General features: G+C 40.8%; 6 protein-coding genes across 13 annotated transcripts; 5 read left to right on the forward strand and 1 right to left on the reverse strand.

Annotated features, from left to right (window-relative positions):
- Window positions 1-8270: 8270 nt before the first annotated feature.
- On the forward strand, window positions 8271-11749 carry ticam1 (TIR domain containing adaptor molecule 1). 2 transcript variants are annotated; one of them, XM_056392411.1, is made up of 2 exons: window positions 8271-8532; window positions 8632-11749. In XM_056392411.1, exon 2 carries the CDS (start codon window positions 8753-8755, stop codon window positions 10517-10519), a length of 1767 nt encoding a protein of 588 aa, XP_056248386.1. In that variant the 5' UTR covers window positions 8271-8532; window positions 8632-8752; the 3' UTR covers window positions 10520-11749. The 2 variants fall into 2 exon arrangements, with proteins under 2 accessions (XP_056248386.1, XP_056248387.1); XM_056392412.1 differs by having other exon boundaries at window positions 8271-8512.
- A 1053-nt stretch (window positions 11750-12802) lies between these two features.
- camsap2b (calmodulin regulated spectrin-associated protein family, member 2b) lies at window positions 12803-46274 on the forward strand. 3 transcript variants are annotated; one of them, XM_056391762.1, is made up of 22 exons: window positions 12803-13499; window positions 18169-18428; window positions 25797-25976; window positions 27126-27212; window positions 32263-32404; window positions 33544-33683; window positions 35367-35457; window positions 35573-35674; window positions 36352-36421; window positions 36523-36804; window positions 37704-38433; window positions 38555-38701; window positions 38812-39043; window positions 39284-39467; window positions 39570-40296; window positions 41480-41616; window positions 41820-42034; window positions 42122-42221; window positions 43095-43214; window positions 43816-43931; window positions 44041-44159; window positions 44249-46274. In XM_056391762.1, the coding sequence occupies exons 1-22, from the start codon at window positions 13361-13363 to the stop codon at window positions 44546-44548; spliced, it is 4620 nt and encodes a 1539-aa protein (XP_056247737.1). In that variant the 5' UTR covers window positions 12803-13360; the 3' UTR covers window positions 44549-46274. The 3 variants fall into 3 exon arrangements, with proteins under 3 accessions (XP_056247737.1, XP_056247738.1, XP_056247739.1); XM_056391763.1 differs by having other exon boundaries at window positions 43095-43160; XM_056391764.1 differs by lacking the exon at window positions 43095-43214.
- Window positions 46275-47570: 1296 nt separating this feature from the next.
- On the forward strand, window positions 47571-67696 carry wdr47a (WD repeat domain 47a). The gene is made up of 17 exons (XM_056391693.1): window positions 47571-47746; window positions 49350-49519; window positions 49972-50055; window positions 50242-50326; window positions 51389-51520; window positions 51670-51846; window positions 51946-52457; window positions 52620-52737; window positions 62569-62750; window positions 63572-63817; window positions 63899-63962; window positions 64464-64621; window positions 64826-64989; window positions 65088-65258; window positions 65375-65506; window positions 65683-65901; window positions 66143-67696. The coding sequence occupies exons 2-17, from the start codon at window positions 49362-49364 to the stop codon at window positions 66283-66285; spliced, it is 2745 nt and encodes a 914-aa protein (XP_056247668.1). The 5' UTR covers window positions 47571-47746; window positions 49350-49361; the 3' UTR covers window positions 66286-67696.
- A 54-nt stretch (window positions 67697-67750) lies between these two features.
- On the reverse strand, window positions 67751-77960 carry gpsm2 (G protein signaling modulator 2). 2 transcript variants are annotated; one of them, XM_056391695.1, is made up of 16 exons: window positions 77746-77960; window positions 76790-76828; window positions 74504-74866; window positions 71910-72131; window positions 71696-71831; window positions 71443-71582; window positions 71203-71326; window positions 70963-71078; window positions 70361-70516; window positions 70151-70259; window positions 69899-70028; window positions 69725-69801; window positions 69335-69523; window positions 69051-69210; window positions 68727-68917; window positions 67751-68586 (listed from the first exon to the last, which is right to left on the reverse strand). In XM_056391695.1, the coding sequence occupies exons 3-16, from the start codon at window positions 74566-74568 to the stop codon at window positions 68386-68388; spliced, it is 2016 nt and encodes a 671-aa protein (XP_056247670.1). In that variant the 5' UTR covers window positions 74569-74866; window positions 76790-76828; window positions 77746-77960; the 3' UTR covers window positions 67751-68385. The 2 variants fall into 2 exon arrangements, with proteins under 2 accessions (XP_056247670.1, XP_056247671.1); XM_056391696.1 differs by lacking the exon at window positions 74504-74866.
- Window positions 77961-78893: 933 nt separating this feature from the next.
- LOC130178375 (uncharacterized) lies at window positions 78894-89234 on the forward strand. Of its 4 annotated transcripts, none has more exons than XM_056390503.1 (22): window positions 78894-79098; window positions 80057-80263; window positions 80401-81584; window positions 81724-81798; window positions 81899-82010; window positions 82363-82511; window positions 82590-82649; window positions 82816-82949; window positions 83056-83227; window positions 84530-84711; window positions 85181-85357; window positions 85706-85859; window positions 86023-86120; window positions 86214-86419; window positions 86539-86653; window positions 86816-86998; window positions 87154-87260; window positions 87392-87532; window positions 87664-87762; window positions 87905-88019; window positions 88162-88333; window positions 88489-89234. In XM_056390503.1, the coding sequence occupies exons 2-22, from the start codon at window positions 80068-80070 to the stop codon at window positions 88657-88659; spliced, it is 4002 nt and encodes a 1333-aa protein (XP_056246478.1). In that variant the 5' UTR covers window positions 78894-79098; window positions 80057-80067; the 3' UTR covers window positions 88660-89234. The 4 variants fall into 4 exon arrangements, with proteins under 4 accessions (XP_056246478.1, XP_056246480.1, XP_056246479.1 ...); XM_056390505.1 differs by having other exon boundaries at window positions 88210-88333; XM_056390504.1 differs by having other exon boundaries at window positions 87908-88019.
- A 2992-nt stretch (window positions 89235-92226) lies between these two features.
- fndc7a (fibronectin type III domain containing 7a) lies at window positions 92227-99382 on the forward strand. Its single transcript, XM_056391921.1, has 13 exons — window positions 92227-92368; window positions 92888-92906; window positions 93061-93318; window positions 94135-94389; window positions 95045-95302; window positions 95406-95660; window positions 95965-96219; window positions 96878-97135; window positions 97417-97674; window positions 97967-98221; window positions 98557-98820; window positions 98910-98933; window positions 99351-99382. The coding sequence occupies exons 1-13, from the start codon at window positions 92312-92314 to the stop codon at window positions 99380-99382; spliced, it is 2448 nt and encodes an 815-aa protein (XP_056247896.1). The 5' UTR covers window positions 92227-92311.
- Window positions 99383-115525: the final 16143 nt, after the last annotated feature.

Here is a 115525-nt window from a genome sequence, read left to right on the forward strand (position 1 = left end):
TTTTCCACATAGGAGCAGGGGAGGAAATGGTGCATGGATAATTCTCTCTTCAGATCCTCTGGTACTAGCTGCGAGAGTACTCGGCTGAATCAATACTGCTCAAAGCTTTCTCATGTTCCCCTTCTCACATCAGCGCTACTGTTGGGAGGCAGCGGAGATCCATTTTAGGTGTTTTCTGGAGATGATGCTTTCAAATTAAATCTCCACCCCTCCTTCTCTATAGGGGTGATTACACTACTGAATCACCCTTGACCTACAGGCCTCCCTGCAGACATACACATTCACATCCATAATACAGGCTGGGAGTTGTTAACCTGCATACTGAGCCGGTGTGTGAGCAGGCAGAGAAATCCTAATAACCACAGCGGGGGCTCTTCTCTGACCAGTAGCCATGGTGATTGAACACATTTCTCCACACAGCAGAGAGGCGGTCTGTCTGTGCTGCACCACACGGGCCTTTATTAGGCCCAGACCTTAGGACTGGAAGGAAGGAAGCACCAAGTGGAGGATCACACCCATTTCATTGTGACTCTACAATTTTACGACAGCCAGGAGGCCGTCGACCACAAATTAGCTCTTTTTTTGGAAGGCGCTCTGCTCTTGTCTCCGTTAAACCGATAAAATAGCATGCTCAAATCTTAACAAAGCGGCACATCATCTGATTATTGTGTGAATTTGATGGCTAATTTGCATAACTGGTGGGAATGATGCTCTCAGAAGTATAGCACCTAGATTTATTCAGTATTCAGTCTAATTTCAAACATCCAAATGAGAGCACCAGCCTTGGCTTGATTTCCTTTAAGCTTCTAATCTCTCTTTCCTCTTAATTTAGCTGCGGCTTCAATCACAGCTCTTTCACAAATCTACCGTGTGGGTGTTTATGCGTGTGACTGCTATCATGTGAAAACCTTATAATTCCATATTTGCTACGATTCATGTTTTCATTTTAACTGAAGGGTCATATGGTCCTCCATGGGTTTGAAAAAAAATGGCACTGCTTTCTGATAAGGTACTCTTTATAAGGAGTCTATAACTTTCTAATGGTTAATAAATCATTTTGAATGTTTTATGGATCAGTTACAAGCTATTGATAAGAATGCTTTTGCCAGGTTGTGAAAAATCCTTGTGGCTGGTGTCTATCTTTCAATGGACCACATGCAACAGCACAGAGGATCTGGACTAAAGCCTATTTATTAAGCACTTTTTACCTCTATACATTACTTGATAATAATGACTCACTATCATAATATAGCTGCATCATTTCCAAGTATAATTTCCAGTGGTGATTAATAAATAAGTACATTTACTTAAGTAATGTACTAAATCAGTTTTGTATAATGAGTACTTAAATTTAATATTTGTTTTATTTTAAGTACATTTTGTCGCTAATACTTCTGTACTTTTACTTAAAGGTACCCTGTGAAGTATTTGACCAGAAGAAGCACTACAGAAATCAACCTTGCGAATGTTTCATGAGGGAAATACATTCAGCATGTTTGTTAGACTCGAGGATATACATAATGTGTTTTTGTGAGAAAAAGTTGATGTAACCACGTTTATTTATTTACAAGAACTCTCAACAATTTTCTTTTTTTAATTTCCTAATTTTTTCTTTATCTTAATTGTATTTCTATACTGTAGTATTACTTGAGTAAAGTGAATAATCAGAATATTTCTTCCACCAACAAAGAGAAATTCTACAAACTGACAAACAAAAGTTGTTCTAATTAATGGCTTAAGTGGTTTTGTGAAGAATTAGTAAATTATTTCTCAACCAATAATAAGCTGTTAGTTTCAACTTTTAAATGCCTTAGAGTGGCTTATTAGAAAATGATACTAAGAACTAAGTGCTTTGACTAAAGAAATCTTCTCAGAATCAATCTGATAAACCCAAAATGTATTTTCATCAGTCTGAAAACACGTCTGTCTGCTTAGTTCATAAAAAGATGACATCTTGTGGATAAAACCCATGTGCAGCCGAGCCTGTGTAAGCTAGACTGATGTGCATATTTACTCTTATAACCATATGTGTGTGTGATCCAGAAACAGGCCAGCCCTGGACTCAACACAAATGGAAAGTGTCCGATGTGCTACAGTTGATTTCCATGACAACGTATTAAGTTGAGGCTTAAAATCCTGGCTGTACCATACTGTGCCTGGTAAGAGTGACATCTCCAACTGCTTCAGTAATGAGCTGTCTAACATGCTGTCATCCTCTACAGATGGAGTACATACAGGCCACTCAACAATTTGAGAATCATCCAGTCAGAAACGATTTGAAAGAACAGTTTCCATTTCCAGTTTCCATTTCCAGCTTTTATGCTAAGCTAAGCTAATGGCCTTGCTTCACATTTACCTTACACACATCAGTGGCACCGATCTTTTCATCTCACTCTGAGCGAGTAAGCAAATAAACATATTTCCCTGGTTTCAGTCTTTGAGTCTTACATAGCCTACAAGATCATTCTAACTTTAAGCTGAAGTAATGGACACATGCCCAACATACAGCGTTAGAGGGATTTGGGAATTCAGATATCAACTGTTTCCGAAAGTGAACTAGCAAGAAATAGCGATCAAAATGCTTTTTTTTTTTTTTTTTTTTTAAACGCAAGTAGCTATAAAATCTTAATCATCATTAGACACACACAGGTTTTGTTTACTTGATGGGTCAGAAAAGCTTCATATAGCTGTTGTCTTGTTAACTCTTCTCATACAGCTAATTGCGAACCACAGTGTGAGCACCTTATCTCACACCATCAACAGTATGGCACGGCCCCGCCAACTCCGGACCACCTCCACCAACCCTGCATACAACTCTGCCATCATGGATGCCTCCTGTTGGGTTTCATTCTTGCTCGATGCCAGGAGCGAATTCTCCATCTCAATTAATCACTGAGTTTCTAATGGAATGCTTCCCTTCAGGATGAGGCCCATCACAGAGGGGGCTGCAGTCAGTGTTGTCGGTGAAGCTGCTCTGATTGCCTGAATACACTCCCAGCTTTGGAGTCACTGCAGATGTCTGCTAATTGTGGTGATTATGGTGAACGGAGGGGGGTAGGAATATGTAATGAATTTCCCATTGCTTTCATGCCTCACATCCTTTGGTTATGTGCATCTGCTATACAAGCGGAGCATCCGCAGGGTTTGGAGACGGACAAAAGTGACATGGGGGATTGGGCATGTGCTTTTGGATGGGCATCCATTCTACCACCAAGTGCAGCCAGATTGGGTCCATTTATTCTTTTAGTTTTGTTGCCGGTTTTAATTCCTCTCCTCTCCTCTCCTCTCCTCTCCTCCTCCTCTCCATGATCTTATCCTCTCACTCCCTTTCTCTTTACATATGCTTTTTACGACTGTGTTTAAAAACCTTTAGCCATCTTTGTCACTCACCCAAATTAGATCCAGCCTCTGTTTGTCAAGTCAGATAAAGTCAATTTTAATTATGAAACAAGAATCACTGATTTGTTTTTTCAGGGTTTTACGATGTGAACAACTCTATCCTTAGACCACTGATTCAGATAAGGAAAAACCCATAAAAAAGATGTTTAATGGGGGGAAAAAAGGGAGAAATCTCAGAGGAGGGACCCTCCTCCTCAACTGGCAGACATGGAATTCAGTAGATGTTGTATAGCCTATATGAAGTAGGGATAAGCAGCAGTAGAAGAATTTCAATATAGAGAGATACAATGACAAAGAAGAGTTTGATGTTTTATGAAATATACATTTTCACTTTCTTGCCAGGGGTTATAAGAAGATCAATACCACTAAGATAAGATAACAGCAGCTGGCTTACTTGGCTTAGCACAAAGACTAGAGACAGGGGGAAAGAACTAGCCTGTCTCTGCCCAATGCTAACAATGCACTGCTTGTAGCCTTATATTTAACAGACAGATGAGTGAAATCAATCTTCTCATTTAACTCAAGGCCAGAAAGCAAATAAGCAAATTTTTCTAAAATGTATATAATATTCCCCTGAGGAATTAAGGCACAAATATACAATATTAAGGACATTTTAAAAGTAATAACTTGAGGAGTTTCAGCAACTTATTCCAAATGACTCTGTGACATATAGTGTTTTAACTTCAGAAATAAAGACCGTCTTAAATCTATTACATAGTCCTCAATATGTCAGAAACACTGTGTAATTTATATATTTTTAAAGGAGAAATAAAACTGATGGTTGTGCTAATTCAAAAGCCATATGTAAATTACTTGTGCAGATTAACAGCCTATTAAATTGAGAGGATTATACATGCAACCTGAATTTCTGCACATTCTACTCTTTATGGTTATCATGCCACTCTGGACATGCTTTTCTGGACATTGAACTGGAACAAATCATATTCATACATTTAGCATATTAATGAAGCTAAATATCAGACATTCTCTCCACTGTGTTGCAAATGCAAACGTTCCTGATTCATTGTGGATGCGCTTTTGCAAGGCAAGAGTTAGCTAATTCCTTTGGGGCGAGTGCCCTTCCTGTCACACTGATCAAAGACTTTCTCTTGATATGAGCATAAACTGCTCCATGCCCCATCACCGTCAATGTCTGTGCATGCGTGCGAGTTTGTGTGTGTGTTTGTGCGAGTGCGTGTCTATGTGTTTGTGTATGTATGTGAGGTGAGGTGGGGGTGTTGTGTGTATGTGTGTGTGTGTGTATCCATCCCCCATCACCAGAGGCTGTATTATGCATTGTTGTTGGCATGGCCTACATGCTCACCCAAGCATGGGCCAGTGTGGTACAGTACACACGTCTTCCCATCCCCACTGAACTCCCCTGTCGTGTCCGTAGGCCCGCTTCATTTACCTTTGCTCCTGAATTAATGCTAGTTAACTGTCACATTAACTTAGATCTGTTTGCCCGCTTTGTCAACAACATAAACTAGCCTCAGTGTGTGATAGCCAGGGTTATTTTTACTTTGATACACAGCACACGCATGGACAGAGTTTGTGTGAATGTATGTGGGCTACTCAAAGCTGCAACCATCCATACATAACCTCTGTCTTATCTGAACAAAATGCACTGTTACGCAAGATTTTTAAGGCTATAGGCTTCTTCTTGTTTCTCTGCAAGAGAATGCAGGAAAACTTCTCCGCGAAAGTGCAGTAGTGGCTGCAGTGCAGGTGTTTCATTCAGTGTTTCAATAGGGGCCAAACCGTGGGCGTGGACACTCGACTGAATGAGTGCAGGGCCTTGTATCTCTGTATGCCTTCACATGTACATGTGTGTGGAGCATATATTTGACTGCCAGAAGCGAGTGTGTTAAATTCTCTTAGCATGTGTGACGAATCAAGTGGCTGGGAAAAGAGCAGCGCGTTGCATGGCCTCTCTTGGCCTCTCACGAACTGAATTCTAAAGAGGCTATCGATCTGTCAAGGTTTCAATTCATCTTTTGCTCTGCCCCTATCTCACTATCTTATCTATCTGGCTTTGTATCTCCCTCTCTCTGTATGTCCACTGTGTGTGTGTGTGTTTCTTTGTATCTTCCCCTTTATTTCTTGCTCATTTTGAATAGACATGATGCAGAATGAGGGAGAGAGATGCAGCAAGCGGGTGAGACAGATAAAAAAAGAGAGAGCATCCCCCACTCGTATGTCTTTCATCCTAATCCGTAGTCTCTGTCCAAGAAAGGGCCTCCTTTTCACTTGTCTGCCCTAAAGCCTCTTATATGTGACCCCTCTGTGTCTCCCTCAGGGCTCTCTCCCACGGCCAGAAACCACAGACACGAACACACAGACACACACACAACTGTGCATTTTAGTTTATAGCAATAAACCATGTAAGAGCAGAGTTGCATGTGTTTGTGTTGAAGCAATGTAATATTTCACCCTGAAAAACAAGCAGAGGTCAGAATGCATTTGCTCCAAACACCAACACAGAAGCTGTGCAATGCCACGATTCGCAGAACTGACAGACCCTCTTACTATATGTTCTGCCCGAAGGTGAAGGCAAATTTACCGCCAGGCTGACTAACCCAGCTGCTGGGAGAGCGTGTCTCTCGTTAAAAGAACTGACCTCAATAAAGATGGACGTTTGGCAGTACGTTATGTAACTGACTCAGGATGATCCTGAGGCTGTGTGGATGTGTGTGTTGTTTTTTGTGCACTTCTGTTTGGGGTAGAAAATGTGCACTTCTGTTCGAATGTGTGCGTGTGTATGTGTACGAGGGCATTCACGGTGGGAGAGTGTTTATAAGAAAATGTATTTGCATATCATCGCTTGTTAGGGACTGCATGAAAATGACTGTGCTGGGAAGAGACATAAGAATCTTATTTTTGTTGAGTTTTAACAAAAACCTCATTTAATAATATTTTCTTAGGTCCCTTTCTTGACTCCGAAAAAATGCAACACCCTTATCCAACATCTCATTAATAATATTGAACACTATGGAAGTGGTACCTTTTGTTTAATTGCGTATCTAAAAACTATCTTTCAGTATCTTTAAGGAACATCAATATAGCCAATGTATACTTAAGAAGTGAAACGAGAAAAAAATGCCTTGCTTAAATATTTATCTAACGTCGATCGTGTAAAGAACTTGGGGCAAGCTTTAGACGGAGTGTTTGGGGTCAGCCTAGGCCTGCAGATACATTGTGACCTGTATCAGTGCAACAACCATTTCACCTTCAAGCAACATTATGTGCTTTGCGCTTGAAGCCAAATTGGTGATTTATTTTGTTGATATTTGCTGAAAGATAGGTCAGATAAGTCAGATTCACTTTATTTCTACCGTATTGTTTTTACAGGCACAGGCCCCTAGTGAGGACTAAGCACTGTCCCCTCGCTGCAAAAGGAAAAATGTCCAAAGTGTCAATAGCCTGGTTTCCACAGAATTTTTTTTTTGCGCAACATAGTAGCAATTTTTTTTCAAAAAGTTGACAAAACACACTCGCGAATGGTCTTTGATTCCACTGAGTGACGTTATGTGAAGAAAGCTCCACATCGTGCAGTCTGCCTCTCAGTTGGGACTGGCACTGTGGAACATGATTCGCCAAGCTCCACAACTTGAATGCCAAAAAAAGTGTTTCCATTTCAGTTTTTTTCCGAAGTATTGGTTTGTCGAATAGCCTGAAAACCAATTTTTTTTTGCGACATTTAGGAATTTTTGGGAAATTCACGTGTTTCCATTAATTGTTTTTAAATTAATTAAGCAGGTTAATGGAAACGCACCTGGTGAATGTCACAGAGCAGTGACAAAATGGTGAAATCCCTACACCCTTTCAGCACAGTTGAATCTTGTGGTTAAGGAATGATAATGAGTGAAATAAAAACAATCAACAGAGATTCAAAAGTGGATTCAGATTTAGCAAGCGGATTCAGAGTTGAATTCAGATTCGATAAAATACTATTGAACCATATCCCTTTGTAGTATAACCCCAATGTAGCTGTTTACATATTGACTAAATGAAGTGAAGGCCAAAATAATTTAGGAATCTGGTGAAACAAAAGTACAACCCCCAGAAATAAAGTCAAAATACTGTCCCAAATAGAAAACCTATAATGCTTTCCCCCTTTTTCTGACCACCCCCTAATAATTTTCATACAGTCCCTTACTTGGCTTGGTGTGCTGTTGACTATAGATGGGGTTGTGCTTAAAACAACAGAGCTGTGGTCTTGGTGGTATGTGCTATATAACTCAGCTGAATGTTGATACTCTATTCTATAAGGAAACATACATGCCATTCTTACAATTGTCATATTTCAGGAGGGCATAGAAACCACACTTCATATAGAGTTACTGTAATCCCTCAGAAGTGGTGGCACAGTAAACATATCACACTGCACTCAGCATTAAGAACAGAGAGGCTCTCTGTCTGCACTGTAGTGAGGGATCTGATCTTGGCTTGCACTCTGCCTGGTGTGACCCCACCCCTGGTAAATACAGGGTTAGAGGTTTCCTCCGAGGATAAAAATACACTTGCCTCTCAGCAGAGAGGGAGAAAAGCCAGAATTCCTCTCTCTCCTGCGCCTATTGTGCACGGGGAGTTAAAGACTTCCACACTTATCACAAGTGATTTTTTTTTTTTCAGTGGATTTGCAGTGTTGTGGGAGGTTTAAACGTACAAAAGTGGATATAATGCGGCAAAATAGAAGTTATGGAGGTAAATGTTTGCATAATGAACCGTATCTCTCGAGGATGATCTATTTGGTCATGGGGATAACTGTGTTTTTAGCAGACATGAATGCCTCTTCCTGCTCTTGTCTTTTGTCCCTCGTGTGCTCCCATACTTCACAGCCCGTGATGTCATCATTATGTGCAAAAGTATTGAAAGCTGGCAGGGGCCTAGAGCTGCCACAGGTACGGTTACTGATTATCTTGACTGTAAAAGTTTGACGGGACTCACCACACTCACTGGATTTCAAATGGGCACTAAGAGCTTTCTGTTAAGAGAAGAGAGTTTTCTACCGGTTAAACTGAGCTGGAAAAGACACACTGAGTGACTTCCTTATTTAAGCTGGAAATACACAGACTAAAGTCATTGTCATGGCACCTGGAACTCCATACTGGTGAGAAATTGTTATATAAGGTCGGTCTTTTCGTAGTGGAACAATCATACATAATTTGAGTTATTAAATTTCATGTGAGCTACTTATACTAACTAACTTAAAACTTTTTCAACATGCAGTTACAGCAAGAATGTCCAGGAAATTGTGCGCCTCGCCCAAGTTTTTGAAGCAATGAGGAAGAAAATGTTGGAAAATCACATGTGATCTCTGTTAAACCCTGGAGGTGAAGTGCAACCAAAAATGAGTCACGGGGGACAAGGAAATCAGGGGACGGGACTGAGAGACGTCTTTGACATATTAGTTAAGGAGCCTATGGAGCGACTGCTAAGCCTGAAAATCCAGTTGGGTGAAACTCCGGAAGATAATATCATACACGCCTTGTGTCTGATCATTCTCCATAAGGAGGCACAGGCCCTGGAAAAGCTTCAGATGCTGAAGAACAACTACCTTGCTGAGCATCTGGCTGAAAAGTGGCGAATGAGTGGAGGTAAATTAGAGGATTTCAGAGTTCATTGTGGTCATTTTGAAGAGTTTACAGGAGAATCTTTGGCAGCGTTGGCTCGAATTTTTAAAGTTTTGCATGAGCGGAAGCTGTGTGATCCAAATCTGAGAAATCTGGCCTATCAGAGAGCCCTTTCCACTGACAGCCAAAGAACAAGCCATCTTGAGGATCTGGAATATGATCCACTCAGAGAAGAAGCTAAAGTTGTCTGTGGGCCTGAGTTTGAAGAGTGGATATGCTCCCCAAGAGACCTCAAGTCAGGGTCTTACCATGATCCTCACAGAAGCCTGGATGAAGTAAACACAACTTTAAAAATTACCGATCAGTCAGAGAGAGCTTATAGTCTCCCCAGCCCTCTGCAAGCAAGCTCCTCAATGCTCTCATACCCTACTCATCTAGAGATGAGTATACCCCCAACAATCTCCTTTCAAGGCGACAAAATAACCCCAGAAACATCAGATAAATCCGACTCTTGTATCCTGTTTGCACCTGGGCAACCTCAGTCTTCTGAGGAGCCTCAGCCTAAATCTAATGAACTTGCTCAACTTGAAGCAAATAAAGACTCAAAGATGGAGTCCAGGAAGTGTGACCATCACATCATTCAGAATGAGACTCCAAACACAACCACCAAGCCAAGCACTGAGCCAAAATTTGCATTACCTACTGCAACAAACACTTTTGTACCCAAGGTACCCGTTCCAAATGAAAAGCATGAATGTAAAGACGCAGAAGTGGAGGAAGAGGTAGTATTTTATGCATTTGTTATCTTGCACGCACCAGAGGATGTAGATATGGCCGAGAGCATCAAAGACAAAATTGAAGCGGTCGCTGGTTGTACAGGTGCAACTTTCTCTGAGGACTTTGCCGTTCCTGGAAAGAGCACTCTGAGGTGTGTGGAGGACGCCATCAACAACTCAGCCTTTACTCTCCTGCTGTTTACCCGCAACTTCAACACTCAGTTGGTGGAGATGAAGACAGACACCGCCCTTGTCAACTCCATAAACAAGAAATACAAGCACAACACTGTTGTCCCTCTGCTGCCACGGGAGAACTGCATGCCGAGAGAGGGCATTCCTTTGGTTGTACAGCGACTCAATCCACTAGATGAGAAAAGGAACTTTGAGAAAAAAATTAAAAAGTTCTTGATTCCAGCACACATTGAAAGGCAAAAGAAAATCTGGACTAAGGGACAAGAAGTAAATCGTCAGATAGAGAGACAAGACAACCTGAAGCAGTTAAACGAGTGTCAAAGGCAGTTGATCAAAGAGTGTAAAAAAGCAGAGTTAGAGGAGAGAGAGAACCTGAATCTTTCACTGCAACAGAATCTTCTTCTCGGTCCAGAGCAAGGTGGTGGCGGCGGCATGGCCAGGTGGCAACAACAACCGGGACACATTCATATTACAAATGCTAATTACGTCATGGTTGGTAATGACTCTAAAATGAATGTGGATCACAGGGGACACACAGACAAAGATAATTCATGTTCCTCAGAGGAGGAGCAATAAACTTCTAGATGAAAATTTAAAAAAAATAAATAAATAAAAAAAAAATAAAGGAAATAATGATTTCTAAGCAATAAAATGTCACAGCTGTAACAAGCACAATGGACCAACCTTTTCAACCTGTTTGTCAGCGGAATAATTTGATAAGACACTGTAATTATGAGATATACTGAGCAGAACAAGGACGTTTTTAGACGAGTATTTAGTTGAGCACTGCCATCTACTGACCGATGTGTGATAAATACTTTCTGACCTCTTCAGCTGTATGAACCCAGCACAGGCACTAGGGTGCAATGCTGTTACACGATCCTCATATCCTCATTGCTCCTCTTTGTCTTACACAGGATCTTCTGAAGAGTCATCCAATAGCATTCCTGTTCTGGTGTCAGAGAGCTAAAAGAGATTAAACAGAATCTGAATTTTAAGATATGCCATTTTCCTTTAAGGCGTTCAGAAGGGTGTGTGCACATTTGAGTCGCTGTGTGATGGTATATCAGTAACTGTGAAACTTGAAAGAGGTTAAACCATCTTCAAAATACTATAATGTATATCTTTGACCTTTGTCTCTGACCTCGACTTCTATATCATCTCATTTGGACTCATTTTCATCCTTTTCACTGACAACACTCTTTCATGTCTGTAGTTACAGAGGACGACAGCAGCAAGCAGCAGGTTGTTCACAAAATCTGCAGTACATGGATACCACTGGTTGCAAGGAAATGATAAAATGAATTGATGGATTTTACTTGATCAGCTCAGATTCGTGTTCAACTAGGACCCACCCATAAGAGTTTCCCAAGTTGCTTTTGATGGTTCAGACTGCAAATGAGGACAAGCAATGAAAAAGACCTCCTAGATCAGGCTACGTCTTCAGTGTCTTTTTACTTTTTTGTTCCTGTATCTCTTGTTTTTATTGTTAGCATCTGCTCATTTTTGTACTTTCTGTTATCTGACTTTGAAAAATACTTTATGAATACATTTTAATGTTGCCCCATCCATATGTTGGAGAATGACACTATGAGTGATGTCTAAAGTTTTTAGCTGGCTGCTGATCTGGTGTATCTCTGTGATGAACAGTAAAACCCACATATGTGTTTCTATTCAGTCTTTTCAGATTCTGTTAATGTTTCAATCGATGGTGAAAGAAATATTTAATAATCCCCTACTGCAGCAATATTCACATTGGAAAATATTCAATTATAAATAAATATTGTGCCATCAAACTTGTTTAAAGAAAAATCGTCTCAGTGTTAAAATTCTTTGATATTAAAGGTATTATACCATTAAAGCATTAACATGCACATAGTATTTTTATGATCTGAATAGGCCTGTGAGTCTAAACAATAGAAACGTGTCATGTCACTGTGAGGTGAAAACCTTTTACAGTACCTGCAGGATATACAAGATAGCCTGTGGCTGATTATTTTAGCATAATTGTACAATTTCATGCTTCATTTTTATTGATGTCAAACTGAGAAAAATATAATGCTGTGTTTATAATAAAGGCGCCCTGGCCTTACATCTGAAGGTAGGATCATAAAGGTTGCTAATGTATTTTTTTCAACGTTTTTGTAATGTACCTCTATTTCATTTCAGCTGCTGCAGGTCAGAGTCTGTCAGTAGGTTGATAAAGTTCTCCAACCTGTCACTAGAGTTTTAAAAATGTACTGTTGCCAAGAAACAACCAGGCTGGTTTTCATAGTTCAGGTTGCAAATACAAGAATTCTACCAGAAAACGACAACATATTATATTGATCTTCAATAATTGAGCTACAGACGGATACAAGAAGTTAAAGTATGTAGATATAAAAGTATCATCAGATATATCTCCTTTTAAAGTCTTACAAAATAGAAAATATACAAAATAGAACCAGTAGTTTTTTTAACCAGTCACTGCTTGTGTGTGTGGAATTTAACAGTACAATCAAATGAATCATATCGTTTGGTGTGAGAGGGATGATGTCTTTATAACTTGTCATGTTGTCATCTATATACATATTTATCTAAACCTTTCCAAAGCAAGGTAGCTACAGAAGTAGGTTATTAACTCTTCTTCTTTCTTACAATATGTGCAGCATGCAGGCTGCAATCAGTCTGCCACAGAGACGTACATACAAGTATTTCTTTCTCTACTTCTCCGTGGAAACACCATTTGGGATTTGGTCGAAATTCGCCCAGCCAGTTAACTCCACCTTGGTTTGTATTATATTATTATCCACTGTGGTAACTCCTATCAGGATTGAATAGACTGGGTGGGTGTTTCGCGCATGCGCAGTGCGCCCTATCCTCCGATCAGTGCGGCAGGAAAAACGCAGAGGAGACGCGGCGGAGAGAGAGAGAGCGAGAGAGGGGGACAGGGGGAAACAGTTAGAAAAGAAAACGAAGAACAACATGGACACAAACGGGCTCTTTAGGGTGTGTGTGAAACTGTCCTCCGGTGTTGGACTGTAGCCTCCCTCCTCTGACACACAGCTGCTCCGTTATGTCGGCCAGCCTGGGGATAATAATGTCAGGGAATGGAGGAAATCTTCAGAAATCCTGCTTCTAAACCGCGCCGTGCTGGCTGGGTTTAAGGATATAACTGAAACATAAGGACATTAAAACAGAGGATGGTGCTCATGTAGCCGAGGAGCGCCCTTTGGAACTCGTCGTGATCTCCAACATCAGGCCACGCTCAAAGTTTTTTTTTTTTTTTTTTTCCTTTTTTTTCTTTTTTTTTCAGGAGAAGGGGAAATTTTGCTGCATTGAATTCCTCTGGACGGGATGTCATCCGCAGTCAGGAGGAATTCCTCTGGCTGACTGCTCCTCCAGCTGCAGTGTAGCGGGATCCCGACTCAGTAAAAGATGGGAGATGCGGCAGATGACAGAGGGATGAGACGGACCTTCATCGTCCCTGCCATCAAGAGCTTCGATCACTATGACTTTACCAGGGCCAAGATATCATGCAGCCTGACGTGGCTGGTGGCCAAGGCTTTCGGCTCGGGTAGGTGGCGCCTCCTGATCGTTTTCATTTCTGGATTAGATTAGTGGAAAACGTTGTTAAGATAGTCATTTAACACTGTGTAATAATACGATGTTGTGTTGGACCAGAGGCTTTTACAAGTGGGGCTATTTTGTAAACAACAGCATGCAATCAGACTCCAATTAAACCCCTTACTCACTTAAGTGTTCCTCCCTTGTCATTATAAATAGAAATGATTAGTATCTCTCTATTCTGTTAAGCAGCAGCAGCTGAATAAAAATTGGTCACCAAAAAAATTAAATCTCCATATGGTCAGTAATATCAAAAATAATGTAAACTACATGGCACTTTTGTCTGATTGATTGTATTTTTGTTTTTCATATGACAGTCCCTACCTGTATGTCATGGGCTATAATCCCTAACAACACTGCTCATGTCACAGGATTATTGGTTTAACCTGTTGCTTGCCTAATGCTAATTATTCCCCCACTGCAGAAGTCAGGCCAAAGCTATTATGTAACCTCAGATCTTCACTGTCAGCTTTTACTGTTTGATGGCTAATCAGCAGACAAGGACTTAAACTTCTGTGTGGTATATCTTGGGATGGTGGAACTACAGTTAAAACATTAGTCTGTAAATTAAATTACAAATGCAAACATTCATTGGCACCCGTCAAAACAATCTTAAAAATACTAAATGTAATAATGTAAGAAAAGAGTGGATGAGGGCCACAAACAGTGGCCAGTCTGTAGCCTCGAAGACACTCTTCCCAGTTGAGACCAGTGAATGTGTGGCATCCTGCCTTGAGAAATGACAATGAATTGCTTATCAAATACATGCTGATAAATTTTCTGTCTACTGACGAATTGATGAATCGACTGATCGTTTCAGCTCTACTAAAGTTATTCCTCTCTTGTGAAGTATAGAAGTCATCGACTGTTACATTTTTCTTTGCTTGACAGTTTTAGCAATGATTTGTGTGTCATTAATTTTTCTATATACGTGAATTCATGTATGTATCCTCACTGTGGTCTGGAAGCAGCATGGCAGCCTGGCCTCAGAAAGACTGAGTACATCCAGCCTGCTCTGAGCCCAGAGGTTTACTCCAGCTCCTAATGAATGCATGGACCAGCTGCTCCTCCATGTACAGTACACCCGGAGTCATTGAGTGGCCGTCTCAAAGACAGACAAACCTAAAAAGAGAGAGAGATCAAAAAGAGCGACCCCCTGAATCACAGCTATTGATCCAACAGTGTGAGTCAAATGAAGCTGCACATGACTCTTTTTCTCAGACTGAGGGAGGATGAAATGGTGGAGAGACATGCAAGATGCAGTACAGTAACATGTGAGAGAGCCAGGCTTGGTTCAACAAGACTTATGGCTGTTAGCATACTGCTGCCGCCTTGCCCCCCCCCCCCCCCCCATCCCTTCGGTGACACAGTTTCAGCTCTCAGCGCCGCCGAGAACTGTGGCCCAATTCATAACCAGTCCTCAGAGCCTTGTTTGGCCTAGTTTGGACGGATGAGCGATGGTTTGAATCTGGTGTTGCTCAGATGTAAAAACTTTCTCATCAGCTGGAAGTTTGCCCTGAAACTTTAGAGAGATGGGTTTGCATATGCACATTTGTGCTAAAACATCAGGGTTATAAAAAAAAGAAAAAAAAGAAAAGAAACAACATTAGGTATACAACTACATGCTTTTGAAGGTGGACTGATAATACATGAGCTAAAAAGAGTGTGAGAGTGCATCTGTATGTTTTGTGAGTGGGTGTGTAATGAATGTCAGAGCACAGCTTTACTGTCTCCTCACTTTTGACCTGATGGGGCTCCATTGTATGAACTCAAAGTGGCAGCAAAGGACCAACAGATTTTTACAAAAGCTTGAAATTGCTAACTGCTTATAGCCGAATGAATTTAAGTATTGTTAAAAATCAACGCACGAACAGCATTGATTTCTCTGCAGGGACTAATGTAACTGGTAGTTACTTGTCACTGGTCGGCAGTTTACCTCAGCGTCGGCACTCAGCAGCAATTTGTGGTTATAAAATTAATATGTAATCAAATCTAACACGTGAAAATTATGACAAAATCTGACACTTAAAAGGATCTTTGACAAATTGCATGTGGGTGAGTTTGAATTTAAAATGACTGCTCAAAGATCTCGACATAAGGTGATATGAGATACTTTCCATCATAGACATTAAACTATTTGTCCTTTTAGTCCTTGGCTTGTGAGTTTACAAAAAGAGTCGTATCATGTTGTCGAGTACCGCACAGACACCACAATGATTCTGGATGGATGCGGTTGTATCATTCAGATCTTACCAACTAGAGGTCTAACAATTCTGAAAAACCGAGACCAGAACCGCGATACAAACATCCACAGTCTTGTATCGCGATGACAGAACACGGAACCACATGACTATTTTGGTCCAATCATGATCAAGTAATCATGCCTGCGGTAAAAGTTAGGCTAGTTCCATTAGCTGAAGATTGATAATAACCTTGAGATTGCAACCCCACCCTACCCCACCCCACCCCCCAGACGCATTCAAGCAGTGTGGGAATATTTTGGTCATCAGTCTCCTTCCCTGAAGTACAGGCACTTTCCGTGCTTTGATCAGCTGATGGCTGTGCGGTGATTTTCATGGCGGTTTGCTCAGTGTTGTATATGTTATGGTACGTTCTGCTAGCTCAAGCTGTCCACTAGCATACACACTAACATACAGTACACGGCCTGTAGAGTGGCAGAATAGATAAACGCTGGATACACGGAGCATGGATGAATTTGCCACGAGCCATCATGTTGCAGATTCTAAGAAAGATCGTTTGGGAGTGTGACGAGCGAATTTTGTTAAAGTGATAGAGAGCTAGAAAATAATTGTTTGGTGGTTCAATTCCCCGCTTCCCCTGAGAACACGTCTAACTTAGCATCCTTGAGCAAGACACTGAACCACAGAAATGATATAAAAATGATTGACTCCACATGATAATCATGTATATCAAGTATGAGATCAGCACTATTTCCATTGAAGACTGAACCAACACCATGTCCGTACCGCATATAAGTCACAGCTGATCAAATAAAAATCTAATTTCTGTAAGAACTTACCAGCTGGCAACTCACTAACTGAATGTCTTTTTTTGTTTTTTTTTTAACAAAGAGCTGTAAACCAGCAAAGATAAACACTGCTGACCGTGAGGTTGTGTATGCTGAGCTGTGATCCCGGGGGTCTCCAGGGGAGCAGTCTTCTCTGTGCCTGGACTTCCTGTGGCAGCTACTTCCTGTCTGTTTCCTCTTTGATGGCCAACACAAAGGAGAGGGTTTTTCACTTGACGAAGCAGATTTTCATGAACTCTCCAAAAACCTGCTGTCCGTGCTTTTTTTTTTGTTTTAAATGTCATTTACATGATTTCATTAACTTCTAAGGTCATCTGATGAAACACTTAAAAACGTTCAAATGAAAATGCAATACTGCCTTTATCTGAAAAGAACGCTTGTATCCTTGAGAATAGTTTCTGAGTGATGACTTTTGAAAGAGTATGTGGACTTTAACAAAATTTCTAACAAAAATACCACAGTTACCTCTCACACTGCGCTTTAGTCGTCAAATTTGTATTGTCATTGGCTGCTGTAACCATAGCCACTGGAAAACTGCTGAGGTTTGATCACAACTTTAATGGATGTTCTTTCTGATCTGACTGAGCTTTAAATATTTGATTTCATTCTGTTATGTGGAGCTGTTTTGCTTCTATTCAGGGGGTTAGAGAACAAAAAGCCTGTACCTTTAAGAAAGGTTCCTTTAGTGTCCTTTGTTTCCCTCAGTGTGATTCAGAGAGGAAACGACCCCACGCACCAGGAATACACACTCATACTGCAGCACACAGCCTTTTAAAAGTGTGTCACCTTACACACACATGCACATTCCTATACAAGGCCCTCGTCTGACTAGAGGTGCATAGATACAGTATGTATATCATTCAGTGACAGACTGATGACTAGTATAGTGTAACACTGAGTCACAACATGTGGTTAACAACAACATAGTACGATGAAAAGAGGAAGAAAGAAAGATGAATGAGACCTGGAGGTGTAGCTGTGTGGGTTTTTCTGTCCAGCTATTTCCTTCAAATCAGATTTACTGGATGAGGTAACAGGATTAGAAGGTGCTCCATGCTCTGTAACATACACTTCCACCAACACACATACAGGCTACATTGAACTTCACACACACACACACACACACACACACACACACACACACACACACAGACACACTGTGGCATTGTGCCTGTCCTGTTTGGATCCAGAGGAACATAAGCATCAACAAACACACGTGACATTGATGTGCTTATTTTTGTATCAGTGAACACTTCCTCTCAACACAAACTAAACTTATGGCTGGTAGCAGCTAATGTCCCTCTCTGTCTCACTGAAAATGTTCCTTTCAGTGAAGTTGTTCTGGATGTTTTGTTGCGTGTACCACTTTGTCTTGGTGTGTGTGTGTGACATGGACAACAAGCTTTGAGCTTGCTGTGGCCGTGAAAGCTACAATGTAGGGAAGCCACAGCAACAACAAAAAAGGCCTTTAAGCTATTTTTTTTTTTGTCTCAGCAGTGATGGTGCTGGAGGACGAAACTAGACCTAACCTATTTCCTCTCTGCTGTTCTGTGTCTTTCTCCCTTCTCAGATGCGATACCAGAGGAGCTGGTTGAGCCTTTCTACAGGGACCAGTACAACCAGGAGCACCTGAAGCCTCCGGTGGCCTGCCTGCTCCAGTCTGCAGAGCTCTACTGCCGGGCGGGGAGCCTGATCCTCCGCAGCGATGCCGTCAAACCATTACTGGGACACAACGCCGTCATCCAGGCCCTGGCCCAGAAAGGCCTGTATGTCACGGACCAGGACCGACTGGTCACGGAGAGAGACCTGACCAGCACACCTATACACATGGTGAGCTTTAGATATTGTAATTTTCTGCCGCTTTTTCATTTTAGAGTTCATCCTAATTTATGTTTTGTATGTGTGAACTTTAGCATTTATTTACTATATGCTTTTTCAGTATACAGATTTTTGTACTGCCCTTAAATGTACTCGTTCACACTTACAAACACATATAGAAGTAACCATAGAGACACGATGTGTGAAATGGGATGAGATCAGTTAGATCTCAGTCTGTTCATTAGTAACATGTGTAAGCACACAAGCATATAAACCAGGGCGACACGACTGAGGAATATTTTCATTAACTGTCTAAAAGATTCACAATTTCCCAGATTCCAAATTCAGATGCTTGATTTAACCATCTAACAGTCCAAAACCCAGATATGTCAAATTTGTAGAGAAAAGCGGCAAATGCACAGACCGTAGAAGCTGGAACCAGGGAAATGTTTGGCTTTTTTGCTTAATAAATGACCTCGAATCAAATTCAAATTGTTGGCAAACAAACAATTAAATGAATAATTTCAGCAGTGGATTTTCCTCTGTGCTTTGTGCTTTGCTGCATCTTCCTCTCATGGGGGAAAAGTGTGTTATATGATAGTGTGTTTGTGTCAGTATGTGTGTACCGCTCCATGTGTCCTACTGTTAGACTGTTCGCCAAGATATGTCCTGTTGAGAGAAAAACAACCGCTAATGACGGGTTTCCTATAGCAACCCATTACTCACTGTTCGGCCTCTGTGTCATTAGACGGCGCAGGGCAACATGTCTTAGCTCACACCACCAAGAAATATTCCTGTAATATGTTGTCAACACTGGATCCAGGACTGTATGGAAGAGCATAATAAGGCTGTGTCATTATAGATTGTTCTGTTCATTACACGATTAGTTATTTAGTCCATAAGATGTCAGAAAATAGTGAAAGATTCCCGTAATAAGTCTTGACATTTGTCTGACCAGCTGTCTAAAACCCAAAGATATTCATTTTACAATCATATTAAACAGAGACAAGCAGCACATCCTCACATTTGAGAGGCTTTTTGGTGGATTTTGTTTGTTTGTTTTATTGACTCTGACCATTTTCACAACTGTCGATTATATCTTGTTGATTGGCTAATTGATTAATTGGCTCATTGTTGCGGCACTATATCATAATACTGTCACATTTTACTGGACGTGAGAAGAGCTTTTTAGTTATGAAAGAGGGGGGAGCCTGTGGCAGACATGCTGGTGAGCGCACGCATGGCTGGAGACGGGGCACTTCTGCTGACGCCAAAAGGTGTCTGCAATGCAGTGCACCAACCCCTCACCCCCCCCTGCTCTCACTCTCTTTTCTTTCCTCTACTCTCTTGTCACTCTCTCTCTCTACACATATATATATATATATATATATATATATATATATGTATATATCTTTTCCACCTTGCTTCTTTCTCTTCCTGTCACGGCCTTTCTTTTTTAGCCTCTCCTGCGCCCGCCTCTGTCTCATGCAAATCTATCTCTGTGGATTAAATGAGACCAGAACATTGTTATCTCCTGAATATTTAATTGAAGCTTAAGCATATTTCATCAAACCTGCCAGTGCCCACACATCTTTATGTGCTTGTGCTCTTTCCTTTTGCAGCTTCTGGGGATAATTGAAAGTCACTAGTCAAGGGCATTTTTATGTTTGCGGTTGATTGTCTTCACTACGTCTTTCATTGATCGAGGATGTCATGAAGGCGGGAGTGATGGGTGGTTATTTAGTGCTGCGCCTAATGAGCCCGTGTCCTTTCACACCTGTGAAAGTGAATGTGTATACCAAGTTATTTACTGGACAGTTTTAGTGATGGTGTTAAGTAGACAAATTGAGCCTATAGCTCACTGGCTCCCTAAGGCTCCTGACCTTCATTTGTGTAGCACACAGCCGGACTATTTGTAACTCTGTCAATTATTATTGTTACTTGTGTCTCTCTTAAGTCATTAGATTGGTTCTGCAAAGTAGAGGAACTGTGTGTGTGTGTGTGTGTGTGTGTGTGTGTGTTTGTGGACTCAGCAGGATCATTTCAGTCATGCTTAAGTCCCCGGCTTTTCATTTTGGGTTATGGTATATCTGCAGAGAAAATGATGACCTCATGGTTTTCCAAATACTGTGCAACAGAAGAATAACTCATGTCAGGGAGGAGGAGGAGGAGGAGGAGCGTGGCAGTTTGTCAGAGAGCAAATGGATATAGAGGGAGAGAAGAAGAAGGGAAAAGCAGGGAAGATGGAGTTTAGGGGCTGATATCTGGCTGTGATCCAGGAGGAAGCAGGAAAGTAGAGCAAAAGAAGGGAGGCAAGTGTGAGCGTGGAAATCTACAAGAGGACGAATGGAAAGGGGGAGATGGGGAAGAGCTGTCAAAGAGTGGGAGCGAAAGATATAGAGGAGAGGGAGGATAAGGTATTGCCTTTTTGGCGGGCGTGAGGACATGTGTGTGCCAGAGAACGAGTGGAAAAGGCCCACTGTTAACATGGCCATCTGGAAAAAAGGGGAGGAGAAGGGGGAACAAGGGAGACGATGGGGGAGGAGAAGAGCGGAGAGCATGGAGAGGAGAGGAGAGGAGTAAGACGTGATGTGCACTACTGCAGCACTGTGGAGGGTGGGGTCTCACAATGAGTCAAAGCACGTCTGGTGCACCCCCACCCCACCCCCCCGTTACTCCCTCTTCAAACACACACATGCACACACACCTCCAAAGAGCTATCAGACCTCCAGCAGTGGTGTGCACAAGACCTGTGTGTGTCCCTCTCTAGCTTTACTTTCCTCTTTTTTCTCGTACTCTTTTTTTTTTTTTTTTGTCTGTCTCGCACATGCTCAGGCTCTGCACTGCCCTCCATGTGTAAAAACACTAGGACGAGAAAGTGACGGAGGAGAGAGAGTGAGAGAGAGAGAGAGAGAGCCGGAGTGGTAATTGAATTTGCCTGCAGAGGGGCGTGAATCTTCATCTAAACGCCTTCTGCCGAATAACGCTGAAAGATTTTGAGAATTGCATGGATGTGTGTGTGAGAGAAACAGCGAGGGAAGTCTTTGCTTTATTTATCTTTTTTTTTTTTTTTTTTTGGCGGGGGGACAATTGCACCATAACTGTCAGTACACACTAACATCTTCGAAGAGCCAGATGTGTAAAGTCGTGCAATAAAAACCCTCGTGTCGCCCAGATGTGGGTCATTTCTAAGTGTGTACCTGCGCTGGAAAGACACTTGTGATGTTTGTGGTGAAAGACGCTACTTTGATTATCTGTTTGTTCAGCTGTGTTGTTCTTTCCTATAGATGCCTTTGATCAAGGGCGCGCACACGCACACACACACACACACACACACACACACACACAAATGCAGCCGTAGGAGACTGCTGAGAATGAATACTGATGCTCCTGTTAGGTGGCGTGCATGAGTGTACTGCAGCTCTTTACAGCTCTTTATTATGGTGTCTGCCATTTCCACAGCCTTATAAGGCGTGTCTGTCACCATGAGTGGTTTAGAGTTGCTTCTTTGTGCGCACACACAGACACACACACACACACACACACACACACTCACTCACACGCTCACACACCCCAGAGGTCTTTGTGAAGGGATAATAGGCAGCACATGGCTTTTAAATCCATGCTGTAGTGTCAACAGTAGTGTTTTTTTTCCAATGGATATAAGAGCAGTCTGTAGATATGTAAGCAGTGGCTCCATTTACTGTCTGAATGTTGTCTTCTCTCTCTCTTGAGCGCACGCCGACATGTGCATATGCTCCCCATACATGCACATAGGCAGATTCACATATGTTAGGGCTCAATAAAATGTCCCATTAGAAACAGTGCAATAAGGAAACAGTGACACAGACTACAATGATGTAAACATTTTCTTTTCACTTGGGGATTGTAAGGGTTAGGGTTAGGGTTAACCCTAACCGCTAACCCTGATTGGGGTTGGGAGAGGAGTTGAATCTTATGTTTTAAAAATGCAAGTGTTATCAAAGGAACAGTTTGACATTTTTTTTGCACATTCAGACTGAAAGCAGCCCTGCGTTAGAAAAACTCAAGAGGCTGCGTTGGTGCGGGTCTGTTGCTTCAGGTACTAGTGAGATAATGAAATACAATCTAGCCGAGTTTTAGCACCGGATCCATGGATTTGAAGTCTTATCAGACATCAAAACACTGAAAAGAGGTTTATAATACTCCAAGACAGGATTTTACAACTCTGGAAAGTTATCACATCTACAACTATTTAATCTTCAACGCAGTGATTGTGGGATAAACAGTAGCAATTTGCCCTTCATGTCACAACATAATCTTCCAGGAATGAGCCCTTCCATGTATGTATGTATGTGATTGGCCACCTCAGAGCCCTCCCAGATGACGTTGCGTTGCTTTGCAGCAAAAGATGAGCCTGGTTCTTGGTTTTTGTCGGATTACCCTACATTTTTTTTCCAGAGCTTTCCGTGATGGCACCCATACTGTGGTCACCAAATTGCCCCCGTTCAAATGAATGACAGGATTGCTTCTTTTTTTTCACACAGAGCCAGAGGTTTTCTGAACGTGGCCATAGATAACAAGACTGATACCATTCTAATGTTTGTGTTATTAAGTATGGGGCTAGCTTAGCTTAGCATAAAGAATGGAGGTGGAAACAGCTGGCCTGGATCTATCTTAAATTGAACAATCTAACTACCTGCACCTCTAAATCTGTTCACAAACTGAAATCTAAAATAAAAGTTGTAGTTTTATGGAGGAGTTACTGTAACTTCCCTACTATACTATTACTATTATAGTCTCCTGCTTTTTGACTACCCTGCCTTCAGCATAAAGATTTTAAATTTTTGCACAGTCCCTTAGTAAATCTACAAGGCATGCATTTTTACTATATACTATAGACAAAACAAATCACGACAGGTGTTTCTAAAATGTGTTTTTCCCACGTTCAAATAACAGATTTTCATTTACAAAAACTGCTAATGAAAAATAAATGAACACAGTGATTTGTCATACTTGACCACCCAGAGCTCTGAACGCACGCATGTGTATGCGCACACCTCCACAAGCTTCTAAAGAACATTAAAGATTGAGGAGATTTATGCAAATGAGTTCAGAAAAGCTTCAATCACAGAAAAGGCTCAGTGGGTTTTCATGAAAATCATGTTTTCTGGATCTCCAGCTCCAGGCTAAGCTACTTGGCTTCTCCCTCTCTCTCTGTCTCCCTCTCTCTCTCTCTGTCAGTCATTCCAGCTGTCGGCCAGACCGGCTACTGGAAGAGAATGCATGCAATGTGAAATATCTGACAATATCCTGAAGATACTGGAATTCAAAACAGTGTCTGCAGATTGTTTCATACAAAGTTCAATATCAGGCTCATGTGTTCAAGCACCTAACCAACCAATCCTGTTTACTACAGATTCAATATCACAGACTGTGTTAACCGGCATATCTCATTACATGGGTCAGTATAGTTCTCGTGTATAGTTCTTTTTAGCTGATTGATTGATCATATTTGCTCAACAGAAAATAAATCAGCTGCAGTTTTGACAGTTGATTAATCAAGCAGAAATATCAAACATTCTTTGGTTGCTTTTGTGTTTTTGTCACAATAAATTGAATGACTTTTGTTTGGTGTTGGTCAGACAGAACAATATACATATATGAAGACACCACCATGGACTACATGATTAATATATATATATATATTATATTTATGTCAAATCAATCGCCACTTTGTTTGTGTTTTTATCTTTGTTTTTTATTGAATCTAATGACATGTAAGCATAAAGGAGCAGTTAATGACATCATGTGACACTTGACTGTTTCTAACAACCACAGTTCTTCTGTACACGTTGTCTGTTTAGTCTGGCAGAGGAGCATGTGGTGGTGCTGACGCTGAGCACCAGAAGCAGGCCAGAGTTGCAGCACTGGATCAGTTGTTCGTTTCTTGGGGAAACACTTGGTCACACTGGCTGTTACATGAGGCTCTGTGGTTATGAATAGAGGCCTGTGCTTGTAAGAACAGGCTCTGGTGGGACAAGGTCTCATTGCTTGTTTGTGTCTGCTGGTTTGGGTCACCTGAATCATGGAACACCTGACTTTAGATGTTTGCTCAGTTAGCTTGGACACGTACATAGATGCTTAAGTAAGCAGATGTAAGCACGAGCGGGCGCGCACACACACACACATATACACACACACACACACACACACACACACAAACAAACACACAGAGAGTGTAAATGTTTTTGAGTAGAAGTGTGGTGTGACAGGAAAGGGAAGGGGAGGTCTGTTGGTCTGACGGGCCTGGAAAGGGATTAGAAAGGCCAGGAGAATGTCAAGCTTTATGTTTGTGTTGACATCTAGAAAAACCATTCACATGAAGCGAATCACTCAAATTTAGGTAATTGTTATAAGTGGTTTTAAATGTTGTGAGCCAGGAGAGATGGGAGAGACTGCGATCAGAAGCCTTGCTTCTCTAAGATAAACTTGATACTCCCTGCTGTCCACAAAAACCTCCTCAGCTGACATCACAAGACAAAGTTTGAAGGTTTATGATCGATTTATTGTAGATAGTAGGACCAGGCCTAACTAGTATTAACGCACCACATGCAAGGTCTTTGCTTACATAGCAAAAACTTGCACAGTACCTTTATTTTATTAAAATAAATAAATAAATAAAATATATATATATATATATATATATATATATATATATATATATACACAATCTGATATGAAAAAATACATGAATTTTCATCAGATGACAGATGTCATACAACTGATGTTGCTTTTCTTTTTGCAACCAACTCTTCCTTTTCTGTGTTTTTCTCCTGTTCATCGTTCAGTTTCAGGTTGTGGTCGACGACTAGCCGGTGGGGGGGCGGGGCCTGCTTTGATTGTATGACAAAACTGATGGAGAATGATTGTGACCGGTGGTTCGCTGTGCATACAGTGTGTGTCACTAGCAAATTCTGTGTATCCAAGAATCCTTAAATTGGAGTAGATAATGTAATATCAGACAGACTTCTCTTTTAGAAGTGAAGTGAACTGATTCAAATGCCTTTTGGAGCTGCGTTAATACTTGCCACATCTTTTCTCTTTTCGAGAGAGCAAAACTTCTGATCATTTCAGTGTTCAATCTTTGTTGAATGAAAACATCTGTTTCTACAAATTTGGGCAACTCTGCACTTCAAAAAAAATAGCAAGAAATTGTAGGCCAGCTGAGCAGCCAGTGTCATGTGCAGAAGCACAGAGAAGCATGAAGGTGGAAATATAAAGTTAGGCCTTTAATTTTCAGTTTGATGCTTTTGGAAAAAAAGTGGGGACGTAAAAGGAAATTCTAGATCTGTATTTTAATCTTTTTTAACTGTCTGTTGCTGCTGTGTATTTCTACAGAGTTCCCATCTGGCGCTCATAGACACCCTGATGATGGCGTACACAGTGGAGATGGTGAGCGTGGAGAGGGTGATGTCCTGCATCAACAGGTACTCCTCCGCTGAACCCTCACACAGTGACGGACACATCCAGGAGCTGCCTTATGACACAGAGGATGCAATCACCACCTGGATTAACAAGGTACACATAAACACACAGAAGGTCATTCGTGTGTACACAAAACCAGAAAGACGTGCTTTCTCCTTGCAGAGGATAACAAGTGTACACATCCTTGAGCCTAGTGCAATGGCGACTTATTATATGACACACAGTTCTTTGTTTTACTCTGGATATGAAAAACACAGGAGGAGCCCTAAAGTGTGTCAGAGCTCAGTTTGTCCACTGCTCGTTCAAATATCGTTTTTAATATGTTTGCAAGAGAACTAGATGAAGAACTGGCACCAACCACATGCAGTCCTGTCAGAGAGATTACAAAGAGATGACCGACTCAACCTACAGTCCAGCCTCTTCTGTTGTGCTAAATCAGGATTGGACGGGGTAAAGTCAAACCTCAAGTGGGCTGTAAGCTTTAAGAGGGCATGAGCTAAGTCTCTGTGATTGCATCTGTAGTTTATTTCATCATCTTACAGATTATTTAGTAGCTTTCACTGATCTTGCAGAAGATTTTAAGGGAATTTTGACACAGTTGTTTTAAAATGTCACGCTGAACCCATTTTGCTTTGTTTAAAATAATGAAGCAAGCCTCTACGTGGCATAAATGAATCATTTAAACATTCAGTCATTATTAACATTCCTCACTGAGCTCAAGTGTCTCCTGCTCCATTTTACAATCCAAAGGCAGTAAATTACACATGTAGGAGTTATTTACAGACACATGGAGGATTGTGTGTAGTTCTAAGACATAGCATGACATGGCTGGGACTGGACCAGACAACCTGAGGCTAAAATGTTGCATCACTGTTGTTTACACAGTTTGCCCTTTGAAGGCAGAAGAGCAGTAATCGTAAAAAACAAAAGAAAACATAGTGATCTTTGAAGTTCTTTTTACATAGTGCTTGAGTCGGAAGTCAGCTGAGTGTATATTGAGTTACAGTAATATTTAGCATCAGTAGTTAATGGGCACATGTGGTGGTGAAAGGTTTTTTCTTTGATGTGTGGAGCCTAATGTACTCATGTTCAAGTTTCTCCTCTCTCCAACACAAACTCACCATTCAGCCTGAGTCCAACAAATACTTGTGTGAAATGTGACCTCTCTCTCTCTCTCTCTCTCTCTCTCTCTCTCTTTCTCTCTCTTTCTCTCTCTCTCTCTCTCTCTCTCTCTCTCCCCAGGTGAATGAACACCTAAGGGATATCCTTGTGGAGGAGCAGAAGCTGAGAGAGGCTGCCTTTCAGGAGTCAAACACAGCAACACACAAAGTAAGAACACAGACAATAACAACAACCTCTCAGTCGTCAGTCATTCAAAAAAAAAGATTGTTTGATGGAACAGTTTAACATTTTTGAAAATACGCTTTCCGCTTTCCTGTGGCGAGCTAGAGGAGATGTCTGTACACTAAATATGAAGTCACAGCCAGGAAGTTTAGCTTAGCATAAAGACTAGAAACAGGGGTAACAGCAAACCTATATATAGCTTCATATATGACAGATATGAGAGTGGAATTGATCTTCTTATAGAGCTCTCTGCAATAAATAAATATATATGGATCTAGAGCCAACATGAGACTGGCCTAGCTTAGCATAAAAAACTGAAACAGCTACGACCAAAGTTCAAGAATCCATCTGTCAACACCTTTAATGCTGTCTAAATTAACAACTATCTCTCTGCTAATGAGTACACAAACCTAAATATAAAAACTGTAGCTATCTGCTGTAGTGTTATCTATCAACTATTTTTTTTAATTAACATTTTGTTTTCTAAGCTGGCAAACTCACTCTGACAAGATTCAGGGAAGTCACTGCAAATGGCTGTTGTTCGCCAACAAATAGTTACAGTACAAACTTCCTCTAATAACACAAATGGTCATTTTTACATTTTATTTTGTGTAAAAATTAAACAAAGGAGATACAACATGTTAGCCTTCTCTGAGGTGCCAGTAGGTCAGGGTAACTGTTTCTTCCTGCTTCCAGTGTTTGTGCTAGGCTAAGCTAATCGCCACCTGGCTCCATCTCTGAACGAGATGGACCGACTTGACAGTAGTATTGATCCTCTTACGTAACCCTCAGCAAGAGTGCATTTCCCAAAATGTTGAACTATTCCTTGAAGGCTGACTCACAATGAAAACAGAACCAAAACAGGACTTCTTTCTTTAATGTCTTTCTGATTTTCTTTTATTTTTAGTCTCATTTTCTGCTTCTTGTTTTTATTTCACCTCCTATCTGTTAATAATAATGGATTTTTTAAAATATTCCTTGCTTTTACTCAAAGACGTGAGCATGTCTACTCCCATACGAGCCACATGTGTGTCTACACACACATAGAGCACAGTGCACAGCGCTCTGTAAATCAGAGGAACAGATGAGCTCAGTCTCTGACCAGCTGCAGAGAAATGTTGGCAAGAGTCGCGACACTGCTGTTAGAGGACACAAAAAAATGTGCAGGGCAGAGGAGGAGAGAAAGGGTGACAGACAGAGAGGGAGAAAGAGAGAAGAAAAGTGAGGAGGGATAATCAGAGAGAGGGATGAGGGAGAAATGACACCAGGGTGGAAGACGTGGAGACAGACACTCGGGAACTTTGTCAGCTGTAGCAAAACAAAGTCAGTGACAAACAGAGACAGTGTTGTCATCCTGCAGGCTTCGTAGTTATGTAAGGTCCGTGTGACACAACGAGTCAGTCTGCTGGGACAAACACACAGTCAGCTACCGCCCTCCGCCACTCACTTAACCATGAAGCCACAGCACACTGCCTTATCAGGTCACAACCCCTGCTTCGGGTCAGTGCTCCACACCAGTGAAAGAAGGGCAAAGGTTAAAAAATGGAAAAAGAATTATCTCACAGTGAGCGTGTTTACACAGGCACATATAAAATTCACCTGCAACAAATGGAAATGGGTAGGAAAAACTTCCTGCAATTTAGTACCAACTGAAAAAGGTAAACAATGATTCAAACTCTGATTTAGCTGCATGTGTAAATAGCCGAGAGTCATAACGGTCATAGAGTAAACCTGCGTGGTTTTAAAGATACTGTATCTTGTGCTGAGCATTGACACAGTTGTGCTTTGACATTTGCTATTAAGGGCTAAACACAAAGTTTAAATTAGTTTTGCAAGTGTTCGGCACTAAAGGATAAATTAGGGGACAGTAGTATTCATCTTCTGGGGAACTTGAATGTCTTTATAAAATTTCAAAGCAATCCATCCCATAGAGATAGACATGAATGTGTACATCAAATTTCATGACAATTCAATCACTCACAACCATGAATGTAAACCTCAGGCTCAGTTGGTTGATCAGTGAAGTCATTTGGCTTTATCCTGTGAATATCTTGAAATTTTCATGGCAATCGATCCAATAGTTGTTGAGATATTCTGTCTGGACCAATCGGTGGTATCACAGATGGACCGGCATCGTTATCCATAGAGCCGCACCACAAGATTGGCTGAAAACAGACATTATCAGATTATTAATTTAAACTGTTTACATTCAACAGGTTGTAAACTGGCTGTGTGTGTGTCACTGTTCTCTCATACGGAACATAATAAACTTGCTTTTCAAAGAGCTGCAGGACGTCATGAGCGGCCAAATCAGTTTAGAAGGAGCTTTTATCTGATGGGAGATTTTCTTTGGTGAATTTTCTCCCACTTATTGTCGGATTTTTTGTCAGTATAGTGAGAGAGATCACTGCCTATCAGTGGCCATTGTGTGAGCTGATAATACACATGGGTTTGTGACCTATCCCACATTGACTCACATATACACACTCCGGCTTTTGTCAAAGGCAACAAGTTACAACAAGGAAAGAGGAGAGTCTTTTAAAGAATGCACGACCAGTGTCAGTCAGCTGCTTTCCTGCTCCATGCTCCATCACACAGCTCCCTCTCTGCATTATCAACTTTAACAGAAGTCTATTCACTGAGGACAACATACTCAGGGGAGATGATTTCACACACACACACACACACACACACACACACACACTTATGCCTGCGCAAACACATACACACACACTAATGGTTGAGCACAAGACACTTCTCAGTAAAATTTCGTCTATTCTGGGATGGCGTGAAAGATCTTCAACTGTGGTCTTATGACTAAGTGCTCAGCATTTTTGTGTGTGTGGATACTGTGTGAATGTTTGTGATTAACATAGGTTCTTACACATATGACTGAGTGGAAACTTCACAGTATGTTTGTAGCCTTGATTGCTTCCATCAATGAGGCTGAGTTTTGGTGGAATGATCAGACAGAGTCGAAGACATGAGCGATGCCACATTTTTAAAGGATTTCCTAACAGTACAAGATAGGTTTCTTTAACTGTGCTTTTTTCTCATTAACTACTGCACACAATTAAGTTTTAAAAACTTAAAGGAAAAGTGTTTGAACAGCGACTCAGACAAAAGATTTAGTCTTAAAGTGAAACATCTCTTTTTTTTTTGCCTTAATAGCAAAATGGCTGTATGGATGTCAGTCCACCACTTGGGTCCAGGCTGAAATATCTCAACCACTATTGCAGTTAAATTTTGTACAGACATTCATGCTCCCCAGAGGAGAAATCCTGCTGACTTTGGTGATTAGTCTGTTCGTGTTTGGAACAAACCTTAATTATGAAACACCTCTGTGTGTATAGTTAGTGTTCAGGTACTTTACCATTAGCTATAGAACCAGGCAGATTAATGATTTCCCTGAAGAGGAAAGGCTGTATTCGATTTAGGTGAGTGTGACATTTTAATTGCTCCTTACATGATGAATTTAGGGCCATACTTTTTTAGTTAAACAACCTCATCTCTGATACGTCTTTTGGATGGATGATTAATAGTTCTTTCTAGCGTTAATAGAGGGGTTGTCCCCCAGTCTCAGTTGTAATAGTGAAACTTTTTTCCGCCTGCTGTTGGCCTAATGCCTCTCCCACTCTCTCCTTGTTGTTGTCCAATGGTCATCCACCATCAAGTCTCCTAACAAATGGTACTGGAGACTAGTACCTGTAAGTCCATTCATCCTGCAGAACTCCTCTTCATAAGACATCACAGTCTACCTCCTCTCTGATTAATCTCAAACCTGCAAGGATACACCCCTCACCCCTCAACCCACCCCCACCCCGCCACGCACCAGAGTTTTTACGTTTGTCATTGCATGTGACCCTGAGCCCCATCCTGCATTTGTCAGACACCCCTCCCACCCTATCCTGTGCCAACCTTGGTCCCCAAAGTCTGAGCAAGTCTGATTAACTCATAGTGACCATTTTGGAAGTCCAGTAGCATGATCATATCAACACCAGATTTTCCACTGAAAAACATATTTGAATCTAATGACGCAGCCTCAGTATCCCTACCTGCCCACTTTCTGGTTTGATTTGGCATTTTTGTTGTCTGCATTCTGCACTGAAAACAGTTTCTTTCCCCCTGTTGCATGAGTTTAAACTGGCTGCTGTGAAAAAACAAACAAACAGTAAAAGACGTATTGTGTGTCTATGCAAAACAAATGGAATGAAGGACAAAATGTTCCTCAGTGCACAAACTGAGAGGCTGTCAGACAGCGAGAGTTGCAATGATTGAAGCTTTCATCACATCTGTTGTAAAATGCACTCGAGACATCGCTCTCGTGTGTTTATGGGCTACTGGGAGTACTGATGCCCTGAAGACATCTATAGTAATGTTGTCTCCGTGGTTTTTACAGGCCTAGAGAGACGTACAGAAAATCCGCAGACAGGAAGGATGCGCCAACACATATTATTATTGAACTGTAAATCATAGGCATTGTCTTCTACAGCACCACAATGGGGGTTTGGACTGACTCGGTGCCAGTGAACTGTACTCTAGATGTATGATAGTAGAACCTTTAATTTGCTAGCATGCATTTTGTTCCTTGTTCTCCATCTAGAAATGGAACCACTCCTCGAAAACAAAAATAGTGAAGTGCAATGGTTGCATCTTTTTTTATACATTTAAATTCAAGATGCCTATGTCATTCTAGATGTTGTGTCTAATTATTTGCATGATCAATTTAATCTGCATAATTTGAGATGAGCCCGAATCCCATACTGTGTTTGAAAATCATCAAATCAACACTTACTTATCTGTGTGAGAGAGAGAGAGAGAGAGAGAGTGTGTGTTTGTGTGTGTGTGTGTGTGTGTGTGTGTGTGTGTGTGTGTGTGTGTGTGTGTGTGTGTGTGTGTGTGTGTACGTCCACTGGTGCATACAGATAAAAGTGTGTCTGCAGATGTTTGCACCAACAATCACAGAGCCAACTTTACTAATCTACCCCCACACACACATATGGGTGATGTCTCTGTGCCGTTGCCATGGTTTCAGGCTCGCTACAGGAGGGAGCATGCCCAGCAGAGGAGCGCTCCTTCGCTCCCCCTGGTGGAGAACCTGCTGAAGGACAACACAGACGGCTGCGCCCTGACTGCCCTGCTGCACTTCTACTGCCCACAGGCCGTCAGACTGGAAGGTAGGGTCAATCTGTAACCACACCCACTCTTACTTACCACCCACACCCTCTTTTATTTTAATTATTCCAAAAAGCAAACACACAAGACCAAAGTCAGTTCTGAATGGTATACATTGAGCTAACCAGAATGGTTTTCAGTCACAACTGGACAGCACAAAGGACCCTGTCTTCTGCTCTCACTGCTGCTGTAACTAACATACATTTGAACAGGGTACTTGAAACAAAGAGTGTATTTATTATCCATTTGCCCTTGTCTGGCAGCATTATGTGTAGTTAATAGTGTTTTATAGGCATCAGTGGGCAAACTTCTCATCCTAATCCTAAACTACAACATGGTCAATAGTTGATGGACCCTGTTTTGACTGTCTGTATTTACTGTCAAACAGAGAAGCTGTCGAGGATGATGAATAAAGAAAGACAGGCAGAGGCAGAGAGGATTCAGGACAGACATGGAGAAGGCGAGCGAGACAAAGAGAAACAAAGACTTGTTTCCTCTCAGCTCGCCTGCGCCCTTATTTCTAAAAATGCCCTGGGTTGGGTTGCGATTGGTCACGAGGGGTGTGTGACGGAGGACCGTTAGAGGAATAGCTGGCTGCTATTTCAAGGATAAACAATTCTCATGTCGGTGCTCTGAGACTCTTGGGATTGACCGTGGTTCACGGGCAGCTCATACACATGTGGACCAGATGTGGAAATGGGTTAAACTTCATTTAGATCGCTTGCTGGCAGCTTGATTTTAATCTAAGAAATAATGAACAAGTACAGTAATGAAAAGTGCTGTAATGTTTGGCTTCCTGTGCTCGGTCTGTTCTCTCTTGTCGGACATCCTACACATGCATGGGCCGTCCTTACAGTAACGTCAGGGGATAAAAATCCTGATGACTCATCCAGAGGGGAGTTTAAGGCGGTTTGAAAAGTTGTGTCATGAAATGTTTCAAGGATTTTGCCTGATTCAAATGAGCAACTGCACACAGCACAAATACCAGTGGGAGGGTAGTCGGGTAATTTCCCTCTCATCTATTCTTTTTTTAAACATAAACTCTGCCTTATCTTTTCCTTGTCTTCCTGTCTGGCCTTTTCCATCAACCCTCCCTCTTGTATGTGTTTGTGTGTGTGTGACCCCTCCCCTGGCTGAGTAGATATCTGCCTCAAGGAGACCATGTCACTGGCTGACAGTCTGTACAACCTCCAGCTGGTGCAGGAGTTCTGCAAGAACAACCTGAACCACTGCTGCCACTTCAGCCTGGAGGACATGCTCTACGCGCATGCATCCGTAAAGGTAATGGAGTATTCAAATATTAATATACATGTATGTGGAGCTGTTTTTATAATGTGGATTCAGAAGAAAGAGTCAAGGAAAGGAGTTTTTTGGGAATAAGGAGAGCTGGGGTGGGAAATTACAAATGGGAAAAAATGAGTCATGCAAGGAAAGATTTAAAAATGAATGTGTGTGTAGCAGGCTTGGTTCTCACAGGGGTTGTAATTGTGTGTGTGTGTGTGTGTGTGTGTGTGTGTGTGTATGTGGATGTATTAGTAGGGACATAAAGATCATTTTGCTACAGTGAGTATTGCTTCACTGCCAGATTAAATGAATATGACTGTCTGTGTGTGTGCAGTTGCTGCTTCTCTAGTACAGACGCTGCAGGCCAAATGCCCCCCCCCCCCCCAGACAGAGGACAAACTCTGCTTAGAGGAGATTCACAGTCCTGACCCGTCTCTGCTTGCCTCTGTTGTTCCTCTCCCCTCCGCATCACCGCGTTTTTTTTTTGTTTTGTTTTTTTTATCAAGCAACATAATCTGTGAACTTGCTGATTCACTCAGTCCTCAGGCAGAGTTTTCCCCATTTCACGCACACATTTGTTTCTGATTAATAAAAGTCTTACTGTACAATTTTAAGAGCATCTCTGGGCCCTCCTGGCTTCAGAAGCAGCAGAGCCAGTGTGGGTAAATAGTATGCGGAGAGCGTGGGTAGAAACATTTGGATTCAAGTCACGGTCCGAGCTGACCGGGACTTACCATTCTTCAAAACAACACAGCGGACCGTCTTCACACTTGTGCACTCTTTGTTCAGTTTCTCTCTCTTCATTTCTCATTCACATTGTTTATAATGTGTGTGTATTGACTGTATAGTGCCACAATAGTATGAGTAGGCAAAGAAGGGGAGAAAAGGGAGAGAAATGGTCACAGAGAGCGGCTAAAGGCTCTGGCTCACTGCCCATTCACCACAAACTCACTGCTTACTGAATCTTAATTAGTGTGTCTGTGTGTGTGCATGTATCTATTCATTTAATATATTACATTGAAGTGGGAATGTTGTATATCCCATTGAGCAGTTCACTGTGCTGCCTCCAAAATAAAGATACAAAGGCAAAGTGCAGCAGCAGTTTAAAGGAACAAAAATCCCAGCTTTTGTTGGTTTTGTCTTTTTATTTATCCCTGCTACAAAGAGAGGAACTGGTCAGTGCATGTTTCCTACAGATGAAATCCTCTGTGTCGGCCTCCAGAGTCTTTCTGTTTATAACACGCATGCATTTATCATTGATGGAGGTTACTCACTCGCTGCTTTGCGCAACCATTTGCACATATGTGACAAATTTAAACTAAACTCCAGATGGTGTTTTGGCAGGATATCAAGAGGCGTATGCGTTTGACATTAAACAACTCAGACAATGAAACATGTACAGGCATTCAGCAACATACAATACATACACATACGCACACCTTAGCCTGTTACCTAGCAACAGTTGGCAGGCCGTGACCTAACTGATCTGTCAAGTTGCCGTTGTAGCTCATCTTGCATCTTTACAGAGACACAAGGGAAGAGGGAGTTGCTGCAGGAGTTTAGTACAGCTGACTGCAAAGACAAACATGGTTCTAATGATATTAATAGATAACTACGTTTGTGACTGCAACATTAACCACAAAGGTGTGTGTCTCTGTGTGTGTGTGTGTGGTCTTGCAGAGTAACTATCTGGTGTTTATGGCTGAGCTTTTCTGGTGGTTTGAAGTGGTTAAACCCTCGTTTGTGCAGCCCAGAGTCTTCGACCCGAATGGTACAGTACAACGTCACAGGAATGGCATCAACACGCAGTTCGTTAACTCTAATAGTAAATGCAAAGTTGCAGCTACAGATTGATTGCATGACACATTTTCTGTTTTCTTCTGCAGCGTGTGAGCCTGTACCCTCTAGAAATATGGCTCCTGTATCCAGTCCAGTCAAACAGAGCTATGCAGACAGACCTGACAGCCCGGAAAACATCCCTGTCGAGGGTAAATAATCCACCTTTTATCATTTAGGGTGTGTTTTCTAATTGCTGTCTATTCAGTCGTATTCCAAGTTAAAATAGTTTACATATTGTATTTGTTTGCCAGGGCAAAACTGTCATGTGTGTAAAAACAACTTGGGTCACTTAAAGCAGTGCATATCTTTAGGCAACATGCGGGCAGAGATGTCACAGTGTTAGTGTGGGCTGGTTCATGTTCCCCGCTTGTAAAATACAGCAGAAGCCTTGATATCGATATTCTTCTCAACACAGTATTCACAGAACAAGTTTGTCCTCTACTTTCTTGAATTTGCCCGTACATGCTTTGATGGCACTTTTGAAAAAAATGACATAATCGCTACGATTAGCAGTTACCTGGGGCGTGAATACAGAACAGTGGAAGCATGTGTGGATGTGTTTTGTTTTGAAACCAGCGGCCCTCTAGTGGCTGATTTACAGCCACGCATTAGCTTTTATGCTCTCCTATTTCATTTGAGCCCTATACTTACTTAATAGCTATTATTAATTATACATTATAATTTTTAACCATTAGTAGCCAGAAGTTGAGGTGTGGACACTTGATACTCTCACTGTGGCATTTGTTATTGACTGGTGAGATAAAGAGGGATGTGATACAAACATTACAGTAATAAAATCAAGTAAACTGCTCTGTCTCTACAATAGGAATAATGAAGAGATCTACCTCCATGTCCTATGTAGATGGCTGTGTTGGGACATGGCCCAAAGAAAAACGGTTAGTACATGAAACATATACAAAAGCATTCCTTCAGTACATATCTGAAGTGGTTTGTTGTTTCTGTGTAGAACTAACAGTAAATTTTCCTCCACCATCAGCTCCTCCTCTCGAGGAATCTCCTTTGAGATTCCTCTGGACGGAGACCCGACTATGCTGCCCTGTGAAGCTCCCTCCCTCAGAGGTATGACCCGGTCGGCCAGCAGTGACGGTCTAGGGTTCAAAGTTCACTATGCATCCCGAGGAGGCATGAAGCGCCACCTCTCCCTCGTGCCCGTCAATGTAAACGGCCAGAGCAGACACATACCGGAGGAGGATGAGGACTTCATCTCCCACAAACCCCTGGGGCGGAACAACACATTCTCAGTCAAGAACCAAAGCAGGTACAGGAGAGTGGGATGTTTTAGGTCATGATTTTTAAATAATAAAAACCTCTGTCCTCTAAATTTGCATATTGTCAATTTAAAGAAACAGGTTTGTTTTTTTTTTTTCTGTTTTTTTTCCTACGTGAGATTAATAGATGGCTTTTTTATAAGTGAGGTATGTTTGAATGCACTGTGCAAAGTACCCTGTGGCCCCAGGGGATACCTTACCGTGCACAGTTTCTCTGGAATAGAGTAGGCCATTGGCACTCAATCAATTTAAGTAGCTGTACAACAATTATATGCCATTAGAAAAATGTATGTCTTTTTATGTATTCATGTTCAGTGATATAATGATTGTTTTTATTACCCCTATGGGAAAATAAAGACATTTATTTTGCCTAGGTAGGTGGTAGTTTAGTGTATTAAATAGCCTAAATTTATTGTTATATCCTTGCTAGTGTCTGCAGCGCCAAGATAAAGTATACTGCCTGTTCACTATCAGTTGCTTTTTCTGTGCTGCTCAATTTTCAGCAGTTCAACATACATGTAAACTTTTCTATATGTTAATTAAATGGTGTGAGAGCCCTTTGAGACATGGTATGATTTTAGCTTTGCTCATCTCCAGTCCTAATGTTTTCATACTTTGTACTTATTCACCTTGTACTAACAATGTTTCACAGGCCTAAACAAAATCCCCAAAATTACTGTATAGTTGCAATTACTTTTTCTAAGACAAGCGTGTTCTTTTGGATGTGGATTACATTTGTGATTTCATCAAATGTTTTTTGTTAATTGTGAAATAAGTTAAACCAGCCATCTATCTTGTCTCATCGTATGTCAGTATTTCCCCTCTTTAATAAATCAAGCTAAGCAAAGTTTATCGGACTTTAAGTTAATTTACCTGCATCTGTTCCAAGGCACTCCAATGGGGTCCTCCCTGACAGCATCCACAGCTCCAGCAATCACCATGGTAACCATAGCGGCCACATCAGCCCATCAACCCCTCCGAGCATTGAGGAGGCCCTGAAGATTATCCACGACACAGAAAGGCCCCACGCCAGCCTGGGCGTGGGGGACGGAGACAATGGCTTCTTTCTCCACGGTGCGGAGCCCTCAGACCCTGCAGGGGCCCAAGGTCAAGGAGACGACCTGGGTTCAGCTAAGGCTCGGCTGAATGAGCACGACCCCAACTCGGTGTCCACTGATGAAGTTGACACGGGCATCCATGTGAGGACAGAGGACATCCAGAGCTTGGATGAGGACTCCTCCTCACTGCGAGACTATTCAGATATAGACCCAGACTGTGAGGCCGTGACCAGGTCGTGCCCTCTGCCTGACCAGCTGGAGATGGAGACAAGCAAGGAAGGAGGGCGCAAAGAGGTTGGTGACACTAATCCTGAGGGTGAGAGGGGAAATGGAGTTGACAGGAGCAGCCCCTGTCCCAGCTCAGCACCCACAATCCCCAGATCTCACACTGTCAGCCCAGCCTCGTCGTCTGGTGGCTCTGGTGGAGGCCTGGTGCGGATGACGAGCTTTGCAGAGCAGAAATTCAGGAAGTTGGAGGGGAGGAGTAGTGGAGGAACCACACCAGAGAGTTCAGATCTCAACGTACCGTACACACACTCGACAAAAAACATTTCTTCTCAGGTTTGTGGCTTATTCTGCATCTTTGATTCTTTCAAACATTTGTTGCAGAGGCAGAAATGTAATATGAAGTTATGTGGGTTTGCGTAGAATTAACGGAAATTATCTTTGCACCTTCTTCTAGATCTCTACACCTCCTTTGCCAATCACATCTCCCTCCCCAGTAACACCTTCCCCCAGAGACCCCTCCCATGTCATAGCGTCAGAGATGATCCAACTGAGGATGAAGCTGGAAGAGAAACGCAGAGCCATTGAAGCCCAGAAGAAGAAGGTAAAGAGATGTACAGCAAGAGAGAAAGAAAAAGAGAGACGGAGAGAGAGACAGTAACAAATCTTCGAATATAAAAGCACACATCATGTTGCTCTTGTCACATTTTCCAGGTGGAAGCAGCTTTTACTCGCCATCGCCAAAGGATGGGCAGAACGGCCTTTCTGAATGTTGTGAGAAGGAAAGGAGTCACACCCCCCATCAGCCTTAGCTCAGGGGGAGCAGAAACACCTTCCCCAGAGCCGCTCATGTCCTCAAAGGGAAGCAGCCAGAGCAGCATGGAGCGGGCGGAGAGGTGCAAGCCAGATGGAGCAGCTCCAAAATCGCCCTGTGAAGATGGCGGAGGTGGGTAACCCTGAAAACGGGAGTTACCGAGTTATCTATCAGTTCATGATTATGTGAGGAAATAGTGAAAATGCCAATCAGAATTTTGCAGAGAACAAGGCGAGGTCTTGGAATTGCTGGAATAGCAGGATGGACAATGTGTATTTCTGAGTTGTGTTGTCCGCGATGCTTTTAGGCGTTAGGATTCTGTTTAAGTTGGTAACTAACTGATTGACATGTGTATTTAATGCGGTGATACAGGTGTTGCACCAGGAGAAATCGACCTTGCAGAATACACACGCTCCATTGAGAGACTGAACACGTCACTGGGCTTCCTGCAGACAGAAATGCAGCGTTTGGCCCAGCAGCAGGAGAGGATCATGGCCATGAGAGAGCAACAACAACAAGCCTGGGTCATTCCTCCTCCTGCTCCATCTCCGCACAGGTACCATTTAATGTTAGATGTTAATAATGTCATCAAAAAAATAATTTTACCATCCTCGTGTGAACTCATTTGCATGTGTTTGTGGGTATTTTTCCCACACAGGCAGCTGCGTGAGCTGCGTAGCAGCAGCGTAACAGGCCGGGGATCAGGCCGAGGCTCGGTTGGGTCTTTGTCTCCTATCCTGTCTTCTTCTGGCTCTCCACGTGCTCCTAATCGTTCCCCAGCTGGCATCAAGCGGCGGCCAGCCTCTTTCCATGCCAGGACGCCTCGGACTCCACGACCAAATGATCTGAAGGTCACCCCCTTCAGCCGAATGCTCAACACCCCCACTTCGGTGGACAGCCTACCCAGACTGAGGCGCTTCACCCCCAGCCAACCCCAGCTCTGTTCTTTCTCCTACTTGGGCAATGATGAGAGGTCTGGGGAAAACAAGAACCAAGAGGCCAAGAACAACAAAGAAAACGCTAAAGACAAAGAAGAGACAGTGGCTAAGAAGAGTGCTGGCACTCCTCAGCCTGCTACTAAAGAAACAGCCAAAGAGAAGGAAGATGAGCAACAGGAGAGGAGAAAGGCAGAACAGCCTCCTTTGAAGGGTGAAGTCAAACAATCAAGGATGTCAGAGGTGTTGCGTCAGCCGGTATCTGAGATCCAAGGGGCCGCAGGCAGCCAGGTCAAAGACGACCCTCAGGACAAGAGGGACCTGGTAGAGGTGCCTCTGTCTGGGCTGAAGCCTCCAGAAGGCCACAGTCAGGAGATGACAAGAGAGGGAGAAACTGGAGGAGATACTGTTGGAGACGATCAAAAGATGTGCTGTGGATTCTTCTTCAAGGTGAGCAACAGAATTATACATAATTATAATATCATATATGTCATATATACCTACATCACATTTAGACATTTTCTATTTTTTTATCGTCAAAGGTAACCCATGTAAAGTTAGTGGTTTCCCTAAATATTATCTGCCACATAAATTGAATTAAATACTCACCTGTAGGTGGAGGCTGAATTGGACTGAGATGTAGCCATTAACTAAACATTATGAATTTGAGCTGCTCTCTGTTGCAAAATTTAATTCTCTCCACACACTAGTGACCTTTTTGTGGAAATAGAGACTGAGACCTCCATGTTGTTTACTTCTGGACAGGCCCAAGCTAGCTGTTTCCCCCTGTTTGCAGTCTTTGTGCTAAGCTAAGCTAACTGGCTCCTGTTGGTAGCTTATTTTCCAAAATGTTGAACTATTGCTTTAAACTCTCCCCATCAAGTCTGTACGTATTGCTTGCTACCAACCAAACACATCTTATTTCTATATTTCCAAATCAATCTTTATAATACCATGCAGCAGTAATGTTATTAGTTGCACCTTTATTTGTCAGGTCAAAATGTCTGTTTTGAGAAGAGTCTATTCACCTATTCACCAGTTTAACTCCATATTTTTCCCCCTGGTGGGCCCCACCCTATAGTATGGGAACCACTGCAAACTATAATCACAGCTGATATGCATAGTTCATCAACTCCTCATCAATAATACAGTCTATACAGCCTTATGGTGCTGTATGCACGTAGCAACAACAGGAGGAATCTGATACTGAGCATGGTACAACATGTGCAGTATTGTGCCTGCTGAGCCATGAGCTGATCAGAGACGATACATTAGTGGATCTAGGCCAAAAAAACGAGCCAGAGCACAGACTCATGGTAGACCATTAGAGTTTTGATTATAGAGTGATGACCGAGCTTTGTTCACTGAGAGTAAATAATGCCACTTTGAATACCAGTTTCCTCCATAATTAAGTGAAGGCTTATCATTTGTGCATCCATTTCATGATGACAAATAGAAATATAGAAATATTTCCTGTAAACGATGCTCCGTGAACTATCAAGACACATCATCCTCTCAGTCTGACATCTGATTTCTAAAAGGAGGGATGAGAAACATATACACATTATGGTTTTATATTACCTTTATAGACTAGGCCTATTTATTCATGTGTTGTGAACTTGTCAAACACCAGGATGATGTAAAAGGGGAGGAGGATATGGCAGCAAAGAAAGCAGCACTGCTGGAGAAGAGGCTGAGGAGGGAGAAGGAAGCCCAGGAGAGGAAGCAACAGCAGGAGCTGGACCAGGAGCAGAAGAGGGAAGCTGCACGGTCTGTCTGTCTTCCTCATTTTCTGTGTATTTACCAACCCTAAAACAACACTGTCCCCTGGCTTATAACATCAACACCTATGTCACCTATACCTATACCTAATTCAATGTGCATGTGCTGATGTAGCAGGTTCCATTATGCTTTATTTACCCTCAAACGTTTGGTTGAAAGGTTTATTATCTAATTTTTGTGTCCTCCTCCAGGCTGAAAGCAGAGGAGGAGCAGCAGAAGAAGGATGACGAGAAAGCCAGGAGGGATTACATCAAGAATGAGTATTTGAGGATGAAGCAGCTCAAACTGATGCAGGACATGGACGAAGTCATCAAACCTCGATCTGGAAGTCTCAAGAAGAAGCCACGTCCCAAATCAATCCACAGAGACGTCATGGAGTCATCTACTCCCCCTGTGAGAGCAACAGGTGAGCAACACACAAACCACCTGCACAAACACACACTGTCACAGCCGCTAATCAGTGCTTAACCTCTATGCTGTTTTCATGTTGCAGGGGTGCGTCCTCGAGGCTTCTCAGTATCTAGTGTTTCTTTGGCGTCTCTCAATCTAGCTGACAACGACAGAGACCAGCCAGATAACAGGAAGAACAACAGGTAAGACCCACTCTCACTCAATCCCCATCCTGCTAGCTTAGCGTGTACTTAATAAAAAACAAAAAAAACAATGAATGAAGATTCCACAGATAAATGACTCTCTTGACTTTTTCAAGTGTGCTTGTTTTGCAGATTGATTCTATCATGATGTGTACACAGTTGCAGCAAGTTGTTTAACATGCTTACCAATTTCAAAGGAGTCTGAATGATCCCGTTAAGGGAGCCATTTGTAAGATTTGCTGTTGTAACAGAGCTAATGTTAGCATTAACCACTGTTTACTTGCCAATTTTGCAAAGAGCTTCATTGCCATCGCCATTGTTGTGTTTACAATACTAGAGGTTATAATACATTCTCTAAGCAGCACTACTTCTTGAGGGCAGACTGAATGCTACAGTGACTCGGTATCCGAAAGTGATAATACGGACTAGTGGGCCAGAGCTAGCTGGTTGTCATGCTAACTTCAGTAGAAGAAGAGAAGTGATAGTGAAGGATTTAAGTTCGATGCTAAACAATGTTCCTTCTAGACTGGCAAGTAAACAGCTGTTAATGCTAACGTTGGCTATGTAGAAATAGCAAAAAACTCCTTTAAGTTAAAGCCAATATTAATTTGATGAGAGTTTGAATTTTGTGTCCTTAACGTACTTTGCTCTTTGTGCTATTTGTGACCCGTAATTTAACTTTTCTTTATGTTTCACCTTTTGAACTTGAGTTCATTTATTTATGTCACCATTATGACTTTGCTCAGCTGGGACTTTGAATCAATGGGGTGTTTTGTTGTTGAGGATGTTGTTTCCTATGAGGCTTACACTCTGCTTTTTGATTCTCTTTTATCCCTCTCTTCTTTTTCTTCAACTTTGCATGGATTCCCTCAGAGGCAATAAAATAGCTTCTGCACATATCCCATTCTTTCTAAACTCTCCTAAAGAAAGAAAGGGAAGGTCAGTAATGCTCTGGAAAGAAGTGCCTCCACAGATGAAGTGTATGAAACTACTGTAGGTGTGGCTCCGTGTAGATATAGTTCCATGTAACTTTGGTTTAGCCTACATTTCATTAGGCAGTCTTTCAACACAGATTGTAGTTCATTGTAGTTCTTGCTTCTGTATTAAAGTACATTGGACGTGCGTGGCTGAACTGTTTCCGCCTCAGTTCTCCTGCTCTTTATCCTCTCTGTCTTTTGCAGTATTGCTCTCTTCTCCATGCTGGCTGCTCTGCGCTTTACCGCTGTGTTTGCTGTTTCCTCCACAAGTACTCGAGCTCATCTCTCGCAGTTAGCCATAAAGACAGCACAGAGACTTTGCTTTGCTTGGCTGAACATGCCTTTCTGTTCCTCACCGCACAGCTTTGTCAGAGTGTGTACAATAAGATGTAATGCAAGACAACAGGCAGGGCTTGGAGAATTATGTCACAGTGTCTGACCTTGTTTTGCCACATCTCTCTGTGTTTCATATCTGTGTGTGTATGTGCATGTCTGTCCGTGAAATCATGTTGGTGTTTGCTTTCATATCTTGTACATGCTTATGTGTGTCAATGTGGTTTTGTGGTTGTTGTTATGTTTGTGTGTGTGTGTCATTTGTTGTATGTGATCGTCTCTAGGCCGGACTCTGCGGAAGGTTTTTCTTCTTGTCCTTCGGCTGGAAGTCGCAACGGAGAGAAGGACTGGGAGAATGATTCTACCACCTCCTCCACTCCCTCTAACGCTGAGTACACAGGTAGAAGTCACCCTGTTTACTTAGATAATGTACATTTACATAGCTACTGTACATAACATGACATTTTGTTGCTGCACGCTCACGCCTGTGCTTTCTTCCTTTCCTCCAGGACCCAAACTATACAAGGAGCCCAGTGCAAAGTCCAACAAGCACATCATCCAGAATGCCCTGGCTCACTGCTGCCTCGCTGGCAAGGTCAACGAAGGGCAGAAAAACAAGATACTGGATGTATGTTCAGCATTTAGTGTTTGGCCTGTTTATATATTCTTGAATTGAAAGAATGCATAGCAATGACTTCTTACCGTGATCTTCTGCAGGAAATGGAGAAATCCGAAGCCAATAACTTCTTGGTGTTGTTCCGTGACGCTGGATGCCAGTTCAGGTCAGTGTACACCTACTGCCCCGAGACCGAAGAAATCACCAAACTAGCCGGCATCGGGCCCAGGAACATCACGACCAAGATGATCGAGGGCCTCTACAAGTACAACTCAGACAGGAAACAGTTCAGCCAGATCCCAGCCAAAACCATGTCCGCCAGTGTGGACGCCATCACCATCGCCAGCCATCTGTGGCAGACCAAGAAGCAGGGGACGCCCAAAAAACTGCATCCTAAGTAGTGCCAGATGGTTGGGCAACATTTGAACATGCTTCTCTGGAAAGAACACAGAAGAATTTGTGGATTTGACTTTTTCATTAAAGGGACATGTGGTCCCACTGTTATAAATCACAACTGGAATGTAGAACACAAATGGGCCTCTCAGACGTTGTTGTTACAATACAGAGCTGACTGTTACACTCTGGACTACTTAAAAGGGGCACAAGTATGTACTTGTCAGCATGTGTATCAATGTTTTCGTGTGCCAAAAAAAGAGAAGAAAATAATAGGCGGACCATTGCCTTACCTAGTTGAACCACTGAAGCACTGAATGTCACGCCTCTGGAAGAGGCAGTTTGGTTTCTATAAGTTGATCATGTGTGGCCTTATGCTTGTTTTGTGTCATATGGATGCGCTGTGAGTGTTGGTGTCATTTTGTCAGCGCCTGTTGAAAAGGTCTGTTGTGGTACAGGAGAAGTTGCGTGCACACACAGATCTGGGACGCCCCCTCCATGGTTGTTAAAAAGGTGGCCTGTCTGATCTGTGATCAGGTAGAGGCAGCATTTTTGGTGAGGGTTTTGCTGCTATACAGGCACGTTTTTTTTTTCTTTTCTTTTTTTTCTTTTTTCTTTTTTTTTTTTACATGTGACTGAAAAACCTATGAGCAGTTCGAATTTGTGTATGTGTGTATAGTGAAGTGCCAAGAAGAGTGAGGAAAATACCTCAGTTGGTGATTGCAATTACTTTCCAAAAGTGTAAAGTGATGAGATTATTGAGCAAACGGAGTACCATCAAACAATTCTGGAAAGCACCTGCAATGGACTCTTAATTTATTATTGAAGATATTTTAAAAAGGCGTCTTAGATTTTATTCAGAGAAACATAATATACTGTAGGTATATAAGTTAAATTAGTTTGTATATAATGGCAGTTCCATTCACAACGAACAAGTCAGCTTGTAGTAGCTTTTGAGTAGCTTTTATAATTTATCATGTACGTGTATCAGTATGTTGTTGTTTGGGGCCTTTTATTGTGCTACAGATGCAAAAAGTGATCACTCAACAGTATCACTGATAAGACTATCATCAGTATTAGAATAGACGGAAATCCCACACTGTGTCATCAGTCTGTGCAATGATCAGAGTAATTTAAATAATCACCATTGACCATGTTGCAGCCGGAACTAAATACTAGATACTCCAAAATGTCACTTTAATGTGGATATTGTCTGAACTATTAGATCTTGATTACCCTTGAAGTAGTCCACAACTGTAAATAAATGAATTCACCTATGATAGCACTTCAAGACCCTGTCCACCGTCATTAAGTCTAATCAAAGATGTTCCCACTTCAGGACTGTCCTGCTTGTTACTCTACATTGACATTACTGTTACATTTGTTATCACGCGTTCCTTCAGTATGTGTTGACACTGTACAGATATATTTTGGCATATAGAAGTATTTTTTGTAACGACATTTACCTGTTGGAGGTGCGTACTGATGAAGATGCAGAAGGAAGTGTGTTGAGAGCAAAGTGTAGCCGAGGAGGCAAGGTATATGAAGTCTCACTGAGGCTTTGTTGTGGTATTGTATGAAATCCAGTGAGTATACTGAGAAAATCATACTATTTTTTCCAACTCTGAATTCATTTTCTTTTCAGTTAACTAAATATGCCCAATTGTTCATGGATTTTTGTTTTTTGTTTTTCTATTCCTTTGAGCTTTATTAAAATGCCAGCTATCAACAGTACTCATGGTGTCTCATTTCATATTCCTGTCTTGATTGATTCAAGTGTACTGTGATTCCTTTTTGTTTGAAACTGATATTAATGTTGACTGACATGATATCACTCTCTTGTCCTTATCTTTTCAAATACATAAGTAAATATCATGCACTGATGCTTTACCTGCTGGTGCCATAATAATGTCAAGTCTTAAGTCTTAAGTCACTTTTATTTATACTATAACAAATCACAAATTTCCCTCAAGGGACTTTACAATCTATACAGCATATGACGCTCTCTATCCTTAGACCCTCAATTCAAACCATTTAATGTGGAAAAAAGGAATAAATGTCCACGAAGCGCATGAATCCTTTCTCAAGGATGGACAGACATGAAGCAGATGAAGTGGAGAATAAACCAGAATAGCAAGATTACAACACAGAAAATTAGGATGACACTGTAACGCAGGACCGGCCTTTCTTGACTTTGTATTTTAGTGTTGCAAATTACTTGTGACATTTGCAGTTAATCAAATTAGCCAACATGCAGTTAACCTGGAGCTTTGTGGGGCCCCTGAGGGTCTTGGGCCTAGGATCATTGCCAACTTTGCCTGAGTGATCATGATTATCAGTCTTGATCATTATTATTGTGCTTTGTAGGTTGCACAAGCACAGACTATCAGAAGAAAAAGATTACAATGGGTCTGTATACTCTGCAGGACCATACACACATTTGTTGTCACTGTGCATTTGTTCCAAGACTAAACAAGAAAAAAAATTCAATTGTTGTCAGTCCAACAAAGGCGCAAGACACTGAGAGTGAAAGAGACACAAAATGACCACAAACAACACATTTTGTGTCTATCTCTGGTTGTTTTGTGCTGTTTTGCTTCTCTTTGTGCTTCTCCGTTTCTTAGGGTCATGTTGCATCTATATCGGTCCTTTTGTGTCTTTTTCTGGAATATTTTGCAGGTGAAGACACGGGCTCCCTGACTCCTTGGGCTCCTGGAGCTGTGCTGGTTGGCCCTTTGAGTAATCCATCCATGACAGGCAGTGAGTGAGGACATTAAAAGTTGCGAATTGAAAAGGACACTTTTGCAACTAAGATAAAAGGGACCCCCATTTCAGCACATTTGCACGACTCTGTCTTTTGGCTTGCATTTAATATATCTTAATACTCTGGTATTTGCCATAATCAATAACATCCTATTATCTCTGCCACAATATGTGACGATGTGGAGTCTCATGTGTGTGGAAGATGGATGGAGGCGGTGCTCCTGCAGGCGGCAGGAAGGCAGCAGGCAGGGCAGGGCAGCAGCACCGCAGCGTAGCGGCGCAGTAAGATCCAGCAAGGAGGGGACACAGTCAGACAAGGAGGAGGAGGAGGGACAGTCAGGCAAGACAAACAACACTGACAATACCGTCGTGACAGCGTCTGTCAACAGCACGGAACCACCCAGGGGGACAGCGTTTTTCATCCCATGTATTTTTAGAAACAGGTGAGTATTAATCGCAGCACAGAGGCAGATTTGTGTTGTTGGTGGGGAGGCTGTCAGCACGCACCCCGCCCGTCCGGCTAACTAGCGGATGATGCCTCTCTCCCCTCGGCCTGGCTAGCTGTCAGCTTCCCCTTCCAACCGCCCGTTAAATTAGTCAGCTTTGTATGAGCTCCAACGGTAACTAGCTGTTTGTTGGTTTTGCTGTAATCCGGTCGCTAAATTCACTAGCTATGTAAAGCTAACAAGTAGACTAAGCTTCTTATACTATTTGACTTGTGGCTCAGTGCCAGTGTTATTAGCTAACCATCTCTCATGCTAGCTTAGCGGGACTGCAGTGCTTGTGTGCTTGCCTTGGGTTATTTGTGAGCTCGGTAAAATCGCTTTATTGTTAGTTTTGTGTCTGATGATGTGCAATTGTTGAAGCTCGCTATTCAGATAGATAACCGCAAATACATTGGAGGCTACTTACAGTCATGACAGTAATATAAAAGACTATTCTCTCCTCTGTGAACACAACATGTGGAGAGGAGTGTGCATCCTTTCAAGCTAAGTTAGATACTGTAGTTGCTACTTTTGCTGACTCTGTTGACTTAGCCTCTGTAAAATCATATCTGTTTGGTCTGTGGTGTCATAACATTTTGGCGTAATCACAACATTAGAAACTTAGGTTGAATGTGATGATTAAAAACTAACATACTGCAGACTGTGCCCTCACTATAGCCTGATCATCTGACCAGGTAAAACTGGACTCCTAGCATAATAGAAATAAGCAGCTGTATGTTGTTGGATAATGTTTCACTGAAATACTGGAGAGCATTAAAGAGAGCAGAATCTTTGGCTCTCACATTTGCATAACACCACAAATGTATTTGAATTGATGGATCCTAAAGATAGTATGAATATGCAAATCATCAATCTGCACTGCTTGAATTTTACAGAGCAGGTGAAGCAATGTTGGAGGAGATGTTGGCATGAGTATCATCTGCATGTTGGCTGAAGGTTGATCAGCCTGTGGACTAAAATTAAAATCTGTATGAGGCCTCTTGTTGTTGTGTACCCTGCAAACAAAATGAGGCACTACTTATTTCAGATATATGCAGTTCATCACATGCATTGGAGGTGTCCAGTCAAACCACAGTCCTCCAGTCACTGCTGCTGACCAGCTCCACTCAAGCATCTGCATGTCCTCAAGAGCAAATTGTCTTAAGGGCAGGGTGATATGGTTTCATTATCCCAGTAACAATAATGACATTGTCTGATAATGACATGTATGATTTTGCATGTGAAGAGAATCGATCTGATATTCAAAGCAATGAACTGCGCCTCACTGTGTGTGTGTTACACATAAGACCTTCATATTCAGTTTTTTTTTTTTTTTTTTTGTCAGATTAATGAATTCAGACAACAAATAATTGCTGAAGGATAACATGATAAGAAAATATCATATGATTCTGCTAAAGTCAGTAACAGTAATATTGAATAATTGCCCTACTTTCCACCCCTCTTTTCTCATTCTGGACCCGAGTTTCAGAAAAAAAAACTACTGTTCTGATTGCTGTTTTTTTCCTTTTGTGTGTTGCTGAAAAACTCTCTTCGGTGTCAGTCCGTCGTCACCATGACAGCGGAAGAAACGATAAATGTGAAGGAGGTAGAGATCATCAAGGTGATCCTGGACTTTCTAAACTCCAGGAAACTACACATTAGCATGCTGGCTCTGGAAAAGGAGAGTGGAGTCATCAATGGGCTCTACTCGGACGACATGCTCTTTCTCAGGTAGTTGAACTCAACAGCAACAATCACATCATAAAGTCATGCTATGGTCGTGTCAGGTTGCAGCTCCAAAAAGCTGCGTGCTCTGGCACAGGAATAACGGGTAGCTATTCCAGTCTCAAGTTTAGTGTCTCTGATAGTGTCCTCTGCATTGTAGATAGTGTAACACTGCACCCGTGCATTAGATGTGAGTGCTCCCTTGTAAGTCAGCCAGCAGTGTGTCATCTGCAGTTCTACTCAGCCTGAGTATTAAATACATTATTTCACCTTCTAGTGTGAAGTGTCTGCTAACAGGCTGTCTCGCCTTTGTCAAGAATATATCACAGCAATTAGGGATTCAGAGACCTTCCAGTGTGTTTCAATTAAAACATCATTTAAATTTGTTCATTTGTTGGACATTTAAATACGAGGACTCAGTTCCAGGTGTGGATTAAAAGGCACCGTTTCTGTTTCAGGCAACTGGTGCTTGATGGGCAGTGGGATGAGGTCTTGCAGTTCATTCAGCCTTTGGAGTGCATGGACAAGTTTGACAGAAAAAGGTGAGTTCACTGGCTGAATCACTGCCGGTGTGTTCTAGTTCCCTCGTACTTTTATTTATTACATTAATTAGTTGTTTGGCTCAAAGTCACTCGACCCCATGTGCATCATAATTTCCAAGTTACAAACAAACAACATGAACACAACTCAAACTGCTTGTGTTTTAAGCCGCTGTATGTTGTACTCAGGTTTCGTTACATCATCCTGAAGCAGAAGTTTCTGGAGGCTCTGTGTGTGAATAACGCCATGTCTGCAGAAGATGAGCCACAGCACGTAAGTCAAAACGCTAAATTTGGTGAATTCATAGATTGTCAGTATGTTTTATATTATCTCAGCCCCGAAACCTCCTAAGCCTTGAATCTCCATCCTGTTGAATAGATTTTGTAACATCGCTGCTTTGTCTTCCCACTGACTGTCACTGATTGTTATTTCAGTAAAAAAAACAAAAAGGCTGAATCTCAGAGACAAGAAGAGAAGCAAACAACATTTTTTAATACGTGTCGTTTGAACAAGTAATCTTAACAAACCTGATGACTTGTTAACAAAGAGAAGAAAAGGCAGGCTTTGTGTGTGTGTGTATGCTCTACAGTGGCCACACTGTGGTCAAGGACTTATCTGGATTAAGCTGTTTATGTTTCTGAGAATAAGCCATTTTGGAGAATAGATCTGTTCACATGTGATGTCTTGGAGAACACCTCGATTCTGCCAATCATAAACTCTTAAAACAGAAAACAGAGACAGCTCGTAATCAAATCTAATACTTTTTAAATCCTAATTGGTAATAATTAGCCTGCCAAATAAATAGATATGGCACACACGATTTCATATAATCACACATGCTGAGACACTCATTCTGTCTTCTCCACTCATATTCTTAAATTAGGCTAGCTGTGGGCTTGGTGTCACATGGCGTAGCTGTGGATGCCGTTTGTGACATTGTGCCAGAGCTATCGTGTCCTATTAACAGGATTGGATCAGACTTCTTTGGGCATCTGTGGGCATTGTATCAGCGCATGTGCTGACTGGCAATAGTGTGCTTAGGGCTGTGTATTGGTTGTTGTGATATGGCCTTGATTGTGTGTTGGCAATGACTTGTCAGGATGGTTCAGGATGAGATTTTAGGACAAATAGTTGAAGTGAAGATTTTCTGATCTCTTGTGTATGTTCGCTGTGAATCTGTTTTTTTGTTTTTTCAGCCTCACATGAAACATTTAAAAGTCATCTGTGCCTCCAATGTGCTGCCAGAGATAAAGCTCTTTCAAAAAGTATATTGTTTTTCTAACTCTACTGTTCAGAGGGGAATTTTTCATCTGAGATGTATTTCATGTTTTTCAGTTGGAGTTCACCATGCAGGAAGCAGTCAAGTGTCTCCATGCCCTGGAGGAGTTCTGTCCCTCTAAAGATGACTACAGCAAACTGTGTTTGCTCCTCACTCTGCCACGCCTCACAAACCATGCTGAGTTCAAGGCAAGAATTTAGCTGTAGTAGATGTGCTGTGACTCCCCCTGTGCACCTTTCTTAACGACTTCACTCCTCTAACAGTAACATTTTTTGTTGATGATGTTGCCTCCCTGTGTTTGGAGTGTATCTTGATGTCTGTGCTTGGGGTCCCTCAGGATTGGAACCCGAGCACAGCCAGGGTGCAGTGTTTTGAGGAGGCGTGCACCATGGTGGCGGAGTTCATCCCAGCAGACAGGAAGCTGAGTGAGGCTGGGTTCAAAGCCAGCAGGGATCGCCTCTTCCAGCTGCTTCTCAAGGGAGTCCTCTATGAGTGCTGTGTGGAGTTCTGCCAGGTTTGAACAACTAAAACTAAACATAAATACAGATTTTTAAAAGTTCTTTGTACCTCTGAAGCAGTGTGTTGGTGGTTAAGTTGCTGTTGTTCGATGCAGAGCAAGGCGACGGGTGAAGAGATCACAGAGAGTGAGGTCCTCCTGGGTGTTGACATGCTGTGCGGTAATGGCTGTGACGACCTGGACCTGTCAATGCTCTCCTGGATGCAGAACCTCTCCCACAGCGTCTTCTCCTGCGCCTTCGAACAGAAGCAACTCAACATCCACGTGGACCGCTTGGTGAAACCTGCTAAAACTGGCTATGCTGACCTCCTCACCCCGCTCATCAGCAAACTGTCTCCCTACCCTTCCTCCCCCCTCCGCCGCCCCCAGTCTGCCGACACCTATATGTCGCGTTCCTTGAACCCAGCATTGGACGGCTTGTCCTATGGGCTGTCTGGCCAGGATAAGAGAGCAAGCGGCGGGGAAATAGTGCCGGGTAAAGGGGTCTCTCCCATGTCCCACTCGTTTGCCAACTTCCACTATCCCGGAGCAGGAGGCCAGAGCCTCAGCAGGAGTCTCATGATGGAGAGCTCCGACTGCCACAGCATCTTTGAGGAATCCCCTGAAACGTAAGGGATCAGATCTACAGTTAAACCCGTTTCTGTCAAACTCTTTGTGTAGAGTTACAATTGGAACAAGCCCTGTCAATGTTCTGACACACAGACTTTATTCAACACCTTGTAACATGTCTTAAATAATCTGTTGCTGTTGGGTGTGTTTTCTCTGTGAAGGTCGAGGACAGAAACACCTGTGGATAAGATGATGAGTTCAGCTGGAGCTCAGAATCTGCGTCCTGCTTCCGCTCCGGGCGAGGACGCACCATCAGCTGGCTCTGGTGACAGGAATGAGGTAAACATCATTGACCTTTGCTTTTTAACTTGTTAGACCTGTTGCATGTCACACACTACTGAACAAGTCCTGTGTTTAATTATGTTTTTTTTTTTCTTGATGGGTGTTGCCGACAGTGAAAGTCTAAACATAGGGCATATCTGACTAACTTTTTAGTACTATGTGTCTGAGTCATCCTCCTCCTACAGTTGCAGCCTCATCACTGTCAAGGCTGACATGGCTACTCAGAGTAATGTATTGGCTGTCTCAGTCCATCATAGCTCTATGATTATCTTTGGATGGGAGATTTTTACTTTCTGTGGGAAGTCTTGACGTGTTGTAGTGTTAGTATGACTTAATCTTTTCCAACCACTTCATGAGTACCTTAAATGCATGTGAGAAATGGGCTTTTGTATATGTAACACATAGACAGGATACATATAGGATCACTACTTATTCGCACTATGTTTGGAGTAAAGTCATATTAGAACATTACAACGCGCCCTCCAAGAGGCTACGACCTCACAACCGATTTAGGTATGCTAGCATTTGATTGACTGAAAGGGGCTGGGGCTATTTCAACACTCACGTCATGTGAGATCATTGCAGTAGTACCCAAGGTCAACAGAAAAATGTCAACTGATTTTATTAACCATGTTAGCTAGCATTAACTAGCAAGCTAATTCTGGCTTCTGTCTGCTAGCTTCTAGCTGCTAGCAGTCAGGTTGCTGGCAGGAGTAAACATAAAATGGTAGATATGTCAAAGTATGAGTTGAATTTCTGTCGAAAAATCCCATAAAACAAAAAAAAAAATGTTATGCCTAACTATATTATGACTTTTTTATGACATTTTATGCCATATATTACTATGATTTTATGACTTTTTTTTGTCATGACGTTTTTGGCTTTTTATGCAATACTATACTATGATGTTTTTATGCCTCACTATATTATGACTTTTTATGTCTTTTTTTGCCTTACTATACTATGACGCTATTTTGCTTTACTATGCTATGACGTTTTTATGACATTTTATGCCTTACTATGCTATGACATTTTTTTGACATTTTATGTCTTACTATACTATGACGTTTTTTAAAACATTTTATGCCTTACTATACTATGACTTTTTTTGACATTTTTATGCCTTACTATACTACGACGTTTTTATGACTTTTTATGCCTTACTATACTATGACTTTTTTTCACGTTTTTATGCCTTACTATACTATGACGTTTTTATGACTTTTTATGCCTTACTATACTATGACTTTTTTTCACGTTTTTATGCCTTACTATACTATGACGTTTTTTGACATTTTTGTGCCTTATTATAGTATACGTTTTTATGACATTTTATGCCTTACTATACTATGAGGTTTTTTGACGTTTTTGTGCCTAATTATACTATGACGTTTTTATGACATTTTATGCCTTACTATACTATGACTTTTTTTGACACTTTTATGCCTTACTATACTATGACATTTTTTGACATTTTTATGCCTTACTATACTATGACGTTTTTATGACTTTTTATGCCTTACTATACTATGACTTTTTTTCACGTTTTTATGACTTACTATACTATGACATTTTTATGAAATTTTATGCCTTACTATACTATGACGTTTTTATGACATTTTATGCCTTACTATACTATGACATTTTTTGACATTTTTATGCCTTACTATACTATGATGTTTTTATGACTTTTTATGCCTCACTGTACTATGACGTTTTTTGACATTTTTGTGCCTAATTATACTATGATGTTTTTATGACTTTTTATGCCTCACTGTACTATGACTTTTTTTGACATTTTTATGCCTTACTATACTATGACGTTTTTATGACATTTTATGCCTTACTATACTATGACGTTTTTATGACGTTTTTATGACATTTTATGCCTTACTATACTATGACGTTTTTATGACATTTTATGCCTTACTATACTATGACGTTTTTATGACTTTTTATGCCTTACTATACTATGACTTTTTTTGACATTTCATGCCTTACTATACTATAACGTTTTTTTTAACATTTTATGCCTTACTATACTATGACATTTTTATGACTTTTTATGCATTACTATACTATGACTTTTTTTCACGTTTTTATGCCTTACTATACTATGACGTTTTTGTGCCTTATTATAGTATACGTTTTTATGACATTTTATGCCTTACTATACTATGAGGTTTTTTGACGTTTTTGTGCCTAATTATACTATGACGTTTTTATGACATTTTATGCCTTACTATACTATGACGTTTTTTGACATTTTTGTGCCTTACTATACTATGACGTTTTTATGACTTTTTATGCCTTACTATACTATGACTTTTTTTCACGTTTTTATGCCTTACTATACTATGACGTTTTTTGACGTTTTTGTGCCTTATTATAGTATACGTTTTTATGACATTTTATGCCTTACTATACTATGACTTTTTTTCACGTTTTTATGCCTTACTATACTATGACTTTTTTTCACGTTTTTATGACTTACTATACTATGACATTTTTATGACATTTTATGCCTTACTATACTATGACGTTTTTATGACATTTTATGCCTTACTATACTATGACGTTTTTATGACTTTTTATGCCTTACTATACTATGACTTTTTTTCACGTTTTTATGCCTTATTATAGTATACGTTTTTATGACATTTTATGCCTTACTATACTGTGACGTTTTTTGACGTTTTTGTGTCTAATCATACTATGACGTTTTTATGACATTTTATGCCTTACTATAGTATACGTTTTTATGACATTTTATGCCTTACTATACTATGACGTTTTTATGACTTTTTATGCCTCACTGTACTATGACTTTTTTTGACATTTTTATGCCTTACATTTTTATGACTTTTTATGCCTCACTGTACTATGACTTTTTTTTGACATTTTTATGCCTTACTATACTATGACATTTTTATGACATATTATGCCTTACTATACTATGACATTTTTATGACTTTTTATGCCTTACTCTACTATGACTTTTTTTTTTTACATTTTTATGCCTTACTATACTATGACGTTTTTATGACTTTTTATGCCTTACTATACTATGACGTTTTTTGATGTTTTTGTGCCTTATTATAGTATACGTTTTTATGACATTTTATGCCTTACTATACTATGACGTTTTTTGACGTTTTTGTGCCTAATTATACTATGACTTTTTTTGACATTTTTATGCCTTACTATACTATGACTTTTTTTGACATTTTCATGCCTTACTATACTATGACATTTTATGACTTTTTATGCCTCACTGTACTGACGTTTTTTGACATTTTTTTTTAATGACTTTTTTTGTCTTACTATTCTATGACTTTTTTTCACATTTTTATGCCGTACTATACTATGACATTTTATGACTTTTTATGCCTCACTGTACTGACGTTTTTTGACATTTTTTTATGACTTTTTTTGTCTTACTATTCTATGACTTTTTTTCACATTTTTATGCCTTACTATACTATGACATTTTTATGACTTTTTATGCCTCACTGTACTATGACGTTTTTTGACATTTTATGCCTTACTATACTATGACATTTTTATGACATTTTATGCCTTACTATACTATGACGTTTTTATGACTTTTTATGCCTTACTATACTATGAAGTTTTTTTCACGTTTTTATGCCTTATTATAGTATACGTTTTTATGACATTTTATGCCTTACTATACTTTGACATTTTTATGACTTTTTATGCCTCACTGTACTATGACTTTTTTTGACATTTTTATGCCTTACTATACTATGACATTTTTATTACATTTTATGCCATACCATACTATGACTTTTTTTCACGTTTTTATGCTTTACTATACTATGACATTTTATGCCTTAATATACTATGACGTTTTTATGACATTTTATGCCTTACTATACTATGACGTTTTTATGACTTTTTATGCCTCACTGTACTATGACTTTTTTTCACGTTTTTATGCCTTACTATACTATGACTTTTTTTCACGTTTTTATGCCTTACTATACTATGACTTTTTTTCACGTTTTTATGCCTTACTATACTATGACATTTTATGCCTTACTATACTATGACGTTTTTATGACATTTTATGCCTTACTATACTATGACTCTTTTTGACGTTTTTATGCCTTACTATACTATGACGTTTTTATGACTTTTTATGCCTCACTGTACTATGACGTTTTTTGACATTTTATGCCTCACTATACTATGACATTTTTATGACATTTTATGCCTTACTATACTATGACATTTTTATGACATTTTATGCCTTACTATACTATGACGTTTTTATGACTTTTTATGCCTTACTATACTATGACTTTTTTTCACGTTTTTATGCCTTATTATAGTATACGTTTTTATGACATTTTATGCCTTACTATACTATGACATTTTTATGACTTTTTATGCCTCACTGTACTATGACTTTTTTTGACATTTTTATGCCTTACTATAATATGACATTTTTATGACATTTTATGCCTTACTATACTATGACTTTTTTTCACGTTTTTATGCTTTACTATACTATGACATTTTATGCCTTAATATACTATGACGTTTTTATGACATTTTATGCCTTACTATACTATGACGTTTTTATGACTTTTTATGCCTCACTGTACTATGACTTTTTTTCACGTTTTTATGCCTTACTATACTATGACTTTTTTTCACGTTTTTATGCCTTACTATACTATGACATTTTATGCCTTACTATACTATGACGTTTTTATGACATTTTATGCCTTACTATACTATGACTCTTTTTGACGTTTTTATGCCTTACTATACTATGACGTTTTTATGACTTTTTATGCCTTACTATACTATGACTTTTTTTCACGTTTTTATGCCTTATTATAGTATACGTTTTTATGACATTTTATGCCTTACTATACTATGACATTTTTATGACTTTTTATGCCTCACTGTACTATGACGTTTTTTGACATTTTATGCCTCACTATACTATGACATTTTTATGACATTTTATGCCTTACTATACTATGACGTTTTTATGACTTTTTTATGACATTTTATGCCTTACTATACTATGACGTTTTTATGACTTTTTATGCCTTACTATACTATGACTTTTTTTCACGTTTTTATGCCTTATTATAGTATACGTTTTTATGACATTTTATGCCTTACTATACTATGACATTTTTATGACTTTTTATGCCTCACTGTACTATGACTTTTTTTGACATTTTATGCCTTACTATAGTATACGTTTTTATGACATTTTTATGACATTTTATGCCTTACTATACTATGACTTTTTTTCACGTTTTTATGCTTTACTATACTATGACATTTTATGCCTTACTATACTATGACATTTTTATGACATTTTATGCCTTACTATACTATGACATTTTTATGACATTTTATGCCTTACTATACTATGACGTTTTTATGACTTTTTATGCCTTACTATACTATGACTTTTTTTCACGTTTTTATGCCTTATTATAGTATACGTTTTTATGACATTTTATGCCTTACTATACTATGACATTTTTATGACTTTTTATGCCTCACTGTACTATGACTTTTTTTGACATTTTTATGCCTTACTATACTATGACATTTTTATGACATTTTATGCCTTACTATACTATGACTTTTTTTCACGTTTTTATGCTTTACTATACTATGACATTTTATGCCTTACTATACTATGACGTTTTTATGACATTTTATGCCTTACTATACTATGACGTTTTTATGACTTTTTATGCCTCACTGTACTATGACTTTTTTTCACATTTTTATGCCTTACTATACTATGACTTTTTTTCACGTTTTTATGCCTTACTATACTATGACTTTTTTTCACGTTTTTATGCCTTACTATACTATGACATTTTATGCCTTACTATACTATGACGTTTTTATGACATTTTATGCCTTACTATACTATGACTTTTTTTGACATTTTTATGCCTTACTATACTATGACTTTTTTCACGTTTTTATGCCTTACTATAGTATACGTTTTTATGACATTTTATGCCTTACTATACTATGACGTTTTTATGACTTTTTATGCCTCACTGTACTATGACTTTTTTTGACATTTTTATGCCTTACATTTTTATGACTTTTTATGCCTCACTGTACTATGACTTTTTTTTGACATTTTTATGCCTTACTATACTATGACATTTTTATGACATATTATGCCTTACTATACTATGACATTTTTATGACTTTTTATGCCTTACTCTACTATGACTTTTTTTTTTTACATTTTTATGCCTTACTATACTATGACGTTTTTATGACTTTTTATGCCTTACTATACTATGACGTTTTTTGATGTTTTTGTGCCTTATTATAGTATACGTTTTTATGACATTTTATGCCTTACTATACTATGACGTTTTTTGACGTTTTTGTGCCTAATTATACTATGACTTTTTTTGACATTTTTATGCCTTACTATACTATGACGTTTTTATGACTTTTTATGCCTCACTGTACTATGACGTTTTTTGACATTTTATGCCTCACTATACTATGACATTTTTATGACATTTTATGCCTTACTATACTATGACATTTTTATGACATTTTATGCCTTACTATACTATGACTTTTTATGACATTTTATGCCTTACTATACTATGACGTTTTTATGACTTTTTATGCCTTACTATACTATGACGTTTTTATGACATTTTATGCCTTACTATACTATGACTTTTTTTCACGTTTTTATGCCTTACTATAGTATACGTTTTTATGACATTTTATGCCTTACTATACTATGACATTTTTATGACTTTTTATGCCTCACTGTACTATGACTTTTTTTGACATTTTTATGCCTTACTATACTATGACATTTTTATGACATTTTATGCCTTACTATACTATGACTTTTTTTCACGTTTTTATGCTTTACTATACTATGACATTTTATGCCTTAATATACTATGACGTTTTTATGACATTTTATGCCTTACTATACTATGACGTTTTTATGACTTTTTATGCCTCACTGTACTATGACTTTTTTTCACGTTTTTATGCCTTACTATACTATGACTTTTTTTCACGTTTTTATGCCTTACTATACTATGACTTTTTTTCACGTTTTTATGCCTTACTATACTATGACATTTTATGCCTTACTATACTATGACGTTTTTATGACATTTTATGCCTTACTATACTATGACTTTTTTTGACGTTTTTATGCCTTACTATACTATGACGTTTTTATGACTTTTTATGCCTCACTGTACTATGACGTTTTTTTACATTTTATGCCTCACTATACTATGACATTTTTATGACTTTTTATGCCTTACTATACTATGACGTTTTTATGACATTTTATGCCTTTCTATACTATGACTTTTTTTGACATTTTTATGCCTTACTATACTATGACGTTTTTATGTCTTTTTATGCCTTACTATACTATGACGTTTTTATGACATTTTATGCCTTACTATACTATGACTTTTTTTCACGTTTTTATGCCTTACTATAGTATACGTTTTTATGACATTTTATGCCTTACTATACTATGACGTTTTTATGACTTTTTATGCCTCACTGTACTATGACTTTTTTTGACATTTTTATGCCTTACATTTTTATGACTTTTTATGCCTCACTGTACTATGACTTTTTTTTGACATTTTTATGCCTTACTATACTATGACATTTTTATGACATATTATGCCTTACTATACTATGACATTTTTATGACTTTTTATGCCTTACTCTACTATGACTTTTTTTTTTTACATTTTTATGCCTTACTATACTATGACGTTTTTATGACTTTTTATGCCTTACTATACTATGACGTTTTTTGATGTTTTTGTGCCTTATTATAGTATACGTTTTTATGACATTTTATGCCTTACTATACTATGACGTTTTTTGACGTTTTTGTGCCTAATTATACTATGACTTTTTTTGACATTTTTATGCCTTACTATACTATGACGTTTTTATGACTTTTTATGCCTCACCGTATTATGACTTTTTTTGACATTTTTATGCCTTACTATACTATGACGTTTTTATGACTTTTTATGCCTCACTGTACTATGACGTTTTTTGACATTTTTATGCCTTACTATAGTATACGTTTTTATGACATTTTATGCCTTACTATACTATGACGTTTTTATGACTTTTTATGCCTCACTGTACTATGACTTTTTTTGACATTTTTATGCCTTACATTTTTATGACTTTTTATGCCTCACTGTACTATGACGTTTTTTGACATTTTATGCCTTACTATACTATGACATTTTTATGACTTTTTATGCCTTACTATACTATGCCTTTTTTTTTTTACATTTTTGTGCCTTACTATACAATGACATTTTTATTACATTTTATGCCTCACTATACCATGACTTTTTTATGCCTTAGTATACTTACTATAACTTCCGACACATATGTGACATATATGTCCCTATATCTAGAGTTGTGTTACCACGTGTCACCTATAAGGGGATATATTATTATGACATATATATATCCTCTGTATATATGAAGATATAAGTTTATAACATACATGAAATACTCATATTAAAATGCAACTTTATTAAACAACATTTAAACAACATTTTGTATGAAATTTAAACATACATCTACATCTACATCTACGTCTATATGTCATCTTTTATATTTACATATATAGCAGGCCTTGGGATGGACGATATCTATCTAACACATGTCCAATATAAACAGACATACAAAAATACATGTTTCTATTAGCTATTCATATATGTCAATACAATACAACACAACAATATATGATATTGTTCTGATTTCTAACAGGTTTCACATGCTATTTTTTCACCATAGGCTATATTTTAAATACATTCATGATTTTACTTCAAATGTACATATATTCATATATGGAAATTCAACACATGTACATATATTACATTTCCGTATGGGTATTCCTGAATGTATAAACCACTTGGTTAAAAGCCAATCTCTTTGTTTTGGAGGGGTTGTGGGGTTGCTGCGTCCCTACCAGTGTTGACACCAAACCTACGCCTTTGCTCGAGACCCAGGTGGATTTGAGCACAGGTCAGTGGTGACACGTGGCTTGAGACACTGGGAGCTTAACCACAAAAATGAGTCATTACTGCCCCCCTGTTGCCTGTAAACACGCTGTTAATACAGTATCTGTGTCTGTCTGTCTCACGCTTTCTATTCTGGGCTCCTTGTGCAGCTCGGTGTGAAGTTAGTGCTTTGCTCTGCTGTGCCTGTTGCCCTGGAGACACATGAAAAGGCCAGAAACAGAAGCAGACTTTGGGGCCTCTATGATCTCACTGTCACGCTCTTATCCTCTCTGTCTTGTTTTCCCTCTCTGCCCTTCGTCCCTTTTTCCAGCACTGGCACACTGCCAGTCTCCCTCCCCTCCCCTGAAATAGATCCGCTCCCATCAGATTGTCAGGACAGGAAGCAGAGGACAGAGAGGGGAAGTGACCTGTCCTCAGCTCCCTGTCTAACCCCCCTTCCTCTAATACCTGAACTGACAGAAGACTGGGGTGGAGCAGGGTTCAAATGCTCACAATGCTGACTTTGAATAGTGAATACTCACTACTGTACTAGAGTGGTACAGGTGATAAAATTTTGCATTTAAGCGTTTTATCTAATTCGCTTATACAAGTTGATTCACCTGTCTTATTTACTATTAATGCAACAGTTGATTAATTTATTATTCATGAATGACCTATGTGCAGCAGAGAAAGAAAATTAGGAATAAAATGAGTCCATGTATTCTTTTCACGGATCAGCGGTTTTGTGCTCAATCCTCAGCTTCGTGACTCCACAGAGAAGTATGAGGAGTATTATCGCCAGCGTCTTCGTGTGCAGCAGCACCTGGAGCAAAAGCAGCAGCAGAGGCAGATGTACCAGCAGATGCTTCTGGAGGGAGGGGTCCAGCAGGAACCCCCGCCCAGCGACATGCAGCACAGCCTCACAGAGAAGTTCCTCAACAGGTACAGACACGATGGGAAAAGGTCTTAAATGCTGCCTGACAGACAGGAAGTGCATGTCCTGTATATAACACAGTCATATGGCAAACTTATTGTCACAGTAGTTCTGGTGAGCGAGTTTGCTAATCACTGAATGGCTTTTAATATTGAGAAGGAGCAGCTGTCTAGACAAGAACAAGTAGACATGTTAAGGCCTTGATAATGATGGGTCCCATGTGGCTTTCCCTGGCATGACACACACCTCCCCCAAAACCTGCCTCCACTCCACACAGGCTGCACCATCTGCTGTGATGGGCTACATCACATCACATGGGATGTGCTACATCATATCACATGGGATGTGATGTAGCCAAAAAAATCTGAAACATCTACCTTGGTAACTTTAAAATGCTTTCAAATCACAAGAGTGCATTCAGCTTCAACAACATGAGAAAAATGACGTAGAATTATTTTTTTTGCATGTGTCAGCAGGACAAAGGCCCTTTGATTTGTCCCCCGAGAGTTCCTCCCAGTCCTCCCTCTCCCCTACCTCTCCTTGTCTCTGTAACCTCTGCATTATTCACAAGGATAGCTGTGCATAATTACATCATTACTTCAGTTTTCTTTTGTTCTGTGCTCTTTGTAGTTTTAACTAGATTTAACTAGGCTGTCAACTCACTCAGTGCTCTAACAGCCTGTACCCAGAAGTGAAATACAAAGTAATGAAGGTTCCCTCCTAAACTAAATACAAGAAAGCCCTCTGGAACAAGAGAGGCAAAGGCTGAGTGTTTATGGAGACAGAGATCATGAATGTACATGCGCATGTATTTGTTTGAATTACTCAGGTCCATCCAGAAGCTGGAGGAGCTAAACGTGGGAATGGAGAATTTAGGGGAGGAGGTGAAATCTTTGGCCCAGCAGTGCAATGGCAATGGGAACACGCCCGCCTCTGAAGACAATAACAATCCCCCATCTGTGACCCCGGAGCAGAGCCGGACCCAAGGGGGAGGAGTGCTCAGCAGTACCCCACAGCGCACGGTGGGGGGGTGCGAAGTCTCGCCACCAAATGAGTCCCCTGTTGTCTCTCAGAGGTAGGTGTGTTTTCTTTTTGTGCATGGACATTATTTCATATCAAGAATTAGATGATGACTGTGTTTTCTGTTTCCTGGCAGTGGGCAGAAACAGGCAGGAGGTCAAGAAGGTGACTCTCCAGGCTCCTTATCCCGAAGTAAACAGGTAGGGATGGAAAAAAATAAAGCATGTTAACACAGCAACAGTGAAGTCAGCACTGAAAATAATGTTCCCACAGTTCTGTCAGACCTGCTGTAAATAATTCATACCTCAACAAGCGTGTAATCATCCTGCTGAACCTGAAATGACTTCTGTTCGTTCACGGTCTTTATTATTCACACTCAGTTTGTCATTTATTGTCTCTCACATTAACTGTTTGGTTCTGGCATTCTGCAGGAACAGTTGTTACTCATCTTCCTCTGAGCTTCTCTGATCTGATTTTAAAGTTCATCACATTCCCTCCTTTTTTCCTCATAGCCTAGGACGATACAGTGTAATGCTAATTTGACTAAGCAGATTACAACAGTTTCATGTGAATGGCAGTGATGTCACATTGGCATCACGAGAGGACGGATGTCAGAGGGCAGAGAAGATCACAGTACATTATACTGCTTATAACATGTAATCTGTGTGTTAATGTGTTTTCATATGTGGGTGTGTTTCCAGAGTGACAAGCCGAAAGGTCTGTTTGTGCCCGTGCACAGTCTGGAAGATACTCAGGCTATTCGTGCTGTTGCCTTCCACCCGTCTGGGTCGCTGTACGCTGTGGGATCCAACTCCAAAACACTACGTGTGTGCGCTTATCCAGAAACACTGGACACAAGGTAACCCCCTTCCTTTCAAAAATTGATTGATAGTGTACAAAGTCCCGTACCTGTAGAGCCATGACCTTAATTTGGCAGTCCAATACTTTCTGCTTTCAAGGTCAACATACACCATAGAGAATACCAACTACCTTTTAAATATCTACCATTTTCTCACCTTCTCTCCTACTACTTATCTGTCTTTTAATCTCTTCTCCTAAGCAGCACTCCAACGAAGCAGCCAGTTGTCCGCTTTAAGAGAAACAAACACCACAAAGGCTCCATCTACTGTGTGGCCTGGAGCCACTGCGGGCAGCTGCTGGCCACAGGCTCCAATGACAAATATGTCAAAGTTTTACCTTTTAGTGCAGAGACGTGCAACGCCACAGGTGAGCGTGCTTTGCGTGAATACACAATGACAGTCATGTTTGTTGGTGTCAGCAGCCTCATTTTTTTTTTTATGTCTGTGTGTGTCTTTGTGTCCCAGGCCCAGACCTGGAGTTCAGCATGCATGATGGCACCATCAGAGACCTGGCCTTCATGGAGGGTCCAGAGAGCGGAGGAGCCATCTTGATCAGCGCCGGAGCAGGAGACTGTAACATCTACACCACTGACTGTCAGAGGGGACAGGGTCTGCACGCCCTCAGTGGACACACAGGTACACGGACCACTTCATCCCTCTACCCTGTCCTTCTGAACTCAAAACATGAAGTGCAGGGTCAAAGATGGAACAACTGCCACTGAGAAATGTGTGATTTTTCTGTTGCTGTCCAGGTCACATTCTGTCTCTGTACACATGGGGAGGCTGGATGATTGCCTCCGGCTCCCAAGACAAGACGGTGCGTTTCTGGGACCTCAGGGTGCCCAGCTGTGTCCGAGTAGTGGGAACTGCTTTCCACGGCTCAGGTATGGCATTCTTTTCACCTGCATGCATGGAAATTGGAAGTTGTGAGCAATGTATGAGACCAGAAGTAGCTCTGCTTCCATAATGGCTGCCGGTGCTCTAAGTCAGCACAGAAAGATTTCCACTGGAATCATATGCTGATTTTTACAGCTACACCCCTTTTTTTTCCACTCTACAGGCAGTCCCGTTGCCTCGGTAGCAGTCGATCCGAGTGGCCGTCTCTTAGCAACAGGACAGGAAGACAGTGCATGCATGCTGTATGACATTAGAGGAGGACGCATCGTTCAGGTGTACCGGCCGCACAGCAGCGATGTCCGATCTGTTAGGTTTTCCCCTGGAGCACACTACCTGCTCACCGGTTCCTATGACACAAAGGTCATGGTCACCAACCTCCAAGGTATGTTGCATTTAATGTGAACCATTATCCACCACTAGTTTCCTTCAATGTGTTACTGTAATTATTAGGAGGTTTGTATATCTGTGAATGGCTAAACCAGAAAATTTAAACACCAAACACCTAGTAACCACCTGACCTAAAGAGTCTGGACCAAAACTTGTGAGATGTGGTTTTGGCTTTAGCAGTTGTCCGTCATGATGTTGTATGTGCCTGTCTGAGCTGTGTTTCCTGTGTGTTTTAGGTGACCTGACCAAACAGTTGCCTCTGACCGTGGTGGGAGAGCACGGCGACAAGGTGATTCAGTGTCGATGGCACACACAAGACCTGTCCTTCCTCTCATCCTCTGCTGACCGCACTGTCACACTCTGGACACACAACCCATAACACACACACACAAGCACGCACATACACCCCCCTACACCCCTAAAACAACACTGCTCCTCCAGCACTATCAACTCGGTCACACCCTTTCAACACACCTGACACTTAGAGCCTGAAAACACACACACTCTCTCTCTCTCTCACACACACACACGTACGCACACACAGGTGAATGAGCCTTTCCCTTCTGTCTGTAGGAAACCAAATGGATACAAACCTGTGATGCATCAAAAGCACACATGTTGCATGTTCTCCTTTGTCTTCACATCTCTCACATTGCAGTTATCCCACTGATTGTTGTCATCTTGAGGAGGGTAAAACAGCAGCATCATTCATTTTCCTCACTTCATCCACATGGTGTCATTGTACATCTTCACTCCTTACAGTTGTTGAGGTTAGACAGGACAGAGTGCTTTGTTCATGATGGTGCCTTCCTTCAGTTCTCAGTTTCCATAACAAAAATGTAAAAAAAACAAACAAAAAAAGATAATATGGTCATTTTTCAGGATCAAATTTTGTCAGTTATTTTGAAGAATCCTACATTCCTTCTTTTGCATATCATTTTCTTACAGCTAGTGTAATGCTGCTATATTGTTTGGGAAAACAAGAGTCGAATTTATGGTGTAAAATGTAATTTTTCAGTGTGTCAGTAGTGAGCTTTTCCTATCCGAAGGCTGAATCTGTGGACATCAAACTGCCAATCAGTCAGCTGTTGCTTCCCTGTGGGATGTACTGATGTCTAATGTTACTGTGTCCACTGCATTACTCCAATTCAAAATGTGTAAATTAGCTTGTGCATTTGTTTTAAATTTGAAATCAGTGTTTTTGCGCTGTAGTAGTTACAGTGTCTTGCAATGGCTTGCTTGCAATGGAAGATCGTTATTATGTCGACATCAAAGGGAAATACAAAGTGTAATTTTTGGTTGAGCACCCTAGCATTCAATTTAGGATTTTTAAGTGTTTAAAAGCTTTGGTTTGTCTACTGCTGTAATAATATAACAACAGTAGGTGGCAGTCTTTTCCCATAAAAAGGGTCTAACCATATGCACAACGAAATCTGAATGGAAGCACGGGTGTTTTGATATTTATTTAGAAACAGTATTTGGGGCATATGCATTGTATTCTTTTCTTGTATTTTACATGCGCACTTTTGTCTTTTAACAATTATTTACTTACAAATATGCATATTTAAGTTTTTATGTTAATGTATAGTATAACAAATGAGGCCAAACTAATACGTACATAGATGTATTTATTTCAGTTGTGTTTATGTATGTACAGTTAGTATGTTTTGGAAATGCTAGTGGCTCTTGTATTAAGCCTTTCTAAGTCTTGTTTTTAAAGGTGACTTAAATTAATTCAAGCTAACTCAAGTCAGACTGCTGGTACGTTAAATAAAGTGTCTTTTACACAAGCTGTTTGTGTTGTTGAGATGAGTTTACATTTAAAAGAAGTCAAAACAAGATGCCTACATGAATGAGGGTTTATTTATCTGACCTCACTCAAAAGATTTAGTACAAAAGACTAAGGGCTGTACAAGGGTTAAATTCATTCTTTTATCAAACAGTTTGCTTACAATAGTTTTTGTTAAGTTTCCTCTGTCTGACCTCGGTAACTCTTAAACCAAACAAAGACCTCACATATAGACAAAACACATGGAAAGAGTGCTGTACCTCTGAATATAACCACATTACTTCAAGGTGGTGGGACGGCAGAATCATAACAATCATAAAAAGTACAATAAATACAAAAATAACTAGTTGTCTATTGAAAAATACACACAGGGTGTAATGAAATTTGCAGGAACAGGGAATCATTAAAAACAGTGAATAAAAAAAACAACACTTTTGTCCCTGATGCTACTGAGAGTTGTTCTGTGTTGTGCAAGTTTTGCGAAATGAGTCCTCATTAATTTGAGATATTTCCATACTGTACACTACATACAATGCTGACAGTGCTTTGTTTTGTCCAAAAGGACGAATGTTAAGAGACAGAAGGGGTTTCTTCTGAGTGACCGCCCAACTGGTCAATACCAATGCTGTCCACTCCTTCATGAGTCTAAAAAAAAAAAAAAGACACCTGTCTGTCCCTTTAGTGCTTAGTTCATTTGGAACTGGAGCTGGAGCTGGAGCTGGAGCTGGGCCTGGCTGTAGTGTTAGCTGATGAAGGCAGGGTGACACGTTGCTCGTCCATTCGTTTGGCCTGAGAGCGCATGATGAGGCTGAAGAAGTCCTCATCTGGTACAGTGGGCCCTCGGACAGGAGGAGGGGGAGGGGCACACCGCTGGTCATCCAAACGGGACCCCTGGAAAGAGAGAATATGAGTTTGAGATCTGGTAATGGGTTTTTAACGTTTCATATTTGGAAAAGCACATGATAATTTCTTGTGTATTAAATGCACTGTATGCTTATCAATGTTCAGGAATTTTTAGTCCCATCAGGTACCTGGCACTTGACAAGCATGTCAAAGAAGTCGTCGTCAGGCTCAGGGTTGTCAGCATTGGCCATCAGGTGGTTGAGCACGGCCTGGTTGCTGTTTTGATGGAGCCTGAGGCCGGGCAGGCTTCCCCCTGTTGCTGACGACTCCTCTAACCGTCTGCCTTGAGCACCTGAGATGTTAGCGGACTCTGACACAGCTGCAGAGTTAGAGAGGATCCAAGGAGTGGCAGAAGAGAGACAGGAGAGATGTTTTATTTCATTATGACAAGGCAAGAAAAGTTTTACTGTAGGAATGGAGGGACTTTTAGGTGATTTGATTTCTGGACTCACATTTCCTGATGGCTCTAGGAGGCGACTCCGGGACACTGTTTATGGATAACCTGCTGCCCTTAGCCTGTATTGAACAGCGTTGGTCATCCATACGGTTGCTCTGGAAACGGCTCAGCAGATCAAAGAAGCCCTCGTCTCCGAGCATATCAGGACTGAGTCGCTAATAGACAACAAAACACACACACATATGAAAAACAGCAACAGAACAGACCTTGTTTGATGATAGCTGCAGAGACTGAATGGGGCATGTTAGTGTTTATCAGCTCTCCCTGTACTGTGTGTACCTTCTGTGGTCCCTGCGCAGGGGTCTGACTGGTGTCCAGGGTGTTGCTGGTGTCCTGGAGGACCTTACTGGAACCACCGGTCTTGTACTTCTTCCCACGCAGACGGCTGACAAAGAACAGCTTGGAGGAGCTCTTAGCCAGGGAGGGTTTGGACTGTTTGGTCAGGATGTCGCTGTTCCACTTCTGACCCTTAAATACACAGAAATGGAATTGTTACCACAATGAAGAAGGAAACGAGGAAAAAGACGATAAGGACAAAACAAAAACAGGGAGAAGATAAACTATCCATTCATCTGTAGCAATAAAATCTGGTTTTAGCAGCGTAGCATGAGTTGAGCAATGTTGGAACATACAGTTTGTGCTAAGTAAAGTTAGAAAAGCATTTCTTACATTCATCTTGTCCGGAGTGAGTTTCATCAGCTCCAGGTTCTCCATGCTGTGTCTTCTGCCCATCCTGGGCCTTGCTCCTAAAACACAGGAACACTGTTAACACTTGTTATACAAAAGATGCTGTTAACACAAGGTTCAGGGTGTTTGATTATACAGCTTTTTTTTTTTTTTTACCATGCAGGTTGTAGTCTATATCTTTATTCTCAGAGAAGGTGGAGTTATTTGTGCTGTAGCTCAGACCCAGAACCATCTGGAGATCAGACACGTTCATACGAGCTGTCAGCTCTCCGCTCCTGTCTCCAGTCTGGAAACAAATGAATAAATAAAAATACAAACAAAAACAAAGTATACACACAGGAAGGTTAGCTTTCCAACTGTACAGTACCTTGAGCTGCTGTAAATGTTTTATGTATTTTATTTATGTACCTCTTTGCAGATTTCCAGGTGTTTTTCAGCAAAGTGCATGGCTTGATCATGGTTCCCCAGTGCAGTGTGAGCATTTCCCAGACTCCAGCATGCACGGCCCTCCCCAATCCTGCAGCAGAACACAGTTTAATCCACGTACAGGGGCATATTTAAAATATAGTTAACATCAGCATGAATTCTTATTCCAATAGTGAATATATGTGTGTATACCTGTCATTGAGGTCCTGGGCTATGATGAGGTGTTTGAGGTGGTAGTCTATGGCTCTCTCGTAGTCCTGGAGAAGAGTGTAGGTGTTGCCCAGACTGTAGCAGGCCTGGGCCTCCACAGCTCGATCCTTCAACTGCCTCGCCAGCTGCAGTGTCCTCCTGACAAACACACAGACAAGCTGGGTCAACACGCAGCAGAGAGAAGCACAGTCCGGGGACAACAAGTAATGTCATACACAAGGGACAGTTCCCTTTTTTTCTTTTTCTTTTTTTTTAAGATATTGAGATTATTCTTTACAGTTGTCAATATTTAAGCTTCTCATGGAAGAAAAAAAGAAACAAACTAAAGCGTAATTTATGACACAATTGTGATATGTCAGTGTTTGCACAGTAAACCACCTTCCATCCTGCTGGTTCTGGTAACAATGATGTACTTTCAATCACAGACATACATTTTTTTTTAAAAACTGCAGAACTTTATATCTGTTTAGATAAGTGATCACTTAATACCAGTGTATTGTGTGACGTGTACACACTGTATGCCATGTCGTGCTTTTTTATACGGAAAATTATTTAGAAAGATTAATGTATGGGCTGTGGCTTACTTGTAATGCTCAGCTGCCACTTCAAATTCCCCCAAAAAGATATATGCGTTCCCCAGGTTGCAGTAAGCCCGTCTCTCTGCCGAACGGTCACCAAACTCCTTTGCTATGAGCAAGCGCTGAAATAAAATAGTGCTTCATTATTTCTCTTATTAAAGTCACTTTAGTTTGAAACTTAGCTTTTAATTGAAACATGTTTGTAATGGATTTGGGTTTGAAAAAGAAAAAGAAGATTCCCCCTACCTGTTCGTGAGAGGCCACAGCTTTGCGAAAGTTTCCCAACAAATAGTGTGTGTTGCCGAGGTTCCCATAAGTTCGACCCTGGGCAGCCCGGTCTTCAAGCTCCTTCACTATCGCTAAATTTGCCCTGAAAATACACAATCAAGTCAGATATTTGATATAATAGCAGCAAGGCACCGTATCATTAATATGTATTGAATAATAAAAAAGATTACTAAAACCCACACACACTCAGTAACTTACTCATAGTACTCTGCTGCCTTCCTCAGTGCTATCATGACCTCCTCTGGGAAGTCTCCAGGCTCAGCTCCACTCCAGCAGATACTTTTCCCTTTGGCATGGTACACGTTCCCAAAGTTATACAGAGCTCGTGCCTGACCCACCTGACGCAAATCGACAAAAACATGTCAGTGATCACAGTCGGCTTCTTCTGAAATCCCCCTCATACACTAGAGAATATTTCACTGTATACATTATCACTTATTTGCAGCCTCACCTTGTCAATCATGTCCCTCGCTATGTCCAAGTGCCTCTGACAGCAAACCACAGCCTCATCAAACCGCCCCAACACCTTTAATGTGTTGCCAAGGTTTCCACTGGCTTTGGCTTCTCCAAGAAGGTCACCAATTGTTCTATACAAGACGCATTATGTGAGCAATAATAAAATAATGATGTATTAGTGGATTCAAGAGGGCTGTTGTAGGTCTTACCTGGTCAAGGTGAGGTCATGCCGGTGGAACTCCAGGGCCTTCGCGTAGTCATGCAGGTGGAAGTAAGCATTGCCCAACTGGCTGTATATGGCACTGAGCACCTGCAGGTCCTCTGTGCCTACCTGGATGGCAGCCTCAAAGAAGGAGACGCCTGCTCTGTAGTCGCCCACCTTACAGAGCCGCTCACCCTCCAACGCCAGTTCCAGGCAGGACACCTCCATCCTACAGCAGACAGAAGCAGCGTCAGTCCAGCAAGTGTCTTGTTTGAACTGGCTGAGCCTCAAGAAAAACAATTAATGAGCAGCTCAAAAGTGTCTAGAATCCAAATACAGTAATGGAAACCAAATTGAAGAAGTTGTGGAGAAACAGATCTTCCCTGGCTGTGACCTACAGCCAACTGACTGGACCTCTTTCTAAGCAAAGGCTTTCAGCAGGGAATGTTGTTTAGCTACTTCCTTCCACCCACAGAGAACAATGGCTCAAACTGGGCCTCATTTGTTATGGTAGATCTCACATCCTTTTGACATTGCCTCAGAAAGTGAGGCGGATTCCTTTTACAGTCAAATGAAGCAAAGAGCAAACAGACATGGCATAGACAATGTTCATCATTACAGGACATTACTTCCAAGCATTTTCAGTCATCATACCGCAGATACATGCTCACAGATGCTCTGACAATTGAGATTTGTGAGTTGGTTCTTAAAAGTCAATCTTTTTTATGTAAGAAATAATCAAATTCACATTATCTTAAATCTTTGACAATATAGCTTGTGTTATTGTTATTCTTAGCAATAAGTAACTGAAAATTCAGTTTGTTGGTCACTGGCTTCTTGTAGCATAGAAAAATAAGACCTAGGATTTGGTTTTTAGCGTGCAGTTTGTAGTGGGTCGTCTAACACAACTGAATAACTAAGTCTTGTGAAGGTACAAATGAGTTAGGCTCAGGCCAGATGAAAGGAGTGTCAGACAATGGCTGCTGGCTTATCTGCAGATGGATTATCTTTTAAGCAGCATATTTGCACAAAGCAAAAACTTTTTTTTCAGGAAGCTGTATCGTTGGGGAGGGATCGGCTTCACACAATGTCTTTTCAGTTTGTTTATCTCAAGCTTTCCTTATGTACCTGACCCAAGGTTTTGTCTGAAAGACACTAACTCAGAAACACTAATGCAAAGACACAACCTAGACTGGACTCTTCAAGTGAGGTAAAAGATCACATAGTCTATGTCGTGCAATTAAAATGACACAAAAAACCCACACACAGTAGCTTCTTTCGTCACCCAGCAAGTCTATAATTTGCAAACAAAGACAAACATGGTCTCCTGAATAGTCGATAAACTTCATGTAATCAGCAATCTTAGGCCTTAAATTAGAAGAACCTTTGTTTACTACCAACAACATATCATTTAACACTAAAGCTGTGGCAAACACTAACCTACCTGCTGGCTTTTCGTGTCTTACTACAACAACAACAACAACAGCACATGGAACATCTGAGAGGCATCTACTGAGGTTTCCACTGGAAAAAAGGCTGCTGCTCCTTCTCTTTCTCTGAAGCATGGAGAGATTAACTCAATGTAACTTAGTAGCCTATACTAAAAAGTGATGAAGATCTTGTTTGTTGTTCAATGAAGTCTAAAAAATAGCCTTCCTTTGAGATATCAAAACCACTGGCCATCTGACGTCACAGAGATAATTTAGCATCACGCATTGGAAAACTATCAAGGAGACGTGTGATGTTGTCACCGTATTAACTTCCAATGCATGGCATCAAGGAAACTGCTCAATCAGCATTTTCTTAGTTAATCTGATTGTCTTTCTTTCAAGCTCTCTCTTCTGACCTGGTCACCTTAGATTATGGCTGTAGAGTGTGTACCTGACAGATTAAAGAGCCGCTGAGTGCTAAGTAGCTTTGTTAGACGTGTCAGACACAAACAGACTGGTGTGGTATAATGGAATCAATTCATTGAAGGTAACCCTCCTGACAGCAGTAGCTATTGGAAAAAAAGAAAAGACATCCTCCCACCTAGCAGATGCCTACAGTATCCAAATAAGATGGACACACGTGTGTCGAAAAACAAAGCCGGCAGTGATGAATTTTTCAGGGCTTGTTAAATATTGAAGCTGGAGCAGGTCTTTCTATGTTTGGCAGGTCGCACCTGCTGCCAGAGCTCTTTATCAGCATATGTAGGAACAGCTGACTGATGGCTTTTTTTTTTTTTTTTTTAAAGGAAACTCACCTGCCTTTAGTCAACAAACTCACTGAAAACACAGTGAAAAGAGACTCCCACTCCATAATTTGACTTAAACCTCAAGTCCACCTCTTCTCCACATTACACATGATACCGTCACTTCTTCAACAAGGCACCACAAAATAAATAAATACCTCATCAGTTACCTGACACTGACACATCTAACAAAACAGGCATTAAAATAATTGCAAATATAAAGAGATTTTGTTCTTCTTAACTTTCAACAATTCATTTCATTAATAGTCCCACTTAAAACTAATGAGGGGCAAAAGATGAAAGGCTAAAAAACAGAGCCACACTTTCTATTCTACAACTATATCTTAGTTGAGAGAGGAGAGTCCTACCTGTAGCGGACATGAAGGGACTGGTCCTTAGCTTGCGTGCTAACCAATGAGCCACTGGTATCCATTGAAGTGCATAATATGAGGGAAAATCCCAGTTTTGTTCCCGAAAAAATGGTTGCGTTTAAAAACAAAAGCTAACAAGAAAGAAAAATGAATCTCTGGTCAAGGGAGAGTCGAGAAAGATCCAAACAAAAAGTCACTCAATGTGATGAAGTATGCAAATGTCCCTCTGCTGAATGTTGACAAGGAAGAGTAACCCCACGAGTGTTAGACAGAGCCGAGTCCTGAGAGTCACTCCACACGGCTGCTTTCGTATACAGTGAGTTTTGCGTCACTGCCCCTCAATCTCTTGTCAGCAGCTCACTGTGAAGAGAACACAAGATGCTGTATGTGAAGCCTCATTCTGGCCACACGGTGCCATGGCAACACCAACCAAACAGCAGCGTGCACAAGTGGGGCAGGCAGCAAGCGAGAGAGCAGGGCGGGAATCAATGGAAGGGGGTCAACTCAGGCAAGCTGTCAATCTAAGATGGTGACTCAATTCATCCAGGCTTGGAAATGGAAACGCTAAAATTGCAACAAGGTGAGAGAGCTATGTGCGCATCAGGATGTAACAGGGAGGATGTATGCAAGCAGAGAGTTGCCATGATTTGTCCAGAATAATGTCACTAAATTAAAAGAGAAGCACTGACACACACCAGTCACCTCTTGCAAAAGGAAAAAAAAGATAAGCATATCAACCTACTGTGTGTATGTGACTTCCACCACAGGAAAGGACAGTGATAAGCAAGCTTCATGGTTTGAAAATACACTGCACAAACTTAAGACCAGAACCAGCCATTACCTAATTTTTCCATGCAGCCACACCCATTTGTCCCCCAACTTTAACCCATAATCCCCTCCCCTCTGCACACACGCAAAATAGGAAATAGTGGCAGACCAGTTATTAGCAAACTGGGTTATTTCTTTATACTAAAGAACATCTAAAAATGGCAAACGGTCAGTGTGTCTATTTAAAAACCTTTCAGAGACAAAAGGTGTCATTCATTTATTTTTTAGATTAGCATTGAAATGACCATAACTAAATTCTTTTTCCATCAAAATGTTCAGACCTACATACATGCCACTCATTGGTGGCCTATTCATATTATCTTACCTTACCTTAGCATATTCCTATTATCAACAAAATAACTATGTGAACATATGAGAAATTATTTGGTTGTAGTGGTTGGGCATTTGACTATTTACATCAATGACGAGCGGGTTTAAAACCCAAAATGATTAACTGAGAACCTGGAGTTCGTAAGTTTTATGAATTGTAAAATGACTCTGTATGATAATTATGAAGATTATTACTTGATTAGCTATTTCAATATTACTTAAAAGTCAAAGAGCACAAATCTTAAAAACAAATGACAACCATAATAGCAACAAAAAACTGTTCTGACAACATGCAACATCTCAGTCATGCTTCATTCATGTAAACTGACATATTTCTCTCATTGAGGCACAAAGCAGTGGATATTTGACACTAAACTTAGAATTCAGGGGACATTTTAGACTTTAGCACCAATAAAAATACAGATAAAGCCTTAAAAGTGTGTGTTTGTGCACATGAATGAGTGAATATAAGAGGGACTTTGCTGTTGATTCAGCACATTTCTAGAGACTTATCTTTTAACATAATCTACAAATTAACTAAATAGAAATTTGTACCTTATATGCTATGTAGTTGTGTTTGAACACCTTGTCCTAATAGAAAAGAAATGCCATAGGAATCAAATTATCTTTTTTCCCAGCCTGTTATTCCTGTTGCTAGTTGAATGTGAACAGTTATGGCACAAACTAAAGCCCAAGGCTTTAAAAGTCTGTGCAGTACATGTTTGGTCACATTATTATAATCACCAATTGATGCGTGCCAGTTTAGGTGCAGCCTTTTCCACCACTGTATGCCAACTGGGTGTGTTTTCATGAGACCTGCCCTACTCACAGAGCTGCAGTTTGCATGAAGAAGTGTGTAACATGGTGAAATATAATGACAACATGACAAGAGGTCATCACTGACTCTTTTTTTGAGTCACAAATAGGACATGATTCTATCTTGAACACACAATACATGTGATCTATTTTCTTTGCGCTTACAACCCACTGATGCACTAAAATAACTACTGCCTCTGACTGCACAATCTAATTATGGAAACATCACTCAGAAGTACACCATGAGGCAGCAAAATCTTGAATCAAAACAAAAGAAAGAAACAACTAAATATGTACTGGGATACTGACCGGTAATTCTTCCACACAGGAACAGGAAATCTGGGAAGCCTGCAAGATAAAGTAATGTGACCATGAATAAGTTTACATCTAAAATTAACTGGTGCTGCAGTATTTGTATGGAAATTTGTATAATTGCCTTGCATCATTGATAAAACATTAATCTAATACTAAATGCTTGGTGATTTAGTACTCCACTCCAGATTACATACATGCTGAATTGCCAGTTTATTAGGTACAGCTTCCTAAAACCCAATGTATATAAGAAACAAAGTGTACCTAATAAACCACACTGAGTGAGGGTAGACTAAATATTAGAAAACACCTGCCAGTATGACCATGAGTTTGAATCAACAACTTATTATTACTTTTAGCCAAGTGTACCTAATAAACTGGCAACTGAGTGTATATGCCACATTGTAACGGTTTAAGTGTTGAGGGTGTAATGTCTGATGCATAAACTACATAACATGAGTGCATATATAATGCGGAATTATATATTTATGAAACTGGTCAAAAGACAAAATGCAGTTATACATTAATCTAATTGACTATATTAACTAGAAACTGCAGAAACTACTCTTATGGGCATACTGAAATTAAATCATATGTGTTGTACAAATTATTTAATAGAGTGGTAAACAGAAAATACACTGTGTACAACACACATGATTGTTAAATACATTTTATGTGGGTGTACACAAACAGTACCACTGATTCTGAAGACAACGCTGACACTATCAACTCCATTCATACGGATATTACTCTTCTGTGAGAACGCTAGACTTGGCAGAGCAATGTAAACACCTGACCTTCATAATGGATACTACTGTCAGAGGTTTGGCGTGCCAAATATGTTAACACCAGGTCAAAGCCACAGCCGTGAACAGTGAAAACAACATTTATCTGGTTACAGTATCAGATCCAGCAACAGATTAGCTAGTTAGCATGTTAGCTGCTAAACTTACGTTAGACGATCCAGTTCGAACAATGGTGACTTCTCTTCGTTTTTGCTTTAATCTCTCACAAGAATAAAAAACATGGGTTCGTTTTAAAAGTGAATTGGTGTCTGTAATTTAGAGACAAACTGTACTATATCCAGCCTAACACTACATTATCATTTAACTTTTTCAAAACTTGGATTTAACTTGATGAGAAAGAAAAACCTTGTGGCTATACTAGCGTATGTGTTTTCGTCAAACAACCAATCAGAGGACAGACGACATTCAAAGATAGCCACGCCCCTAACAGTCATTGGACCAATAGATTTGAAAGAGATGACGTATACCCTAATACTGTAGCTGCCCTTGGAGACACTCCTCTTACACGTTTTATCCATAGGTTTTAACTTCAGGAATATTATTGCAAAACCACGCTTACCATGTTTCAACATCAACATTACTAAATCTTTCTATTGAAGAACTAAGAAGAACGAAGAACTTAAAAAATATAAATAAATAAATAAATAAAATAAAATAAAAAATAATAAAAAATGTAACAGACAGACGTCGATCAATGATTACTATAAATCCAAACCAAATCAACAGAATACTTGATTTTGAAAATCGTGCTATAATAATAAGATTAAGAACTGTACTCTCCCATGATCATATTTTATCCAAAGTTAAAGCAATTCACTTTAAATTCATCATATATCCGAATCCTTTGCATTAAGATTAGATTTTGAAAGTATTGTCTACTGTTTTTAATGCAGGTACTGGATCTACAGATCTACAAATTCTTTTGTTGTTGTCACTCCCAACTATACTGAACACAAATGCAAGAATGTTTTTTAAGTAAAATAATGTATCTGTTTTGAACTCAGATAACATGCAGATGTAATGTCAAATGAAAAATGTAAACCCCAACCACTTTTAATGCTTTCTATATTTCTGTATGTTTCAGTTTCATACCTGAAATCTGAATAGACCCAGAATTTAGCCGACTAACTTTTTTTATTTTCTATTATTTACAGTTCAATGTATTTCAATTTATTTTCAAAATTTCTATAGTTTTATTTATTGTTATTATGAATTTCTTTATGTTCAGAATGTGGGGGGGGGGGGGGGGGGGGTTGTCTAGCAACCAGACTCCGCCTGGACGATGCCAGTTCAGCTCCAGACGTCCAGCGCTGCCCTGTAGGCTACATTATTAATGATGCCACAGAAACTAAACCTGTCCGAGAAACCATATGTCGAGAGAGAAAGACATAGAAATACTGTCAGCTACCTAGTTTCAAGATTATGTCAGGCAGGAGCACGGCTGTGGATCGGATCAACTTCAAACCATGATGTCGCAATGCTGAAGGAGCCATAAACAGAGTAAGTTACAAACACTACTGACATGAAAGTGAAAATATAGTACAGACTTGAAGTACAGGAACTGTTGATTTGAGATGAGGAGTTGATATTGCATAAGTTCGGGTTTGCAATGTAATAGTTTATATCTTTATTATAACAAAACTAAAACATTTACTCAAATAGTGCTAGTTACTACTACTAATACTACTACTACTACTACTACTACTACTACTACTACTACTACTAGTACAATCTTAGGAACTTGTACTTTATTTCAGCATATTCTGCTACCTCTTACTTATATCCCACTACAATTCAGAAGCATTGTACTTTTTACATTTATTTGAAGGATACAGTTACTATATTTACAGATTATTACTATACACAAATGATAATTTTACATGCAAAACATATAATCTTATAGAATATGATGCATTTTTTACTGATTAAAACAAACATAATATGGACAACTCCATTGACCATCTACACCATTAAAATGCTGCCATTATGTTAATTAATGCATACTATAATTCTTCAATAATAACATTTCATAATGATATAACACTGAAAGGTGCCAATATGCTGCAAAATGAGTTATTTTACCTTGAAAAGATATCAACACTTACTTCAATAAAATATAAAATGCAAGACATTTACTTGTAATGTGAGGAGTTGCTACTCTTATTGAAGTAAAGGACCTGCATATTTCCTCCACCAGTTTCTCTCACGCACAAATTCTTTCACATATAAACATCATTCACACAAAACACCTCATGCACTTAGTGTATGTCACGCAAACCTCTGTCCACACAATGTATTGATTGGTGAATAACTGACAGCTTAGAACATTTTAATCCAATGTTGTCAGCTCACAAGTTGTGTTGCTAAGTGATGAACAGGTGCTCCATCCACTTTTCTTACCCCCTTCGTCTTATCAAGAGAGGTTGAAAAGAGCGTCCGCTTACATTTTCTTTTACAGAGAAAGTGTCCATGGAGGGAGATCCAGAGGAATCAGATGAGGATCATCAGGGACCCACTGTGCTGTGGGAGAAGTGCATCCAGCAGAGCATCTTTGTCGACCTAAGCGAGGATGAAAGTCTCCACTTAAGTGATTTGGAGAATTCTTTAGCTTTACATCTCTCCCAGGCAGAGTCTGCTGCCTCTGAGGCCAGCATCCATCTCAGTGGTAAGTCCTGGAGTCACTGCAGTGTGCATTTGTCTGTTGAGTGTTACAACCTCTACTGACTGTACTGAACTGGACATAACACTGTCTGTGTTGTAACACATGTAGCAAAGTTGGTATTTATGTTCTTCAATTTTCAGGGAGCGCAGAGCTGTCAGCCTTGGATGACACCTCCTCGGAGTCCAGTATTGTGAGCAGTCAAAGTGAGAGGGTGGTAGAGAACAAGACCAAGAGCAGCATACTGCATGTGTCTGCCCAGAGACCAAACACCATGCAAGATGAGCCACCCTTAAAGCGTGAGTACGAGGACCCAGGTGAGAATACTAGTGACGAGGATCAGGAGGACCTACCTTATGATGTTGACCTTGGAAGTCTGTACTTCAACCAGACAGCTGGCTCTGAGGGCAACACGAGCTCTGACAGTAGAGAAACTGTTCGTGCAAGTCCTGATGGCCCTGGTCTGCTTGAGTTGACTACAACAAATGGAGATGACACCAGTGAACGTTTGGTTTCTGTTGAGAGACCAAAAGTTTTGTCGCAAGAGGATGTTGTCTTTTTTGATGCTTCCAAGCCAAGTGAGGTTTCCCCATCATGCCCTTGTCCTGCAGACATTAACCAGTTGCTACTGCGACACTTCTCCCAGGAAGAGTTGCTGAGACCAGGTAGGCTGATCGAGGCAGAGACCCTGCCGGAGGTGTCCCTACTGGAGAGCATGGACGACAATGTTTTGAGCTGGGCTCCAACACACAACACAGCTATTCATAGTAACCACTCAGGGAACTCTGCTTGTAATTCTGAGATAAATCAAAGTGTCTTCTCTGGCAGGACTGATGAAAATAGTCATGCTGCATCAAAACATTCAAGTCTAGAGGAAGAGGTCGAAAGGAAAATTGATAATTCCACCTCTGCTGCTGACAGCGTTGCATCCAGCTGTGCAAGTATAGACTCAAAGCAGAGCAGTGGGGACAAGAGTGCTGTAGATGTAGTGAAGCTGGAAAAGTTTGAAGAGGACAATCAAATAGAGAAAGTCCCACTTGTGCACACCAGGTCCTTCAGCGAGATGAAGTATGGCCAAGGACAAGTCCATTATCCGCTCCCTGACTTCTCTAAGGTTGCCCCCAAGGTAAAGATCCCCAAAGCTCCAAGTGGACCTGCCAAACCTGTTCCTCAGGAGACCAGCTCCATGCACAGAGCCCAGTCCTCTCCGGGTATGTTGGAGGTGATCAGCAGAGTCCTGGAGGATTCAGTCCAGCCCTCAGAGATGCCTTATGTCTTCAAAGATGAGGAGAAACAGACTCATCCAGCGCTGGTGCATCACCTGCAGGTAGAAAACCGCAAGAATTTACTCTTCACAGCGCACATGTTCCTACGCCTTTTGGTTTCTTTTGCTTTAGTTTCCTCATGTAACAGATATGTAAATGCTATGACAGGACGGATAATTAACTTGTTCCTTTTTTCTTTAGGCTGAATATGATAAATTACTAACCAAATATGCTGAGGCAGAAAACCTTATTGATAAAATGAGAATAGGAACCAATGTAAGTAAAACCGAAACCACGCAAGTGTTTGAGAAATCAAAATAAGTAAAAAGTCAAATTTTCAATGCAAGTTACAAATTTATTGAACTTGTTTTTGCAGACTCAGCCCTCCTCAGAACTAATGCTGTATTCAGAGTGTGAAGATGATCATCAGAGAAACGTAGTTGAGGGAAGCCATCTTGGATCCTTGGCTCCTAACCGTCCCCCATCAGGTTCGTCTCTGTATCTGACATCTGATATTATGACGGGTCATCGCTTTGCTTCACTACCTGCAAATTATGCAGCGAAGTGCAACTGGTTTCCATAGAGACAAATGGGGTCAGATGACTCTATTCTAGTTACACAAACATCTTAACTTTGCTCTTGGGCCACTCTAAACAATGAGTGTAAACTGGAGAACCTGACCACACTAAAATATTTTTTAGTTTCTGTATTATATTTTCAAAGGTCATCAGTAACTATATGCATCATGTGCAATTTTTAATTCTTCATACAAAGTCCACACTTAAAGTAAAAAATATTAGATGTAAATAAAGGTAAGAAAAAATAATCCCTTGTTTTCAGAAAACTTTGGTGAAAAAGGAGGAAGAGCCCCCGAGAGCAACATTGCGGAGGTGAACGCAGCTTCCTCCAGCCCGCCTGAAGAGGATCTCAGTGATGGGGAAAGAATGACTGCTGAGCTGAGAGACATCATCAGCCCGTTCATGCGGAAGGTAAGTTTGAAGATATTACCACGCTACCATTAAATAAAACATACAAAACGACACATCTAAATGGATTCTTCTACACAGGTGGAGGAATTCAAAGTGAGTGTAAGCATCATGTCAGTGAGCACAGCAGAACAGCAAATGGTAAGAAATGTTTACATCCTATACGTGGTAGCCTATATGACTTTTGATATTCATTTTATATATATATTATATTTGATTTATTTCAGGTGAACTATCATTTTTAATAACTATGTGGTTCCTTTTTTACTTCTGGATGCGCCTAAATGTGAAATTTGTCTTTTGTCAGATGCTGAGGAGCATGATGGAGGCTCAGGACCAGCTGGAGAGGAAATACATCAGTAAGAAGGAGGAGCACAGAGCTCTGGAGATGCAGAACTACATGGGTCTGTCCAGGAACACTGGCACCTTTGACCCAAACAGGTTAAAGAGACCTCACTATTGCATATTAAATATGTCAGTATCACATCAATGCATCTATTCATGTGTGTGTGCATGTGTGTGTGTGTGTGTGTGGACACATCTTCAGGCTGGTGGAGGGACAGATATTCAGGATAGGGATGCTCCTTGAAGACATAAAGGAGCTGATAGACAAAAACGTGTGTGAGCAGATTTCCCCACCCCACTCGTCCTCCACCCCCACGCCCATGAAACAGATGCTACATGTGAAGCCCAGTCCCACACCACCATCCCTGCATGAGGTAACCAACTCACAGACACACCCACTAACTCCCCTGCGCTCCCTTGCCTTAGGTTTTTTGCCACATGCTTCACTCTCAAATATCTCACTCATGAAATTTTGTGCAGAAGTTCATGGTCCCTGATTCTTCCCTGAAATTAACATTTTTGGCTTTGTGTGAAATGTCTCAACAACTGTTGGATACATGTAACTTCATTGCATTGATGTTAGCAATTAGAAAGTAAAAGGTATATGTTAACATGGATACTATAGAAATGTTAAAAGGGATATTATACAGGTATTGACTTGATAAAGTACCTGGATTCTTGTATGTAATTTATAAAGTCACTATAATTATTTTAAAATACTCATCAAATACTTATCTTAGTTTTACTTTATTATATAGTAACATCGGCCATCATCATTCTGTTGTGGCTAGTAAATACTGAGCAGGTCTTCATTTCTCTATGGGTGTCACCGTCTTGGCAGTGGACCTTGCTTTATCTTCCTGGGACTTTGAGCACATTTTACATTCCTCTATTTTAATGGCAAAGTGCCTCCACGACCTCAGTGGCCTCAAGTTTGTCTGTTTCTGCCCAGGCCCTCAGCTCCATCTCCTTCTCGAGCATTTGAATGAGACATTTACATACAGTATGTCATGACAAAAACCTTTCTGCTTCTTTTCTTAAATTTCCATCCTGGTGTGCAAGACTGTGCCTTTCAGCTGCATGATCCTTTCAGGCCTTTCAGGCTGTCTTGTCTTGTCTTGTTCTGTTCCCTCAGGTCGTTTTGCCTCTGGAGCAGGTCCACAATTTCCTGTTGATCACAGTCCTTTTCCTTCTTCTCTACCATGCACCTCTTGGCCACACCCTCAATGTTCTTCTCCACTGTGTTGAGCTTCTGCAGGGCATTATTGGAGCACCTCTTTGAAACCAAAATGACCATTTACATACCCTCTACTTCTTTGCAAAGTGCCTCTGCCACCTTGACCTCCTAGATTTTATCTGCTTTTTGTTTTTTAAAGACTTTTCTCTTCTTTCTCTCCATTTCTGGCTCAGAGGCAAGCATCTGGTACTCAGCCAAATTAGTACCAGATGTGAGCCTGTTTCTGTAGTGTACTTTGGTCACTGACCAAATCCCTTTGCTGACACTGACGAACTCTTTTATATATTCAACCTCTTTGTGAATGCAGTCTGCTGTGTTATTTGTATCCACACCCTGCACCTTCATTTGTGACAAATTCTCTCCTGGAGGAAATGTTGAACGTGTGTGTGTGATAAGATTACACTAACTACAAATGATCCGACTGGGCTTCATGTTTCAGGGTCCATGTGCAGGTTTTTCCACTATGAGTTTCAAGATGGAGACACACAAAGAGGAAGAAAAGGAAGAGGAAGTGGAGGAGGCCAGTGAGGTCCCTGGCGATGGTGGATTGGAGCAAAGCAGTGAGCCCATAGCTGCTGACTCTGTCCTGAAAGACCCTGGGCATAACAGCTGCCATTCACGGTACTTCAGGAAAAAACTAAACAATATTTCTTTTTTTAATTGAGTTTTTATTAATTTGGAATTATGTAGTGTTTGGTAATTAATCTTCATAATTAATGTCCTAATAATATTGTCTTTTTGGGTATACATCATCAAAGTTAATACTGTTGTGACTGTGAATCTTGTAATTAAATACTGTGTGCACCAGGGCTAATCTAAAGAAAACTGAAAGTAGTTATCCTGGTTAGGATACATAAATATAGTGAACCACTGTTCTGCATCTTCCACTGTCACTATTGTGTCCAGCTATTGACGATTTGAGTGACACTTGTGTGTGTGTTTGTGCTCAAATAATAGGCACGTTCTCAGGCTTCCTGTGGGCCGATCGTGTTTCAGGTACAGTGTTGGTGTCGGGTTCCACCGTGCAGAGGGAACAGAGAGTGTTTGCGTCTGTCTGTGTGAGCAGGTTTTCTTCTCTGCCCCGTTTCAGGGGCTCGCGGGACTCTCTGGAGAGACTGGACATCCAGACAGCTGAGGGCGAGGAGGGCGATGAAGAGGAGAGGAGCTCTCTCTCTGTCCTGTCAGAGGGGATAGATCATAGTAACATCTTAGATTACCTGAGTGGAACCAGCTCAACCTCAAGACGGAGGGAGTGGACGCCTGAAAGGTCAGTGTTGTGATATTAAAGTCTACCTGACCATATAAAAGAGATAACTGTGGTTCGATTGACTCTCTGTTGCGGTTTGTTTATACTGGGTTTCTCTTAAATAATATATGGCTGACACAAGTAATCCATCTACCAATCCTGTCACTCTGTAAGTGAGCTACTTTTGGATACGTGGTGTCAATCTAGAAATAGGAAGAATCTCTTAAAATACTACTTATTATTTAAACAATGTCCTCACCTTCCCATCTCTTTTCATCTCACCTCCACAGCCAGAAAGATGCCTCAGCAATAACATTTGTCATTAACTAGCTCTAAATATCTTTATTGGTGTTGCTGCCCCTGTTATAGCACAGCGGAGAGTGTCCTTATCCCAGAGGATGACTGTGATCTGGGTGATTGTGTGAGTCTGGCTGTAGAGGTCTCCTCTTCCTCCGATGCACCCAGACAGTCGGACCCCGACGGCCACTCAGAGCCTCCTCTCGGCACCCCATGTGCATCACAGGTCAGCCACAGACAACACTCGGTTTGTTTGACTGATTGTTGTCTCTTCTAAGCTTCGGACTTTAGATGGTAATTTAATGCAACAGGTCTTCTTGCAGTGGTGGGTAGGATGCAGAGGCTACCTTCATTTTTTTTCAACTGATGTTGTGTTTTCTGGGGTGCAGAGGATCGTGAGCCCAGAGACAGACAGCGGATTTGGGAGCTCTTACTTGAATCAATCCACCACTGATGGACCATTTCAATCAAATCTGCTCACAGAAAGGTACAAATTGATTCACTGACTGATCCGCAGTCACTGTCTAGACATCACATGGGTCCTCGTAGAATAACTCTTGTTGGATCTGTCCAATTCCAGTGTGCAGTCCCATAATGATGCTCTAAGTAGCTCTGACAGTGAGGGCTCCTGCTCCAACCTGCAGACAGCCATCCATTCAGCCTCACTGAACAGCCAGCGGTGGGCCAGCCCCCACCCGTCTGTCCAAACACAGTCCTGTGGTGCAGCAGCTGCAGTGGAGCTGTGGGTGGAGAGCATCACTAAGGAGCCTTCGGTCAGGCTACAGGGTGAGCAGGCCTTGCAATCAGAATGTGATTCTTCATCTCCCTTAATCCGTTGTGTTTTAGTTTCATCATAGCTGGTCAATACTGAAATACTAAGTGCTTCCCCACTACTTCCTGAACAGGATCTGATCCCAGCCTGCCTGTACAGCTCCATCACCGTATTTCTGAACCGGGACTCAGCACTACCATGGATACAGAGGAGAGAAACAGCCAAATGTATTCCTGCTCTTGTAACAGGTCAGCATATACTAAGGGGCAAGCAGGGTTGGTGGTTGACTAAGGACTTGGACTTTAAGCAGTTGTTTCGCCAGTGTAAATAAAGATTCACCCTCTTCTGTTCTCGCCTTTTTACACAGTGAACATCTGAATATCTGTATCTGTGTGTTCATGTGTGTTTAGTGAGGTTATCCTGGCCTTGCAGTCAGAGGTGTCCAGGCTGAAGAAGGACCTGGAGGAGAGCTTAGTCCAGTTGCCTCACCTGGCACAGAAGATGGACTATCTCACCTCCAAATACAGACAGGATCGTCAGGAGCGCAGGTCTAAAACCAGACCCAGGACCCACCTAAGACCAGCTTGTAACAGGTGAACCTGACCCTGTTGGACAGTGGATGAATAGAAAGGACATTGTTAGGTTGTATTTGTGTTACATTTTATTATTCATTCATAACTGGATAAAAACCAGGTGAAAGATGTTTTTATCTTTCAACTATTCATTTTTCTTATACTGTTTCCTGTAGTGTATGGAAATCATCAAACAGCAGACAAAATATTAGTAATCTTATTTCTAGTCCTGCAAGAATAGAGGACTGGATCTCTTCAGACATGGACCCCAGTAAGAGCAAAGGTACTCCACCACCATCATAATATACTCATAAGAAAATTACAGCAACAAGACTCCCTGTCTGCCTCTACTTATTCTATATTTGTGGACAGATAATTCTCCATCCATTTTGAGTTTGATAATCTCCTCCCCAGGTACAGACAGTGGTGATAATGCAGGCTCTGAGATCATGTCTCACTTCCACAATTCACCTGTAGGGAGCAGAAGAGGAAGCGGTGCACACTCTGGACCTGAGTTTCAATTTAAACTTCAGGGGACACTGCAGTCCAACAGAGGTCAGGGCCACAATTATATTTCACAGCAAAGTACATTCTGCAGTTTTGTTTATACTTATCCTATTAGTTACATGGGTATATTCTGTCCAAAGTGGGTCAGAATGGACAAAATACATGTTTTACTCCTTTAGGGACAGAAGGAAACTGCTCAGTGAAAAGGTCTGGTTTGACCAGCTCCATTTTAAAAGGAGGGGTCGCCTCTGACAGCCATACTGAACAAAGACCACAGAGTAAGTAACTTTCTCATCTGATGTTTACAACAATATAGTTCTTGTTATCAGTTGGGACCTGTCATAATATTGTAAACAGGGTTGTAAATATATGCAGTACCGTGTATTAGTTATATACATACTGTAGAACTTCTCACATCAGCAGCCGTCATGGAGGGTTTTTACTCCAAGGAGGGGTGGTCTCTCCTCGCCTCTCCATCTCTCCAGAAGCCTCTCCTCCAGGTCGGCTATGGCTCCTCCAGCAGCCTCCCAGCCAGGTAAACACATGCCTCACGTGGCGCACAAACACATCACTCGCTGAAAGCAGACAGAAACTTATCAGCACTTTATTAAGTTATTCAATGATATAGTTCTGTAAAACAGAAGTCGTTCTGTCTCGTTATCTGTCTTCAAATCCAGCTATAAAGTGAGGGAGCCGCCGCCGCCGCTCTCCGTGTCCCATCACAGGAAACGATCCACACAGTCAGACACGGCACTCCTGCCCAGCAACGTGTACTTCAAGCAGACACTGTCCCCTGTCTCACTGCCCTCAAAGACCGTCAGCAGGACAGGCAGACGCAGAGGGAGCAAGGTGACACGTCTCATATCACATCTGCTGAATAGTGTGACATTCAAGAGATTGTTTCAATACGCACGAACCTCTGTTGTGCATCTCAGTAGCAAACAGTTAGTGGTGACATATGCATGATATTCAGCTCTTTGGAAAGTTTTGCTGCTGTTTTCTAGGAGGAAGAAATGGGCAGGACTCTTGACCAGGCTATTGAAGTGGCCCGCAGCATGAAGAGGACCACCGACCGGATGGCCAAGAGGCTGTCAGCTGACATGGACAAAGCTCAACTCTCCAGGAAACTGCACAACATGCAGCCACTAGGGGGCAGGAAACACCATGCATTATAACACCCAGGGTGCAGACCAGTTTACCCAGTAATCAACAGTCTGCCAGTCCCTATGATAAATGAGCCTATGTAGAATATATTTCTGTTGGGTGATAAGGGAATATCTCTGATGTTGAGTTATTGAAAGACCTTTTTGTGTTAAGTTATTGCTTTTGTACATGATTATATATTTATAATGGGCAGAAAAGCCTGAAATCACCTGGATAACACTGTAAAATTAAAATGTCGATATTATAGCCTTACCTAAACATTGTTTAGGTTTTCAGAATTTTAAAGCAAATTAATATTTTTGTTGATCTACAGCATTTTGTTTATATTGAGTGTCTTTACATTTGATTTTATATTCCTTCTTTCTTCAGCATCCAAATGTGTAACTTCTTTATATCCACTTTAGTGAGCAGTTTTTGATATGAATCCAATATCAGATCAATACTGTTCAATATATTGCTCCGAGACTTACCTTTTTTATCTGTAATGCATCCATCACACCACTCCATCTTTAGTTAGGGGGCAGCATCGGCCACATTGTCCAATGTCACTCAGCAGATAAAGTAATAAACATGAAGTCTATCTTTTCCCAGTTCTCCATGTCAGTACTCTTGTCTCACCTAACTCTTCTTTTTTACTTTACCTATTTCCAAACGATTAGCTATCCAATACACACAGGCAGCCACAGGGTAAGGAGATAAAGTTAAATCAAAATAAATCCAGGTCATATTGGCAATATTACATTTCAGGAAAATCCCTCTCTGCCTTTACTTAAGATGAGTATCAACTTTTGTGCTTTTAACTAATGTGCTCATTCGATGCCTGTAATGCCCGTCCCTGCTGGCCTGTGGGTGCTCGCGACACAGTGTCTTCTTACTGAGTTTCTGTTGGGTGTCTTTGTGGCCCTGTTCCTGTCACCGTCACAGCCCGCTGCTGCCGGGCTGAGTTCAGGTTTTTGTTTGTGGGGTATCGAGTTTCTCTGTTGTTCTAAAGGAGGTATCAGGAATGGAGAGGTGTCCAAACAACATTCCTGAACTGTCCCGTCCAATTGTTTAAAGAGCAGCTGAAGTTCTCGGTGTTCACTAACCTGTAGAGCGTCAACATGTCACATCAGTCTCAGTGACTTCTCAACCAGTGCAGTTTATCTCTCACATTTTAACACAAATACAGGGTCTCCCCCACAGACCGGGCCATCTCGCTCATAACCTGTGGTTGAACAGCTGAGATTCTAAGCAGGAAATCACTTTAAATTATGAGCAGGACTAATCATGATATCGATGGCAGTATCTGGGAAAATGATGTCTGTTATTGGTCATTCTTGTGCACCAAAGAAACGTTCTGTTGGTAGTTGCATCTCATATCATTTTTCAAATGACTTACTATGAAATCGGTGACGTTACATTAAACTTGCTCCTTAGACAAATGTGAAACAGAAGCCTCAGTGGTCCCTCAGGGGTGTACATGTGATGTTATTTGGTTATCCTGCGTGTGTGTGCGCATGTGCATGTGTGTATATACGTCAAAGGCTATTTTTGGGGACAAATTTCAGACTAAAGACCTATTAATTTGGGACAGCTTTTCCAATTGGGGACAGTCGGAGATTAGCAGATTTTTGGGTCAGTGGTTAAGGTTAAGGTTAGGCTAGTGGTGGCAAGGGTTAGGCTAAGTCTCCAGGAAGTGAATGCAAGACTATGTAATGTCCCCAAATGTGAACTACAACAGCATGTATGAGGTATATTATTAGAAAAGCGTGAAAGCTCATTGATTGGTTCTCCCTAAAGTTTGTGCTTTAGAGGGAGGTCACCATTTTATGCAGTCAGCCTATCGATCAATGTCTTTTCTTCTAAATATCTTTCAATGTTGAAGTTATTCTCTCAAGAAACTGCATTTGTTTTCCTCTTTTGAACTTATGGGTCTGTGGAAGCCTTTGAGACTGATATTGTGAATATGGTCTATACAAGTATATTTGATGAAAATCAACTATTAACTCATCATAATTTAAAGAAAACATCATCCACGTTGTTTAAGTGATGTAAGAACAAATAGTTGACAGTTTTGAACAGTGATCTGCAGTCATATCAGAGATGGTGATTTCATTTAAAGGACGATGTAGCTTGTATAAAATATTAATTTAGGGTTAATGATCATTCTTGCATCCTTTACCACATACTGAATAACACTGGAGCATTATCTCTATACAAAACAATTAGACAGGTAATTTGGGAAATCCGACACTGTTACTTTCTGTTCTTTGAACTCTCTGAAAGTGAAATTATCTCACTTGTGTAAAGTTGAGTTTGATCAGCTTTCTCCTTTTGGCCTTTGTTCACAAAAGAGTTTGTCCATGGCTGGTCCTTAGGGATCCTCCCAGCCCATCTTCATAATACACACTTGACGCAGACACTCGGCCACTGGGGAATAGAAAAGCTTTTATTCTAACCTCACCATTCAGTGGGATGGCTAAAAAGTCGTCTTTGAAACTTTAACTGGAAATATTTGCACATACATACACTACTGCACATACAGTAATTCTATACAGTACGGTACAGTTCCCTTAGGTAAATCATATTGTACAAACTTACAGTTATCCAAATGTACCAAACAGGTTTTCTATGGGGTTACATAAGCCAGCTTGTTTCTGTTGTTTGATTAGTTTTTCAGCGTCGTAGTGAAAGAGGACTGTGGCTTTAGCCGACTCTGAAGCGGATGAATTAACTGCAACTATATCAGAGAAAATAAGTGAGCGTATCGTATTCATCGTCAGTTGCAGCTAACCCTATGAAATGCTTTACATTGTTGACCCAACCGAAACACAGTATCTATAATTACATTACACACACCTTAAAGGTGATGTGTTTCTTCAGGCAACGAGAAATTGAGGAGAAAATGATTAACTGCTCAGAAAGAGTTTTCATCCTTCACAAACGTTCCCTCCTGTTGACACTTTTAAGACAAAACTCAATGTTTTCATTGGTCTCTGGTTGCTCTTAGTGGTCTAAGTATTTTATTGTTCTTTATATAGTTTTATTCTCTATTCTGTTTCACATTTTTGCACATACTTTGATATTGGCTTGTGTCTTGTCGTTGTTCCTTTTTTCAATTATTTGTGTGTTTTGTGTGTCATTTTACTCGCTATGCTATTGTTGTGCTTTTAACTAAAATGTGTGCAGCACTTTGGTCAACTCCTGTTGTTTTATACTGGCTCTAAATAAACTTGGTTTGATTTTGATCTTTACATAAAAAGATAAGTTTTCTTCACTGGGATGTTAGGGTGGTTTCTTTAGTGGATACAAAACATTCAAGACTTAAAAACAGGAAACAATTTTCACCACTCTCTTTGTGTTAGGATCATGATTGAAAAATCAAAAAGTTCAAGGTCTTTAACAAAAGTAGTTTTTATCTGCATCCTCGTCTCTCACAGGTGAGCTTCCTCCTCTCGCTCTGATAGGCCACCCAAACACCCCGAGGGGAGGAGTTACAGCCTTTGAGCTCTTTGGTATTTGCTGAAACAATAAAGGACCTGTCGTTTCATCTGAGAGAGAAAGAGAGAGAGAGAAAGGGAGGGAGGGAGAGAGAAAAAGACAAAAAAAAAATCAAATTTAAGCTTGAGCTGCTTCCCTGAAGTCATTTTCATCACAGCATCACACAACTTGCCTGCAGGCAGTATGGGAACAACACAGTTAAAGATGCTACAGGTGTTGCTTTTATTGACCTTCACAGAGGTAAGAGATGATCATTTATAACATTATATGTTCATTTTCTATGAAGTACTGTAACAAAAATACCAACAATTTTAACATCATCAGTGTGCAAGTAGTTGTCATGTTTTCCTATTTTTGATACAGTGCACATTTTTATATATCCAGATAAAGAATAGTGTATAGCTGTGGGAGTTTTGAAACATAAGAACAGTGGCTCTTTTGAGTGTCACTGCTTTCAACAAGTGCGTGTGGCATGCCCGACCATAGCTCAATAGACAAATTCATTCCGACCTGAAAGAAATACCTGCACCGACCACTCCTGAGATCTGTGTTGAGTGAAGGTAATGTGCAGCCTGCTGCCTCTCATGCTCCAAGAACATGATACAGGCCATAATTTGCCTCAGGATATAATGTGAAATACCAACAGCTTGCTGCTCCTGGAATTATGTCTGTGTCTTTAAAATTGTGTTTTTCCTGCCATTTCTCATCAAGTTATTTCCTCTTTTCATCCATTAACTTTCCACGTTCTGTCATTTTCAGATTTGTGCCGCCCAAAATGGTAAATCATCTTCTTTTAGATTTATAAAATGCTTAATCTTAAAATGCAAACAACCATGAAAAGGACCCAAAAATAAAACTTTTACTGAAAATACTGTATACATGTCCATTTTTTGAACGTGTCCCAACATTGTGTTCTTCTCTATTCCCTTCAGACATCACAATCTCAGTGTTTACGGTCACATCTAAGAGCATGACGGTGCAGTGGAAGGGCCCCACTGGTGCCAGCTCCTACAAGATCACAGCAATACCCAAGAACTCCTCCAAATATCCCGTCTTTGCTCAGTTCAGTGGTAATTCTGTGATGGGCTCAGTCAACTCCCTGTCGCCAAACACGCTGTACACCGTGCAGCTAGAAGCCATGGACAATGCTCTCAATGTCCTCAGCAGTGCACTCACTGAGGAGACTACAGGTCAGTAACAACAGCAAAGACAGTGAAGGATTCAGACGCATGATTACACTTAGAGACGGAGATGTGATTAATTCTTGTATCTTCCATTTAAACAGCAGAGGAACCACAGTGGTATTACCTAAATGTACTTAAAATATAAGAGTAAAAGTACTTCTTATAGAGTCAGAATGGCCTTCGTCATTGTATTTTCATATAATACTGGATTATTATTGCTGATGCAGGAGGAGCTGTACATCAGCTGTTTTAATAATCAATTAAGCAACCATTCTGTGGCTCAAACATCTCCACTGTGAGGATCAGCTGCATTACTTTGTTTTTTTTTATCATAATAAACTGAATATGATTAGGTTTTGGACAAAAGGACAAAACAAGACATGAGAAGACATGATCTATGGCTCTGTTATGGATATTTTAGAAGTTTAATAGATCAATGATTAATCAATAAATTAAGAAAATGGTTGACAGATTAGAAGTACTATATAATAATAATAATACTAATTTCATAGATCTCATAATTTGCATATTTAATATAAATGTAGGAGTAAAAATTGCAATATTACATTCTTAAATGTAGTGAAGAAGTATTAAGTAGTATAAAAAGAAAATACAGTACTACTCTACTATATAGAGAAGTATAAACACTTTGTGCTTAGTTACATTCTACCACTGCATTTATCATATATTATTATATGTAAGAAAAATGAAGAAACAGTCCTAAAAGTATTCTGACCCTTCTTTAACTCTGACTGTCATATTTAAAAGGCTTTTATTTTGTTATCAGTGTAACTGATTTCACTTCCATCGTTTCCTCTTCAGCTCCTGAGGTCCCCAGCATTATAAAAGCCTACTCCAAACGCAGCGACAGCATCACTGTAGAGTTCACAGAGGTTTCCGGGGCAACCAGCTACATCCTGAGGGCAGAGTCGGATGATTTCTTCTCGGAGACCCCGGTGAGCGGCTCCCCAGGCACCGTGGTGAATCTCCAGCCCACCACAGACTACATCCTGAGCGTCATGTCTGTCAACTCAGGAGGGAGGAGCCAACCCTCCTACCCTGTCAAAGTCAAGACAGGTATGAACAAAAAGCCTAAAACTGGAGTCCTAAATAGCTGACTTTACACTGTGGCCAAAGCATCAAAAATGGTGGTAGAAGATTGAAAAACTGATCAATGATCTTGTTCAGCAGGTCTGAAAACACTTATTGAATGCACAGTTATCATGTTCACCTTGACGACTGGTAATATTATTAGCAATAATCCATTAAATGTGATAATAATGACCATTTCTGTCCACTTTCACTTGTACAGACACTACACATTTGAAGCAGTTTACTCAAGATGCTTATCGGTGTATGAAGAGTGAAACGCTGCCTCTCTGTTGTTCATGTAGCACAATAGCTTGTTATCTCATTCCGCCGGCCATAACGGCGTGTCATTTCATTGTCCATTGTCACACAGTCTCCACTCTTTGCAGCCAACGCAAGAGGGTGGAAACTGTATCCATCCCTCTGCACTGTACTATTCTCATGATCTGAAAAGAGAAACCATGAGAACTAGGTTGTCTCCCTTCCCAAAGAAAGAATGAATGTAACATAATCACAGGGAAATTGTTTCCATTTCACACCTCTTACGAAAAAGAAATTGGTGAAGTATGAAATCTGTGTGTTGGTCTGTTCAATTTCTTTTTTTCATTCACCATCATTTCTCTTTGTTTGTCCTTGACTTCAGTGGTGATTGCTCCCATGATGAACACCAGCTCCCCTAGCAACGACACCATCCTTGTGACTTGGCCCCCGGTTGAGCACGCTGTCCTCTACACGCTCTGCATTATCCGACAGGGCTCTAGCTCCCGCCTCAAACTGAACACCACTGACACCATGGTGACCTTTGATGACCTTGAAGCAGGAATTACCTACTGTATCAAGGGAATGGCCTGGGACTCTGAGGGTCGCACTGGAGACGACACCACTGTCTGCCAGATCACTCGTAAGAACGATAAGGATTAAGTTGATGTGACAGAAAACCTTCACTTCAAACCCCAATAGCTAAGTTGGTGGTAACATTATTTCTTTTTGTCTTTCATTTTCAGGTCCTCCGAGTACAGATGTGACAGTCCAGGTGACTGGGATGGGTCGGTCCCTTGGGATCACTGTGTACTGGCTGCCAGCGCAGGGAGCTGAGAACTACTTAGCATTGACCTCTAATGCCCAAAACTGTACCGCAACAGTTAACAGCTACTGCTACATCACACCTGTAGACTGTGGCCAGAATCACTCTGTCGTTGTCACAGCCTATAACAAAGCTGGTCCCAGCAGCCCCTCACAACCAGCTGACTACATTACATGTGGGTATATCACACACAGCCTCAGCCACATACAGCATACTTGTATACATTTGGAAAATCAATCACAAAATCCTATGTTGACATGAATAGATCAGCATTTCGAGAAATACGCTTATTTGCTTTCTTGATGATGTCAGATGCAAACCATCTCCCAGTTGTAGCTTTATATTTGCCGCAAAGACATGAAAGTAGCATCAGCAGCAGAGTGTATAAGTGTACTTCCCAAATTGTTGAACTATTCCTTTAACAAGTGATGCCCATTCTCTTTTCCCTCCATTAACCTCCATCTCTCTTTCTCTGCCAGATCCATGTCCCCCAGAGAACAGCTGGGTGGAGGAGCCCACTGCAGGGAACTGCTCTCTGGTGTGGGATGAGGTGCCAATGGTGGAGTACTACATGGCTTTCATAAAGAGGGACGACGGGACTGAGATGTCGTGCAACACCACTGAAACCACCTGCCCATTTTTCTGCATGTGTGGCTACACCTACCTCACCTCCGTCTTCCCCTACAACCAGGGCGGCTCCAGCCCTTATTCACACGTCCGCAACTACACCACCAGTAGGACCACCACACAGAAGCACCCACTTGTAGTAGCACCACCAACACATGTTCTTGTTTTCAAGTCGAAGGACCATACAACTGGTTTTGTATTTTTAACTTCACATTGCATTATGAGCATTACTAGCACCACACAAGCTATGACTGGCCTCATTTCACTGCCATGTGAAAACCTAGTTGGCTCCAAAATCTCAGATGTCTGAGCTTTCCTGAAAGCTCCACCATGGCATTGTTGTGAAAATATCATCTTTCTTTGGCAGATATTTTGAAGAGCTACAATGGGAAAAGCCCAGGTGTAATTAAGAATGTTGGATGTCATGTCCCTGGTATTAAAAGCACTGGCATGGCTTTTTAGGACACGTGGAACAGAGCCATCATGTTGTTATTTACACCTGTGCCCTTTTCTGGTATGACAAGTCAAAATGTTTTCTATAAAAAGCGGCAGTTCCTCAAAGAGAAAAAGGAGAAAAAAACTGCACTGTGATGGACTTATGTTTCAAGTTCCTGTAAAATCACACTGTACTGACATGAAGTGAAAACAATGGCTGTGTGGAAGGTAGATGAAAATATATAAAGCCACCTGTGTGATCTTTTGCCCAGTGTCAGTTATTATTCTCACCTAACTTCTGCATTTCTCCTCACCCCACCCCCCACCCAGTTCCTTGCTGTCCACAGGGTGTTACCATAAAGCTGGTTTCTGCAGACACCCTGGAGATCATGTGGTCACCGGTCAAAGGGGCCGAGCTGTACGAGACAACAGCAAAACAGACCAACGATGTCATCCACTGTAACGACACGGCACCGGTGTGCGCCCTGTCAGATCTGAGGTGCAACACAGCTTATTCTGTGACAGTCACACCCTGCAGCGAGTTAAGAGGATGCAACCGCACCTGCACACCACACACACATGAGACAGGTATCAACGGGTTTGTTTTAAAACATGAGGTGAGATGTAGAGTTACATTTCACATCATGAAGACTAATTTATTTTGCACGCACATGAAATGCAAATCATCTTTTGAGATAGGCTGATCAATCTAAAATATTGAACAGGTAAGCCTACCGCTATTACGTCTGGGATATATTCCAAATCTTGCCAAGAGTTAGATGAATAGATCAATACCACTCTCATGTCTGTAAACTAAATACTACTGCCAACAGTTGGTTAGCTTCTGTTCCCCGTCTGTGTTTCTGCAGCTCCGTGCTCTCCAGAGATCCTGAATATGACACAGACAAACAACTCTACATACAGAGTCCTCATCACCAACCCAAACACACGCAACACAAATTACACCATCACCGCCATTGGACGCTATAACACACACGCTTGCCAGACAAGAAACAGCTCCTGCGAGATCACAGAGCTGCCCTGCGGTTCACTCTATGAAGTCACAGCAGTGGCCACCACAGCTGTAGGACGGAGTCTACCCGGGTTCAGTAAACCTTTGGAAACAGGTATGACAGAAGTATCTTGGGTTAACACTGATCCTACCTATAATTCAAAATTAATGTAGGTAAGTAATGTAGGCTTCTCATGATAAGAATATGAACTTAAATAGGTTATTTTAGACATGTTTATCACTTGCAAGTCAAATGAATGGAAGAAAAAGCATATTGAAAGACAGCTGCAGCACCATTACCTTTATTTATTTAACCAGGTAAAGCATTGAGAAGGACTTCTTTTATGCCAGGCCTTTACACGCATGCACTCTAGTTTTGATTATGGCTCTGCATTCCTCTTCCCAAGGTCCGTGCTGTCCCATGTTTGTGAACGTGTCCCAGGTCACCCAAGCTATGACCAACGTGACCTGGTCACCTGGTCGTGGGGCTCGCTCCTACATAACCACCCTGACGTCCTCCCGCGGATATGCTAAATGCCACACTCTGGACACCCACTGCCTGATGGGATGCATCACCTGTAGCACCAACTACAGCGTCAACCTGGAAGCTATCAGCAGCACAGGACACAAGTCAGAGTGCAAATATCATGGATTCTCCTCCAGTGAGGACAAATACTCGCATGTACATTTAGAATATATATCCAGCGCAGGGACAAAATATGCACACATCCAAAGAAAACTTGTCCTAGTCAGGTCAATCAAAAGATTACCAAAAGCCTTTAGCTATAGCCCAAGACAAATGAAGTAACCATCAGTCACGGGATGATGATGATGAGCTGAAATAAAAAAACTACAAAGATAATAAGATAATAATAAGATGTATTAAGGCACAGTGGCTATTTCAGGGTTACGGTTGAGGCGCATGGTTGCATCTAAACATGACAGGAGCTCCGACACATTTTGCGACTACTCAAAAAAGCCTCTCACTCTCTTGTAGGTCCCTGCTGTCCAACAGGCGTCAAGCTCTATCGCAGGGCCAACAACTCTCTCAGGGTGTACTGGCGCTCTCTGGGCCGTCAGATCCACAACCACACAGTAGAGCTGTACGGGACAGGAGCCAACTACACCTGCATCGCAGCTGCCGGGAGCACATACTGTGATATCCAGGAGGAAACATGTGGGGATGTCTATACAGTATTGGCGGCACCAGTGGGACAGAATGGGATCAAAGTCAACTTCTGTCAGCCCAGGACATATTCAGGTGGGTCATACGGCGGATGATTATTGTCACAATTTTTAATTTAATTTAATTTGTGTATGATTTGTGTTCAATTTTTGTCATTTTCTCAGTTCCCTGCCCAGGAAGTAACGCTGGTATGGGTAAGTTTCCTCTGAACAGTAAACTTCACATTATGTTTTGCAGTAGTTAAAGGAATAGTATGATATTTTGGTTCATCCACTTTCTAGCTAAAAATTACATGAGAATTTTGATACCGCTCTCTATGTCTACATGATGAATATTAAACTCGGGCCGGGAGTAGGTTAGCATAGCTTAGCACAAAGACTATAAACAGGGGAAACAGCTAGCCTGGCTTGATTCCAAGGTAACACAATCCGTGTAAAGGTCACCAATTAACAGAGTTCAATCTTCTCATCTAACTCTCAACAACAAAGCGAATAATCATATTTCCCTAAATGCTGCATTGTTCCTTTAAAGTCTAATGAAGTTATGAGCAGTTTGAAAACTGTGGCTGCACTAAACTGTAATCTTTCTTCTTTTTTTTCTCCAAGTGATCTCTCGTGGAAGACGAAGCTTGAATTAAATGAAGTAAGTGTGTTTTTTTTGTTACTCCTTCCCTCCAGATAAGAACATACTGTCTTCAGACCACATGAAAACTGAGTTATGTAACAGCCTGAGACAAACAACGTGCTTTCCTTTACATTACGCTGTTGACTGTGAATGTGTGTGAGAGAAACTGATGAAGGCTTCCTTCACAGGCCGCTTCCATTGTACTTCACAGCTTGAAGGGTATCTTGTGACAGCATAACAAGCATCCATAAATTGACTCTACCTATAGTGCACTGGTATAACAATAGGTGTGAATGCAAGAGCAGGAACAGGTGAGGCTGATCTCTATCTGTCTTTAGCTCTGGGACATCTTGAATATGTGTCTCTCTATAAAACATGGAAACAAGAATGAGGGGAACGTGACTCAGGTAAAAGATGATCTGCTGTGGGAACGTGATATCTTACTGTGTCTGTGATGAGTGGTTGTGAAATGATAGATATTCAATAGCCCCCGAGTCAGTGTGACAAAACAGCCATTTATCGAGTGTGATGAATCAGTGCTGAAGCTTTCATGAGTTATTGGTTATAACCGGTTTTTCCACCAGGTCCAGGTTGATTATTTCTCTCTGTCTCTCTCTCCTCTTGCCTTATAGTGAACACCCCCACCAGCACCACCAACCGCTAATGGCAGAGCACTGTGTTTACACCAGCTGTGCAACTGTGAAGATCCAATATAGATGAAATATCACTCTTCTTTAGGAATATCTGTTTTGTTGTCACTGCTGTTTGCAAGAGAAATTGTGTGACAAACTGTTTCTGCTGAATAAAAAAAACAGAAAGCTAAAACATTAAATTAAAAACAGGAAAAAATATGACAGAGAATGTTTGGGGAAAAAATAACTTTGGCCATTTATCCAATGTATTTGAAAAATATTTTCCATATTGCTACTTTTTATTGTAGGATACATGTTATTTCATTTTCTGCACTGCATTTCCTCATATCTAATCACTACAGTTGCCCTTTCACAATGAGACTTGATGTACCCTCAACATGTAAAGACATCTAGTATAAATGCAAAGGAAGCAGAAACTTTACAGTGAACCCCTTGATAAAAGTTTCATAGCACTACTCATTCAAAGAAAAATACATGAATTTAAAATAACATTTTAGGACTTCTCCAAGTAGAAGACCTCCTTACGGCTGCTGTGTGATGTTTCTAGGCTGTAAAGCAGGTTTGTGACCTAGAAGAAGGTCACAGTTAAAAGTGGGGCAGCAGGTATCCATCTCTTTGGCCTGGAGTTACGCATGGCAAGTCCTGTGGATGATATGTCTGATCAGATTGCTGAAGAGAGATTCAGTGTTAAGTCTGCTTTCACTGGATTTGTTTTCTCTCAGTTGACAGACGACAACAATAAAGCATTTTTGCATTACAACACTGTGCTGTGGGTCTTCTTTTATGAGGTCGAGATGTTTTGTGCTGGTGTGTGGGTTTGGATACACGAGCTATACTCAGTGCTTCAAAATAATCCAGACAAAAACGGTGAAAGAAATTTCCAAACACTGATCTTACACCGAACCTGTTATAGAATACCTGCCGAGCAGACTTTCACTGACCCAAGTCAATTATACAACCGTGGTATACTGTGGTATACCAAGTCAGTTATACTGTCTCTGCCTGAGCACGCTGCACATGTGTTATACATTTCAGGGGTGGATGATCAAGCTCGGTGCTTCATTTGGTTGATTGACTAATGAGAAAAGCTTGACAGGCAGCTCATTATTGAACCATGCAAAATACCATTGAATGATTTAATTTCTTAATTCATCTTAATTCATAATCTTAGACTTTGAAAATCAGTTGCACAATATAATGCATATAAAAAGGAACTGAATATCCCCAACCCTTCTTTAGGCAATGTGCTTTTATGTGAGGCTTACTCTCATATTTGCACAACTGCAAATGTAAATTGGTAAGTGATGTGATCATCATTGGGAAAATCAGTACACCACAATTCTTCAATTCTTCAATGTGTGTATAATTATCTAACCAATAATTATTGAGACATTTCAGTGAAAACAATAAATCTCAAGCTGCTAAAGAAATAGCCAGGGGATTACCAAAGTTATTAGGATATATTGTCTGGGGACCATGAATGTTTGTTTGTTTACATTTTTATGCCAATCTATCTGATATCTGTTATTTTATGATGGACCAAAGTGGTGCACTGACCGACCAACATTACAGTCCCAAGAGCAACTAGCATGGATTAAAAAGGTACCATATATGCCTTGTGTGTGCTCTATACTCTTCAGTACAAGAATAGTACAATAAAACTGTGACTTGATATTTAAGTGTGTATCGTGAGTCTTTCTTCGCTATTGATCCACTGTAATAGTTTGCTGTACACTTTAGCTATATTAAGTGTGGTTAAGATTAAGATTAGTCTGTCTGAACCCTGGATTACAGCTCCTAAACCTGACTGGACTGAAACAGTTTGTTTGTTTACATTTTTAAACAGTTTATATATATATATATATATATATATATATATGTTAAATATTTTTAGGATTTTTTTCCAGGTCTTAACACAATAAAATCTAATATAAAAATAATATAAAACAAAAATCTATACAATTTTAGATTATTTTTATACAAGCTGCACAGTATACTGCAAATTGAGTGTTATTGAAAACCAGATTCCATGCAATCTATGTATACTGTATGTATGTGTCAATATACAGTACTTGGCTGATCACGTTGATTCTGACCCAGACAAGCAATGGGCCAATCCCAAAGGTGGACTTTTACAACCAGGTTGAATTCACAAAACGTGCATGTATTCACAAATGTTTGGTTCCCGCATGTGGCAAACACAAGCTCCCCGACCCTCAGGCAGATACATTTCAGGATGATGATATGTATGCTCACAATGGGACAAATGATACTAAAGACAAACACAAGCAGCCAGGCAGAGCTAAGGGAAGAGGTACAGGTGTGGACCTATTGTCCACAGCTCTTTGTCACACACTGCAACACACAACAAGCTATCACATTTATTTAAGTTACACCACCAGCAGAATACACTGAGCTTAAAACTGTGATACAGCACATATTATGAACAGGAAATCTCTCTAGTCTCTATTTATGATGGTAAAAAAGTTGCAAGTCCATTATTGTTTGTTGTTTCAATATCCTGGGTCACAAAATGTATCTTTGATTCTTTCTTTATAAGAAAATCAAACTCTATAGACTGATAAAATTTGAATGAAAAGTCAAAATGAATTTAGACTTGATTGATAGTTAGATACTTGCTAGTTTTTTTCTTTTCTTTTTTTTTAGTGAGATAAAAACAACAAACCAACAACACGAAATGAGGCTGAACAACCTACATTTTACTCTATAAAAACGAACAGCTGGGAGTGGTTTATATTTCAGATTTGCAAAATGAATGTTCTATTCTACACGATAAACTGTAACTGCAGCTGTGTGGCATTGAGGACAATGTGCTTTTAATCCAATATTATATTTCCCAAAAGACTGACTATGAGGATTATAGGGATAATATAATATTTAAAAAGATACATTATACTTACTATCATTTACCACTTCATGTGGCTCTGTACTCCAGATAAGCAAAGGTGTGTCTATTCACCACAAAAACAAGCAGTAAAAACACAATAGTAAAATGTTGTACTGCATAAAATATATTTAAAACTACTTGATTACACATGGATGATAAACTCAACTCAATTTTCAAAGTCCATTTCTCCTGGAGTCAGACATGTTCTTCCTTATAGCTTCAAAGTTTTACATTACATGGGGCTGAGATGTGACAGTCTCTCAGGAATTTTTCTAGATAATGGGTGAAACTGGAGCTCCATTTGTTGACCTGTCTAAAGATTTTGACATGATATGAAACATGTTTAAAAGCTATTTATCACATAGAGCACAGTGTGAACAAGTTGAAGGTACTTCCACCTCCCTCACAGTTTCTACTGGTGTGCCCCAGGGATCGATCACAGGACCAATATTATTCTATATCTATTAAACAGCCTACACAAATATGATGTGATGTTTAAAGTGTGCTGATGAGACTCCTATTTACTTATCTGTTAGTTTCCCATTTCAACTTGCTTTTAATGTTCAGTTAACTCTTCACGACTTGATTTTTATCTTGCAATCTGACAAAATGTATGTTTTATACAAGAACAAGCTATAGAACCACCATCTATTTTCACTTTCCATGGCAAATTATTTGAGTTAAAGTTTAGTTGTATATAAAATTGAGAAGAAATAGTTGACCATGTGCCTTTTATACAACTGTAATTGATGTCCTCAGATTCAACAACTTGAAATGTGAAAAAAAAAAAAAAAAAAAAAAAAATCAGTTAAACTTTATTCTACAGGTCCGTATTTTCCAAAGCTAATTTCTGGAAACTTTCCTCGCAATTTTCTAAAAATCAGCTGGCATTCAGTTGTTAATTAGGAGATTTCCTTAATTTGGATTCATCATAATCTGTCACACATTATACTGTACATATGCTTGGTAAAGACTGGGAAATGTACATTTAATGAACGTTTATGCTGCATATTATTTGCAATGAAAATTCCTTAGTTTTGTCTTCCTCGGAAACTGAGGGATATTGGCATTTGTTTCTGAATTATTTCTCAATTTCCCTTATAATTGGTACCAAATTGCTGAAGCCTTGCTTGGAAATATATTAGTAAGTTACAGCTAAGTTCAAATCAATACAAAACTAATGTCCAAGGCATTAACAATCTGATGAAAACAACTCACATTTTTTTACATGGCTGTTTTTGAAAGTCAACATAAGTCCTAAAGGGAAGCCATTATACAAGGATTCCTAATGACAGAGCATTTCCAAGAGAAATGACATCAATCCAGGAAAGATGCTGAAGGGGGACCTGAGTCAATTCACTTCTTAGTACGTGATACAATGGAGATCATGTTACCCTACTGCAGGCCAATCCTGTTTCTGTACAATGAAGGGAGAATTATTAATCAAAAATAGATATTTGGATGAAAATCAGTGTCACCGTTTGTTTTTTTTGTTTTTTTTCTACCTTCAAAGTTAAGTTGGTCAAGTGCAGACACAGACTTCAGTTATAAGGAACAGAAATTAAATATTCCAGGAACATGGAAGAGCAGTTTGAATGTAACGGGGTGGGGAACTGAAAGCGCCCCCACCTCCACCTAACAAGCCACATACTTTGTTTCCGTCTCATGATGACAGAGAGCCCACAGGCATCCACCTGTCCTCATTTAGGATGTCCTGATTGGTTCCCACAAAGTTGATCTACAGCGCTCAGCAGGTAAAGATTTCAGATGAGCTCCTAAGTGCAGAGGCCACGTATGGATGTAACTTACTGAGACCCTGACGTTAACAATGGATAAGATGGGACTGTTTTACCCAACAGTAATTCTTTTGTCTGTCATACAGGTAATTATACATTTGTATTCAGTTTTGTTTAGATTTTTTAAAAATTTTATCATGTAACTATTATGTAATAGTTCCTAATTAATTTTTTTTTCTTTTTTAGATGCATCATGTTTTGGCTACAGGTGAGCGCTCTGACTGATACAGTTTATGTGAGAAGAACACTGAGTGGTTTGTAGCAAACTAAATTTGACAGACACATGTTTTTTGTCCATCACTAATAAGGCAAGTGGGGCAGATAATTTGTCCAGCTTTACAGTCTATATGCAAAAGATCTATTGATCAAATATTAGCACAATGATTTTTCATTACTTTGAAGTCCATCTATTTACAGCTTTATGTTTGTTAATGTATAACATCTTATTGTCAACTGTGGCCCCAACTATGCAGAAATTAGGCTTTGGTCAAAAATGGCCTTAATATTGAATCAAAAAATAAAATTCACTGAAATCCACTAAGGAAAAGTACCACAGTATAAAATTTCTTTAATCCAAAGTGATAGATTAAAAGAAAAACAAGAGCAAATAAATAATTTAAAGTAAAAGCCGCTGATTGTGGTTAATTACTGTGGCAATTTATTCAGTGAATGCCATTGAAGAGTAAACTACCCAGATGACAAGTATCACTGATGAACCAGTATGTGGAAAGGAGTGATGAGTGGTTCACCTTGAGTGTGTTCACCATACAAACACACTGCAGGGAAGTTGTGTGCATTAAGATTAACAATATGACTAGTTGAAAATGATAATAGCAGCTGCACAGGTCTCCACCACAAGAGGGCCACCACCTCTGAAGTAATAAACATTTGGGTAAAAAATGTTACCACAATAAAAAAAACTAATATCAGCTGATATCGATAATTATCACGATAAAAGTCAATTGTTATCTCTTTCAAGTTTAGAGGGGGATTTTTGTTGTTAACTGAAAGTTGAAGAAACCAAATGTTTAATTGTGGTTTTTAACTATTCTTCATGGTAAGAACATGACCAACAAACAAAAGTAATCTAAAATCTAACTTGCCCAATGTCTATTCCTGCACAGTGATTGGCAGTTTGTAATTATTTCTGTGCATGACATTTAAGCATGGAAATTCATATATTGAACATTTATGGATAATAATGGACAATATTCTTTAGCCTCACTGTATCATTTAATAGTAAGATAAAATTGATCATATTACACTGCAGGGCATTATTCTATACAGTTTTTCTGCTTCACCACTTTCGGCATAGGTATTTTACAATGTGTTACAAACATCAGTTGCTCTTCTCTTTATGGCATAAAAATATATATTTTTTTTTTCAGGATGTGATATTGTGTCAGTGACATCTTCTTCGGCATCAACACTGAATGTGGTGTGGAGCAGCTACAGTGGAACTTCGGTTTTACTAGAGTTGAGAGTTGTGAACTCTACCAGTATCGCCCCAGTGGTGGTGATGCAGTCAGCACCCAGCACACAGAGGCTGATTCAGGGGTTAAGACCTGGACATGTCTATCAAGTTTCACTGAAGGTCTTTCAGTTTTATACTGTTGTGTGCACAGACGTTGAAACAACCATGACAGGTAAAGACAAAAAATAATTTAAAAAAATAGTTAAAAAAAACAGAATAATCCCTTTGTTGAGTAATATTGGACTGCTTTCTCTCACATTCCCACAGTGCCTGCCACATCTCAGATCACCTTTTCCAAAGCTATTTCAAGTACGTCTATACAGTTTGAGTGGTCCAGCGTGATAGGGGCGGACAGTTACATCTTGTTTGTGGAAGAGTTGTTCAGCTTTCCCGCAAGGAAATACAACCAGACCTTCACAGCCCTGAGTGGACAAGTGGACGGCTTGACCCCCTCTACAACTTACAACTGTTACATTTACTCCTCCAACAGTGCTGGAAGGGGTGCCAAAAGTAATACAAGGACAATCATGACGCGTAAGTGCACATAAGATGCTGCTTTAGTTGACCTTTAATCAGGAGCTTGATACTCAGAAAATTGCTTAACTGCAACTTATAAAAACTTAGGTAGTGATTATTAAATGCACTAGAGTGAAACCTGTATTTTCTCTTGGAAGTGGTGCAGCCACCAACTGGTGTGGCCCTTGTCCAGACGGGAAAGAGCACAGCCCGAGTCACTTGGAACTCTGTAAGCAAAGTCCTGCTTTATCAAGTGACCGTGAGTGACAACGACAACCCGAGCAACGCCCCGGTCATCAGAAACACTTCAACCACATCTATGGATATTAGTAATCTGGAGCCCTGCTCCACTTACACAGTGGGAGTATCATCAGTCAACATGTTCTTGGTCCCTGGAGAGGCCTCGAATGTTTCACACACTACCTCTAGTGAGTATTTTAGCAAAAGAAGGGATTGATACACTCTCACTTTAACCCTGGTGTTCAGTTGTATTATTGGCCTTAATTCCTCATTGTCTGGGGCCGCACAGAGCCCCACTGTTGTATGTGTGAAAATGGTATTCATAAATGCAAAATCAACCAATATGCAGAGAAGTACTGAAGTGATGGAGGTGACATAATACAGAAACTATTGTTATTACACCAAATACTTCATGAAGTACATATACGGCCTATGCATGAACAAATACATATTCCTTTTGTTTGTCATTCACAGACAAGGAGATATACAGTGCATGATCCTTCACAGTGATGCTACTTATGTAACAACAACAAAACATTAGGATTAAGATGAACAAATATTCTAAAGATCTGGATCATCCGTTTGTATTTTTCAAACACTTTTTCTTCAGCCATAAACCCGGTGACGACAATGTCTGTGGACTACAGCTGCTCCAGCGGCATGGTGACGGTGACTTGGGATTTGGTGTTTGGGGCCAACTTGTACAGGGCCACAGCCGTCGATGGCACCGGCGCGTCCCTTAACTGTACGTCAGCCTCCACTAGCTGTCAGATCACCATGCTCAAATGTGGTGAGAAGTACCAGGTCCATGTCACAGCTATCTCTGACGACTGCGAGAGCACGTCCAACACCTCCACCTTGTTCGAGACAGGTGAGCGGAGCACCTGCTCGTGTGGAAACTACAGACGTTTCAATGCTTGTATTGTCTGTGCCTCATCACCTGTCTGCATATGTTTCCCACGTGCACGCACACGTCTTTCTCATTGCATCACTCACTGTCACACACACTGACACTTCTGGGCATACTCTAAGCTCTTCATCACTTACCCTCCCCATAAGTCTGTCCTCTGGGAAGCTTCTTTAGGTTCCTCCCGTGGTGTCCTATGCTCTTTTCTAGTGCTCAACGGCGAAACACACCCTCTCTTTAGCCACCGAGTCCTGCCATCCAACACCAGTCAATCTAAAGCTCTTTACAGTCTATTGAAATCAGGGAATTATCCCAAAGGTCAGCTATAGTATCAGTCTGGAAAGTGAAAAGATGAGGGAGACACACACATACACAGTCCGCCCAGGGAAGTGATCTAGTGTCTCGCACACACACACACACACACCTAACACACCTGCCTGTTTACGCCAATGAAATGCTGAATGCAAACAAAGACGTAAATTACAAAAGGAGTCAGATCTCTGGTTCTTTAGATGATATCTGCAGACTTTCCAACAACAGAAAGTGAACTCTATTGTATTGAATCTGCTCTAAGTATCTACCTCTTGAACTAATATAGCATTTTACAAAGTTCACTGATTCATATAAACACTTCTCTACACTCCTCTATTCTCCTCATTTAGCCAGACTTTGGGCGATTTCCACGCCACCACGTAACATCTAATTTCTCATTTATTGCCGACTTCTGTCTAATTCTCTGTCTCCTCTCTGTTTTCTCCAGTCCCCTGTGCGCCGGCTAATCCTCAGACCCTTAATGATTGCTCCAGCAATGTGATCGTCTTCAGCTGGCAGCCCACCAACAACACTTTCTACTATGTGGCCACGGCGCTGGACAACACTGGCAAAACGACTGAGTGCAGGACGGTGGACAACACCTGTTACTTCACTAACACGGGCTGCGGTCAGTTGTACACGTACACTGTGTACGCTGTCAGCTCTGAATGCAACAGTGAGGCCAGCCTGCCTGAGTTTGTCCGAACCTGTGAGTAGGCCTTGATTTGTTCTGATTACACAGAGGGAAGATAAAATAAGAGAAAGGAGCAGGCCATACTTATTCTTCTATATTTTTTCCTTCCAGCTCCTTGTCTACCAACAAATGTAAAGACAGCAGCTGATTGTCACCCTGACATGTTGATCACAACCTGGGACTCTGCTGCTGGAGCTCTTTCCTACACTGTTGAGGCACAGGGAAACACTGGAGAAACCTACAACTGCACCTCATCCTCCAACAGCTGCGCAGTGAACGGCGTGCCGTGCGGTGAACACCTCAGTGTGTGGATCGTCGCCTCCAATGACAAGTGCACCACGAACAGGGTGCTGGGAGAGGTGGCTCAGACTGGTACGTACTGAGAGCTCCCCGACACAACTGTAGTTTCACATCCTATTTTCACATCCTAGTTCGTAGTTCCTGTGATGTGAAAAATACATCACTGAAGTTCGTTGGCACTGACTTGTTTAATGAAACACAAACTTTCCCCCTCTCTCCAGTACCCTGCACCCCAATCAATGTTTCAGCATCAGTCGACTGCAGCCAAGAGTCTGCAAGAGTTAACTGGGTCACAAGAGCTGGTTCCATATTATACATTGCCATTGCTCAGGATAACAATGGAAATATGCACAGCTGCAATTCAATGGGCACCGACTGCTTGATCGAAGGTCTCAGATGTGGACAGAATTACACCGCCAGTGTTATTGGCACTAATCTCAAATGCAACAGCACCACCAGTGAGGAGGTCACCTTTATGACAGGTAGGTCACACAGTTGATTACATGAGTGTGACATGAGGAAAAAGACAAAGCATCTTTGCACCAACTGAAAACCGATTATTTATGTCCCTTGTCTTTAGAAACATACACTTCCTTAAAAAAAAACAATTTGGCAAAGTGAGATTTCCATCTGAATCTTCTGCTTCCACTCCAGCACCATGTCCTCCAACCAACATTGAAGCATTCAGAGACTGTGAGGCCAACCATGCTCTGATAGTGTGGCAGAACCATCAGCCAACAGGCCTCTACACAGCGACTATAGAGGATCAAAGCGGAGCTCAACTCAACTGCACCAGCAACACAGTCAACAACTGTAAAATCACCTCTCTGCCCTGCGGAAAGAGATACAACGTCACCGTCACCTACGATGACGGAAACTGTCCGTCCACCTCGACACATATCAGCATGGACTCAGGTAGAAAGAGTGGTGAACTGTTTTTCTCATGAAGAATGATGACCAAAAATTTGAATGACATATGTGTGCTCATTTTTTTTTATCCCCCTTTTCAGTGCCATGTGGTCCTGAGGATGTGAGGGCCAGCGTGGCCTGCTCTACCGGAAAGCTGACAGTAACCTGGAGCATCTCCGTTCCCGCAGAGAACTACACCACCATCATCTCCAGAGGAATGGGTCAGTCTCTGTACTGCAACTCTACAGAGACACAGTGCTCCATGGGAGGGTTGCTGTGCGGAAGCTCCTACGGGGTGATCGTCTTCTCCATCACTGGGGAATGCTTCAGTCTGCCGAGTACAGAGGTCACAGTGCAAACATGTGAGGAGATGCAGTTGCAGATTTATCATTCCTAAGGACACAGATACAGCGGTGGAACTCTTTTGAACACATCCTCAAACTTCTCCTTTATATTTTTTTCCCTTCAGTGCCGTGTCCTCCCACCAACGTCACAGCCATGCGCACATGTGCTCCAGATCCTGTCCCTGTGTCATGGGTGGCCAGTGACAGTGCCAAATACTACACTGCTGTCGCTATGGGCAGCGGAGGTCACAGATCAGAGTGCTCGACCAATAGCACCTCCTGCAGCCTCCCTGGGCTCCAGTGTGGGGAGGTGTACACCATTGGTGTTTCAGGAGCTGATGACAACTGCACAGGTCAACTGAGCAGCAACGTCTCTCTGCACACAGGTAACACAACACTGACCACCACCATTGATGTCATTAATGGTGTCTGTCATTACAGAGTCATTCAATAAGACCTCATTGGCAGTGATTGATGTGTTATTCGATTCCCTCTCCAGAGCCATGTACTCCCTCTAATGTGTCCAGCCAGCTAATCTGTAGCGCTGGCATTGCTCAAGTGTCCTGGGCCCCGGGTGCGAATGCAGCGAGCTATGATGTGAAAGCCACCACTAATGGACAGATCCTCACCTGCAACAGCTCCAACCCCAACTGCACTCTGAGTGACCTGATCTGTGGCCAGGCGTATGAAATTCATGTGGCAGCCACTGACGGCACCTGTGTCAGCAACTACAGTGCTCCCTTCAGACAAGACCAAGGTACTGAGAGCGAGGTCGCACCACATCTGATTAGACCTACAACTCAACTTATGTGACTGGCTCTTGATCGGATGTGGTAAAGTTCAAATACAAACTAAAAGATAGAATAGAATAGATTTAAAATATCACTTTTATGAGCTGATCACAAGTGACACATATAATTCTTAACTCCTTGCACTCCAGACTTTTCTTTGACCTGATTTGAAACGGCTGATCTTCATGCTTTGCCAAAAGACAGTAGATACTGGTGATGAAAGAGCTAATATCATAACAGAGTGATGAATCTTGTGGTTATGTAAAAATACACACACCTCTAAAGCAACAAACAAACAAGTTATTATATTTCCAGCTAATCACTGTGCCTAACCAAGAAATAGTCCCTCATACAACCTCCCAATTAAATCACAATTTATCTTTACAATTCTGGTTCTTGTATGGATTACACAGTCTTTCTGCAAGAAAGCAAGACTGTGTAATAATTTCCAAGATGTCAAATTTTTTCTTTGAGAAATTACAGCTTTCAATGGGAAACACCTGCTGATTTAATGAATTGAGTGTATGGATTTTGTTTATATTCATTTTCACTTGCCTGCCACTTTCTGACTTATTACTTTTGTTTTATGTCTCTGTTAGTTCCATGCGCTCCACGGAACGTCAGTACAAATCTGCTATGTGGCACCAATGACCTGATGGTCAGCTGGAGCCCTTCTCCTGAGCCCTTCAACTACAGTGTGACTGCCATGCCACTGGCTGGAAACATCAGTTCAGTGACATGCTACACTAACAGTGCAAGCTGTAGTCTGACTGGTCTTCAGTGCGGAGGGACTTATAATGTCTCTGTCAAAGCTTCCTCTGGCAGCTGCAGCGGACCATATAGCTCCCCACAGACTGTTCAAACAGGTAATAAAGATGTTGATGGTAAAAGGATAATAATGTCCATTAACTGTATGTTGTAATTGTGATTATTGAATGCACTATGATACCTTCTTCCAGCACCCTGCCCCCCTCAGAGCTTAACAGCAGTGACAGACTGTGGCACAAACTCTCTTCTGGCCTCCTGGCACGCCTCTCTTGGAGCTACTACCTACATAGCAACAGTGACAGGCCCCAACAGTTACTCTGACACCTGCTCCTCATCAAACCTCACATGCTCTGTCTCCGGCCTGCAGTGTGCCAGTCAGTACAACGTCACAGTAACATCCCAGGATGGCCAATGCACCAGCGCCCCCAGTCAAACTGTTATAACTACAGGTTGTGTTTACATATTTTTGAACACTTTATTTATCTCAAAAGGATTTTCTTGACTTGGAACACATCACGTGACACATAACTCTTCTCTACCTCTCTCACCAGGGCCGTGTGATCCTGTCAATGTGACCAGCAACCTCCACTGTGGCTCAGACACAGCCATGGTGTCGTGGGTTGCCGCTGCCGGGGCCATGGCTTACACTGTAGTCGCTCAAGAGGGCAGCTCTCAGAATTATATTTCCTGTAGGAGCAACACAACTGCCTGTCAGCTGAACCAACTTCAGTGCGGAAAAGTTTACAACCTGACTGTAGTGGCCCGGGATGCCACCTGTAACAGCACTGGAAGCACCAGAACAGTCCTGATGACGGGTAGGAGACAAGAAAGCTGGACAGATTTAAGATTAACTCACAAAGAGAAGTTCAAAGAGTACAACGAGAAAATAGATTTGTATTACTTCAAAAACAGCTAAAAAACTACATATTCCTGTCCCTTTCTGTTTCCCTCTCAGCTCCCTGCTCTCCCTCTATCCAGAACAGCACCCAGATCTGTGGTACCAATTCTTCCTCTCTGTCATGGAAGTCAATGGCTGATGCTACAGGTTACATAGTTAACGCAACAGCCACAAGCGGGCACAAGGTTTCGTGCAGTTCAGCCACCGCTACATGTACCCTGACAGATCTCCTGTGTAGTGAAACCTACACAGCCACGATCATTGCACTAGGAAGCCAATGTGACAGCACACCTGGATCCAGCACCAACATCACAACAGGTGAGTGTGTGCAAAGGTATCGCCTCTTGCTTCTTTCACCAGGTAAAACACTTGTCTTTACACTGAATCTTCTGATTTTGTTTCAGCCCCGTGTCCTCCAACTGTCACATCTCAGCAGTATATGTGTGGCACCAACACGGCAGTGTTCAGCTGGACTGACCCTGTGGGAAGCCTCAGCTACCTGGCTCAGGTAGCAGGAGAAGGGCATCAGGATAGCTGCCAGACTACAAATACCAGCTGTATGTTCAAAAATCTTCCCTGTGGCTTGGATTTCAATGTAACAGTCCAGGCTCAGGGGGCGCAGTGCAACAGCACCCCAAGTGTCAGTCAACCCCTTGAAACAGGTAATTGCTGTTGTAAATGTGAACTGTCACAGAGGTACAGAAAATATATGGTTTTAAAGCAGGGGTCTGATATTTTGGAAAATATGCTTATCTCATGCCACGAGTCAGATGAGAAGAATGATAGTTTTGTAAAAATTTACCTACGGCCAACAGCTGATCCAAATCCTGCAGCCAGTTAGCAGGGTTTAATATAAAAACTGGAGACGAAACCACCTGAAACCACCTAGCTGCACCTATGAAACGTGACAATTAGCATGTTACATGTCCTTTTGTTTAATAGATTTTTTTAGTCCAGCACATAAACGCTGGAAAACCACAACTTTTGGTTTTTTACACTCACCATCATCTCAGACCAAAACAAACGAATAAAGTTGCCCTGTATGACAGCCAATAACAAAACTATCTAGCCACAACTATTAGCCCGTGCTAGCATTGCCAGGATGCTCCGTGGTAATGCTGGCAGTAAGCCAGCTATCCATAGCAAGACCTACGATCACAGTCATAAAATGGCTAACAGCAAGTTAGCTAACTTTATCATTCCTTCTGTAGCCGTCACTAATGAAAACAGACATGTTACATTATGTTGCCATCAAGTTACTTACACATGAGAAGAAGAAAAGCCAGTTCCGAGTCAAGCTAAAGTCCTTAGGCAGCTCCAAGGCTCTCCATCTCGGTAAAGCCAGACCAGTATTGGCTCCATGGTTGGACTGGGAAAGAAAATCAGCCTTGGACTGAAACTGAAGAAGCCGGTAAAAACTTTATAGATGTTCTGACAGCCGACCAGGATTTGAGCCTGTAGTCCTAATGGCCACTCCTATCTTATTTTTTCTTTGTCGGGCTTTTCATTCAAAAACGTGGTTTCTTCAGTGAAGGTAATTCTGGAAGGTGTCTTACACCTGCAGGCTGTTTACAGCACTGAGCGATCTGTGGGTCCCTTGTAGGGAGGGACTCACATGCACTAATGTGCACATAACCAGCTACCAAAAGAAAGAACAGAGAAGCGCCAAAGATTTTGTTACCTGGTGAGCAGTTTCCCCTCTCCCCCAGTCTTTATTCTAAGCTAAGCTATCTGGCTGCTGGCCCCAGCTTTATATTTAGCCCAAAAACATGAGTAGTATCCATCTTCTCATACTCTTGGCCATAAAGCACTACTACTACATCTACTCCTATAATTCTGGATAAATCATAAAAATGTCAGTTGATACATTTTATGTTTGTAACTTAATGGTCATCCATCCTTTCTTTTTCCTTCCCCAGTCCCATGTGCCCCGCAAAATGTGAGCGCCACTCTAATGTGTTCAAATCACTCAGCCCTGGTGATGTGGGAAGGAAGCTCCAGTGCTGTAGGATACAATGTGACAGTGACAGGCCAGGATGGACACACACACCACTGCCACACCAACACCACCAGCTGTAAAGCACCTGACATCCACTGTGGTGAAACCTACGGCATCACAGTCACACCCTACTCCAAGACATGCACAGGAAACCCAAGTGCCGTTTACAGCTTTAGAGCAGGTGCACAAAGACTTGATATCCAAAATCTAACTGTTACATCTCTGTTCAGAAAGAAATATTAAACCCTTTTTTCTACCCTTTTCCACAGGTCTTTGTGCTCCCAGTAACGTCACCGTGTCTCCAGTTTGTGAGGACAGCATTGTCTCTTGGTCTCCAGTCACAGGGGCAGAGATGTACATAGCAACAGCAACTGCAGATGATGGACACACTCACACTTGCAGCTCAAACTATTCCAACTCATGCAATTTCACTGACCTCCACTGTGGGGAAACCTACTCTGTTGCGGTAGTAACTGTGGACAGGGGCTGCTGGAGCGAGCCGAGCTCAGCCGTGGTGCTAAGAACAGGTGAGAGGAAACTGCAGCAGGCTCTTTGATATGATGTTTCTGTCTTCAGGTTGGTTTAATCACAAGAAATTAATTTCAACTTCCTTATGTCTCATCCCAGCTCTGTGTCCGGCTACTAAC

This window comes from Seriola aureovittata, chromosome 12, assembly GCF_021018895.1.
Source record: "Seriola aureovittata isolate HTS-2021-v1 ecotype China chromosome 12, ASM2101889v1, whole genome shotgun sequence".
Taxonomy (NCBI): domain Eukaryota; kingdom Metazoa; phylum Chordata; class Actinopteri; order Carangiformes; family Carangidae; genus Seriola; species Seriola aureovittata.

What these genes read in the sequence shown, in the direction of transcription:
- ticam1 (XM_056392411.1), top strand. Translation starts at nt 8,753, where the DNA reads ATGAGTCACGGGGGACAAGGAAATCAGGGGACGGGACTGAGAGACGTC.
- LOC130178375 (XM_056390503.1), top strand. Translation starts at nt 80,068, where the DNA reads ATGGAGGGAGATCCAGAGGAATCAGATGAGGATCATCAGGGACCCACT. An exon ending in CGCTGGTGCATCACCTGCAG is followed by an intron (nt 81,585 to 81,723) that starts GTAGAAAACCGC and finishes TTTTTTCTTTAG; the next exon opens with GCTGAATATGATAAATTACT. An exon ending in TCAGCCCGTTCATGCGGAAG is followed by an intron (nt 82,512 to 82,589) that starts GTAAGTTTGAAG and finishes TCTTCTACACAG; the next exon opens with GTGGAGGAATTCAAAGTGAG.
- gpsm2 (XM_056391695.1), bottom strand. Translation starts at nt 74,568, where the DNA reads ATGGATACCAGTGGCTCATTGGTTAGCACGCAAGCTAAGGACCAGTCC. An exon ending in TCCTAGAGCCATCAGGAAAT is followed by an intron (nt 68,918 to 69,050) that starts GTGAGTCCAGAA and finishes CTAACTCTGCAG; the next exon opens with CTGTGTCAGAGTCCGCTAAC. An exon ending in ACATGCTTGTCAAGTGCCAG is followed by an intron (nt 68,587 to 68,726) that starts GTACCTGATGGG and finishes CTCTCTTTCCAG; the next exon opens with GGGTCCCGTTTGGATGACCA.
- fndc7a (XM_056391921.1), top strand. Translation starts at nt 92,312, where the DNA reads ATGGGAACAACACAGTTAAAGATGCTACAGGTGTTGCTTTTATTGACC. An exon ending in CCCTGTCAAAGTCAAGACAG is followed by an intron (nt 94,390 to 95,044) that starts GTATGAACAAAA and finishes CCTTGACTTCAG; the next exon opens with TGGTGATTGCTCCCATGATG. An exon ending in ATATCATGGATTCTCCTCCA is followed by an intron (nt 98,222 to 98,556) that starts GTGAGGACAAAT and finishes ACTCTCTTGTAG; the next exon opens with GTCCCTGCTGTCCAACAGGC.
- wdr47a (XM_056391693.1), top strand. Translation starts at nt 49,362, where the DNA reads ATGACAGCGGAAGAAACGATAAATGTGAAGGAGGTAGAGATCATCAAG. An exon ending in GACAAGTTTGACAGAAAAAG is followed by an intron (nt 50,056 to 50,241) that starts GTGAGTTCACTG and finishes TGTTGTACTCAG; the next exon opens with GTTTCGTTACATCATCCTGA. An exon ending in GCTGTGTGGAGTTCTGCCAG is followed by an intron (nt 51,847 to 51,945) that starts GTTTGAACAACT and finishes TGTTCGATGCAG; the next exon opens with AGCAAGGCGACGGGTGAAGA.
- camsap2b (XM_056391762.1), top strand. Translation starts at nt 13,361, where the DNA reads ATGGGAGATGCGGCAGATGACAGAGGGATGAGACGGACCTTCATCGTC. An exon ending in CAAACACAGCAACACACAAA is followed by an intron (nt 27,213 to 32,262) that starts GTAAGAACACAG and finishes CCATGGTTTCAG; the next exon opens with GCTCGCTACAGGAGGGAGCA. An exon ending in CAGAGTCTTCGACCCGAATG is followed by an intron (nt 35,458 to 35,572) that starts GTACAGTACAAC and finishes TTTCTTCTGCAG; the next exon opens with CGTGTGAGCCTGTACCCTCT.